This window comes from Pan troglodytes, chromosome 17, assembly GCF_028858775.2.
Source record: "Pan troglodytes isolate AG18354 chromosome 17, NHGRI_mPanTro3-v2.0_pri, whole genome shotgun sequence".
Lineage (NCBI taxonomy): Eukaryota > Metazoa > Chordata > Mammalia > Primates > Hominidae > Pan > Pan troglodytes.
The window spans coordinates 45,765,861-45,901,717 of record NC_072415.2 but is presented as its reverse complement, the minus strand read 5'-3'; the positions used below and the strand labels follow the sequence as shown (position 1 = coordinate 45,901,717).

Here is a 135,857-nt window from a genome sequence, read left to right as displayed (position 1 = left end):
GAGCTGTCAGTATTCACCTCCTAAAATGGCTAAAATTAAAAATTCTGACAATATCAATATCCAGCAAGGATGTGGAGTAACTAAACTTTCATACATTGGTAGTGGGTATGCAAAATGGTACAGCCTCTGTGGAAAACAATTTGGTAATTTCTTACAAAGGTAAATATACAACTACATTATGGGTACATTATGACCCAACAATCCCTCTCCTGTGTATTTGCCCTAGACTAATTAAAACTTAACATTTGCACAAAAACTTGTATAGCAGCTTTATTCACAATCACCAGAAACTGGAAACCACCCAAGTGTCTTTCAACAGTTGAATGGATAAATAATGCTGTGGTATATCTGTGTAATGCAATACTACCCAGTAGGGAGAATAAACTATTGACACAGGCAACAACCTCCATGAATACATGGTGATTTTGCTAAGTGAAAGAAGGCAGACTCAAAAGGTTACATGTTACATGTTTCCATTTATATGGTACTCTGGAAAAGATAATATGATAGGAAGAAAAGATCAGTGGTTGCCCAGGGTTAATTTTGGGAAGGGTGTGACTATAAAATACTAGCATAGGAGTTTGATTTTTGGGGGGCAGGGGTTGAGAGATGGTAATGGAATCATTCTGTATCCTGATTTTGGTGGTGGTTACACAAATCTATATGTATTGAATCTCACAGAATTCTACTGCATAGGAAAAAAGTAACTTTTCCTAAGTTTTTTCTAAAAAAGGATGAGGTGGATATTTCTCTTGATTGAACAATACAGTGTAAAATATTGAGTACACACCACACCTGGGTGTGGGTGTACTTACAGAAATTTTGGAAGGATACACAGTACAGTGGAAGACTTTTGTATTCTTTATACATTTCTTTACTTGAATCTTATTTTTTACCATCTTTTTTATTGTGGTAAAATATACAATAACATAAAATTTACCTTGTTAATCATTCTTAAGTGTACAATTTAGTGGCATTAAGTACATTAACATTGTTGTGCAGTCGTCACCACCATCCATATTCAGAATTTTTATGTCTTCTGAAAGTGAAACTGTGGATCCATTAAACAATAACTCCCCATTTCTTCTTTTCCCAGCCAAACACCATTCTACTTTGTCTCTCTGATTTTGACTACACATTTAAGTGGAACATACAATATGTGTCCTTTTGTAACTGGCTTATTTCACTTAATATAATCTTATCAAAGTTTTTTCATTTATGTTGAAGCATGTGTCAGAATATCACTTTTTTAAAGCTAAATACTATTCGATTGAATGCATACAACACATTTAGAATGTTATTTAAACCCATGCAGTAAGCCCAACTTAGCAGAACCAGTCTGCCACCTTGTGGAATTTTAACACAACTTCAAATTTTACAAATTGAGAAGATGACTAATTTAGAAATGATGCTACTAGTGTTCAATTACTAGCTATTTTTTTGGTGTAAATTTAAAGAACTAGTTTTATTTAACATAACTGTGCAAGAAGTATGTGAAGAGAAATTCAAATGCTGCTGATGGGCCAAAATATTTGAGTAAATGTAAAGTTATTTCCTATTCTTGGATAGGAGGAATGGACTACAAACATGAATTAAGTGGTCATGGAGAAAGACACAAATGGCTTTTTATCATATAAAAGCTTACATATTACAGGATTTCAATCTCACTCATACAAGAAAATGCAATTTAAAAATTGTCTACAAAAATTGTAGACAAAACAAATTTATCTCCAAAAACGTTGTAGACAAAAAATTATCTACAACATGGATGAACCTTGAAAACATATGCTAAGTGGGAAAAGCCAGATACAAAAGAATAGATATCACAGTTGTCCTTTATTTATTTATTTATTTATTTATTTATTTATTTATTTTTGAGACGGAGTTTCGCTGTTTCGCTCCTGTTGCCCAGGCTGGAGCGCAATGGCGTGATCTCGGCTCACTGCAACCTCCGCCTCCCGGGTTCAAGTGACTTTCCTGCCTCAGCCTCCTGAGTAGCCGGGATTACAGGCACTCGCCACCACGCCCAGCTAATTTTTACTCCCACTTCATCTTAGCCGAAAACATTTGGCAAATGGGAAGAGATTATGAAGTAAGAAAAAATAGCATTTACTAAGGTCTACTATAGTCCTCTACATAATTCTACCCAATCCTCAAAACAGCCTTACTATATAGGCCTTGTTAGTTTCATATTGCAGATGACTAAAACGAAGTTTGGAGAGGTTAATTGGTTTGGTTAAAGTCCTAGAGCTAGTTGATGCCACAGAAGAAACTTAAACTCCTGTCTACGGTCTCCAAAGTTGAAAATTTGGGAGTTCAAGTTTGGCATCTTTACTTTTCCTTTTTTTTAAACAAGGTCCCACTCTGTTGTCCAGGCTAGCGTGCAGGTGGCACAATCATAGCTCACTACAACCTCAAACTCCTAGACTCAATTAATCCTCCCACATCAGCCTTCTGAGTAGCTGGGACTACAGGTGCACGCCACCATGCCTGTTTTATTTATTTATGTATATATTAGTAGAGATGAGACCTTGCTATGTTGCCAAAGCTGGGCCTTCCTGCCTTCCTTCCTTCTTTCCTTCCTTCCTTTCTTTGTTCTTTTATTGGGGACATCCTTTCTTAAAAGAGATTTTGCAGTCGGATGTCTGATGTCCTTTTTCTCCATTTCCTATGAGATGTGTGATTCCACTGTTAGAGATACAGCACATATCCTGAGCTACGAGGGGTTGACTGACTGTAGATTTTCTTCTTCGCAGGAAAAGTACATGGTTCTGTATAGGGAGGCATGAAGTGGCTGATATGCCTGCCAAACAGGCTAGGCTTGCTGGGCTGCACCATAAAATGCCAGGGTTTGAACAAAGGAGAAACATCCTACTATTCCAGAATTTGGCTGGAACATCCCCTGATCATTTTAGAGAAACACTGCCAAAGGAGCATGCTCATGGATGTGAGACAAAAGTCACAATGGATCCAAAAACTATTCATTCAACAAGTACTTACTGAGCCCCTACTATAACCAGACACTGTTCTGTGCAGTGTTTGTTAATTAGAAAAATAGACCCAAATCCTCGCTCTCATGGAACGTTTACTCTAGTAAGAATAGGCAGAGAGGCTGGGGTCAGTAGCTCACTCCTGTAATCCCAGCACTTTGGGGAGGCAGAGGTAGGAGGATTGCTTGAGGCCAGGAGTTCAAGACCAGCCTGGTCAACATAGCAAAACCCTGTCTTTACAAAAAAAATTAAAAAAAGAATAGGCGGACAAGAAGTAAGTTAAATAGATAAACAATGTAGTGTGCTAGAAAGATATTTTACAAAAAAAAAAAATGTTGGGCCGGGCACAGTGGCTCACGCCTGTAATCCCGGCACTTTAGGAGGCTGAGGTAGGAGGATCGCTTGAGGTCAGGAGTTTGAAACCAGCCTGGCCAATGTGACAAAATCCTGTCTCTACTAAAAATACAAAAATTAGGTGGACATAGTGGCATGTGTTTGTAATCCCAGCTACTGAGGAGGCTGAGGCATGAGAGTCACTCGAACCCGGGAGGCGGAGGCTGCAGTGAGCCAAGATCATGCCACTGCGCTCCAGCCTGGGTGACAGAGCAAGACTCTGTCAAAAAAAAAAAAAAAAAAAAAAAAAACAGAAAGAAAGAAAAGGAAAAAAAGAAAGAAAGAAGAAGAAACCACGTGATTTTTCTGTTCAACACTTTGCAACAACTTCCCATCTCACTTATGCAAAGTAAAAGCCAAAATCCTGGCAGTGGTTTATAAGACCCTATTTGATCATTGTTCTCTCCTCACGCCCCATCTTACTGTCTCCTACTCCTCTCCTCTTTGATCACCCACTCCAGCCACAGGAGTTCTCCGTGCTGCTCCTGAGCCACCCCAGGCACCCTCCTGTCCTAGGGCCTTTGTATTGGCCATTCGCTCTTTGAACACCCCGAAATAGCTGCACGGCTCACATGTCCCCTCCCTCAGATCTCAGAGTGGCACCTCAGTAAGCCTCTTCCTAGTGAACCAAAATCCCAACAGCCATATTCCTTCCTCGACATTACTTTTCCGCATGGCACATAGCACAACTAACACACCATATTATGCTTTCACCTGGTTCACTCTTCACTTCCACAGAAGCTCTGACGGAGACACAGATTTTTGTTTGTTTTATTCATTGCCCTATCCCTAGTGCCTGGCTTATATTAGGTGTTCAGTATGTCAATGCCTTCCAGCCAAAGACCACCAGGAACATATCTGTAATTGAACAAGTTGAGTTTTTGGCTTGTTGTCATGAAAGAGAATGTACAAGAGGGGGAACCATGGAATGGCTTGGTATGTTAGCAAGGAGCATTTGGGCTTAAGTTAGGTGATTTGGCAGAGGTTTCAAGGAAGTGAGGTTTTGCTCTGAATTGAATGATGCCAGGAAGCAGGAATAATTATCTGATTGGGTATCTTAATAAATTTTTTTTTTAGAAGGGGGAAGAAGAGAGCAAGGCTAAGGATATAATTGGTAAAGAAGCAGCAGTTATATTAGCAGGAAGAGGAGGCTATTTTTGTGGTTTACACAGTGACTTTATTTTTTCCTGTTCTTGGATAAGATTTATGAAGTGGTCTTGTTTTTGTTTGGTTTGGTTTTTGTCTCACTTTACCGAGATCATAGAGTGCCCTTGTCTGATGTAGGTGCTCTGTGAAATTGTTTATGTTCATCAGAAGAATACCATGACCTGTCTGTGATGCCAGATGAGCTCCTAACACCACAGAGGGCCAGGTGATAGAGCCAGGCCAACTGCCCATGTCAGTGGTTGCTTTTCTCCTTTTCAAGTATGTATTTGTTAAATGATTGAGTGAATGATTATGATGGTAGTCTTCATAAACCTAAAAGGCTATCATGTGGAAGTAAAGTTAGGCTAATTTTATAAGAATTCAGAGAGTAGAACTGGAACAATGGGTCCAGGCATGGGTGGCTCATGCCTGTAATCCCAGCACTTTAGGAGACCAAAGCAGGCGGATCACTTGAAGCCAAGAGTTTTAGACCAGCCTGGCCAACATGGTGAAACCCCATCTCTACTAAAAATACAACAATTAGCCGGGTGTGGTGGCGCATGCCTGTAATTCCAGCTACTCAGAAGGCTGAGGCACGAAAATCACTTGAACCCAGGAGGCAAAGGTTGCAGTGAGTCAAGATCATGCCACGGCACTCCAGCCTGGGTGACAGAGCAAGAATGTCTCAAAAAAAAAAAAAAAAAAAAAAAAAGGATTGAGACAGTGGGTAAAGTCAGACAGTCAGCAAGCTTCAGCTTACCATAAAAACTTTTTAAAAATGAGCCCCCCACCCCTGCAGGGAGATAAGTGTCAATTACTTGAATTCTTTACAGAATCTGGAGGGGACATTGTAGAAGTGATTAAGGCACCGCACGGAGTGCTAGAGCTAGATGTGATGGCCTCAGATTTCCTGAAGTTCTAGGAAGATCTGCCAATGCTTCCTTGGCCTTTCAGGGTGCTTCCTATGAAGATCTGAGCAAGAATCAGTCACTGGCTATCCTAAGATAAGGAAGAAGTTGTCCAGGCCTTTAGGATTTCACAGAAGAGAAGTGAAGACAGATGTAGAAGCAAATATCTGCAGTGCAGTTCTTCAGGGCAGTTTTGAAGAAGTAGTTGCCACTGGGGCCAATTTTGCCCATATAAGACATTTGGTGATGTGTGGAGACATTTTTTATTGTCACAAGGAGTGAGGAGTTTGCTACTTACAAATAGTTAACAGAGGCCAGGTTGCTGCGAAGCATCCTCTAATGCACAGGACCACTTCCCACATCAAAGAATGATCTCTGGCAAAATCAGTCCAGGTTAAGCATTCCTAATCCAAAAATCCAAAATCTAAAATGCTTCAAAATTGGAAACATTTTTGCTGACATGATGCCACAAGTGGACAATCCATACCTGACTTTATATGATGGTTTGCAGACAAAATGCAGGTGCACAACACACAGTTTATTTAACATCCCCAAGGGAAAAAAAGATTTTCCCAGGCCCCTTCAGTTTTGATACATCTTTTCCACACATGCCAGATGTGTATGTCATGTTTTACTATTAAGCACTTACATGTGAATAAGTGTAAGAAAATGATGGCTTGTTGGTAGCGTATAAATTCAGAGCCAGGAATGATGGTAATGACAAGCAATCACAAATTGTCCACTTGGGTGACTAAAATAATGACACCTTTGCTTTCTGAGGGTTCAACTTGGTTTTATGCACAAAATCATTTAAAATATTGTATAAAATTACAGTACCTTCAGCATATATATAAAACATAAGTGAATTTTGTGTTTAGACTTGATCCCATCCCCAAGATATCTCATTATGTATATGCAAATGTTCCCAAATCCACAAAAAATCCAAAATCTTTAATACTTCTTGTCCCAATCATTTGCGGATTTTTGTTTGTTTGTTTGTTTGTTTTTAGAGGCAGGGTTTTACCATGTTGGCCAGGCTGGTCTCAAACTCCTGGTCTCGAGTCATCAGCCTACCTCAGCCTCCCAAAGTGCTGGGATTACAGGCTGAGCCACTGTGCCCCACACATTTAGGATAAGGGGAACAACTTGCAGTGCCAAGATCGAGAAACCATGGTTCAGAGGGATAGGTAAGAAGTTGCCAATACTCATAGAGAGGAATGGGTCATGCTGCTTCTAAGGGAAATGGGAAACAAATGGTCTTACAGAGGAGGTGATATCTGAGGTGGTTTTGAGGAGGAACAGGAAATCCTTGGTAAAGAAATGCTTACTATGTTCAGACACAATCGTTCAAGCCTGTAATTCCAGCACTTTGGGAGGTCAAGCCGGGTGGATCACTTGAGGCCGGAAGATCAAGACCAGCCTCGCCAACATGTCGAAATCCTGTCTCTACTAAAAATACAAAAATTAGTCGGGCATGGTGGCACGTGCCTGTAATCCCAGCTACTTCAGTGGCTGAGGCAGGAGAATTGCTTGAACCCGGGAGGCGGAGGTTGCAGTGAGCCGAGATCACAGTACTGTTCTCCAGCCTGGGCGACACAGTGAGACACTGTCTCAAAAAAAAAAAAATGTTTAATTTATTTTGGAAAAACATTCTCAAATATTTGCAGAGAATAAAATGCCTGGATATTGCTGCAAAATAATCCAGTAGGGAGGGTGGTGTGTAAAACAGCAGAATTTGCCCAGGAATTGATAATTGTTGAAACAAATGATGGATACATGGAAGTCCATTATACTTTTAACTTTGGTATATGCTTAGAAATTTCCATAATACAATTTCAAATTGAGTTTTCTTTTTTTTATTGTGGCAAAATATACATAACATAAAATTTATCATTTAAACCTTTTTCTGTTTGCTTGTTTTTTTGAGACGGAGTCTTGCTCTGTCGCCCAGTCTGGAATGCAGTGGTGTGATCTCGCCTCACTGCAAGCTCCACCTCCCGGGGTTCAAGTGATTCTTCTGTCTCAGCCTCCCGAGTAGCTGGGACTACAGGCACATGCCACCACACCTGGCTAATTTTTGTATTTTTAGTAGAGATAGGGGTCTCACTAAAATGTTCGCCAGGCTGATCTTGAACTCCTGACCTCAAGTGGTCTGCCTGCCTTGGCCTCCCAAAGTGCTGGGATTACAGGCATGAGCCACCATGTTCTGCCACCAGTTAAACCATTTTTAAGCATACAACTCAGTGGCATTAAGTACATGCACAGTGTTGTGCAGCCATCACCACTATCTACTTCCAGAATGTTTTAATTATCTCAAACAGAAACTTTATACCCACTAAACAATAACTCTCTATTCCCTCCTCCGCTCTTCCCCCTACCATTGTTTAAGCTCTACTCTACCTTCTGCCTCTATGGATTTGCCTATTTGAGGTACCTCATGTAAGTGGAATCACACAAAATTTGTCCTTTTGTGTCTGGCTTATTTCACTTAGATAATGTTTTCAAGGTTCACTAATTTTTCACATGTATCAGAATTCCATTCCTTCCGTGTTTTCTTTCTTTTTTTTTTTTTTTTTTTTGAGACAGAGTCTCACTCTGTCACCCAGGCTGGAGTGCAGTGGTATGAACTCGGCTCACTGCAACCTCTGCCTCCTGGGTTCAAGCAATTCTCCCTCCTGCCTCATCCTCCAGAGTAGCTGGGACTACAGGCACGTGCCAGCATGCCTGGCTAATTTTTGTATTTTTATTAGAGACAGTGTTTCACCACGTTGGCCGGGCCAGTTTCAAACTCCTGACCTCTCAGGTGATTCACCCAACTTGTCCTCCCAAAGGTTGGGATTACAGGCATGAGCCACCATGCCTGGCCAGAATTTCATTCTTTTAATGACTGAATAATTTTCCATTGAATGCACAGTCATGTGTCGCTTAATAACAAGAATATGTTTTAAAGAAATGTTCCAGGCCGGGCATGGTGGCTGATGTCTGTAATTCCAGCACATTAGGAGGCTGAGGCAGGAGGATGGCTTGAGCCAAGAAATTTGAGACCAGCCTGGGTAACATGATGAAACCCTGTCTCTACAAAAAATACAAAAATTAGCTGGGTGTGGTTGTGTTGCCTGTAGCCCCAGCTACTCGGGAGGCTGATATGGGAGGATCGCTTGAGCCTAGGAGGCAGAGGTTGTAATAAGCCAATATTTGCACTACTGCATTTCAGCCTGGGCAACAGAGTGAAACTCTGTCTGAAAAAAAAAAAAAGAAACTATAAAAAAGAAAAAGAAAAGAAATGCACCATTAGGCAACTCTATCTTTGTCCAAATATCATACAGTGTACTTACACAAATCTAGATGATACAACTAGGCTATATCATATAGCCTATTGTTTTAGGCTACAAATCTGTATAGTATGTTATAGTACTGAACACTGTAGACAATTGTAACACATGGTATTTGTGTATCTAAATCTTTCTAAATGTAGAGAAGGTACAGTAAAAATATGGTATGAAAGATTAAAAAATGGTATACCTGTATAGGGTACTTACCACGAATGGAGCTTGCAGGACTGGAAGTTGCCCTGGGTGAGTCAGAAAGTGAGTAGTGAGTGAATGTGAAGGCCTAGGACATTACTGTAGACTCTATAAATACTATACACTTAGGCTGCATTAAATGTGTAAAAATGATTTTTTTCTTGAATAATATATTAACCTTAGCTTACTGTACTTCATAAACGTTTAAATTATTTTTTAACTCTTGTGTTTTAAATAATTTTTTCAATAGTTTTTGGGGAACAGATGGTGTTTGGTTGCATGGGAAAGTTCTTTAGTGGTAATTTCTGAGATTTTGGTGCACCCATCACCCAAGCAGTGTACACTGTACACAATGTGTAGCCATCGGGTTTTTTGTTTTTGTTTTTGTTTTTGAGACAAGGGCTCACTTTGTCACCCAGGCTGGAGTGCAGTGGCATAATCTTGGCTTATTGCAACCTCCGCCTCCCAGGTTGAAGCGATTCTCCTGCCTCAGCCTCCCAAGTAGCTGGGATTACAGGCACCTGTCACCACGCCTGGCTAATTTTTGTATTTTTAGTAGAGATGAGGTTTCACCATGTTGGCCAGGCTGGTCTCGAACTCCTGGCCTCAAGTGATCTGTCTGCCTTGGCCTCCCAAAGTTCTGGGATTACAGGCATTAGCCACTGTGCCAAGCAGCCACCATGCCCAGCTCCCAATGTGTAGCCTTTCATCCTTCACCCTCCCTTCCTGACCTTCCCCCAACAGTCCCCAAAGTCCATTACATCATTCTTACGCTTTTGTGTCCTCATAGCTTAGCTCCCTCTTACAAGTGAAAACCTATGATATTTGGTTTTCCAACCCTGAATTACTTCCCTTAGAATAATGGTCTCCAACTTTATCCAGGTTGCTGCAGATGCCGTTACTTCATTGCTTTTTATGGCTGAGTAGAATGCCACATTTTCTTTATCTACTCAGTTGGTGGGCGTTTAGGCTGATTCCATATTTTTACAATTGTAAATCGTGCTGCTATAAACATGCTTGTGCAAGTGTCTTTTTCATGTAATGACTTCTTTTTCTCTGGGTAGGTACCCAGTAGTGGGATTGCTGGATCAAATAGCAGTTCTACTTTTAGTTCTTCAAGGAATCTCCATACAGTTTTCCATAGTGATTGTACTAGTTTACATTCCCACAAGCAGTGTGAAAGTGTTCCCTTTTCACCACATCCACGACACCATCTGTTATTTTTGGATATTTAAATTATTGTCATTCTTGCAGAAGTAAGGTGGTTTCACATTGTGGTTTTGATTTGCATTTCCCTGATAATTAGTGATATTGAGCATTTTTTATATGTTTGTTGGCCATTTGCATATCTTCTTTTGAGACTTGGCTGTTCATGTCCTTTGCCCACTCTTTGAAGGGATTATTATTTTTTTTCTTGATGATTTGTTTGAGTTTCTTGTAGATTCTGGATATCAGTCCTTTATTGGATGTATAGTTTGCTAATATTCTCTCCCACTCTGTGAGTTATCTTTTTACTCTGCTGATTATTTCTTTTCTTCTTCTTCTTCTTTTTCTTTTTTTTTGACAGTCTCACTCTGTCACCCAGACTGGAGTGCAGTGGTGGCACAATCTCAGCTCACTGCAACCTTAGTCTCCTGGGGTCAAGCGATTCTCATGCCTTAGCCTGCCAAGGAGCTGGGACTACAGGCATGAGCCATCACACCCTGTTAATTTTTGGAGTTTTAGTAGAGACGGGGCTTCATCATATTGGCCAGGCTGGTCTCAAACTCCTGACCTCAAATGATCCACCCACCTTGGCATCCCAAAGTGCCGGGATTACAGGAGTGAGCCACCGTGTCCAGCCTTCTGCTGATTATTTCTTTTGCTGTGCAGAAGCTTTTTAGTTTAATTAGGTCCCATTGTTATGGAATCATTGGAGTGTTGCTTTTTGGCTAGAAACCTCTGTGGCTGGTGGCACCTTTGCCCAAGTTTTGCTCAAACTCACTAGGCTCATTTTGCCCACTCAGCCTGGTAGGCTGCGCTCAGCTCACACTGCTGGCCTGGATCACATGCCTCCCAAAGGCCCGGATCCCATGTCTGCTAAGGGTGAGTCAGGCATGGAACAGTGAGGGGTATGTGAGCAAGCATGGGGTCTGGCCACTGTGTACAGTCAGACATGCCAGCTGCTACAGCGGGGCAGGCGGCTCCACATGCTGGCATGGGCACCAGTTCTCTGCGAGGCTGTGGCCAGACCAGGCTCACTGCAAGCAGCTTCCATGGCTGGCAGTGGGGAACGTGGTGATACCCGGAAGCTTGGAGATGCCAGAAACCACAGAGCCCCAAAGAGGCAGTCATAGTCATGGCTCAGGGAGCTCCCAGGTATGGGCTCCCCGAAGGGCTGCAGCTCTTCTCTCCTTCTCTTTGCCTACAACATGGTGAGCAAGAGGCATGCTTCAGTCCTGTTTGTGTTACAGCTTTTTTACCCTTGCCATTCAGCAAGTTCCAAGTTGTTGTCCTGCAACCAGGAAGAATGAGGTATGCAGGTAAGTGAAGGGTGAGCAAGATGAAAAGCAGCTTTATGAGCAATAGGACAATTCAGAGGAGCCCCGCAGGGAGCAGCTCCTTTCTGCATCCAGGGTGTCCTGTCAAATGTTCAGCTTTTAGCAGAGAGGGTAGCTCCTCTCTGCAGGCAGGTCATCCCAACAAGTGTTCAGCTCCCAGCAGAGAGGGTACCTCCTCTCTGCAGCTGGTCGTCTTGTCATCTGTCCAGCTCTGGCTGACCCCAGGGCTTTTATGGGCCTCAGAGGGGAGGAAGTGTGTGCTGATTGGTCCATGGGTGGCCATGGATGGGCCCAGAAAAAAGACACCACAAGTTTTCATTCCGGTGCTCAGGACTCGCAGCCCAGCCCCCAGCCTTCAAGCCCTCCCTGGCCTGAAGGTGGGGTCTCACTAGGGATCCACCCTTTTTCACCCAGAAGCCTGTCTCCCTCCTGCCACCATCCATGGCATCTAGGGTGCAGAGTGCAGAGAGCTTGAGTCCTGCTCCTGGGAGGGTGGGCCTCCTGCTTGCATCATGGAGCATGCAGGCATCCCCAGCTGTGCCTCCATGCAGCCTGGGGTGGCAGCTCCAGGTCCTTGCTGGGCCCCTGTCTGCCCACCCCTCCATGCCCAACTGTGCTGCTCTCCCACAGTGGGGGGCTCCACCCAGCCCCATCATAGCAGCCTATCGTGGCGGGCTCCAGGGAGCTCCTGCTGGTCCCTGATTCTAGCTGGCCTCAGGCCCAGCTCTGCCACCTCATCAGGCCTTCCCTGCAATGGCAGTAGGTGAGAGCAGTGACGCAGGGCCAGGGTCCAGAGTGGCAGAGCCTCTGGGCCTGGAATAGGTCTTGCCTGGCCATGCAAGGGTGGGGGCAGTGCAGTTGGCTGCTTCAGGAACACTGGGCACAGGGGACCCACTGCTGCTGTTGCTGCTTTTGCAGCTGCTCCTGCCGCTACCACCCGCGCCCCCCCTCTGTAGCCCATGTGACAGCAGTGGCCACTCTAGATGGCCTGCATCTGCCATTACCATCTATTTATCTTTGTTTTTGTTGTATTTGTTTTTGGATTCTTGGTCATGAACTCTTTGCCTAAGCAAATGTCTATAAGTTTTTCCGATGTTATCTTCTAGAATTTTTATGATTTCAGGTCTTAGATTGAAGTTTTTGATCCATCTTGAGTTGATTTTTTTGTATAAGGTGAGAGACGAAGATCCAGCTTCGTTCTTCCTCATGTAGCTTCCCAATTATCCCAGCGCCATTTATTGAATAGGGTGTCCTTTCCCCATTTTATATTTTGGTTTGCTTTGTTGAAGATTAGTTGGCTGTAAATATTTAGCTTTATTTCTGGGTTCTCTATTCTGTTTCATTGGTCTACTTGCCTATTTTTATACTAGTGTCATGCTGTTTTGGTAACTATAGCCTTGTAGTATAGTTGGAAGACAGGTAATGTGATGCCTGTAGATTTGTTCTTTTTGCTTAGTCTTGCTTTGGCTTTGCGGGGTCTTTTTTGGTTCCCTATGAATTTTAGGATGATTTTTTTCTAGTTCTGTTAAGAATGATGATGGTATTTTGATAGGAATTGCATTGAATTTGTAGATTGCTTTTGGCAATATGGGTATTTTCACAATATTGATTCTACCCATCCATGAGCATTAGATGTGTTTCAATTTGTTTGTGTCATCTATGATTTCTTTCAGCAGTGTTTTGTAGTTTTCCTTGTAGAGATTTTTCACCTCCTTGGTTAGATATATTCCTAAGTATTCTTTCTTTCTTTCTTTCTTTTTTTGAAGCTGTTGCACAAGGGGTTGAGTTCTTGATTTGGTCCTCTGCTTGGTTATTGCTGGTGTACAGCATTGCTACTGATTTGTGTATATTGATTTTGTATCCTGAAACTTTACTGAATTCATTTATCAGATCTAGGAGCTTTTTGAATGAGTCTTTAGGGTTTTCTAGGTATACGACCACATCATCAGCAAACAGTGACAGTTTGATTTCCTCTTTACTGATTTGGATGCCCTTTATTTCTTTCTCTTGTCTGATTGCTTTAGATAGAACTTCCAGTACTATGTTGAATAGAAGTGGTGAAATTGGGTATCCTGTCTGGCTTCAGTGCTTAGGGTGAATGGTTTCAACTTTTCCCCACTTGGTATAATGTTGGCTGTGAGTTTGTCACAGATGGGTTTTATTATCTTGAGGTGTGTGTCTTCTATGCCGATTTTGCTGAGGGTTTTAATCATAAAGGGATGCTGGATTCTATCAAATGCTTTTCCTGCATCTATTGAGATGATCATATAATTTTTCTTTTTAATTATCTTTATGTGATGTATCACATTTATTGACTTGCATATGTTAAACCATCCCTGCATCCCTGGTATGAAACCCACCTGATCATGGTGTATTATCTTTTTAATACGCTGTTGGATTCAGTCAGCTAGTATTTTTTTTTTTTTTTTTGAGACAGAGTCTCACTCTGTCACCCAGGCTGGAGTGCAGTGGTGCGATCTCGGCTCACTGCAAGCTCCGCCTCCTGGGTTCACGCCATTCTCCTGCCTCAGCCTCCCGAACAGCTGGGACTACAGGCGCCTGCCACAACGCCCGGCTAACTTTTTGTATTTTTAATAGAGACGAGGTTTCACCATGTTAGCCAGGATGGTCTCAATCTCCTGACCTTGTGATCCGCCTGCCTCGGCCTCCCAAAGTGCTGGGATTACAGGGGTAAGCCACCGCGCCCAGCCGTTAGCTAGTATTTTTTGACAATTTCTGCATCTATGTTCATCAGGGATAATCGTCTGTAGTTTTCTTTTTTTGTTATGTCCTTTCCTGCCTTGGGTATTACGGTGACACTGGCTTCACAGAATGACTGAAGGAGGATTCCCTCTTTTTCTATCTTTTGGAATAGTTTCAGTAAAATTGGTACCAATTTTTCTTTGAATTCCTGATAGAACTCAGCTGTGAATCTATCTGGCCCTGGACTTCTTTTGTTGTTGGCAATTTTTTAAATTACTGTTTCAATCTTGCTACTTGTTATTGGTCAGTTCAGAGTTTTTATTTCTTCCTAATTTAATCTAGGAGAGTTATATATTTCCAGGAATTTATCCATCTCCTCTAGATTTTCTAGTTTGTGTGCATGAAAGTGTTCACAGTAGCCTTGAATGATCCTTTGTATTTCTGCTGTATCAGTTGTATAATAATATCTCGCGTTTCATTACTAATTGATCCTGTTTGGATCTTGTCTCTTCTTTTTTTGGTTAATCTTGATAATGGTCTATAAAGTTTATTTATCTTTGCAAAGAATCAGCTTTTTGTTTAATTTATCTTTAGTTGTTTGTTTCTTTCAACTGTATTTTGTTCTGCTCTGATCTTTGTTACTTCCTTTCTCCTGCTGGGTTTGGGTTTGGTTTGTTCTTGTTTCTCTAGTGCCTTGAGGTGTGACCTTAGATCGTCTATTTGTGCTCTTTCAGACTTCTTGATGTAGGCATTTAATGTTATCAACTTTCTTCTTAGCACCACTTTTGCTGTGTCTTGGAGGTTTTGATAAGTTGTGTCACTATTATTGTTCAGTTCAAAGAATTTTAAGATTTCCATCTTGATTTCATTCTTGACCCAAAGATCATTCAGGAGCAGATTATTTAATTTTCTTGTATTTGCATAGTTTTGAGGGTTCCCTTTGCAGTGAATTTCCAATTTTATTCCACTGTAGTCTGAGAGGGTACTTGATATAATTCTGATTTTTATAAATGTATTGAGACTTGGTTTTTGGCCTATCAAATGGTCTATCTTGGAGAATTTTCCATGTGCTAATGAAAAGAATGTGTATTCTGCAGTTGTTGGGTAGAATGTTGTGTAAATATCTGTTAAGTCCATTTGTTTTAGGGTATAATTTAAGTCCATTTTTTCTTTGTTGACTTTCTGTCTTGATGACCTGTCTAGTGCTCTCAGTGAAGTACTGAAGTCCCCCACTATTACTGTGTTGCTATCGATCTCATTTCTTAGGTTGAAAAATAATTTTTTTATAAATTTGGGAGCTCCTGTGTTAGGTGCATATATATTTAGGATGTGATATTTTCCTGTTGGACTGATCTTGTTATTACATAATGTCCCTCTTCGTCTTTTCTAACTATTGGTTGCTTTAAAGTCTGTTTTGTCGGATATAAGAATAGCTATTCCTGCTCACTTTTGGTTTCCCTTTACATGGAATAGCGTTTTTCACCCCTTTTCCTTAAGTTTATGTGAGTTCTTATGCATTGGGTGAGTCTCTTGAAGATAGCAGATACTTGGTTGGTGGATTTCTATCCATTCTGCCATTCTGTACCTTTTAAGTGGAGCATTTCGGCCATTTACATTCAACATTAGTATTGAGATGTGAGTTACTCTTCTATCCACCAGGCTAATCGTTGTCTGAATACCTTGGTTTTTTAAAATTATTATCATGTTATTGTTTTATAAACGCTGTGAGATTTATGCTTTGAGGAAGTTCTATTTTGCAAGGTTTTGTTTCAAGGTTTAGAACTCATTTTAGCATTTCTTGTAGTGCTGGCTTGGTGGTGGCAAATTCTCTCCGCATTTGTTTTTCTGAAAAAGACTTTATCTCTCTTTCATTTAGAAAGCTTAGTTTTGCTGGATACAAAATTCTTGGCTGGCAGATATTTTGTTTGAGAATGCTAAAGATAAGACCCAATCCCTTCTGACTTGTAGGTTTTCTGCTGAGAAATCTGCTGTTAATCTCATAGGTTTTCCTTTATAGGTTACCTGATACGTTTGCCTCACAGCTCTTAAGATTCTTTCCTTTGTCTTGACTTTAGATAACCTGATGACTATGTGCCTGAATGATGATCTTTTTGTGATTAATTTCCCAGGTGTTCTTTGAGCTTCTTATATTTGGATGTCTATACATCCAAATCACTTGTGAGGTCAGGGAAGTTTTCCTCAATTATTCCCTCAATATGTTTTCCAAACTTGTAGATTTCTCTTCTTTCTCAGGAACACCAGTTATTTTTAGGTTTGGCTGTTTAATATAATCTCAAATTTCTTGGAGGTTTTGTTTATTTTTTTAAATTCTTTTTTCTTTGTCTCTGTCTGATCGGGTTAATTTAAAGACCTTGTCTTCGAGCTCTGAAGTTCTTTCTTCTACTTGTTCAATTCTATTGTTGAAATTTTTCAATGCATTTTGTATTTCTCTAAGTGTGTCTTTCATTTCCAGAAGTTATAATTGTTTTTTCTTAATAATGTCTATTTCTCTGGAGCATTTTTCATCCATATCTTGTATTTTTTAAAAATTTCCTTAAATTGGTTTTCACCTTTCTCTGGTATCTCCTTGAGTAGCTTAATAATCAACTTTCTGAATTCTTTACCTGGCAATTCAAAGATTTCTTCTTGGTTTGGATCCATTGCTGGGGATCTAGTGTCGTCTTTTGGGGGTGTTATAGAACCTTGTTTTGTCGTTCTACCAGAATTATTTTTTGATTCCTCCTATTTTGGGTAGACTATTTCAGTGGAAAAATCTGGAACTCAAGGCTGCTCTTCAGATTCTTTAGTCCCACAGGGTGGTCCCTTGATGTAGTGTTCCCCCCTTCCTCTAGGGATGGGGCTTCCTGTGAGCCGGACTTCAGGAAGTAATTGTTATTGCTTTTCTTGGTTTAGACACCCAGAGGAGCTACCAGGCTCTGGCTCTGGTCTGTTGCTGGAGAATACCTGTGAAGAGTCCTGTGATGCCATCTGTCTTCAGGTCTCCCAGCTGTAGATACCTGCACCTGCTCTGGTGGAGGTGATAGGGGAGTGAAGTAGACTCTGTGAGAGTCCTTGCTTGTAGATGTGTTTAGTATGTTGGCTTTCTCAAAAGCTGGTTATGCTAGCAGTGAAGTTGTCACATGGACAGACTCAAGATCACCGGTTGCCAGGATGTTGGAGGCAGTGGAATTAGCTGTTGTTTTCTCCTTCCTTGGAGCAGGTTCATTCAGTCATGAGTTGCTGTAACGTCCTGAGTTGGTTGGCCTTTAGACAGGAGGTAGCGCTTTCAAGAGACCACCAGCTGCAATAGTAGAAGGGGGATATAGGCTTGTCCTACATTGGCCAGGTTAAGTATTCAGGTTTCTCAGGCGATGGGTGGGGTCATAAAACTCCCAAGAGTTTGTCTTTTGTGATCAGCTACCAGGGCAGGTAGAGAAATACCATCAAGTGGGGGGGGCAAGGTTAGGTGGGTCTAAGCTCAGACTCTCCTTGAGTGGGATTTGCTGCAGCCACTGTGGGAGATGGGGAAGGCGGTTCTTGGACCAATGGGGTTATGTTCCAGAGGGGATTATGGCTGCCTCTATCACCAGGGAAGTGGGGGAAAGCTGGTAGCAATAGACTTCACCCAGCTCCCATCCAGTTGGCAAGGCTGTTCTCACTCTCAACGTACCCAACTAACAGTGCAAGTTTATCTCCAGGCAGCCTGTGCACGGGACTCAGACCTAGTCCCAAGCTTTAAGTTTCACCCGCTAAGAAAGTAAGCATGGCTTTCAGCCATACCCCTCCCCATCCGCCCTCACTGTCAGCTGTGACTCCTGCTCTCCTTTCTGCAGCAGTTCCCATTTGCCCTGGATTCTGCTCAAGAGAGTTTGTGCCCAGTCAAAGTTATCATAAAGTTTAGCTGGAAACTACTTTCACCCTGTGACCCCTCCCAAATTCCACTGGCTGCGTTTCCCGAGGGCCTCTGTGAGATATAGTCAGGGATGGCTTCCCTGGGCTCAAGCTGGAGAATGGAAGTGCCTACAAGGCTCTTGTCACTACTTTCATATTTCACACTAAGTCTTTTCAGGTTTAAGTAAGGGTAAATCCTTCTCCCATAATCTGGACTTTCGGGTTCCCCAGTGGGGATGTGTGTTCAGAGGCAGCTTTTCCCCCTTCTCACCTTGAGAACTCACAGTTTTTCTCCTGTCTCACAGAATTTGCAGCAGCCTACTACTTCTTTCAAATGATCTGTGAATTCTTTTGGTTTTCCTGGTACATTCCTGCGGTGGTTCCTAGAGCAAAAGTCCATGGTGTAAGTCTCCACACACTGTTCTGTCTGTCCAAGTGGGAGCTGTACATCAGCCTTGTCTCCAATCTGCCATCTTGAATTCTTATCTCTATTTTGTAATAACACTTAGCTTAAAATACAAACACATTGTATAGCTGTACACAAATTCTTTCTTTATATCCTAATCTTATAAACTTCTTCTTGCCAAAAAATTACTTTTTAAACTTTTTTGTTAAAAACTAATACACACTCTCCCTCTCCCTCTCCCCACGGTCTCCCTCTCCCTCTCCCCACGGTCTCCCTCTCCCTCTCCCCACGGTCTCCCTCTCCCTCTCTTTCCACAGTCTCCCTCTGATGCTGAGCCGAAGCTGGACTGTACTGCTGCCATCTCGGCTCACTGCAACCTCCCTGCCTGATTCTCCTGCCTCAGCCTGCCGAGTGCCTGCGATTGCAGGCGCGCGCCGCCATGCCTGACTGGTTTTCGCATTTTTTTGGTGGAGACGGGGTTTCGCTGTGTTGGCCGGGCTGGTCTCCAGCTCCTAACCGCGAGTGATCTGCCAGCCTCGGCCTCCCTAGGTGCCGGGATTGCAGACGGAGTCTGGTTCACTAAGTGCTCAATGGTGCCCAGGCTGGAGTGCAGTGGCGTGATCTCGGCTTGCTACAACCTCCACCTCCCAGCCGCCTGCCTTGGCCTCCCAAAGTGCCGAGAGTGCAGCCTCTGCCCGGCTGCCACCACGTCTGGGAAGTGAGGAGCATCTCTGCCTGGCCGCCCATCGTCTGGGACATGAGGAGCCCCTCTGCCTGGCTGCCCAGTCTGGAAAGTGAGGAGTGTCTCTGCCCAGCCGCCATCCCATCTAGGAAGTGAGGAGCACCTCTTCCTGGCCGCCATCCCATCTAGGAAGTGAGGAGCGTCTCTGCCCGGCCGCCCATCGTCTGAGATGTGGGGAGCACCTCTGCCCTGCCGCCCTGTCTGGGATGTGAGGAGCGCCTCTGCCTGGCCGCGACCCCATCTGGGAGGTGAGGAGCGTCTTTGCCCGGCCGCCCCGTCTGAGAAGGGAGGAGACCCTCCGCCTGGCAACCGCCCCATCTGAGAAGTGAGGAGCCCCTCCGCCCAGCAGCCGCCCCGTCTGAGAAGTGAGGAGCCCCTCCGCCCGGCAACCACCCCGTCTGGGAAGTGAGGAGCGTTTCCGCCCGGCAGCCACCCCGTCCGGGAGGGAGGTGGGGGTCAGCCCCCGCCAGGCCAGCCGCCCCGTCCGGGAGGGAGGTGGGGGGTCAGCCCCCCGCCCGGCCAGCCGCCCCGTCCAGGAGGTGAGGGGCGCCTCTGCCCGGCCGCCCCTACTGGGAAGTGAGGAGCCCCTCTGCCTGGCCAGCCGCCCCGTCCGGGAGGGAGGTGGGGGGTTCAGCCCCCCGCCCGGCCAGCCGCCCCGTCCGGGAGGGAGGTGGGGGGGTCAGCCCCCCGCCCGGCCAGCCGCCCCATCCGGGAGGTGAGGGGCGCCTCTGCCCAGCCGCCCCTACTGGGAAGTGAGGAGCCCCTCTGCCCGGCCGCCACCACCCCGTCTGGGAGGTGTACCCAACAGCTCATTGAGAACGGGCCATGATGACGATGGCGGTTTTGTGGAATAGAAAGGGGGGAAAGGTGGGGAAAAGATTGAGAAATCGGATGGTTGCCGTGTCTGTGTAGAAAGAAGTAGACATGGGAAACTTTTCATTTTGTTCTGTACTAAGAAAAATTCTTCTGCCTTGGGATCCTGTTGATCTGTGACCTTACCCCCAACCCTGTGCTCTCTGAAACATGTGCTGTGTCCACTCAGGGTTAAATGGATTAAGGGCGGTGCAAGATGTGCTTTGTTAAACAGATGTTTGAAGGCAGCATGCTCGTTAAGAGTCATCACCACTCCCTAATCTCAAGTACCCAGGGACACAAACACTGGGGAAGGCCTCAGGGTCCTCTGCCTAGGAAAACCAGAGACCTTTGTTCACTTGTTTATCTGCTGACCTTCCCTCCACTATTGTCCTATGACCCTGCCAAATCCCCCTCTGTGAGAAACACCCAAGAATGATCAATAAAAAATAAATAAATAAATAAACAAAAAACAAAAAAAACTAATACACAAACACACACATTAGCCTATGCCTAAACAAGGGCAGGATTATCAATATCACTGTCTTCCACCTCTACATCTTATCCCACTAGAAGATCTTCAGGGGCAGTAATATGCATGAAGCTGTCATCTCTTATAACAATGTCGTCTGAAACACCTTCTTTTTTATAAAAGACCATGAGGTCTGCAGGGGAAAGACAAAGGAGAGCTTTATTTTCTAAAAATGAGTAATCTGCAGATTAGGGAGAGGAAGCCTCTGATATAAAAAGAAAGCATGCTCTGGAGAACAAAAAGGGGTTCTGGCTTAAATAGGGAAAGGTCCTGCTCCAGTCCTCAATCAGGTCCGTATACGCAAATGAGGAACTCAAACTCATTCAGTCCTGATTAGTTGAAAACAGTTGAGTCCCAATCTGGTAGTTTCCAAGCCCAAACCAGAAGTCTCTGCTGGATGCCCCTTTCAAGTGGTTGGTGGGAGTTTTCCCTACCACAGTGTCTCAGCTCAGAGAGTTTCCCTCTACAGGATCAAATGGGGTGTGACCGCCCTGCTCTCACTCACCATGGCTGTTGGGTTAGTTTCACTCCATATCCTGAAAAGCCTGCCTGAGGCTGTTTCACAGTTAACTCTTTTTCAGAAGTAGAAGTCCACTTTAAAATAAAGATAAAAACCATAGTAAATACACAAACCGGTAACAGAGTTGTTTATTATCAAGTGTTATGCACTGTACATAATTCTATGCACTAGACTTACACAACTGGCAGCACAGTAGGTTTGTTCACACCAGCATCATAACACATGAGTAATGCATTGCACAATGTTACAACAGTTACACATCACCAAGCAATAGGAAGTGTTCAGCTTCATTATAACCTTATGTGTCTGTCATTGACCAAATGTCATTAAGCAGCGCATTATACCATGTTTTGTTTATACATTCACGTTTGTTCAAATCAAATTTTATTTTATTTATTTTTTGAGACAGAGTCTTGCTCTGTCATCCAGGCTGGAGTGAGTGGTGTGATCTTGGCTCACTGCAACTTCTGTCTCCTGGGTTCAAGCAATTCTCCTGCCTCAGCCTCCCGAGTAACTGGAATTACAAGCATGCGCCACCACTCCTGGCAAATTTTTGTATTTTTCACAGAGATGGGGTTTCGCCATGTTGGCCAGGCTGGTCTTGAACTCCTGGCCTTAAGTGATCCACTCGCCTCAGCCTCCCTAAAGTGCTGGGATTATACACATGAGCCAGCCAAGAAAGTTCTTTATTTTGATGGTGGGGTGAAGTCAGAGTGCTGCAGGAAGAATGATGCTTGCCTGTTTAATGGATAGAAGGCAGTGGAAAATGGAATAGGAATGGATTTGGGAAATAGAGAAGTTTGGCCCTGCTGGAGATTCAAGAACATAGTGAGGGAGCTGTGGCAATGGGGCTGCAGAAAATGGTAGAACTGGATTAACATGAGCCTTGTATGCCATACTAAAAATATGGTCTTTATCTCATTTGCAAAGCGGAGCCAGTTGAGGTCCTTCTTCTGCCCCAATCAAAATATATTTATTATTTTCTCATTATACAACAAATACATGCTTGTAATAAAAAATTCAAAACATACTGAAGTATAGGTAAGGCGTGGTGGCTCACACCTGTAATCCCAGCACTTTGGGAAGCTGAGTTGGACTGACTGCCTGAGCCTACGAATTTCAGACCAGCCTGGACAACAGGGTGAAACCCTACCTCTATAAAAAATACAAAACATTAGCTGGGCATGGTGGTGCATACCTCTGCTCCCAGATATTTGGGAGGCTGAGAAGTGGGAGGATTCCTTGAGCCCAGGAGATCAAGGCTGCTGTGAGCTGTGATTGCGGCACTGCTCTCCAGCCTAGGCGACAGAACAGGAACCTGCTTCAAAAAAAAAAAAAAAAAAGAAAGAAAGAAAAGAAATATATACATTGGAAAGAAGAAATTGCCTGTATTCTTACCCATAGAGCTAGTCACTATTAAAAGTTTGATGTATGTTATGTATCAAAGCCTATGGGCTGGGTGCCATAGCTCACGCCTGTAACCCCAGCACATCAGGAGGCTGAGGCTGGATGATTGCTTGAGCCCAAGAGTTGGAGACTATCCTGGGCAACACAGGGAGACCCTGTTTCTACAAAAAATTTAAAAGTTAGCTTGATGCACTGGCATGTGCCTGTAGTCCCAGCTACTCTGGAGGCTGAGGTGGGAGGATTGCTTGAGCCCAGGAGGTCGAGGCTGCAGTAAACTATGATCGTGCCACTGCATTCCAGCCAGGGTGACATAGCAAGACCCTATCTTAAAAATACCAACCAAACAAACAAAAACCAAACCCACCAACCAAAGACCATAAGAACCATATAACGTTAAACAAAGTTTATTTAGTTTGCTGCAGCAAACAAGAATGAGAACACACCACAGAAACTATGGGGTGTGTTATTAAGAAGGAATTGGGAAGGGCTTATTTTAAGATTTAAGCTTGGAGGTCACTTCAAATAAATTCACATTTTTATACCTATGTATTAAGAATTAGTTCATAAATGTAATTGTTGCATCGTATACACTTTAAAAGGAAAATTGCATTTATACTTGGATATTATTTTATTTTAGGTTTTGAAATTTTTTAAAAAATGTCCAATAAATTTATTCTGATAAAAAAAAAAAGATTTAAGCTTGTGTTGCGTGATTCTAAAGAGACTTTAGAGGTGCAGAGTCAGTTCTGGATTGGGTGCTGTGAGGAGCAGGAGCAATTTGGTGATTGGGTAGATCTTTGATCATTTTTATGTAGGAGGTCAGAGGGTTAAGATGGGGATAGAGATGTCACTGGCAAAGAAGCTGTAATTATTCATGTTAGTTATCAGAAGGAGATACTAGCAATTTTCATGGCTGCAGGGTGGCCTTGGCTCTGTCTTGCTCCACAACAGTCATAGAATGGACTTGCCTAATTATTGTTTATATCCTGTGAGAACAGTTTATGTTTCATTGGCAAGATTGCAGTCTAGCTGTCAGTAACCAGAGTTATCTTCTTACTTTCTCAGTACTCCCTTTTGACGTAGCTCAAGTCAACCTGCAGGAATATGTTATTCCGTGAAATTCAGACTCATTGTCAAGATTCTATTGATTAGAAGATTGTAAAGAGAACATCATCTTTTGTTCAACTAAAGGCAGTACTTCATATTCCTTTTGTTGGAAGATGGGCTGTTGACTTATCTGACATGACAATGGCTCTGAGGCAGTATTTACATGCATGGGAGTATCAGCTAGAGTCAGCTAGAATACATAATCTCCTAATTTGTTTGTTTATTTCCTGGAACTTTTTAGGAATATTACATATTCCAGAGAAGTCTGTAGAGATGTAAGTGCATGATTTTTTTTTAAGATAGCACATGTTCCATCTCATGAGATCAATATTATATGAACACTCTGGAATTTATGTTGTTTAAACTGGTAAAAGTGCTTGTTAAAGTCCTTTCCTTTAAGGTTGTTATCTGATCTCCTCCAGAACCTAAAATCTCCTGGTCTAAGATCATGTAGAAGGCCAGGCGTGGTGGCTCACACCTGTAATCCCAGCACTTTGAGAGGCTGAAGTAGACAGATCACTTGAGGTCAAGAGTTTGAGACCCGCCTGACTAACATGGTGAAACCCCATCTCTACTAAAAATACAAACATTAGCTGGGCATGGCAGTGCACATCTGTAATCCCAGCTACTTGAGAGGCTGAGGCAGGAGAATTGCAGGAACCCAGGGGGTAGAGGTTGCAGTGAGCCAAGATTGCACCATTACACTCCAGCCTGGCGACAGAGCCAGACTCCGTTTCAAAAAAAAAAAAAAAAAAATCATGTATTTTTTTTTTAGGTGGCTGGTGAGACAGTGGCAGCTCATATCTATTGGTGATGAGACTAAACAGTTTCCCCTAATTATATTATGATTATATTTAACAGTATTATCGGAATAGATACTGAGACTATTAAGATATTATGGATAGTAAGAGTATTTTTTAAACTCCAAAGCCTTTAATTTTTTCTTTTTTCTTTGTTTTTTTTTTTGAGACAGGGTCTCACTGTGTCATCCAGGCTGGAGTACAGTGGTGCGATCACAGCTCACTGCAGCCTGGACCTCCTGGGCTCAAGAGATCCTCCCACCTCAGCCTCCCAAGTAGCTGGGACCACAGGTATGCACCACCATGCCCGGCTAACTTTTGTGCTTTTCGTACAGACAGAGTTTCGCCATGTTGCCAGGTTAGTCTTGAATCCCTGGCCTCAAGCAATACATGTGCCTTGGCCTCCCAAAATGCTGGAATTTCAGTCATGAATCACTGCGCCTAGCCTTAAAGCCTTTAATTTAGTTCATAAAATATATTATGCTGGGAGCAGTGGCTCACACCTGTAATCCCAGCACTTTGGGAGGCCGAGGTGGGAGGATTGCTTGAGTCCAGGAGTTCAAAGTACTAGGATTGCAGGTGTCAGCCACCATGTCTGGGCTTAAGAAAAATTCTTTTTTTGTAGAGATGGAGTCTCACTGTGTTGTACAGGATGGTCTTGAACTCCTGACCTCAAGGGTTCATTCCTGCCTCAGCCTCCCACATTGTTGGGACTACAGGCATGAGCCACTGTGCCAGCTAGCATAATATTTTTGAGGTTAATCTGTCTTGTATCATGCATTATTATTTCATCTCTTTTTATGGCTGAATAATGTATCACACTGGTTTTTTGTTTGTTTATTTGTTTGTTTGTTTTTTGAGATGGAGTCTCACTCTGTCACCCAGGCTGGAGTGCACTGGCGCAATCTCGGCTCACTGCAACCTCTGCCTCCTGGGTTCACGCCATTCTCCTGCCTCAGCCTCCTGAGTAGCTGGCATTACAGGTGCCCACCATCACGCCTAGAGAATTTTTTGGTATTTTAAGTAGAGACAGGATTTCACCATGTTGTCCAGGCTGGTTTCAAACTCCTGACCTCAAGAGATCCGCCCGCCTCGGCCTCCCAAAGTGCTAGGATTATGGGCATGAGCCACTGTGCCTAGACCACACTGTTTTGTGTGCTTTTTTTGTTTTTGTTTTTTTTTGAGACGGAGTCTCGCTCTGTCGCCCAGGCTGGAGTGCAGTGGCGCGATCTTGGCTCACTGCAACCTCTACCTCCCGGGTTCAAGCGATTTTCCTGCCTCAGTCTCCAGAGCAGCTGGGACTACAGGCACACGCCACCACACCCAGCTAATTTTTGTATTTTTAGTAAAGACGGTGTTTCACCATATTGGCCAGGCTGGTCTCGAACTCCTGACTTTGTGATCCACCCCCCTTGGTCTCCCAAAGTGCTGGGATTACAGGCGTGAGCCACCACGCCCAGCCTGATATATGTTATGATATAACTGTAGCTTTGAAGTAATTTTTGAAATAAGAAACTGTGAATCCTCCAACTTTGTTTTTCTTTTTCAAGATTGTTTTAATTATTCAGGGCTCCTTTCAATTCCATATGAATTTTAAGGTCAGGTTTTCCATTTCTGCATAAAAGGCCATTGGTATTTTAACATGAATTGCATTGAATTTGAAGATTGCTTGGGGGTATTATTGCCATCTTAAGAATATTAAATCCTCCAATCCATGAACACAGGATATCTTTCTATTTATTTAGGTATTTGATATATTTCACCAATATTTTGTAGTTTTCAGGATACAAGTCTTATACTTCCTTGGCTAAATTTATTCCATAGTATTTCAGCCTTTTTTGATGTTATTGTAAATAAGATTTTTTTCTTAATGTCATTTTCAAATTATTTATTATCAGTGTATATAAATACAACTCATTTTTGTGTGTTGATCTTATATCCCACAACTTTGCTGAATTTGTTTATTATCTCTAAATTTTGTGGGTGAATTCTTTAAGATCTATATCTAAGATCATATCTTCTGTGAATGGAGACCATTTTACCTCCTGCTTTCCAATTTAGAGACAAGATATAAAAACGAGTCATAAGTATCTAAAGGTATAAATAGTTACAGTCAATATTTTGAAAATATAGCTATAAGTAACAACGTCAATAAATGTAGATCTAACATCCTAGTGCCAAAAGCCATGGTACATTCATACATAGAATGTTCTGGGAGCCTGGAGCAGGGACAGCCAGATTAGACTGTGGACCAAGGAAGACAGAAGAGTTGGTGCTATGACTGAGTCACGGAGTGCTAAATCTAGCTGGAGAGAGAGAATACATATATTAAATTGTAAATAACATAGACTAGTAGTGTAAGTGCTAAATAAGGCATTCAGTAATTAAAAAACACAAGGAAGGAATTGACTGAGTGGAAAGAAAAGAAAGCTGAAATTTAAGGCAGAATTTAAGCTGAAATTTTAGGTAGAATTGAGACACAGAGGAAGACAGAGATAGAGAATGAGAAGAGTGGAAATCTCAGGTGAAGACACTGGGAGATGGGAAGTAGTCTTTGGTGGAATGGAATGGAATATTGTTGAAGATACTTTTAAGGTCTCAGGGGATAGATAGGTTTGGACAGCCTCAGTAGCTCACGTTCTATAATCCCAGCACTTTGGGAAGCAGGGACAGGAGGATGGCTTGAGCCTGAGAATTCAAGACCAGCCTGGGCAACATGGCGAGACCCCATCTCTAAAAAAAAAAATTTAAAAATAAGCTGGGCATGATGGTACACCTGTAGTCCTAGCTACTTGGTAGGCTGAGGTGGGGGGAATCACCTGAGCCTGGGAGGTTGAGGCTGCGGTGAGCTGTGATGATGCCACTGCACTCCATCCTGGGCAACAGAGCGATATCTTGTCTCCTTTAAAAAAAAAAAAAAGATAGGTTAAACTCGAACTAAGTTAAAGTTAAAAACTAGGCTAAATAGATTGGATAAACAAAAAGATGTACAATGGAGAAAGAAAGAAATGTAAAGATAGGAATAGATATTGGAGTGAAAAGAGGTGAAGGAAGAGTGAACTTCACCTCTACAACGATATCTCTGAACCTCAGGCACAAATATACATATTCTGTTCCTACTTGTTGGAAGTTCTTTTTCTTTTTCTTTTTTCTTTCTCTTTCTTTTCTTTTTTCTTTTTTTTTTTTTTGAGATGTAGTCTCACACTGTTGCCCAGGCTGGAAGTGCAATGGCGCGATCTTGGCTCACTGCAACGTCCGCCTTCCAGGTTCAAACAATTCTCCTGCCTCAGCCTCCCGAGTAGATGGGATTATAGGTGCCCACCACCACGCCCAGCTAATTTTTGTACTTTTTGTAGAGACGGGATTTCACCATGTTGGCCAGGCTGGTCTCGAACTCCTGACCTGGTGATCTACCCACCTCGGCCTCCCAAAGTGCTGGGATTACAGGCTTGAGCCACCGTGCCCTGCCCTTCCTTTTCATTTTTTGAGACAGGGTCTTGCTCTGTTGCTCAGGCTGGAGTGCAGTGGCACAATCATGACTCACGGCAACCTCTGCCTCTCAGGTTCAGGTGATCCTCCTACCTCAGCTTCCTGGGACCATAGGCGCATACCACCATGCCCAGCTAATTTTTAAATTTTTAGTAAAGACAGGGACTCACTATGTTACCCAGGTTGGTGTCTAACTCCTGGGCTCAAGCAATCCTCCCACCTCGGCCTCCCAGAGTGCTGGGATTATAGACATGAGCCACACATCTGGCCGCAAAGTTCTTGAACGATGCTTGTCAAAAGATAGTTTAGGAATTCCTATGGTTTCTTATGTATCTTTCTGGAAGTTTCTTGTATTAATATTTAGGGCCAGGCATGGTGGCTTACAACTGTATTCCCGGCACTTTGGGAGGCCGACACAGAGGAGGATTGCTTGAGCCCAGAGGTCAAGACTGCAGTGAACATGACTGAACCACATACTCCAGCCTGGGCAACAGAGTAAGACCCGGTCTCAAAAAAAATTTTAGAATATGATGGTGTATGCATTAGATTAACAATGAGATTTCTGTAATTAATTTTTAACTATATAAGTAATATATTCACGTATTCTTTTTGTAAAAATGAAAACAATATGGACACAATTTAAGGGCTCCAATTCTGATCCTCTCCCTGAGACCAGTATTCATGTGGTGTGTATTCCTCCAAACCTTTGCCATGAGTTTACGTACTTGTGAACCCATATGAACTACATACCTTTAAACAAGAAGTGGTATACTATACTTTTGCTTCTGTAATTAAAAAAAAATCCAGCTGGGCATGGTGGCTCACACCTGTAATCCCAGCATTTTGGGAGGCCAAGGTGGGAGGAATGCTTGAGCCCAGGAATTCGAGGCTGCAGTAAGCTGTGATCATGGCACTGAACTCCAGTCTGGGTGAGAGTGAGGCCCTCTCTCAAAAAGAACCCCATAAAAACCCACTCAAACCCTTCCAAATCCACCATATCTTGGATTAATCCATATTTTAAACTGCTGCATGTATTATGGAATATAGACGTATCTGTGTAGACTGCAACAGTGAATGTTCCAATTTTTCACTGTTACTGTGTTGGACTGAACACCTAGAATAAGCTTCCTGGTGCAAACATGCTGGTGTTTTTTCCAGCATTGACAGCAATTAGCGAAATTGCTAGGAAAGTGTATTCTTATAATTTTTAAATTTTTATTCATTTTCCATTTTTGTGGGTACATAGTAGGTGTATATATTTATGGAGTACATAAGATATTTTGGTACAGGCATGGCAATGCCTAATAATCGCATTATGCAAAGTTGGGTATCCATCCCTTTAAGCATTTATCCTTTGTGTTACAAACAATCCAATTATCCTTTTAGTTATTTTAAAATGTACAATTAAATTATTATTGACTCTAGTCCCCTGTTATGCTATCAAATACTAGGTCCTATTTATATTTAGTCCTTCTATTAGTCCTTCTATTTAGCCCTCCCCCACTACCCTTCCCAGCCTCTGGTCACCATCCTATACTCTATTTAGGAAGGTGTATTTTTAAACGTAATTGGTCATGCAAATAGTCTTTAAAGTGCCTGCCCCAATTTATACCAATTTACACGCCTATGTAGAGATCTGTAATCACTGCTTCTTTGACAGAGTTTCCCTTAAGGAGGGTTCAGGCCTGGCAAACTCCCACCATGCCTCTGAGAGTAACCCAGGCATCACGCCCCTGCCCGCCTCCCCTGCACTTGTTTCGGCTCCGCCCCTTCCGCCTGGCGGTTCCGCTTCTCGGCCGCGCGTTTTCCCAGGGCTTGCAGCGGGAGGGGCGGGGCGTGGGTCCCTGTGACGTCACTGCCGGCCGGACGCCATCTTGCTGGTTTGCGGCCGGTCTTGGATGAAGCGGCGGCCGTGGTGAGAGCGTGGGGAAGGGTGGGGTGAGGGGGCGAGGCCGCAGCTAGGGCGGCGAAACTCTCCTCCCCTCGGCCCCACCGCGTGGGACGGCGTGAACGTGGTGTCGGAGGGATGTCAGCCTTCTCTGAGGCGGCGCTGGAGAAGAAGCTGTCGGAGTTGAGCAACTCGCAGCAGAGCGTGCAGACCTTGTCCCTGTGGCTCATTCACCACCGTAAACACTCGCGGCCCATCGTCACCGTGTGGGAGCGGGAGCTGCGGAAAGGTGAGTCGCCCGCTTATGTCGGCCGCTTCCCACCACCCGGCCGGCCTCCAGGCGCCCCCGGGAACCCCGTTTCTCCAGCGCCCCCGGCTTCCCGGCGTCGGGATGCCAGCGCGCGGTGGTCTGCGGGCTTGGAGGAGCTGCGTGCACCACGCTTCTGCAAAGTCTGGGCTTAGATATTTATTGAATAAAGGAATGAATAATTAGAAAACTCCGGTTAGCTTAACACGGAAACAGTAGCAGGGGGTTGGGACTTCACACCCAATTAGGGCCAGAAATTCAGGTGGTCAGGTATTTTTTTCATTCTGTGAATGATAATGGAGGATAAGGGAGGGAGAAGGTAGGGGAGTGGAAAGAAAAAGATTGGTGTGGGTTTGGGAGTTACTTCCGTCATTTCTGTAACGCAGCACCTTATTCTTGTGAAATTAATAGAGGAATAGTTTTAGAAGTCTAATATAAGAAGATGGGTAATGCAGTGGAAAAGACTCTGAATTTGTAGATTTTAGAGGGTCTCAATTGGGCAAGTTTCTTATAACTTCTGCGTTGCAGATGCCTTACCTGAAAAGGAGAGATTTAGAGTAAGTGACCTAAAGTCCTTTCCTATTCTATGATTATATGCCCTAATGCAGTGTCTTTGTTTTGCAAAACATTTGATAGTGTTCTGTAAATGAAGTAAACTTTTTTGAGATGTCTGTCACTAAAATATTCAGAATCAGTTCATGTATGCAGAGCAACTTTGTAAAAAATTGATTAACCTAGTGCGACTGAAAATAAAAAATTTCATTTTTTTAGTCTGAGCTTGTACTTTAATTCTTAATTCATTGGGTAGAGTGGACACTCTTCATTATTGTTGCAAACATGCTGATGGATATGATGGTTTTTTATCAAGTGTTAAAGGTTTTAACCGTTATTAATCAAAATAGACGCTGGCTTACTAAACCTTGTGAAAGCTATATGATGTATGTACGTAACAGCCAAAATGTGAGCCAAAATGTTGGCTGTATAGAACGGAGACAATCTGTCCTTGTATATTGTTTGTGGTTATGAAAACGTCACCCATCCTTGAGAAGAAATTGATTTACAGCCCTGTTTTTCAGTTTATGTGTAAGTATATGTGTATTGGCCCTGAATGAGGAATTCATCTTCTGTGAGCGGACGGAAAGGTTTCAGAAACACTGATATAAAGGTCTGGAAAGTAGCTGTGAACTTTGAAAAGTCAGGAATTAGCTTTGCTTTTACATTTTACTAGATTTCAGAATCGGTAACAGGTTATCTTGTTTTTTTTTGTTTTTGCAGAGAGCATTTAGAAACACATGTAATCAGTATAGGGTTGATACCCAGACTCTCTTAATAATTATTACAAATCAGTAAAAAAAAAAATGGCAGTACTGTTTATAGGCATTTCACATGAGGAAACCTGAAAGGTCAATAAATGATACTTAATCTTACAAATCAGGAAAAAGTAAGCCAGTGAGGTACCACTTTATGTTCATCAATTTGGCAAAATAGTATGACAATATGGATAATTGTTGCAGACAAAGAGAAACAGGAGCTCTTATACCACTTGGTGGGAATGTAAAAATATGTAACTATTTTGTAGATCAACTTAGTTGATGAAGTTGGAGGTATATATTAAATATATCCTTTGACTTAGCAGTTTTCTTTCTAGGAATATATTCTAGAAATAAGTATTGTTCTCAAGAATTGTTTATTGCAGCTTCATAATAACAAAATTGAAAACAAGTGAGACCCTGCCTGGGCAACATAGTGAAACCTTTTCTTTACAAAAAATAAGAAAACAAAAAAACCGTTCCATTAGCTTGAGAATGGACAAATAAATTGTGATATTAATAAAATGTAATACTATCGAAAAGTTCTCACGAATGGACTAGAGCTGCATGAAACAACATGACTGAATTGAAAAACAAACAAAATCTTGACCTAAGAAAACAAGGTACAGACGAATAATGCTATGGGGTTAAGTCTAAAAACATGCAAAACAGTACTTCTTTTGTTTATAGATACCTATATTAAAATATGCATAGTAGTGACTAACACCATATTCCAAGATAGTGGTTGCCATAGTGTGTCCAGAATTGGTGGGTTCTTGGTCTCGCTGACTTCAAGAATGAAGCTGCGGACCCTCGCGGTGAGTGTTATAGTTCTTAAAGATGGTGTGTCCGGAGTTTGTTCCTTCTGATGTTCAGACCTGTCAGGAGTTTCTTCCTTCTGATGGGTTTGTGGTCTCTCTGGCTTCAGGAGTGAAGCTGCAGACCTTCACTGTGAGTGTTACAGCTCTTAAAGGCAGTGCGTCTGGAGTTGTTCCTTCCATCCGGAGTTGTTGGTCCCTCTCGGTGGATTCGTGGTCTCGCTGGCTTCAGGAGTGAAGCTGCAGACCTTCGCGGTGAGTGTTACAGCTCATAAAGGCGGCAGGGACCCAAAGAGTGAGCAGCAGCAAGATTTATTGTGAAGAGTGAACAAATCTTCCACCGCAGGGAAGGGGATGCAAGCGGGTTGTTGCTGCTGGTTTGGGTGGCCTGCTTTTATTCTCTTATCTGGCTGCAGCCACGTCCTGCTGATTGGTCCATTTTACAGAGAGCTGATTGGTCCGTTTTGACAGAGTGCTGATTGGTGGGTTTTATGATCCTTTAGCTAGAAACACAGCACTGATTGTTGCATTTACAAACTTTTAGCTAGACACAGAGTGCTGATTGGTGCGTTTACAAACCTCTAGCTAGGCACAGAGCACTGATTGGTGCGTTTACAAACCTTGAGCTAGACACAGAGTGGTGATTGGTGCGTTTACAATCCTTTAGCTAGACAGAAAAGTTTTCCCAGTCCCCACCTGACCCAGAAGCCCAGCTGGCTTCACGTCTCATGGCACTCGCCGCAGGACTTTGCGGCACCTAGCTTGGGCACTCTAGCAGCCCAGAGGGAGCTCATCCCCCATCAAGCCCAGCAGGCACCCACCCGGAACTGTGCGTAGCCCAGGCTCCTGCCGGCGCCTCTCTCTCTACACCTCCCTGAGAGCAGATGGAGCCGGCTCCGGCCTCTGCCAGCCCCAGAGAGGGGCTCCCACAGTGCAGCAGCGGGCTGAAGGGCTCCTTGAGCACGGCCAGAGCAGACGCCGAGGCCGAGGAGGCGCCGAGAGCGAGCAAGGGCTGCTAGCACATTGTCACCTCTCAATAGGAGAAAGCTATCTAATATTTAACGTATTTAAGAAAATGGTGCAAATGTGGGAAAATTGTAAGATGTGCTTTTAGCAAGGTTTGTGATGTTTCCATATGTTTAAGTGTTTCATAAGTGGAAAACGTTAAAGCATATAAAAAGATGCTTTAGGAGGAGGGTGGTGGTGATGATAGTGTTGATAGTAACAGTGACGCTGATGAACATACCGCTGCCGCTTCAATCCTCATATTAGCCTGGGCTACTCTGCCAAGGGTATCCTTTTCTTGACAGATGACTGCTTTTGCAGGGTGTAGCCTTTGTGTCCTTCCCCTTTCCTGCAGTTTTGCTCATCAACTTCAGGATTCTCATCTCCTGTAGTTTAATGATAATGGCAATCAGTTACTGAGTACCAGACATTCTTTTAGTTATTTTACCATATCTTGAATCACATTATTTCTGCAGAATAATTATGAAAGGAATCGATCAATCTTGAAAGTATATTACAACAAACTAAAGAAAATTAGTTGAACATTTTGTGTTAAGCTAGGCATTCTTTAGTTTCTCAAAGTGTGTAAAGACAAAAATGTGAGAGTGGGAGAAGCTACTGTTTAAAATAAAAGAATGAGCTGGGTACTGTGGCTCATGCCTGTAATCCCAGCACTTTAGGAGGCTGAGGGAGGTGGGTTGCCGGAGCTCAGGTGTTCGAGACCAGCCTGGTCAACATGGCAAAACCCTGTCTCTACAGAAAATACCAAAATTAGCTGGGCATGATGGCGCGGGCCTAAGCTACTCAGGAGGCTGAGGTTGGGGGATCACTTGAGCCCAAGAGGTTTAGGCTGCAGTGAGCCAAGTGCGCCACTGCACTCCAACCTGGGCGACAGAGCAAGGCCCTGTCTCAGAAAACAAACAAACAAAAAAATATAAGAATGAATAAGTAAAATTATATATGTTAGATAATGGTAGCCATTCAGTTATGAAGGTTTCCCTTCTTTTCCTACCTTCCTTATCTTTGTCTCCTTTAAAGAAAGAGTTTCTGTTTGGAGGGATAAACCTCAAGGCCTTTGTGAAGACCAAAATGGCATACAATTTTCCTGATAAATGCAGTAAAGTGTAACCAAAAATGTAAGTGACCATTTTGTTACTTCTTTATTAAGATGTAATTCACATACCACACCTTTTATCCATTCAAAGTATACTATTCAGTGGTTTTTAATATGTTTATAGAATTGTAAAGCTACCACCAGTTTTAGAACATTTTTATTACCCAGAAAGAAACTCCATGCCATTTAGCTGTTGTCCCCAGTCCCCCATCTCTCCCAACCCTAGGCATCTGCTAATTTACTTTGCCTCTATAGATTGGACTATTTTTACCATTTCATATGAATAGAATTATATAGTATGTGGTCTTTTGCGTGTTTTCCATCCATGCTATAACATGGATGAGCCTGGAAAACATGCTAATTAAAAGAAGCCAGTTGCAAAAGACCACTTACTGTCCTTCAGTCCTTTTTATGGCCGAATAATATTCTATTGTATGAATTTAGCCATTCATCAGTTGATAGACGTTCGAGTTGTTTCCGCTTTTTGGCTATTATAAATAATGCTGCTGTGAGCACTCCTGTACAAGTTTTTTTTTTTTGTGGATATGTTTTCATCTTGGATATTTACTGAGGAGTGGAATTTCTGGGTCATATGGGAATCCTATGTTCAACCTTTTGAGGATCCACCAGGCTATTTTCCACAGTGGGTACATGTTTTTTTTTTTTTTTTTTTGGCTCTTTTCAGTTTATTGCATGAAGGAGTTACACTAGTCCAAGTTAAAAGCGGACCCCAAATGGTTACATTATACAAGCTGTGAGGTTTTTAAACTTGTGACAAGGGACAGAAGGGAAATTCTACTCATTGCAAGGAAATCCTCACTTAAGCTTCAGTGAGCCACAAGCACTTAAAACCCATGAACCTTCAGCTGATCGTCCTTAGCCAGTCCAATCTCTACGAGGAACTGGCATATATGTTCTTGCGTTGGTCACCCTGTAGCTGAATTACTTCTCCATATTCCGGATGCTCAATTACAGTACCATTGCAGGCAAACTTTTTCTTAAACGCCTTCACTAGTTTCTTTTTATCGTAATCATCAGCGATCCCTTGGACAGTAGTAAGGGTCTTCCTGCCGTTTCTCTGTTGAATTCTTATATGGATATAATCCTCAGTGCCAGCAGGAAGCAGGTCATCACCCTTACTTGCATCAGCAAAGGAGTCGAAAGAGTGGAGGTTCTGGATAGCGGACATACGATACGATTCCTTTTCCTCGGTGGAAACGCGCAGGCGGCGGCGGCGGTGGCGGGAGAAGGCGGGCAGGGGGGAACGGAACGTCGGGAAGCGAGGGGGCTCAAGGGGGAGGCTGCTGAGTCCTCGGCGGCGGCTCAGTGACTGGGGCCTGGTACATGTTTTTAAAATACATTCCTACCAGCAGTGTATGAGGGTCCAGTTTTTCTACATCCTTGCTAATATTTGTTATCTGTCTTTTTGATTACAGCTGTCCTAGTGGGTATGAAGTGGTACCTCATGATTTTGATATGCATTTCCCAGATGACTAATGACACTGAGCCTATTTTCATTTACTTATTGGCCATTTGTTGTCTGGAGAAATGTCTATTCTACCTATTTTAAAATTTGTCTTTTTATGATTGAGTTGTAAGTGTTCCCAATGTATTCTAGGTACAAGTATTGTATTAGATTCATACCACAAATATTTTCTTCCATTCAGTGGGTTGTCTTTTTACTTTCTTAATAGTGTCCTTTGAAGGTGACTGTTTTAAACTGTAAATGTCTCAGTCAATACTAGGCTAAATTTTAAAACTTAATATACATCATTAATTTATATTCATTTCTGTAGAAATATTGACCATGAACATACCTGAACTTAGAAACCAACACTAACATTTGGGCTCTTTTCTACACACACTCGCTGAAAGATCTCTGTAAGAGCTGTAGAAAACAAGATGGATAGGAGGAAATTCTTTGTAGTTGGTGAAGGTCACTGCCTTCCCTAGTCTAGTGATTGTATCCTTTGTACCAGCCTCTTTTATGTTATATTGGTGTCTTAACAAAACTGTAAGTGCCTCAACCGCTTAAAGTATGTTAACTCATCCTGTATTTATTGATTGTGTATTACAATGGTAAAGAAAACAAAGGGAAAACAGTTTATCCCTGCCCTCAGAATTTATAGTCTTGTGGTAAGGGCAACCAATAAACAAAAAATTTTAAATATAAATTTTGTGTTTAGTTCTTTGAAGGAGGAAATCTTTAGTTAGAGGGAAATCATCTCTGCAAGGTGACGTTTAATAAAAGACCTCTTTGAACAAGTTGCGGGGGTAGGGGGGCTTGGGCCTGCAGCCACTGGGAATATGTGAAAGTGCTGAGGTGATACATAGCTTTGGATGCAAAGAGCCAAACCTGGAAATGGTCAGCCTTTGAATGCCTGTTAACTTTGTTTCCTAAATTTTTTTTTTATGAGACAGTGTCTCACTATGTTGCCGAGGCTGCTCTTGAACTCTTGGGCTCAGGTGATCTTCCTGCCTCAGCATCCCGAGTAGCTGGGACTACAGGTGCACACTACCATGCTGGGCTTATTTTTTCTAGGGTTGGCAACAATTAAAATAATACATTATTTAAGGTTTAGATTTTCCTCCTATTTGTAATCATTTGTTGAAATCAGCACTTTTTCAATAAGCTATGTTAGATATCTTTCAGGGAACTAATTACCATTTTATATTGTATTATAGGTTGGGGGGTTACATATTGGTTGTGAAGTAGATAGTGGGCTCCTTCAGGTTGTTTACCTATTTCAATTTTTAGCTCCCCAGCATACTGCGTTTGATGAAAGTTTTTAAATATTCGTTGAATTAACATTCGTATTCACTAATACGGCTTAAACTTGTAAGATGTGCTAAAATAAGTACTGTATATTCTTGGCTGTTCTTATTAATTTGGTTTTAGCAAAATGGAGAAGTGAAAGAACATTTTTCTTTTTTATTTTTTTTGAGACAGAGTCTTGCTTTGTTACCCAGGCTGGAGTGCAGTGGCGCGATCTCGGTTCACTGCAACCTCCATCTTCCCGGGTTCATGCCATTCTCCTGTCTCAGCCTCCCAAGTAGCTGGGACTTTAGGCGCCCGCCATCACGCCTGGCTAATTTTTTTGTATTATTAGTAGAGATGGGGGTTTCACCATGTTAGTCGGGATGGTCTCGATCTCCTGACCTTGTGATCCGCCCACTTCGGCCTCCCAAAGTGCTGGGATTACAAGCGCGAGCCACCACACCCGGCCAAAAGAACATTTTTCATTTGCTTTAAAAATATATAGCAACATAAATCCTAAAAATGAAGAGAGTCTGTTTTAAATTGACAGTTCAGTGGCTTTTATATTGTCTGATACTGTTACTTGTTTCTCTTTCAGAGTTAGAATTGAAAAAGTAAGTAGACAATGCTTGCACCTTCTAAGTGATTATATTTAAGAGGATTAATGTTGTCAAACTGACATGGTGACTCCCATGTAGTCATCTTGCAGCTTCAATAGTTATAGTCTTTCTTAACACTTAAAAAAACTTAATTTCTTCAGATATCAAATATTGAGCCAGTATTTATTTCCGTGATCATTTCACTTTTTTAGAAGCCATTTGTTTGAATCAGGATCCAAGTAAAGTTCATTTATTGCAATTGATTACTACGTAAATAAAGTTCCTTTACATCTATGGGTGCCATCTGTCTTTTATTTTAAATGTATTCTTTGAAAAAATCAAATTGGTTGTTCCAAAGAAATTCTTATTCTAGACCAGGAATTTCTCCTACTTTCTGGTTTGAAGATCTCTTTACTCTTAAAAACTGAAGATTCTAGATCTTTTGTTTATGTGGGTTATATCTATCGCTAGTTACTACAATGGAAATTAAAACACCTAAAAATTTATTTAATAATTATTTGTTTTAAAACTATAATACTAAATCGATTCATGTTAAATAATATTTTAAAAATTTTTAATTAAGGCCGGGTATGGTGGTGCATGCCTGTAATCCCAGCACTTTGGGAGACTGAGGCAGGCAGATCACATGAGGTCAGGAGTTTGAGACCAGCCTCGGCAACATGGCAAAACCATGTCAGTACTAAAAATTTAAAAATTAGCCGGACGTGGTGGTGCACATCTGTAATCCCAGCTACTTGGGAGGCTGAGGCACAAGAATCACTTGAACCCGGGAGGCGGAGGTGTTGCAGTGAGCTGAGATTACTCCAAACCTGGGCGACAGACTGTATCTCAAAAAAAAAAAAAACGATTTTTAAAATTACAAATGGACACATTGTAATTGTATGTATTTATGGGATACAGTTTGATGTTTTGATAGATGTATATGTTGGTCTAATGATCAAATAAGGGTAGTTAGTATCCATTACCTCATGCAATTATCGTAACATAACATTTTTAATGAAAACCAGTTATATTTGCTAAAAAATACCAGGGAAAGGAGTGATTATTTTATATTTTTTCAGATCTTTATAAGATCTCTCTTAATAGAAGCCTGCTGAATTCTCGTGTCTTTTTCTGCATTCAGTCTTGCTGTATCACATGACCTCTGCAAAACAACACTGTACGCTTGTGAGAGAATGAGAGTGAAAAAAGGCAAATAATAGATGAGCATTCTTGTGAAAGTAGTTCTGACTTAATGGACCCCATGAAAGTGTCTTGACCCCCTGGAATCCACAGACTGTTGGCTGAGAAGTGGACCATTTTCTGAATATTGATAATTAGATCAAGAGACTAGGATACATTGCTTTGCCTTAAGCAGACATATCCCTCTAAAATATTAATTCCCCAGAAAAGCAGAAACTGAATTTATAAAATTTCCCTTTGGCCTGTAACGTAATTTTATTTAGGTTCTCTTTCCTGTGACGTTAAGGTTTTTTAAAAAAAGATGTTGATGTGATGTTTTTACAGCTGATTCAACAAATTATCTCTAAATTTCTTATAAAAATAAAAGTGAGTTCCTACATTAAACAAACATAATCTGTAATTTTACAGGCTTTTTTTCTTGATAAAATAAATTTTTCATTCAAAATGTACAAGTAGAAGTTTCTTCTGTTGGTTTTCTGGCCAGGTGCAGTGGCTCATGCCTGTAATCCCAGCCAGCACTTTGGGAGGCTGAGGCGGGTGGATTGTTTGAGGCCAGGAGTTTGAGACCAGCCTGGGTGACGTGGCAAAACCCTGTCTGTACTAAAAATACAAAAATTAACGGGGTGTGGTGGTGCATGACTGTAGTCCCAGCTACCTAGTAGGCTGAGGTAGGAGGATTGCTTAGAGTCTGGAGGCAGAGGTTGCAGTGAGCCATGATCTGGCCAGTGCAGTCTGGCCTGGGCAACAGAGTGAGACCCTGTCACAAAAAATACAAGAAGTTTCTTCTATTAGTTTTCTTTATTCAAGAAATACTTGTTGACCTCTCCTTACTGTCTTAGTGAACAAGGATGATTGAGCAGATAAAGGGACATACAGCTGTGTTCATGGAGCTTACATATCAGCCAGGCAAGTGGACTTTGCTAAACTAGTAACTGCACAGTAATACAAAGGAGAAATGTAATTGGGAACCTATCCTAGTTTATGGAATCAGGGGAGGGTCCTTTGGTTTAAGATTTGAAGTATATGTAGAATTTACAAGGAGCTGTACCAAGAATATAGACATAGGTTTTAGCTGTTGTAATCATTTGAATGTGGTCTTATGTAGAACAGCATTATTTGACTTTTCAAATAGAACATTTCTGTTCATAAGTCCTTTCTGGAGGTAGACAGGATAATACACATTTAGATAAACTTTTATTTATAGGGTCTTACTCTCTCACCCAGGCTAGAGTGCAGTGGCATGATCTCAACTCACAGCAACCTCCGCCTCCTGGGCTTAAGCGATCCTCCCACTTCAGCCCCCTGAGTACTGGGACTATAGGTGCACACCACCATTCCTGGCTAATAATTTTTTTTGTATTTTTTGTAGAGACCATGTTTGCCATATTGCCCAGGCTGGTCTCAAACTCCTGGGCTCAAGTGATCCTCCCGTTTTGGCCTCCAAAGTGCTGGGATTACAGGCATGAGCCATGGAGCCTGGGCTAGATAAACGTTTAGTGTTTTATGTCTGAAAATAAGTGACTTAAGGTGTGTGTGTGTGTGTGTGTGTGTGTGTGTGTGATAGATACATACGTTTGTTGTTGTTGTTCTTGTTTTTTGAGAGACAGGGTTTGGCTCTGTTGCTCAGGCTGGAGTGTGGTGGCTGATCAAGGCCCACTGCAGCCCCAACCTCCCAGGCTCAATCAATCCTCCTGGGTAGCTAGGACCACAGGTGCATGCTACCATGACTGGCTGATTTTTTTGTTTTTTTTTGTAGAAACAGGGTCTAGCTGTGTTGCTGAGGCTGGTCTCGAACTCCTGGGCTCAGATGATCCTCCTGTCTTGGCCTCCCAACGTGCTGGGATTATAGGTGTCAGCATCGTGCCTCACCTTTTTAATTTATTTTTGTTTGTTAAAATGTATTAAGAGGATTATACAGAAAAAAGAAAAATAGAAGGACTATAATGATGAATTATTTATTTAGTCACCTTGCTGTCATCTGAGCTTTTTGGTCATTTTGGTTCTCTTGCATAACTCGTGGCTGTTCTAAGGTGCCTGTTCCTCTTGTTCTCCTTTTTATAGCTTTTTCTTCTTTGTATCTGTAATAACTGGTAATTTTTTTTTAACAAAATGGTTTACCATACTTATGTTGAATGCTTGGATTTTCCAGGTGTATTTCTAAAAATACTTATTTAGTAGGTAATATGCACATAATATGAAATTTAAAAGGCAAAAAAGGCTGGGCGTGGTGGCTCACACCTGTAATCCCAGCACTTTGGGAGGCCGAAGTGGGCAGATCACTTGAGGTCAGGAGTTCAAGACCAGCCTAGCCAACATGGTGAAACCCTGTCTCTGCTGAAAATACAAAATTTAGCTGGGTGTGGTGGCAGGCATCTGTAATCCCAGCTACTTGGGAGGCTGAGGCAGGAGAATCGCTTGAACCTGGGAGGTGGAGGTTGCAGTGAGAGGAGATTGTGCCACTGCATTCTAGCCTGGGAGACAAAGCAAGACTCCCATCTCAAAAAAAAAAAAAAAACAAAAAAAAAACAAAAACAAAAACCCAAAAGGCTGTAAAGAATGTTATATGGGTTCTTTCCATTCCTATTCCCTCCTTAACCATTTCTCTACCCAGAATCAGTCTGTTAACAGTTTAATGGCATTGCTTCATTTTAAAAAATGATTGCATTGTATTTCATTTTATGGATGCGCCAAAATTTACATAATTGTTATTCTGTTGATGAACGTTTAGGATGTCAGTTTTTTCTATTAACATTTTTCTATTAAAATTTATAAATTTATGTTAGTAAATATTCTAGTATTTTCTTAATGGTTTCAGGTGATGATTTAAGAGACCTTGATAGAAGTGCTAGGCATTAGTGTATCACACAATTTTGTGAAAAGTTCTTTTTTACCTCTACCCATTTGAAATGCTACCTTAAGTTTTTCTGTGTATCTGGGTGTATTTTCACTCTCATTCTGTTGCATTGATCTGTCCACTCATGTAGCACTGTTACACTCTTTATTATGTTTTCATGTCTGATAGGACATCCACCCTCTCAGACATGCTTTTTTCCCTTCAGCAATTACTCTTCCCTGTTTCAGAGTTTTCTTGTGTATTCTTGTTTTCTCTGTATAAATTCTAGAATCAATTTGTTATTTATAAGAACAAATTTTTTGATATTTCTGGAATTATCACTTTAATTTGTTACAGTATCTGAAAGACTGTACGTCTTTATAATGGCAAATGTCAGGCTGAGAACTGTGCAGTGTTATTTTAAATGTGTATTTGTTTAAGTGATTTTCAGATGTCACTTCATGATGCTTTGTAAAAAATCTTCTAAAGAGTATCATGAAATGCACATTTAAGTTTGAAATAATTGTCTAACTTTGTGCTAAATGTATCTTACTTGATTCTCGTACAGGCTAATGGAAGTATTGAAGGATTAAGTCGCATTATGAAAAAAGACTTAAAACTGAAAACATCAATTAGTTTTTCTCTAAGTTGGGAAATGGTTTGTATTGATTGATTTTTGTGATGGCACACTTTGGTCCAGTTAAAGGAACATCATTTTGCTTCAGAGTACGGTTTAAAAATACCTTAGACATTTAATCTAGCAAATCATTTTTGTCAAGGACAGTATTTTTGCCAAACTCTCAAAAAATTTCACTTTTCTTAGTTGAATATCATGAGGTATTATCTTGAACAGCATTTGTGATGGTTAATTTTCTGTGTCAACTTGACTGGGCAACAGGATGTCCAGACATTCAGCCAGCCATTTCTGGATATGTGTGTGGAGGTGTTTTCTGGATGAGATGAACATTTAAATCAGACTAAGAAAAACAGATGCCCTCCCTAGTGTAAGTATGCCTTATCCAGCCAGTTGAAGACATAAATAGAACGAAAAGGTTGATTCTTCAGTGAATAAGAGAGAACTTCTGCTGACTGCCTTTGAGCTGGGACTTTTTTTTTTCTTTCTTTCTTTTTTTCTCCTGCCTTTGGACTCAGAAACTGAAGTATTGGCTGCTCTTCCAGGTCTCCAGTTTGCCAGCCTTCAGACTGGAACTTCACCATTGGTAGTCCTGGTTCTAAGGCCTTTGGACTTGGACTGGAACTACTTCATTGGCTCCCCTGGGTCTCTAGGCTGTCCTGCAGTCTGAAATGCAGATCGTGGGACTTGTCAGCCTCCAGATTTCCCATGGCCAATTCCTTATTATCAGTCAATATTTCTCTCTCTCTCTCTCTGTCCTATTGGTTCTATTTCTTTGGAGATCCCCAAGTAAAAGTAATCTGAGCACTTCATCTAGATTTACTAACATTTTATTTATTTATTTACTTACTTATTTTGAGATGGAGTCTTGCTCTGTTGCCCAGGCTGGAGTGCAGTGGCGTGACCTCTGCTCACTGCAACCTCTGCCTCCCTGGTTCGTGATTCTCCTGCCTCAGCCTCCCGAGTAGCTGGGATTACACGTGCCCACCACTACATCTGGCTAATTTTTTTCTATTTTTAGTAGAGATGGGGTTTCATCATGTTGGCCAGGTTGGTCTTGAACTCGTGACCTCAAGTGATCTGCCTGTCTCGGCCTCCCAAGGTGCTGGGATTACAGGCATGTGCCACCATGCTCGGCCATAGATTTACTAGCATTTAATCGGTAAATCAATCAGTGTGGGTGTATAATTTGATGCTTTAGATGGTGTTTTTACTTTCTGTCATAAATATGCTGATGATTTGATGATCTTTTTTTGTAGCCCCAGTCTCAGTGTCACTGAATGGCATTTCCTAAACATCCCAAACTTACTGTGCACATAAGCCCTTTTTTGTCATCTTCCCCCATTCCCATTCCTCTTCCCTGTTGCTCTGCCTTTCCTATTTCAGTGAACGGCATTACTAATCTTCTAGTTGCCTATGCTCAGAACTTCAAGATTGTTTCAACCCCTTCCTTCATAGTTTTCTCACCTTCAGCTTTTTTTGTTGTTGTTTTTGGCAGCATCTCCCTTTTCCTTTTTCACCCCACTGCCTAGGTTCTCATATTTACTAACATTCTTGTAGTAGCCTCCCAGCGGATCTCCTGTGTCTAATCTCATTTACCTACTAGCTGTCCTCCTTACTCATGTTAACGTAGAATTAGTATATGACCCAGTAATTTCACTCCTAGGTATATGTTTACGAGACTTGAAAACAGATATTCAAACAAATACTTTATAAGAATTCTCATAATAGGACAGTTGATAGTGACCAAACGATTGAAACAACCTGCATGTTCATCAGCAGATGAATGGATAAACAAATATATCCATTCCAGCATATATCCACACGCTGGAATATTATATTCAGCTATAAAAAGGAATGAAGTACTGATACATTCTACAGTGTGGAGCAACCTCAGAAACATGCAAAGCAGAAGGCGGCAGACACAAAAAGTCACATATTTTCATGTAATTCCATAATATATGAAATATATAGAATAGGTAAATCCATAATACTCCAGGGGGCTACAGTGAAGAGAGGAATGAGGAATAACTACTTAATGGGTGTGGGCTTGTCTTTGGAGGTGCTGAAAATATTTTGGAACTAGATGGAGGCAATGGTTACATAACCTTACAAATGCTCTAAAACCCCCTGAATTGTGTGCTTTAAAGTGGCTAAATTTATGGTATGTGAGATTCATTTCAGTTTTATAAATGATGTAAGTATCTTGTACTTTAATGTGTCTGTGTGCTTTTATATACTTTTTCTTTTCTCTATTTCTCCTCTATCCCCTAGTCTCCAGACTCTCATGACAACTCCTCTCTGCAGGTTTTTATAGTCTCTCCTGGGAAGAATTAATTGTTCACCCACCAGTCATCCCTAGTTCTGTTTTTTGAGATGGATTCTTTAAAACTTTTTTTTTAATTTAAACTTTAAAAATTTAAATTTATAATTTCAGTTAACATCTTAAATTTGAATTGAGGTTGGGTGTGGTGGCTCACATCTGTAATCCCAGCACTTTGGGAGGCCGAGGCAGGCAGATCACGAGGTCAGGAGCTCAAGACCAGCCTCGCCAACATGGTAAGACCCAGTCTCTACTAAAGATACAAAAAATTAGCGAGGTGTGGTGGCACATGCCTGTAATCCCAGCTACTCAGGAGGCTGAGGAAGGAGAATCGCTTGAGCTCGGGAGGTGGAGGTTGCAGTGAGCTGAGATCGTGTGATTGCACTCCACCCTGGGTGACAGGGCAAGATTCCATCCCCCCCAAAAATAAATGAATTGATACCAACTTATCTTCAATAGCATACAAAAACTCTGTTCTTCTATAGCCCTGTCCTCCTTTTATGTTATCACAAAGTACATCTTTATATGTTGTGTGCCATTTGATAAAACATGTTTTTTGCATTTGATTTTTAAATCACATAGGAAACAAAAAGAGAAGTGACAAACTAAAGATACAACAATATCGGCTTTTATATTTACTTAGGGAGTTACCTTTACTGATGTTCGTTATTTCTTATGGCTTCTAGTTACTATCTATCTAGTATCCTTTAATTTCATCCTGAAGGACTGTCTTTAGGATTTCTTGTAGGTCAGGTTTACTAGTAACAAACTCTGTCAGCTTTTGTTTAGCTTGAAATGTCTTAATTTCTCCTTTAGTTTTGAAGGATTGTTTTGCTAAGTATAAAAGCTTTGTTGACAGTTTTGTTTTTTTTTTCTGTTAGGATGTTAAATACATTGTCTCACTGTTTTCTGGTCTCGTGGTTTCTGATGAGAAATTGGGTTTTAATCTTACTGAGACTCCCTTCTTGATGCTTTCAAGATTCTCGTTGTCTTTGTTTTTGACTGATTATAATGTGTCTTAGTGTGGGTTTGAGTTTATCTTGCTTGAAGTTTGTTAAGCTTTTTGGATTTGTAGATTCACGTCTTTCTTCAAGTTTTGGAGTTTTCAGTCATTAGTTAATCATGTATCATTTCTTCATCCCTCTCTCTTGCTTTTCTTTTTGTAACTTCATCATGCATTTGTTAACTGGCACATCCCTTAGGCTGTGTTCAGTTTTCTTCATTCTTTTTCTTTCTGCTCCCCAGACTCAATAATTTTAATTGTCTTCAAATTCACTAATTTTCCCTACTTTGACATTATCCATGGTGTCATGTACTTTTAACTGTTGTTATTATAGCATTTATCTATAATAATGTGTTGAATTTCTTATTATTGGAGGACTGAACTTACTTCTTTATTCCCTCAGAACCTAGCATACAATAGACACAATAACTATGTGTTGAATGAGTTACTGAATGAATGTTGAAAAGTGTGTAGAATCTGAGGGTTTTAGAATTGGAAAGGGTATTAGAGAATATTTGTTTTTTTCTTTTAGAACTAGTGTATGATTTAGGAACTTCTGGTATCTTGAGCCAAATAATGAACCCCCAGTTATATTTTCTTGGTTGAGAAAGACCTGAAAAATTTCCAGCCTTTTTAGTCTATTGTATTGTTCCACCCTTTTCATACTTAACCCTTTTTAGAGCAGTAGTCTTTAAAGTATGGTCAACAGACCCCGGTGGATCACCAAGACCCTTTTAGGGGGGTTATATGGGTCCAAAAGGTCAAAATGATTTTGATACTACTACTTAGGCTTTTTTGTCCTTACTTGCTATATTGACGCATGTCTTGATGATATAAAAGCATAGGTGGGTGAAAACCAGTAGCACCTAATCATTAATTAAGGCAAATTGTACTAGTAATCATTGTATAGTTTTCCATTGAACAACATAGGTCTGACCTTTGTGGGTCCATGTATACATGAATTTTCTTCCTTACACAGCAAGACCACCAACTCCCTAAGTTTTGGGAGGGTCAAAAATTATATGCAGGTTTTTGATTGTGTGATGGGTTGGTGCCTGTAACACCTGTGTTATTCAAAAGTCAACTGTATTTTTAATGCCACACACCCACAGTTTAAAAAATCAGTTTTACCTAATGTGCACATTAAAAGCAGTAAAAAAAAAAAAAAGAAAAAAAAGAAAAGAAAAATTAATTCTGGTGTGGTAGCTCACACCTGTAATCCCAACACTTTTGGAAGCTGAGGTGGTTGGATTGCTTGAGCCCAGGAGTTTGAGACCAGCCTGGGCAGCATGGTGAAACCCTGTGTCTACAAAAAAAATATACAAAAATTAGCTGGTTGTGGTAGCGTGTGCCTGTAGTTTCAGCTACTCCCTAATGACTAATAATGGTGAGCATAGTTTCATGTACTTACTGACTATCTGTATATCTTTTTTGGATAAATGTCTATTCAAGCAGTTTGCCTGTTTTGAATTGAGTTGTTTTTTGTTGAATTGTAGTTTTTTTTTTTATGTATATTCTGGCTATTAGTCTCTTAGAAGTTTAATGATTTGCAAGCCATATATGACACACATCTTGATGATACAAAAGCAAAGGCGGGTGAAAACCAGTGGCACCTAATCATTAATTAAGGCAAACTGTACTTGTAATCATTGCACAGTTTTCCATTGAACAACATACTCTGAGGTTGGAGGATCCCCAACTCAGGAGGTTGAGGCTGTGGTGAGCCATGACTGTGCCACTGCACTCCCGCCTGGGTGACAGAGTGAGACCCTGTTTTGTTTTTTTTATAAATATATATAACAGAATTTACAATTTCAACCTTTTTTCTTGTACAGTTCAGTGGCATTAAGTACATTCAGTTGTGTAGCACTCATCATTATCTCCAGAACTTTTTTCCATTTTCCCAAACTGAAACTTTGTATCCATTAAACATTAACTCCCCATTTTCTTCTCCCTCAACAACCCTTTTATTTTCTGTCTCTATGCACATCAAAAGCACAAGCAGATACCACTTCATATCCATTAGAATGGCTATTATCAAAAAACAGAAAATAACAAATGTTAGTGAGGATGTCAAAACAAGTAAGAACCCTGGCACATTGCTGGCCAGAATATAAAATGGTGCAGCTGCTATAGAAAACTATATGGCAGTTTCTAAAAAATTTAAACATACTATTACCATGATTTAGCAATTCCACCTGAGTATAAACTCCTAAAGAATAAAGCCGGGACTCAAACAGATATATGCACACCCATAATTCCAATGTTCCACAGCAGCATTATTCACAACAGCCAAAAGGTGAAAGCAACCCAAGTGTCCAACAACAGATAAATGAATAAACATAATGTAGTGTATACATACAGTGGAATCATTCAGCCTTAAAAAGAAAGGATATTCTGACACATGCTACAACACAGATGTACCTCAAAAACATTATGCTAAGTGAATTAAACTAGTCACAAAAGAACAAATTGTATGATTCTACTTATATGAGACACCTAGAGTAGTCACATTCATAGGTCTGACCTTTGTGGGTCCATGTATACATGAATTTTCTTCCTTACGCAGCAAGACCACCAACTCCCTGAGTTTTTTGGCGGGGGGGGGTGGGGTCAAAAATTATATGCAGGTTTTTGATTGTATGATGGGTTGGTGCCTGTAACACCTGTGTTATTCAAAAGTCAACTGTATTTTTAATGCCACACACAGTTTAAAAAAGAAATTAGTTTTTCCTAATGTGCACGTTGAAAGTAGTAAAAATGGCCAATTTTGTTAAATCTTGATGCTTGAGTACATTTTTGTGTGTGTGCATTTTTTCCTTGTGGTAAAAATAATCCATGGCAGGACATGGTGGCTCACGCCTGTAATCCCAGCACTTTGGGAGGCCGAGAGAGGTGGGTGGATCACCTGAGGTCAGGAGTTTGAGACCAGCCTAGCCAACGTGGCGGAACCCTGTCTCTACTAAAAATTCAAAAATTAGCTGGCAGTGGTGGCGCACGCCTGTAATCACAGCTACTTGGGAGGCTGAGGCAGGAGAACCACTTGAACCTGGGAGGCGAAGGTTGCAGTGAGCTGAGATCTTGCCACTGCACTCCAGCCTGCACAATTCAGCTCTTGCTGAACGCACTTATTAGCTGTAAACGTTTTTTTTTCATAAATTCCTTGGGGTTTGCTATGCAGATAATCATGTCGTCTGCAAATAAGGACAGTTTTATTTCTTCATTTATAATTTTTTCTATTTTATTTCCTTTTCTTGCCCTATTGTACTTGCTAGAATTTCCAGCACCATGTGTAATAAGACTGATGAGAATAAACAGTTATTGCCTTGTTCCTGATCAACATTCGATCTTTCTCCATTAGATGTAATGTTAGCTGTGGGGGTTTTTTTTCTTTTTTTTTTTTAGGTGCTTTTTATCAAGTTGAGGAAATTCTCTATTCTTGATTTCTGAGGGATTTTATCATGAATGATTATTGAATTTTGTCAGAAGCCTCTTCTGCATTAATTGATTTGACCATGCAGTTTTTCTTTTTAGCCTGTTAATATGGTGCATCACATTGAGGTTCTAATCTTGAACTAGCTTTGCATTCCTGGAATAAATTACACTTATCTGTGTTGTATAATTCTTTTTATATATTGCTGAATTTTATTCACTAATATTTTGTTAAGAATGTTTACATTTGGCCGGGTGCGGTGGCTCACGCCTGTAATCCCAGCACTTTGGGAGGCTCAGATGGGTGGATCACCTGAGGTTGGGAGTTTGAGACCCACCTGACCAACATTGAGAAACCCCATCTCTACTAAAAATACAAAATTAGTCAGGTGTGGTGGCGCATGCCTGTAATCCTAGCTACTTGGGAGGCTGAGGCAGGAGAATTGCTTGAACCTGGGAGGTGGAGGTTGCGGTGAGCCCAGATGGCGCCATTGCACTCCAGCTTGGGCAAAAAGAGTGAAACTGTCTCAAAAAAACAAACAAAAAAAGGAATGGGTACATCTGTATTAATGAAGGCAGTTGGTCTACAGTTTTCCTTTTTTGGGTTCTGTGTCTGGTTTTGATATCAGAGTATCATAGCACTAACTTCATAAAATGAATTGAGATGTGTTCCCTCTTCTAGAAGAGTGTGTGTAGAATTTTAAAGATTCTTTAAATATTTGGTAAAAATCTCTGGTGGAAACCATCTGGACCTGGAGATTTCTTTTTGGGGAATTTTAAGATTGCAAACTCAATTTCCTTAATTGTTATAGGGCTATTCAAATTATCTGTTTCATATTGAGTGAGTTGTGGTAGCTTGTATTATTTGAGGAAGTGGTCCATTTAATCTAAGTTGTCAAATTTATATGCCTAGAGTTGTTCATAGTATTTCCTTTTTATCCTTTGGATGCCTGTAGGGTCTGTAGTGATATCCTGTTTTATTCCTGATATTGATAATTCTTGTCTTCCCTCTTGTTTCTTTGTCATGCTGGCTAGAGGCTTTTCAGTTGTATTGATCTTTTCAAATAACCAGTTCTTTGCTTCATTTATTTAATTTCTTCTGCATTTTTATGTTTTTGTTTTCATTGGTCTCTGCTCTAACCTTTATTATTTCATTCCTTTTACTTGCTTGGGTTAGTTTTGTTCTTCTTTTTCTAGATTCTTGAGGGGGGGAGCTTACTACAGATTATTGATTTGAGACTGTTTGTCTTTTTTCATGTGTACCTTTGGTGTTCAGAATTTCTCTCAGCACTGCTTTAGCTATGCCCCACAGATTTTTGTTATGTTGTATTTTCAACATATTTTATATGCTAGTTAAAGGATTTTTATGATGGCTGCTTGCTTTATTTATTTATTTATTTATTTATTTATTTATTTTGAGACAGGGTCTTGCTCTGTTGCCCAGGCTGGAGTATGGTGATGTGATCGCAGCTCACTGTAACCTCCAACCTCTGGGCTCAGGCGAGCCTCCTGAATAGCTGGGACTACAGGTATAAGCCACCATGCCTGTGTAATTTTTTAATTTTTATTTTTGTAGAGATGGGGTCTCACTATGTTGCCCAGCCTTGGTGGCTGCTTTAAAGTCTTTGTAAGATCATTTTTAACATCTCTACTTTGTGTTGGGATCTGTTGATGTTTTTTTCCCCATTCTGTTTCAGATCTTCCTGGTTCTTGATATGGGGTGATTTATTTTTTTTAGTAGATGCATGGATTTTGGGAGGTTATGTTATGAGACTCTAGGTTTTTTTTTTTGAGATGGGCTCTCACTGTCACCCAGGCTGAAGTGCGGTAGCACCATCGTGGCTCACTGCAGCCTTGATCTCCTAGGCTCAGCAGTCCTCCCACCTCAGCCTCCTGAATACCTGGGATTACAGGTGTGTGTCACCACGCCCGGCTGATTTTGTGTTTTTTTGTGTGTGTGAAGATGGGGTTTCACCATGTTGCCCCGGGCTGGCCTTGAACTCCTGACCTCAAGCAATCCACCCACCTCGGCCTCCGTGTAGTGCTGAGATTACAGGCATGTGCCACTGTGCTTAGCCAAGATGGTAGATTTTACTTAATCTTAACTTAACTGGGTTTCTCTGACACTGCCCCATCAGGAGAAGGAGGTACTCTGGTACTGTTGTGTGCAAGTAGAAGTTCTGGCTTTCCAGTAGGTCTCCACTGACACCGTGGGGAGGGGAGAAGGAGTATATGGTCCCATTATTGCTGTACCATGGTGAAAGTCCTGTTGTTCCACTAGGCCTCCTGTGATACAGCCCAGTAGGGAGTGTTTCTTTATTGCTGAGTGGGATTGGAAGTCCAGGTTCCCTACTTTGCTTTCTCTGACACTGCTCTGGTAGGGATGTTGGGCTCCACATTACAGTACTGTGAGGGTGGAAGTCTAGGCTTACCGTTTTCTTTGCTGGTATGGGTGTGGCAGAAGATTTTTTCGATGGTGTTTGGCTGGAGCAGAGCTGTTTTTGTGTAAAATGTTTTCCGTTTTGCTGTTTTAATAGAAAAATCATGACCTATATTAAAATTTTAATATAATCATAAAAGCTCTATCACACCTAAAAAAGTTAACTATGACTCTTGGTTATCTGAAGCCCAGTCCATGTTCAGTAGCCCAGATTTCCTCGAAAATGTCTGTATAGTTAGTTTTCAAAATAGAATCCAACAATGTCCACACATGACTTTTGATAAACAGGTCTCTTAAGTGCCCCCCCTTTTTTCCCATGCAGTTTATTTGTTGAGAAGACTGTGTCACATGGATTTTAGAATTTGTCTAATTTCATTTGGCTAATTCAGCCCTCATGATGTGATTCCCAAGGAATGTTTTATTGATTGTTGGTTGTGCATTTCTGTTGCATCACATTAGGAGACAAATAATGTCACATTATTCACTAATAATAGTTACTTAGACCCATCATTTCATCAGGTTGTAAAGTTGCGAATGTCTAATTCTTTCAGTCTTTCTGAATTTATTAGGTGTGATAGAGCTTTCAGTCTTTCTGGAAGAATTAGAAATTCTTCATTTACTATTTAGAATTCTCTAACGGTGGTTCTCAAAAGTATTGTTCCCAGGCTGCCAGCATCAGTATCACCTGAGAACTTACTGAAAAGGCAAATTCGTGAGTCCTTCCCCAGACAGAAACTATGTAAGCAGTGACCAGTACTCTGTTTTAACAAGCTTTCTTGGTGATTCCGAGGCACACTGGAATTTGAATACCTGTTCTACAAGAGCTTTCCTTCATCAGCCTTTGGTTATTCTGAAATACAGTACATATTAGGAAAAGCAGGGTAATTTTTTCCCTTTGTCAATTGAGTTAGTTTTTTTGCGACCTCTATTTTTTAATATATATTTTTATTTTTGAGACAGAGTATTGTTCTGTCACCCAGGATGGAGTGCAGTGGTGCGATCTTGGCTAACTGCAACCTCCACCTCCCAGGTTCAAGTGATTCTCATGCCTCAGCCTCCCGAGTAGCAGAGATTACAGGCATGCACCACCACGTCTGGCTAATTTCTGTATTTTTAGTAGAGACAGGGTTTCTTCATGTTGCCCAGGCTCATCTTGAACTCCTGGCCTCAAGTGATCCACCCACTTTGGCCTCCCAAAGTGCTGTGATTATAGGCATGAGCCACCATGCCTGACCTATTTTTTTTAAAAGTTATCATTTTGAACTCATGGATTTGTATATGTTTGTATTTCAGACTATCGTTTTTATTTTTGATGCCCTTTTGTCAGTGGCAGCCTCTTGGAAGATTGCTTGTGTCCTTTGGATACAATTGCAGTTTTTAAAATCACTTTTATCCTTTCTAGCGTGCCAAGATGTCCTTGGTACATTTTGTGCATTTCCTGCTTTTATTTGCCAGAGGACGTGAGACTTGACCTGCCTTTATTTATTTATTTTTTTATATTTTTTGATACCGAGTCTCGCCCTGTCGTCCAGGCTGGAGTGCGGTGGTGTCATCTTGGCTCACTGTAACCTCCACCTCCTGGGTTCAAGTGATTCTTGTGCCTCAGCCTCCTGAGTAGCTGGGATTACAGGTGTGCACCACCATGCCTGGCTAATTTTTGTATTTTTAGTAGAGATGGGGTTTCACCATGTTGGCCAGGCTGGTCTCAAACTCCTGTACTCTGGTGATCCACCCGCCTCTGCCTCCCAAAATGCTGGGATTACAGGTGTGAGCTTCTGTGCCCTGCTTTGATCTGCTTTTATTAATGAAATGTTTTTTAGGGACCACAGTGTGGGGCTTGAGAGTGCTGATTGATTTCACTGTAATTTACATTTAATTACAGTTTCCCTTTGAACAATATGGGTTTGAACTGCCCAGGTCCACTTCTGTGTGAATTTTTTTCAGTAAAAGTTACATGAGTGTGTCTGCCTTCCTTTCCACCTCCTTCACCCGTTCTGCCTTTGACACTCCTGAGACAGCAAGACCAACCGCTCCTCTTCCCCCTCTTCCTCCTTAGCCTATTCAACATTAAAATGACAAAGAGAAAACCTTTTTGATGAAAACACCTCCACTTAATAATGTTTCCTTTCTATGATTTTCTTAACATTTTCTTTTCTCTATCTTACTTTAGTGTCAGAATACAGTATATAGTTTATATAACATACAAAATATGTGTTATTTATGTTATCAGTAAAGTTTCTGCTCAGTGATAGTCTGTTAGTTAAGTTTTTTGGGAGTCAGAAGTTATACATGGGTTTTTTACTGCACAGGGCATTGGCCCCCTTTTCCCCCAGTTGTTGAAGGGTCAGCTGTACTTTAATAATTGTTTCATTGGTAAAATGAGGATAACTTACCTTGTAGGGTTGTTTTGAAGGTTAAATGAGATACATAATAAACTTAGAACAGTGCTCAGGTCATAAAAATTGTAGTCGATATTATTTCTTTCAATTTATTTGTAAAACAAAAAAGTTTCAGTCTCAATTTCATTCTAGAAGTGTAATGTGAATAAATGGGTATGGTGTATATTCTTCCATAACTGTTCCAGTTGACAGTGTATTTTATGGTGGTCTAATGGTCCAGGATGAAGTTTATTCTTCTCAGGACTTTCATAATTCATTTGTTGCATATACTGAAATTGAAGGTTTAAAAATTATTTTTTTCACAAAAATTTTTCAGGAATTTGCATTTCCTTTGGCCTTTTAGAATGGAAAAGATGTTCCTTTGCCTGGACCTGGGTGTTCTTTTGTTCTCCTTAACCAAGCATTGATACAGGAGAAGCCATGGATCATAAATGCACCTACAGGACAAAGTCAGTTGGTGGAGTACCAGGCCAGCACTATGCTGAAGCCTTTTTCAGCATGTAGGCTCAGATTAATCATGTAATATATAATTTATATGTTTCTCTTTTATAACTTAATTCTTCGTTGGTAACTCCCCTTCTTCCCCCCCCGATTCTTCTTGATCTTTCCCAAAGATATAACTATTGTTTACTGTGTTTGTGTGTGTGTGTAACTTAATACTATGTCTTTGATATTTTTCCATATCAATACATCAATCGCTTTCATTTTTGAACAGCTGCAGAATATTGTGTAGATTGTATGGATGTGCCATGGTTTATTCAGTTCTTTCTTGATGCTGTCATGAATATCCTTAATGAATTCTTTGTGCATTTATGAGAAATATATCCATAGGATAAATTCTTAGAAGTAAAATTTGCAAGGTGAAGAAGGTATGTGCATTTATGTTTTCTGATAGATATTGCCAAGTTGTTTTTCTGAGAGGTTGTATTAATTTATGATTTAACCACCAGTGTCTGAAGGTATCTGAATTTGGTCATCTTACCCATACTTTTGTCAATTTTAGTTGGTGTCAGACTTTAGTCTTAGTCACTCTAGTAGGTTGAAAATGGTAGTAGGTTTTAATTCTTTAACATTTGTGTTTCTTTGTACTTCCTGTGCACATGTCTTGACTGTTTTTCTATAGGTTATTGCTTTGTAAGAACTGTAGAGTGAAGGAAGGAAAATGAAAATAGTTGAACTTCAATACATTTAAAAAACGTACGAATAGAGTGCTAAGGAAGTTTGTCTTTCATAATCTGAATTAAAAATTGTTGAGGTTTCTGACAGCAGTGTAATTTTACATGTGTTCCCCTCTCTCTCTGCTGTGCTGGCTGAGGTTAATGATAAGAAACTAAGTTACTGGGACAAGTAATTGAAGCCACAGGTCTAGGCCAAAATGTATTCAGTAAATGTTGATCAAATTAGGAGCTAGCTGTTGGGTTTCATTCTGGTAGATTTGACAGTCATTGCTCTCAATGGAACTTAGTTTAGTTGTGAAGCACTACATGAAATAAAAATAATTATAGTTAGGGTAGATGTGCCATAGGAATAGTATGGAGTGCTATGAAAGCATCTCAGGGCTGCCTAACCTATGTGGGCTCGTTGGTCAGGGAAAACTGGAGGAACCCATTTAACTGAGGTCTGAAGTATGGTAGGAGTTGGGGAACTTGGAGGATAGTGTTGGAAAAGAGTAGTGTAAATGGTGGAGACCTCTTTGTTTAAGGCCTTTGGTTCATATTAAGGATTTTAAAATGCTGTTTGGAAAACAATAGAAAATCTTCAAAGGCTTGTAAGCAAGAATTGACAGGATCAATCCCTGCTGTGTAATTTGAAATGTGAACCTGAACTCTCCCAAGGAATAGGCTGCCAAATCTGAGACCTCCTGGCAGTAGTACAGGAATACATCACCTCTACCCACTTTTCACCCACCTCTGCTGTGGAGAAGCAGCCAGCTGTGTCTGACTGAACTCTTTGTCCTGTCTGGGACAGATAGAATCCATTGAAGAATCATCTGTTGATGATATGCTTTCTGTGGCAAAGATGTTGACTAACTTAAAGCAGTTTTTGGCTTACAACCACCTATCCATCCATAGGAACATGTCTTCCCCACAATGCCACAGGCGGAAGGAAAAGTCTTGAAGTTGTTAGAATCTATAGGTTTTGGAAACAGGTTCAGAAAAATACTCTCAGGATACAAGTCTACACAGCACAGACCTTTCATTTTTGCCTCAGAAAATGCTGATTTCCACAAATGTGTGTTTTTAATTTGTTTGTTGCACTACATTTTTAAAATGAATGCTTAGGTATAAAATTATCTCAGGGTTAAGGAACTGAATTAGATCTATCTCCATGCTTTTCTGAACTAAAAGAAACAGGATTTAGTTGAGAGAGAATCTAGTAAGTTGGAGATAGGCCTGCTGTGGGGAGAGTGATTACTGCAGTAGGACTTAAGATAGCATGAGGATACCAAAGGATTCGGAGAAAAGGGTTCTATAAGATGGAAGAGAAGTTTAGGGCCTTTTAAAAGCCATACATAAGAGGAAGTGCTGCATAATTAACTCCTTGGTTTCAGGAGAGATACGTGGGGATTATTAATGAAAAATTTTTATTATTTTTTAAAATGTTTATAAATGGAGCTGGTGTAGGTGATAATTGAGAAAACCTGAAGATTATCCAGAAAGTTAGGAACAGGTTCCTTTTGATTAATTGTTCTGGTATATTTGAGACTATGCAGAAAACCTTTCTTCAATTCTCATTTGAATTTCACTCAACTTCAAGAATACTTAATGTAGTAGTATTCTGCATTAAACTCTAATGTGGAATTCTTTTTTTCACCTGAAATTGAGCAGTGTTTCTAGTTCATTCTGAAAGACAATTACTGTAAAGAACTATTTAATTCTAGAAGGTGTAGTAAATATTTTCTTGTTAATTGCTTCCTTTTAGAGTGGAGGTGCAACAAATGAGAAATTCCAATTGGAGATTTTGTCAAACAGGAATTTACTGTAAGTGAATAAAAACACTTTTCTTCTATGTAAGTACCACTTGCCTAAAAAGCTTAGAAATTTTTAGGGATGATTAGATGTGGGCAAGGAGGTACTACATAGAAAAATGAAAGGCAAAATTCCTGTGATCACAACTCTAGTTTTGAATTCTTTCTTCTTTCCTTGCCTATTGCAGTATTCTTAGTGTTCAGTGTTACCTACTTCTAGATTTCCTAATGTACCTCAGGGTATCCCATTCGCCCCTGCTCCCAAATTAAAACTTCAGTACTTCTCTTTTTGTTTATAAAATGAAGCTGAAACAGTTGTTAGCTTGGTGTTTAGTTTAAATCTTCCCTTCTTTGCGGCTTTACACTTCATTATTCCCTCATATATAATGTACAATGCATTCATTAGGTCATGAGCGGAGCTTCTTTCTGCCAAGAATGTTCTTTTCACTAATGTTTCATAACACATTTACACATATGGCTTAAGTAGGCTTTTATCAACTTGACTGTTGAGTCGTCTTTTATTCCTAGTAGCTAATGCGGTGTCTGTGAATGGTAGATACCAAGTAATTATTTGTTGACTGTATGAGTGGCATGAGATCTTAATCATTTATAATTATCCTTTAGTTAAATGCATTTATAGTTCCACCTAACTCAAACTTTAGGAAGATAATTAAATTACACTTAAAATTTGAGGATTTAATATGTGTATACTATATAAGCAGGATATATAGAATCTTTTTCTAGTCTATAGTCATTCATTTTACCAGGGAAATAAATGAGGGTGTCTAGTAATTGTTAATAAATCTTTAATAGATTTTTGTTTCAAAATGACTTTTCTCCTGATTTTCTTGTACAAGACCTGTAGTAATGCTCATTCCTCCCATTGATGTGTATGTGTATGTATATGTACATGTGCATATATTTGTGTGTGTGTATATGTGCATGTGTGCATGCATGTGTGTGTGTGTTTCCTTATTCAATTTCCTGCTGCTGCTTTCCATGTAGAAGGTTTCCCTCGGAATGATGGTTCTTATGTTTGTAGATAACAGGATTTTAGTTGTTTATTGTATTTATCAGCATTGCCATCTACTGTAGTTTTAAATTCAGTCTTCATAAACCATGGATGATTAATTTAGATTATGATATTGTGCAGCATATAAAAATGAGTATACATATGGTATGTACAATGTAAGAAAATAGGTAACACTTCTCCTACCACTTTCTGCCATTATGAATGACTAAAACTATGAACTGATTATGAAGTAGTGGAACTAGAGATGACGTTTTAATCCTTTCACTGAGTAAGTCTGTTTCATATTGTTTAATAGTCCGGACTCTGATTTCTTTTTGAAGCTTGTTAATTGATCTTTTAGATGAATTGTTTGTGGTAGGTTATATAACTGTCTCCTGGTTATATAATGAACTGAACGTTTATTACCATGCCCCTTCTGGGGGATGTGCTCAACTTTTTAGGTAATTGTATTAGTCTTCTCTCACATTGTTATAAATAACTGAGACTGGGTAATTTTTGAAGAAAGAAATTTAATTGACTCACAGTTCTGCATTGCTGGGGAGGCCTCAGGAAACTTACAATCATGGCACCCACCAGGCCCCTCCCCTGACATGTGGAGATTACAATTTGACATGAGATTTGGGTGGGGACACAGGCAAACCATATCATTCCACCCCTGGCCCCTCCCAAATCTCATGTCCTTCTTACATTTCAAAACCAATCATGCTTTCCCAGTAGTCCCCCAGAGTCTTAACGCATTCTAGAATTAACTCAAAAGTCCAAGTCCAAAGTCTCACCTGAGATAAGGCAAGTCCCTTCCACCTATGAGCCTGTAAAATAAAAAACAAATTAGTTACTTCCAAGATACAACAGGGGTATCATAGGCATTTGGTAAATGCTCCTGTTCCAAAAGCGAGAAATTGGCCAAAACAAGGGGGGTATAGGCCCCATGCAAGTCTGAAACCCAGCAGGGCAGCCATTAAACCTTAAAGCTCCAAAATCACCTTTGAATCCCTGTCTCACATCCAGGGCACATTGATGCAAGGGGTGGGCTCCCACTGCCTTGGGCAGCTCCTTCATGGGATGATGTTGACTGCCTGTAACTTTTCCAGGCACGAATGCAAGTTGTCTGTGGATCTACCATTCTGAGGTCTGGAGGACAGTAGCCCTCTTCTTGAACTCCACTAGGCAGTGCCTTGTGGGGACCCCATGTGGGAGCTCCAATCCCACATTTCCCCTACGCACTGCCCTAGCAGAGATTCTCCATGAGGGCTCCGCCCCTGCAACAGACTTTTGCCTGGACATCCAGGTGTTTCCATATATCCTCTGAAATCTAGGTGGAGGTTCCCAAACCTTAATTATTGCCTTCTTGCATCCACAGGCCCACCACCACATGGAAGCCACCAAGGCTTGGGGCTTGCACCCTCTGAAGCAGTGGCCCAAGCTGTGCCCTGGCCCGTTTTAGCCACGGCTAGAGCTGGAGCAGCTGGGAGGCAGGGCACCAAATCCTGAGATTGCACAAAGCAACAAAGCCCTGGGCCTGGCTCAGGAAACCATTTTTTCCTCCTCGGCCTCTGGGCCTATGATGGGAGAGGCTGCCACGAAGGTCTCTGACATGCCCTGGAGACATTTTCCCCATTGTCTTGGGGATGAACATTTGGCCCCTTGTTACTTGCAAATTTCTGCAGCCCACCTGAATTTCTCTTCAGAAAATGGGGTTTCTTTTCTGTTGTATCCTCAGGCTGCAAATTTTTCGAACTTTTATGTTCCATTTCTCTTTTAAACATAAGTTCCAATTCCAAACCGTATCTTTGTGAATGCCTAAAACCGAATGCTTTTAAGAGGGCCCAAGTCACTTTAATGCTTTGCTGGCTAGAAATTTCTTCCACCAGATACTAGGGTGGGGCAAAATGCTGCCAGTCTTGTTGCTAAAGCATAGTGAGAGTCACCTTTATTCCAGTTTCCAACAAGTTCCTCATCTCCATCTGAGACCACTTCAGCCTGGACTTCATTGTCTACTTCACTATCAGCATTTTGGTCAAAGCCATTCAACAAGTCTCTAGGAAGTTCCAAACTTTCCCACATCTTCCTGTTGTCTTCAGAGCCCTCCAAACTGTTCCAGCCTCTGCCTGTTACCCAGTTCCAAAGTGGCTTCCACATTTTCAGGTATCTTTACAGCAGTGCCCCACTACTTGGTACCAATTTACTGTATTAGTCTGTTCTCATGCTGTTATGAAGAAATACCTGAGACTGGGTAATTTATAAAGGAAAGAGATTTCATTGACTCACAGTTCTTCAGGGCTGGGGAGGCCTCAGGAAACTTACAATCATGACAGAAGAGGAAGCAAACACATCCTTATTCACATGGTGGCAGGAAGAAGTACAGAGTGAAGTGGGGGAAAGCTCTTTATGAAACCATCAGATCTCATGAGAACTCACTTACTAACATGAGAAAAACATGGAGGTAGCTGCCCCCGTGATTCAGTTATCTCCCACCTGGTTCCTCCTATGACATGGGATTATGGGAACCACAATTCAAGATTTGGGTGGGGACACAGCCAAACCGTATCACAAGTATATATTATTTATGATTGTTTCTGTGTTGGTGTGATATATTCATGGGGAGAAGAAATAAAGAAAAAAAAAGTAACATTTTAGTGATGTGACCTATCATCTGCCAATTTGTATGGAACTTGCAAACTCCTGATTGAACAGGAAAGGTTAATTTTAGTCTGTACTTAGCGTGGTCCCTGGTACATGGCAAACATTAAAATAATATATGCTATTTAAATTGAATGGACGGTTTGGAAAACCGGTGTTTTTGGAAAGAACCCCATGAGCAACAGAAACATAGGAATTAACTAAGTCAGACCTGCCATTTAGTCTTACATTCTTTGTTGCCAACAGTGGCATTTCTTTGCGGAATTATGACATGGTTTGTTTTCCCTTTCTGTTAACTTTCTGTTTCTCTTTTAATAACAATTTATGGCTCTGTTATTTTTAAAAATATCAAAATTCATTTGGAAATTTTTTTGTGTGATTTTCTTGCATTGCTTGCTGTGATTACCGCCATTAATTATTTGCTGTATGTATAGGGACACATAATTTTAAATGGAAGTAAATTTCTTTCCCTGAAAATTTAGGGAAGGGCATAAGTTGTGATGATTGCTGGGTATTTTTCATATTTTTGTTTGGTCCTACAAAGATAAAAGTGAAAATAGTATCTTGGTATTTGGACCCCATGCTCAATCACCTCATGGAATTTGTCCTTTGGAAAACACTGGTAAATATATTTTTAAATCTTGTAAATTTTTATTTTAGTGTATATTGTAAAAGCAATTCTGAATTCTTTGAGAGATTAATATAACCCATGAATTTAAAAAACATTCTAGGGCCAGGCACAGTGGCTAACACCAGTAATCCCAGCACTTTGGGAGGCCTAGGTGGGAGGGTCACTTGAGCCCAGGAGTTCAAGACCAGCCTGGGCAACAAAGTAAGACCTTATCTCTACAAAAAATTTAAAAAATTAGCCAGGCATGGTGGCATGTGCCTGTGGTTCCAGCTACTTGGAAGCTGAGGCAGGAGGATTGCTTGAGCCCAGGAGGTCAAGGCTGCAGTGAGCCTTTAGTCTGGGAGACAGACCTTGTCTCAAAAAAACAAAAAAACATTTTTTTGTTTTTGTGGTAATAAATATTATTTGCCATCTTCATTTTTTCAGTGTACAGTCCAGTAGTGTTAAGTACATTGTTGTGTAGCCAGTTTCCAGAACTGTTCATTTTGCAAACCTGAGACTCTGTACCCATGAATAGTTTCCTATTCTCCTCCCATTCCCACAGCCTTTGGCAACTACCCTTCTACTCTTTTTTTCTATGAATTTGAGTACCTCCAATAAGTAGAATCATACAGTGGTTTGTCTTTTTTCACGACTCGATTATTTCACCTGGCATGATGTACTGGAGATTCATCCATGTTGTAACATGTGTCAACATTTCCTTCTTCTATAAGGCTGAATAATACTTTATTGAATATATAATTCACATTTTGTTTATTCATTGATCAGTGGGTTAGGTTGCTCTTAACTCTTGGCTATTGTGAATAATGCTGCTAACATTGTAAAATATTTTTATTTCAGTTGCTACTTTTTGTTTTGCATTGTTTTATCTTTTTCTTTTCAGTTGCTACTTTTGAGTCTCAAAAGGTTAACATGCCCTTTTAATTATGGCAGGAAGCATGGTCTAGTTGTTAAGAGGGATTTGCTTGGCTGTTGGACTTTTTGGATTCCAATCCTGGCTTATCTCTTCCTCATTATTTCCCTGAGGGCAAATAATGTTTTTGACTTTGTTTGTTCAGCTGCCAAATAGAGACATATTGTTAGGATTGAGATAATATATGTAAAGTGCTTGGAATAGTGTGTAGCACATAGTGAAAGTGCAGTGAAAGGATTCTGTTTGTTCAGGTACCCATTCAAAAGTGATGCAGGCAATCTCCCAATTAGATAATACAAATTTGAGTTTCTAAACTCATTTGACACTGGGAAGGCAAAAATCTGGATTGAACAATACCAATCTATTTTGTGGGTGGGATTGAGAGGGCAAGGATGGGTACAAAAGAGACAGGACTGAATGTTAGGATAGGGTCCTGATATCTTAACCAGTTATACACTGTGGTTTATCTAACCAGACAAGGATCCTGAAAACCAGAAGTTGGTCTCTGTTATAGCCATCTCTTCTTATCTTTATTCCATGCCAGCAACTTGCAAAATCATGAAAAGTAGTAGACAGCAATTTAAACAGACAAACCAGGTTATACAGTGGCATGGCACAGGTTTGTAAAGTTTGATCAGTTGTGACTTAGTATATGAGAAGGTTGGGCTTCTAGTTGCTCCTCGAGAATGATGTGAACTCAGAGGTGACTTTTTAATATGTCATATGCTTAAATTTGTAAATTGAATGCTTAACATCTAGAGGACCACATGTAGCCTGATCAAGATTTTTGTCTTAAATCCAATAAGATAGCCCACATCAATAGGATACTGCATAATTGGTCCTGACCATAAGTTTCCTACACCACTGTACTATGGATGCCACAAGGTATGATGCTTCTGAATATAACTGTACTACATTGAGTGATTCAAATTTAATTCTAGTAAAATATAAGAATAGTATAAAAGATTATGTTCAACACTGTTTTCCTTATGTATAATCTTATTTGAGTCATATTCAGTAGTAATATGCTATTTAACATTGTAACCAGTAAAAATGTACTGTGGCCCACAACTGTTGAAATCTTGTCTATTTTCTTAGAGAAATGACTACACCCACAGAGCATAGTGAGTAGGGGAATATTTTTGTCATAATGAATTCAGTTTAAAATTTATGGCCATGTAATCTAAAGACAGAAACATCTAAACTTTTCCCATTTACTCTCCCTAGCAGTTAATCTGTTAGCTTGGCAAATATTTATTGCATAAACAAAAAATAGTAATTGATTGAAGGGACATCTCTTTCAACCTATTTTACATTTCATGCTCTTCTGTTGTTTCACAATAGCTTAATAATGATTTTGAATTAACATGTCTATTAAAACAATCTTAAATTCAATGTAGGATTTAGGGTGCCATCTTAATAACATGACCAATCACCATCTTATTTTAAATGACTATATTTCATATAGTTTGTAATGGTTTTACTAAGATTTAATACAGGATAGAGTCACCGAGATGCATTTTTACGTAGACATTAGTTGTTCTGGCGATTTTAGCAGCAGTGACTGGTTAGTTTGGTAGTAAAATGAGAGACTAGGGTTGAAATGATACATAAAGGTTAGTTAGGGTTATTTTAGTTCTCAAAATGCTTAATTTAGGTATTGAGAAAGTTTGTCCAAGTAAAGATGTTTTAAGTAGATTTTTAACTTTTTCTTATTTTTCAGCCAAACCAAACAGGAAGCTTACTTTTCTCTACCTAGCCAATGATGTCATACAGAACAGCAAGAGGAAGGGGCCAGAGTTTACAAAAGATTTTGCACCAGTTATAGTGGAGGCTTTTAAGCATGTTTCAAGGTATGATCATTGTTTTGGGTATTAGGTAATCTGTTTTAAATGTACCATATGTCCTTTTGCTAAAATTTGCCTTAAGCTATTAAAATAAAAAGTAGGGAATATAGTTTTTTGATGCTTTTATTTGAAAAGACTTCCCTCTAAATGGCATTTATAAATGTATTAAATGCCTTCTGTGAAGGAAAAATATTTTTTGAACTGTTGCTAAGGTGGGCCTTCGGAGTACTTGAATTACAGCTTTCCTTTAAGAGACCAGAACCAACTGCTATATTGGAATGAACTTCATTAAAAATGAATGAAGGTATTGAAGTAAAAATTTGTGTGTTTATAAAACTATCAGTCTTGTAACGAATATTTCCATATGCACTTAGTACTGTTTCTATTCTTTTTTTTTTTTTTTTTTTTGAGACAGAGTCTCACTCTCACCCAGGCTGGAGTACAGTGGTGCGATCTTGGCTCACTGCAACCTCTGCTGCTTGGGTTCAAGCGATTCTCCTACTTCAGCCTCCCAAATAGCTGGAATTACAGGTGCCTGCCACCATGCCCAGCTAATTTTTGTGTTTTTAGTAGAGACAAGGTTTCACCATCTTGGCCAGGCTGGTCTTGAACTCCTGACCTCGTGATCCACCTGCCTCGGCCTCCCAAAGTGCTGGGATTACAAACGTGAGCCACCATGTCTGGCCGTTTCCATTCTTTACTTGCCCTCTGGGTAATTTTGTACATCGCATGTATTTGGTTATTCTCCACACTGTAATGACTTATAGTTTTATGCTCCAGTGCAGATTTTTTTTTGTTCCAAACCTGTGTGCCCAATTGCCTTTTGACATTTTTACTTGCATGCGTCTCAAACATTTCAGACTCACTGTGTCTGATACAGAACTCATTATGTCCTTGCTTCCCGCCATACTTGTCCCTCCTGTAGGTTTTATACTCTGTGAATGGCAACTCGATCTATCCAGGTGCCTATGCAAGAAATTGTGTTATCTTTAAACTCTTCTTTCTCCTTCAGTCCCCATATCTCATATAGTACACATTGACTCGGTTCTTTGGATTTCTTTCCCTTTTAGTTACCATAATGTATTTTCAGTATAATTTCAATGCCCTTTAGTATTGTTTAATTTCTTTAGAAAACTAGACAGAGTTGCAGAGCTGGTCATAATACTTCCTTGCCTTTGAGTGGTTCCCATTTGTTTTAGAGATGAAGTCTAAAGTCCTGAGCAAGACTTAAGGTGTTCCTTCGTGGCACTGCCTATCTCCCCAGACCTCTGTCTCACATTTATTCCACACAGTCTATAGTCTACAGTTTAAGTTAAATTAACCTTTTTTAGTTCTTTCAGCCTTAAGTCTTCTGTATATGTTGCCCCTCCCTAGAATTCAGTAAAATATTTATTGGCTGCATAAATATTTGTTATATGCAAAACCCTGAGTAGTAGTGACCAAGACAAAGTTTTGTTCTACTGGAACCTACATTTCATTGGATGACAAAGTTAATAAGTAGATAGACAAGTGAATGCATAATGTCAGATGACAAATGCTAGCAAGAAATACGAAGCAGGGAAAGAACTAAATAGTATGAGGGTGCTCAGTTATGTGATGAGATAAAGAACAACTATTTGGGGAAGATGGCATTTGAACAAAGACTAAAGGAAAGGGTGAAATGAGCCATTTGACTAGGCAGAAAGGATTCTAGGTAGAGAGAATATGTGGCCGAAAAAATGAGATAGCTTATATGCTGGACATGTTTGAGGACCTTAGCAAGGAGATTTGTATGGTATTAGGTATTAGGGAGTGTGTACTGAGGGATTGCCAGAAAGCAGAGCATGTGGGCCTTGTGGCCCAGAGTAAGGATTTTGGTTTTATTCTTGATGTGATTGGTAGCTCTTGGAGGATCAAGAGCTGTATAATCTGATTTACATTATTAGGATGCTTTGTACAGAATAGAGTAAAAGAGTAGAGGCTGGGAGAGTGTGAGAAGACTTTACAAAATTCCAAGCAAGAGATAGTAGTGTTTCAGTCTACAGTGATAGCAATGAAGGAGGTAGGAAACAGTTGGGAGTAGTCTGTTTTTCATTTCCCCATATGTCTAGTCTTAAGATCTCAAATTAAATATCATTTCCTTAAATACTCTTCCGGATATCTCTTAAACTGGGCCAGGTCTGTCTTAAGCACTTTGTTCTCTTTTGTGATACTTATAAATAACAACTGCCATAAACTGCATTTGCATCTCCATGTCAAAGATAGTAACTGGATCAATAAGTATTTGTCGAATAAATTAAAAAAAATAACCTATTAGAAATCTTCCTTAGCCCCATGTCCAGGCCCCATTAGGATAGGAAATCCCTAGCAGCCAGTACTAAAACTTTCACAGTTTAACCTTTTTTTGATTGTGTAATAATATGTTTATAAAATGTTTACTAGAAGCAAGCAGTGTGTCTAGATCACTTCACTTTTGAGCTTCTGGCCACATAGTGATGCTAAGTAGACATTTGGACAGTTTTTTCCCGGGAATGAATGTCTGATTATATTTAAAGTTACCGTTACCTTTTCAATAGCACTATGCATTGTTACTGTTAACACTTTTCTTTCTTTCTTTTTTTTTTTTTTTTTTTTTTTAGTGAAACTGATGAAAGTTGTAAGAAGCACCTTGGAAGAGTGTTATCTATTTGGGAAGAAAGGTCTGTTTATGAAAATGATGTATTAGAACAACTTAAACAAGCTCTGTGTAAGTGTAGAATCCTGATCTCTTACCTTGATCTCTTCATTAAAATGTATTCTTTCATTAAAACTTAAATGTTCTTTCATTTCAGATGGTGATAAGAAGCCTAGGAAGCGAACTTATGAACAGATAAAGGTGGATGAAAATGAAAACTGTTCCTCTCTGGGATCTCCAAGTGAACCACCACAGGTAGAAATTTTACCCTGTTAAAAGAGTTACAAACTTTTACTTCAAGTTGCCACCAAGCTTTATTAATTTCGTTTCACTTCTGTAAATTGATTTCTATTATACTTTTGGGTACAAGAAAGAAACCACATGAATATCTCTTCCTCATTAACAAATTGCTTATGTTAAATGTAGTATGTTGTATATTTTGCATAGAAATCATGTTTTGTATAGAAAGAGGATTTTTAATAGCCAAATATGGTTAGATGTGAGATTTTAGCTATTTAAACTTTTTAAAATAAAACAAAACATGCCTATTTTCTTATGTGATTTTTTTTTTTTTTTTTTTTGAGACGGAGTTTCACTCTGTCCCCAGGGCTGGAGTTCAGTGGCACTATCTTGGCTCACTGCAACCTCTGCCTCCTGGGTTCAAGCAATTCTCCTGCCTTAGCCTTCCAAATAGCTGAGATTACAGGCATGGGCCACCAAGCCCAGCTAATTTTTGTGTTTTTAATAGAGATGGGGTTTCACCATGTTGGCCAGGCTGGTCTTGAACTCCTGGCCTCAAGTGATCCTCCCACCTTGGCCTCCCAAAGTGCTGGGATTATAGGTATGAGCCACTGTGCCTGGCCCATGTATGATTTAAATACACTAAAATTTTCATTCTTGGACATAAACACTGCCCCTTTAAGTATTTTTGTTTTTAAATGTAAAAAGTAGTGTTAGAGTGGCTGGGCGCAGTGGCTCACGCCTGTAATCCCAGCACTTTGGGAGGCCAAGGTGGTCAGATCACGAGGTCAGGAGATCGAGACCATCCTGGCTAATACGGTGAAACCCCGTCTCTACTAAAAAATACAAAAAATTAGCTGGGCGTGGTGGCGGGCGCCTGTAGTCCCAGCTACTCGGGAGGCTGAGGCAGGAGAATGGCGTGAACCTGGGAGGCGGAGCTTGCAGTGAGCCGAGATCGCACCACTGCACTCCATCCTGGGCGACAGAGCGAGACTCCGTCTCAAAAAAAAAAAAGTAGTGTTAGAGTGATATATATGTGTTCATACATTTCTTTGTAACTATATAGAACTATGTAGTTCTGTGGAAAAATAAGTTAGAATTATTATCTTAACACTCTGTGTCCTCCTACATGTTGGTATGGTATGGTATTCCTTAACCATCAGATTAATTCCAGAAAGACTTTCTTTTTTTTTTTTTTTTTAAATTAAGTGGGCATTGAGTCTTTAAGCTTCCTCCTTCTATGTTTCAAACATGTAGGGGGGACAGATAAAGTGTAAAATGAGAAAATGAAGACATAACCATACTCTTAAAACAAGGCAAATGTATTTTCATGGGCTAGAAATTGTACACCTAACTTCATAGGTGAGACAAAACCTGGCTCCTGCTGAGCCCTGGTCCCGAAGCAGACATGAGGTTGCCAGAAATTAGTATCCTTTAAGGTCACAGGAATTCACAAGGGCAATAGGAACTCACAGTGCTCCGTGGGAGTTAGAGGACTGGATCCAAATTCACCGAATAAAATCAGAGGCTGGGAGGAGCTCTTTCCCCCATGAAGGTGAAAGAAAAATACAATCAATTACTACCTGTAACTGTGGATTTATATTAGTCTCAGTACTGGAGAAGCAGAAGGAATCAGACCAAGGCCACGACCTGAGTCAACCTACCTGTTTCTTCAGTGATAGGAATGCTGAAGCCCATTGGCACTATGGACAAGAGCTTGAATAGAAAAGTGATAAGAACGTAACATTTGGAACAACCAAACACTGAGGTTTATGTCTCTTCCTATTTGGTAATAACTCATGACAGAAAATCATTTTTGGCTAAGAGCCTCATGATTCTATGAACAGTGTTTTACCTAAGTTCTAGATAAAGGATCTGGTCTCCTTCCGCTCTCCCTGATGAAAGGGTAACCACAGTTGCATATCTTAGGAGTATTTTTAAGTAATCATCTGCCTCTTCTCTAGTACTTGTGTAAAATGCTGTTGCTCTTTGTTTTATAATGACCGTTTTTTAGATTAGTTGTGCTGCTTAATTATCAATGGTTCAGCTTTGTGGTCTTCATTTTTGTGTGTGTGTTATTCTTTATAAGAAAGGCTAAAATCTCTTTGTAGGTTCCCGTTAAACTCATTTCATTCTCCTCTGGTAGGAAGTAGTAGGCTTAGTATTGTTTCAGACAACTTTGCTTTCTTATCTGATGCTTGATCAGGCATTGGGAACTTAGAATGTACTCATGTAGGACTGTGAAGGTGTGATGAGATCAGGTTGTAATTAAAGCATCAATGCATTGCCAAGACAATAAAGCCAGATTTCTTCTTAGAACTCCAGACAATTAGAATTTTCTAAGAATGATTTTAAAAATAATATATTAGTTGTGGCAACATGAGAAACAAGCTTTCTGGTAATTGTTGTTACTCTTAAGCACACCTTAATTGTAGAGGGGATATATCTTACAACAAAATTATTTTTTAAAATACTGAAATTTTAAACACTTCTAATGAGTGAGCACACGTAGGATAGTATATTTCTTATTAGTTTCATTCATTCCTACCACACTTGATAATTTGTCATGTGCTACCCTTTTTTTTCAAGGGAATAGTTTAAAAATCTTAATATATACACAAAATTACTAATATCCTATATTTTTTAAAGCATATGTGTAATTTCCTAGTGTTTCTGAATCTAGTATTAGAAATTAAGAAAGAAAGATGAAAAAGATGGGCTGGAGAATGGAAACTAGTAAAAATAAAATTTAATTGTTTTTCTTTGGAATAACTTTATAGACATTATGAGTTTTGAAATCACCAGCAAAGAGTTGCGCTTCCCTCCTAATTATAGCTTGTATGAAAACAGTGGAAGTAAAATATTTTAATGATAAAATAATTTCAGTACTGATTAAGCAATATATATTAGTCATCAGATTATGGAATTTTGAAATATTTTAATCTTATTAACAAGCCATAGGATACTTGAAGATATCATATTTGAACATATTCTAGAACTACATTTCTCTTGGGCTTTAATTACAGCATTTAGAAATGAAATCTGGGAGACTCTTCTGTGTTGTAGTAGATGATTTGTAACCCTCTTTCCATAATATCCAATTTAATACTAAAAAAATCTTCTAGTGTACAATGATAATGTAATGAATGTATCATACATAAAACTTGTATTCTCTAGGTTGATGTTATAGCCTACCTTCTCTTTCACCACTGATGTATTTGCCATATAAATCCTCATTACCTCATTTTAATACTCAAATAATTATTATTACACTCTGTCTCCACCACTGGAGTAAGCTCTCTTCAAGGTCTAGGGCCTTGTCCTGTTTATATTTTCAACACCTAACATAGTATAGCCTTCTTTTTTCTTAACATATGAAAGAAATTGATTGTCTTCAAAAGCAGTTTATATTCGGAGCTTTGTACTAGTAAATAGCCCATAGGGATGAAAGAATATGAAATTAAAGTCTTTTGCACTTGTTTAAGCTCAATTTATTTTGGTTCTGAAGTTGTGTACTTTTTAGACTCTAGATCTCGTTAGAGCATTACAAGATCTAGAAAATGCAGCCTCAGGTGATGCAGCAGTTCATCAGAGGATAGCTTCTTTACCTGTTGAAGTCCAAGAAGTATCTCTGTTAGATAAAATAACAGGTAAGAAAAGAAAATGTGATCCAGAACTTTTTTGGGAGTTGGGATGAGAGAACAGCATATGTCATTGTTTTTGTTGTATAATATTTTATTATCCCGTGCTTTTCTTAGATAAAGAATCTGGAGAAAGGCTTTCCAAAATGGTAGAGGATGCGTGTATGTTGCTGGCAGATTACAATGGCAGATTGGCGGCAGAAATAGATGATAGAAAGCAACTCACTCGAATGTTAGCAGATTTTCTTCGTTGTCAAAAGGAAGCCCTTGCAGAGAAAGAGCATAAATTGGAAGTGCGTAACCTTTTTCTTCTTTAGTGCTTATTTATTTAATTCTCTTTTTGTTAGGAATTTTTAAATATTTTAATCTATGTGCACATTTTGCATTTTTTAACATAGACCTTTTTAAGCAGTAGCCCAGGTAAGCTTCTCCTTGTATTAATGGTTTTTCTTCTACTTGAACCAAATTAACCTTGCAAGTAAACTTAGAAATTTGGAATTAGCAAAATTGCATTTAAAAATTATTCTTGTGAAATTCCATGCAACTATAATTTATCTTACCAGTTTAACCCTAATGTATCACAGAAATAATAGGAAAATAGCAGGTGACAGTAACTTGTAGTAGGATTTATTTAGTTTCTGTTTTGAGAAGATGTAGTCTTTTAGGTATACCATTAAGTCTTTAAATTACTCCCTTAATTCCACCCGCCAATTCTAATGCTTACATGTTCCCAGCCCCACTCCGGGCTCGCACCCTTAGGCAGAAATTCATTGCTCCTGTAAATTAAGTAATAATTAATACCGCTAATGAGAAATCTGGGAGTACAGGAGGTGATTTTTAAAAATGCTCATATTTCCTTTGATTAGAGTAGCAATTGTTAGGGATACATGAGCCAGATTTGGTTTTATGTAAAAAAAATCTTTCAGTTGATGAGTTCTTGTTTAAATTGTATTGCTGTGGCAATTTCTTATTGTAATAATATATAGGAGAATTTCTAATTTGAATCCCTTTATTTACAGAAAGCTCACTGTAAATTTATAGGAATGTCATGGTACTACTCCATTAAGTTATTTTTATTAGTATTTAGTTATTGATTCAGCAGTCTCTAATTGTGCCAAAAATGGTGCTTAGATTAGATTGCCGTTGCTACCCATGGGAGCTGCTACTTAATTATTCCCACCTCAAATTCCCAGCTCTCAAGTTAGCACTACTCCTTTTCAATTTACTCCTTCTCTGCTCGTATAAATACCCTCAGATGATGATAGTTGGCGGCCACTATGCTCTACCTTTGAAGAGGTTGCCCACTTCTACATGGAAAGGAAAAGATGGTTTTTTATTTTTAAAGATGAATTTGATAATTAACTTGCCAGTATTTCACCTTGTGATGAAACCTCAATCTTAAACATAGTGTTAATTGTTTTATTGTCCACAGAATTAAGGGTAAGTAATGTCATACAATTTTTGTCTTTAGTCTTTTAGTATGGTTTCTTTAACTTCTATTGAGCTTCTGTTGCAGATATTGGACATGGGCGTATCTTCTAACGATGTCGTCACCATTAGTATATTCTTCCTGCTAAAAATAAATATCAAACCCTGAAGCCTGTATTGTCTCATGTTTTTGAAAATTGAAGACTGTAACTTTATTCTGCTTTATACTTTCTCACTTATGATGGTCATTTGTCACTGTTTACAAAAACAATTTATATTTGAAGTGTAACTGTAGAAAATAGATCAGATGCCACTCCCCACAACCCCCTTTTTCCCCAGTGCCTTCCAGCCACATTTCATAGTTGATAGTCATAGATTATGAGGCTGATGATAATAATGATGTTAACGTTCATGTGTCAGGTACTATTATAGGCACTTCACATAAGCAACTCATTTAATCTTACACAGCAGGATGTATTATCCACATTTGATAGATAAACAGAACTGAGGCACAGGAAGATTAAGTAACTTGCCTAAGGTCACAAAGAGCTAGTGAGTTGTTTGGAACCCAGAGAATCTGCCTCCAGAGCCAGTGCACTTCATCAAAAAGACACATTGCTTCCTGTTTTTACTTAAATCTAAGATTACAGCAAATGCTAAAGCCCTATTTTTCCAACTTTTTCTGCTCCCTCTCTTCTCAGAGGTAATCACTGTCTTGAAATAAAGCCTTCTAGGAACTTTTTTTGTTGTTCTTCTGCATAACTGGATTTTATATTACAAAGAAGAAATCACCTCAATTATGTTCAGCTGTTTTTTTTAACAAGTAAATACTCTTTACAAGTACAGAAATAAACTTGAAAGTTATTCCACAGAACTCTTTGTAAATTATCACTTAGAACTATGTTATTCCTTTGTAGAAGATGTGGAAATGATTTGAGATATTTAGACTTTTTTGTACCAAGTAGGTGGCATCACTTTGAAGTTGAGACTGAGAGGTGAAGATTTATATTTTCTGAATCAGCTGTGATACTATCAAATAATTTTCATCTATTGTGTATCTTGGAACATTAACAGTGATTGACCAGATACTGATGTGTCATTTGTTGCTGCATTTTTGATAATGGAACATAAACTTAAAGTATCAGTTTGGGAATTGGCCATTTCATATTTCTTAAGGAAGCCATTATTAAAGTATGTGTAATGAATGAAAACATGAAGTGGTTTAAAATTTGTGTTTTAAGACAATCATTATTTTTGAAACTTCTGACTATAGTTGGTTACTAAGCAGAAGCAGATAACTGTTGGGCCGGGTGTGGTGGTTCACGCCTGTAATCTCAGCACTTTGGGAAGCTGAGCTGGGTGAATCACTTGAGGTCAGGAGTTCAAGACCAGCCTGGCCGACATGGTGAAACCCCATCTCTACTAAAAAAAAAAAAAAAATGAACCAGGTGTGGTGGTGGGTGCCTGTAGTCCCAGCTACTTGGGAGGCTGAGGCAGCAGGATCACTTGAACCTGGGAGGTGGAGGTTGCAGTGAGCTGAGATCACACCACTGCCCTCCAGACTGGGCGACAGAGCGAGACTCCGTCACGCGCGTGCGCGCGCGCACACACACACACGAGATAACTGTTAAAATAGACTATTAATAACTTTAGTTTACATTTATAATATTTAGGGATTGCTATAGGAATCATTTTACCATTGTGAAGTTGAAAGTATTGCATAAACTGTTTTTCAGTTAGCTTATTATCTTGGAAGGCATACATGAATAGGAGAATTAAAATGACATTTTGACTTTGACATTGTTTCCTAGTACATACAAAAGTTATGTTTACACTTTACTGTTGTCTAAGTATTACAATTACACTTTACTGTTGTCCAAGCATTAGGATTACGTATAAAAATGTACGTATCTTAGTTAAAAATGCTTCATTGCTAAAAAAGACTAATCATCTGAGCCTTCTGTTAGTCATACTCTTTGCTGGTGGAGGGTCTTGCCTTGATATTGATGGCTGTTGACTGATTAGGGTGGTGATTGCTGAAGGATGTGGCTATGGCAATTTATTAACACAGTGATAAAGTTTGCTGCATCAGTTGACTTCTTTCTTGAAAGATTTCTCTGTAGGATGCAGTACATTTGATAGCATTTTGCCTACAGCAGAACTGCTTTCAAAATTAGAAGCAATTTTCTCAAGCCCTGCTACTGCTTTATCAAGTAAATCCTTTGTTGTCATTTCACCTCCTCTGGGAGTAGATTCCATCTCAGGAAACCACTTTATTTGCCCATCCATAAGAAGCAACTCCTCACCAACAAGTTTTATGAGATTGGAGCAGTTCAGTCACATCTTCAGGCTCCACTTCTGTGTCTCGTTCTCTTGCTATTTGCAGCAGATCTACAGTTATTTCCACCACTGAAGTCTTGAACCCCACAAAGTCAGCCATGAGAATTGGAGTAAACTTCTTCCAAACTCCTGTTAATGTTGATATTTTATCTCCTCCCATGAATCATGAATGTTTTTAATGCCATCTAGAATTGTGAATCATTTTCTGAAAGTTTTCAGTTACTTTGCCGATATTCATCACAGGAATGACTATGGCAGCTATATAGCCTTACGAAATGTATTTCTTAAATAGTGAGACTTGAATGTCAAAATTGCTTTTTTATCTATAAGTGGCAGAACACGTGTTAGCAGGCATGGACACTAGTCACATTGTACATCTTCATCAGAGCTCTTGGGTGACCAGGTATGTTGTCAATAGTAATTTTTTATTATTGTTATTTTGGAGACAGTCTCTTGTTCTGTCACCCAGGCTGGAGTAGTCATGCAATCACAGCTCACTGTAACCTCGAACTCATGAGTACAAGTTATCTTCCTCCTTCAGCCTCCAAAGTAGCTAGGACTGCAGGTGTGTGCCACCATGCCTGGCTAATTTTTAAATGTTTTGTAAAGAAGAGTTCTTGCTATGTTGCCCAGGCTAGTCTTGAACTCTTGGGTCAAGCAGTCCTCCCACCTGGGCCTCCCAAAGTGCTGTGACTACAGGTGGGAATCACTACATCTGGCCAATAGTAATATTTTGCAGGTCTCAACAGTTGGCTTAAAATACTCAGTAAACTATGCTGTAAATAGATGTATTGTCATCTATACTTGTTTCATTTATAGAGCACAGGCAGAGTAAATTTAGCATAATTCTTAAGGACTCTAGAATTATTCAGAATGGTAAATGAACATTGGCCTCTACTTAAAGTCATCAGCTACTTTAGCTCCTAATGAGGGCCAGCTTGTTTGTTGAAGCTTTGAAGGCAGGCATTTATTTCTCTCTAGCTATGAAAGTCCCGGGTGGCATCTTCTTCCAGTACCAGGTTCTTTTTTCTACATGGAAAATCTGTTGTTTAATGTAGCCACCGTCATCAATGACCTTAGCTAGAGCCTCTGGGTAACTTGCTGCAGTTCTTAGTTCAGCCCTTGCTGCTTCACTCTGCACTTCGAAGTTATGGAGACAGCTTCTTTCCATAAACCCCATAAACCAACCTCTGCTACTTTCAAACTTTGCTTCTGTAGCTTCTTTAGCTCCCTCAGGCTTCATAGAATTGAAGAGCGTTTGGGCCTTGCTGTGGATTAATTAGGCTTTAGTTTAAGGGAATGTGGCTGGTTTGATCTTCTATCCAGACTACTGAAACTTCCTACATATCACCAGTAAGGCTGTTTAGCTTTCTTATTTGTGTGTACACTAGAGTAGCCCCCCACCTTTTTTTGAGATATTGTGTCACTCTTGTCCAGGCTTGAGTGCAGTGGCTTGATCACGGCTCACTGCAACTTCAACCTCCTGGGCTCTAGCAATCCTTCCACTTCAGCCTCCTGAGTAGCTGGAAGTAGAGGCATGTGATACCATGCCTGGCTAATTTTTAAATTTTTTTGTAGAGACAGGGTCTCACTATGTTGCCCAGGCTGGTCTTGACCTTCTGGACTCAAAACAGTCCTCCTGCCTCAGCCTCCCAAAGTGCTAAGATTACAGGCATGAGCCACCACACCAGGCCTGGAGTGGCGATTTTAGTTTCCTTCGAGAACTTTGCCTTTGCATTCACAGCTTGGCTAATTGGTGCAAGTGGCCTAACTTTTGGCCTGTCTTGGCTTTTGACATGCCTTCCTCACTAAACTTCATCACTTCTAGCTTTTGATTTAAAGTGAGAGACCTATGATTCTTTCTTTCATTTGAACATTTAGAGGCCATGGTAGGATTCTTAATTGGCCCAATTCCAATGTTGTGTCTCAGCAAATAGGGAGGGAGAGATGGGGACAGCCAGTCAGTGGAGCAGTGAGAACACAATGTGTGTGGATTAAGTTTGCTGTCTTAAATCACTGATCACAGATTACCATAATGCATAAGAATAGTGAAGTTTGAAATAGCACAAGAAATACCAAAATTTGACAGACACTTAAGTGAGCACATGCTGTTGGGAAAATGGTACCTCTAGACTTGTTTGGTGCCGGGTTGCCACAAACTCAGCTTATAAGAAAACACAGTATCTTGAAAGTGTATTAAAATGAAGCATGATAAAACGAGGTATGGCTGTATTTGATTTAAATTTAGAATTTGGTAAGATGCAGCTCTGGATGTTTCAAAGAAGCATGTGACTAGTTTCTTAATTTATATTTTTGAGGTCTAAATATTGTCCTAAAATATTTTATGTTTAACTGAGTTTTCTCAGGAATCGTGTAATCTTTTAGTTGTTGATAATACAAGTAATTATTTCCATCAAAGGGAAAAAGTTACTTAAGCAAAAGACTTAGCCCTGTTTATGGGCTCTGCATTTTCTGTCCTTTCTTTTTCATGTAATACATTATATGCATCTTACATGTCATTGTTTTCCTTTTAATATATGGATGTATCATAATTTATTTAACTGCTCTGTTCTCTGTTACTTTTTTTTTTTTTTTTTAAATAGACAGGATCTCACTTTGTCATCCGCACTGGAGTACAGTGGCAAGATCATAGCTCACTGTAACCTCACACGCCTCCTGCCTCAGCCGCCCAAGTGGCTAGGACTACAAGTGTACCTCACAATGCCTGGCCAATTTTTAATTTTTTTGCAGAGATGAGGTTTTGCTGTGTTCACACTATTTATTTTTATTGCTTTTCTATTCTTAACAGAATTTCAGAGAACATCTCTTTAGGTAACTTTTCACTCACATATTGATCCGTTAATAATTCTGATAAATTTCTAAAGATGAAATTGCTGATTCATGTTAAAGACTTGATCCTGTTAACCAGTCTTATTGCCTTCTTTGATGATTTCTGAATATTATCTATAAGTCTTCTGTCAAAGGCCATTCATTTTCTCCAGAGGAAAACACCCCAGATTTGCTGGTTAGATAACATAGGACATCTGTTTTTTGAACAGTGCTTTTACCTCTTAGCACTGTGATTTGGGTCCCTAGATGCGCACACTCTTTTGCTGAGCTCCTTATCTTCCATCTTTTAGTTGTATGGGATAAGGGTTTTACCAGATTCGTGTAAAGAGTTTTAGTTGATCCTTCTTGTCAACCTTAAGACTTGTCATTACATATTAAGGAGCCTGGTACTGCAAAGTCTGGAATGTATCCAGAATTCCTCAGGATGAATTGCGTTACTTTCGGTCATTATTTCCTGTTGCAGCAGTCCTCATCTTCCAACAGGTTCGTTCGTCCTTTCCTTCCCTTTCCCCTTCCCCTTCCATTCTTTCAGATGGAGTCTCACTCTCTCACCCAGGCTGGACTGCAGTGGCGTGATCTCAGCTCACTGCAACCTCTGCCTCCTGGGTTCAAGCAGTTCTGCCTCAGCCTCCTGAGTAACTGGGATTACAGGTGCGCGCCATCACGGCTGTCTAATTTTTGTGTTTTTAGTAGAGACAGGGTTTTGCCATGTTGGCCAGGCTTGTCTCAAACTCCTGACCTCAGGTTACCCGCCCACCTCGGTCTCCCAGAGTGCTGAGATTACAGGCGTGAGCCACCACACCCAGCCGTCCAACAGGTTCTTGACATTGGTATGCTGTGGTCCACTTTCCTCTGTGCTTGTGGATTTCTGCCTGTGTAAATTGCTTTATTGTTTTAGTGACTTACTGGGAGGGAGCAGATAAACATGAGTTTGCTCTATCATATAAATGGAAGACTTTTTATGTCTTAATTAAGTAGAACTGTAACATACATGTTTCGTAACTGCTGCCAAACCACCCCTGTCTAAGTGGTTGTCGTGTACTACCTGGCTTATAAGATGATCTTCTGCTCCCTCTCATATCTCCCTACATCGTTGCAACCATATGGATCTTTTAAGAAATCAGATCCCATCACACTCCTCTTTAGAAACTCATCAATGGGCCAGGCGCGGTGGCTCATGCCTGTAATCCCAGCACTTTGGGAGGCTGAGGCAGGTGGATCACGAGGTCAGGAGATCGAGACCATCCCAGCTAACACGGTGAAACCCCATCTCTACTAAAAATATAAAAAATTAGCCAGGCGTGGTGGTGGGCTCCTGTAGTCCTGGCTACTCGGGAGACTGAGGCAGGAGAATGGCGTGAACCCAGGAGGCGGAGCTTGCAGTGAGCCAAGATCACGCCACTGCACTCCAGCCTGGGCGACAGAGCGAGACTTTGTCTCAAAAAAAAAAAAAAAAAAAAAAATCAATGGTCCCCATTACACTTTTGGATCTTATTTTGAACTCAGACACCATTTAACCTCATCTTGTATCATCTTGGCTTGCATTTTGTTTTTCAGGTATATCAAGCATGTTCTAAAATCAGAGCTTTTTGCTTTGCTGATTGTTAACAGAGAGGGACTGGAATGCTCGTGCCTCCTGCTCTTTCCTTAGCTGGTTCCTTTTCCACTCAGGTTTATATTCCTATGTCAAGTCTTCAGAGAGTCCTACATCCTTTTGGTCCCATCTACCCATTCCTCTGGCCCCCTCTACCCAACTGTATTACATTGTCATTTTGGTTTTTGTTTTTCTTCCATATTAATTCTTTCTATTAATACTTTATATACTTAGTTTTCATGTGCACCTGCCACTAGGATGTGAGTTTCATGAGATGAACCTTGTTTGGTTTTTCATATTTATTACCATGCCCTCAATGCTTAGAGTAGTTTCTGTCTCCTGGTAGGCACTCAGGTGTTTGTGTTAAGTAAATGAATGCCATTAGAAATGTAACTTGGGGCTGGGAGCGGTGGCTCACGCCTGTAATCCCAGCACTTTGGGAGGCCGAGGCGGGTGGATCACGAGGTCAGGACATCGAGACCATCCTGGCTAACACGGTGAAACCCCGTCTCTACTAAAAATACAAAAAATTAGCTGGGCGTGGTGGCGGGCGCCTGTAGTCCCAGCCACTCGGGAGTGTGAGGCAGGAGAATGGCGTGAACCTGGGAGGCAGAGCTTGCAGTGAGCCGAGATTGCGCCACTGCACTCCAGCCTGGGCGACAGAGCGAAACTCCTTAAAAAAAAAAAAAAAAAAAAAAGTAACTTGGAAGAGGTATATATTTAAAATTGGTAACTTGTAGCTAAAGCAGAAAAGAATGATACTTAAATAAATAAAAATGATTGAAAGACACTTGAAGATTTTGAATAAAATTATATCCAACATAATTGGTTAAATCATTTTAGCAGAGTCCAGTACTTAAAAAGTCTTAAGTGGGCTGTGTGTTCAAGGCATGCAGTTTGTAGACCTGCAGTTGAGCATTTTGAACAAAGGAGTAAATTATCATCTTGAAATTGTAAAATTATTTTACCAGCTTGCATTTTTTCCCCTTCTGTAGGAGAATAACACTAACAATATGTGATAATAACGTGAATAAGAAACGAACAGTAGTAATCCTTAGCATTGTATAAGTACTGAATTTGTAAAGAGTAATAGTGCCATCTAGTGGAAGAGCTGGAGCTACAGATGAAACCAGAGTCCTTAAGCCAGTGTTCATTCTTTGACGTTAAAGTATGTAACAGAGAGGAATTTACACTCTATTGCCCTTTGTGCCTGTTCACTCATTCGTGGAATGGAAATGTAATATTAATATTAATGCTAATTACTGTCAAGAGGCGTTCATAGAACTCTGATGGTTAAAACAATGATGCGTATAGGCAGTTACGCTTTCTTGAGACAAAGGAAGTCCTTAATAAACTGCTAACAAAGATTACATTTTGTTGTTACTGTATCAGTTCTTACAAGTGAGATGAGATTGAAAAGTAGTTTGGAGCCACATTGTGGAGGGCACTTGAATGTCAGGCCTAGTAGAGGTTGATAACAGGCCAAAGGGAAGAAAGGAGTGGTGGTGTTGGCAGTGTCTGAAAATGGTTATAGTTGTTGAGTGGATTAGATTGGAGAGAGATTAGCAGTAGGGAGACCAGATGCAACTTAATTAGAAAAATGTATGTGCTGAGCAGTAAAAGCCTGAACTACAGTGGGTGGTAGCAGTGAAGTGTGTGTGTGTGTGTGTGTGTGTGTGTGTGTGTGTGTGTTTTGAGACAAGGTCTCACTCTGTTACCCAGGTTGGAGCTCAGTGGCACAATCATGACTGACTGCACCTGCGACCTCCCAGGGCTCAGGTGATCAGCCTCCCGAGTAGCTGGGACTACAGGCGAGTGCCACGACTCCCGACTAATTTTTGTGCTTTTTGTAGAGACAGTGTTTCACCATGTTGCCCAGGCTGGTCTCGAACTGCTGGGCTCAGGTAGGTGATCCACCTGCCCTCGCCTCCCAGAGTGTTGGGATTACAGGTATGAGCCACTGCACCTGGCAGGTTTTTTTTTTTATTGCAAAAGTAGTACATGCTTATCATAGTTGAAAAACCATTGATAAGCACATGCAGATACCATCCAAAATTTTTATCACCCATTGAATACCTTTTGGCAAGATTTAGAAGGATAGAATCAGACTGTACATGTCATTTTATATAGTGTCTTTTTGCACATTTACTATGAAAATTTTCAGTGATTATAAATCTCATTTAATAGCTAAATTACATTGTTCTATGGAAGTAGTATTTGTTTAGCCAGCTAACTATTTAACGTTTATATTTCTTCCAGTTCCTTGCTATTGAAGAACAGTGCTTTAAATCACCTTTTGGCATTTATGTTACTTCCAGTTTGATACTGAAAACATTGCTCTGAATCACCCTTCAACTAAGTTTTGGCTTATCTGTGATAGTCTTCTCATAAATTCCTAGAAGTAAAATAATTTAAAAAAAGCAATAAGATATGGTTTTCATGCTTGAGTTAGTTACAGTTTTAAGAAAACAGGCCGGGCGCGGTGGCTCATGCCTGTAATCCCAGCACTATGGGAAGCCGAGGCGGGCGGATCATCTGAAGTCAGGAGTTCAAGACCAGCCTGATCAACATGGAGAAACCCCGTCTCTACTAAAAATACAAAAATTAGCTGGGTGTAGTGGCAGGCAACTGTAATCCCAGCTGCTCGGGAGGCTGAGACAGGAGAATCGCTTGAACCCAGTAGGTGGAGGTTGCGGTGAGCCAAGATTGTGCCATTGCACTCCAGCCTGGGCAACGAGAGTGAAACTCTGCCTCAAAAAAAAGAAAAAAGAAAAGATATTCTTTGTAATGACATGGGGTTGTGGAAATGGGAACTCTTAACATATTATTGATGTAAATTCATTTGGTCCACTCTGTGGAGGACAGTTTGGTAATAAGTATCAGAAGCATTTATTTTACATAGTTTTTTTCTCTTTGCCTTTTATCAGATTACTTAAATGTATGTAATGATTGAAAGTAACTAGTAGACCAAATTCTGGGTGCACAGGGATGGTATAGTTTTATTTTACTGTTTTAAAAAACTTCAGGTAAAATACACATAAAATTTGCCATATTAAACATTTTTAAATGTATATAGGTCACTAGTGTTAACTATATTCACATGATTTTGCACCTTATTTCTAGAACTCTTCATATTGCAGAACTGAAACTCTGTACCTACCCATTCAACAACAATTTCTCATTTCTGCCTTCACCCAGCCATCAATTTTTCTTTCAGTCTCTGAATTTGGCTATTCTGGATACCTTATATAAGGGAAAGCATACAGTATTCTCTTTTTGTGACTGGCTTATTTCTTTAGCATAATGCCCTCTAGGTTCATCCAATTTGTAGTACATGTCAGAATTCCTTCCTTTTTAAGGCCGAATAGTAATCCATTGAATGTATACACTGCATGTTTTCATTTGTCCATGGCTGTATACTTGGGTTGCTTCCACCTCTTGGCTATTGTGAATAATGCTGCTATGGAATGTTGGTGTACAAATAATATCTTTGAGGCCGGGCATGGTGGCTCACGCCTGTAATCCCAGTACTTTGTGGGTGGATTATTTTATGTCGGGAGTTTGAGACCAGCCTGGCCAACATGGTGAAACCCTGCTTCTACTAAAAATACAAAAATTAGCCGGGCATGGTGACTGGCACCTGTAGTACCAGCTATTTGAGAGGCTGAGGCAGGAGAATCACTTGAACCCGGGAGGCTGAGGTTGCAGTGAGCCGAGATCACGCCACTGCACTCTAGCCTGGGCGACAGAGTGGGACTCTGTCTCAAAAAAAAAAAAAAAAGTATGTGAATGTGTGTGTGTGTGTGTGTGTGTGTGTGTATGTGTATATATATATGTGTGTGTGTATATGTGTGTTTATATATGTGTGTGTGTGTGTGTATGTCTTTGAGACCCTACTTTCAACTTGTTGGGGGCATTTACTGAGAAGTTGAATTGCTAGATTATACATTAATTCTATTTTCAAATTTTCTTGAGAACTGACATACTGGTTTCCGTAGTGCTACAACATTTTGCATTCCCACCAACAGAGCACGAGGGTTCCATTTTCTCCACATCCGCACCAACATTTGGTGTTTTCTGTTTTTGTTGATAGTAGCTATCCTAATGTATATTAGGAAGTATCTCATTGTGGTGTTGATTTGCGTTTCCCTAATAATTAATGATGTTGAACACCTTTTTCATATGCTTGTGGCCATTTGTTTAGCTTTGGAGAAATGTCTATTCAAGTCCTTTGCCTATTTTATTTTTATTTATTTATTTATTTATTTTCTTGAGACGGAGTCCCGCTTTGTTGCCCAGGCTGGAGTGCCGTGGTGCGATCTCGGCTCACTGCAAGCTCTGCCTCCCAGGTTCACGCCATTCTCCTGCCTCAGCCTCCCAAGTAGCTGGGACTACAGGCGCCCGCCACCACACCCGGCTAATTGTTTTTTGTATTTTTAGTAGAGACGGGGTTTCACCGTGTGTTAGCCAGGATGGTCTCGATCTCCTGACCTCGTGATCCGCCTGCCTTGGCCTTCCAAAGTGCTGGGATTACAGGTGTGAGCCATGGCGCCCAGCCTTGCCTATTTTAAAATCAGGTTGTGTTCTGTTGTAAGTGATGGTGTCATTTTAGGTTGATGATATTTGTTATAGTCGGGAACTAGAAAGAATTTGGAGACCATCTAACTGACTTTTTACTGGAAATGATTCTGGAATATTTCCTGAAAGATGAGATAGTTTAGCCAGCTTCTGCTTGGAAGTTTCTGGTGTAAAGGGAACATACTGTTTTGAGAGTAGTCTGTTCTATCTTCTGGACAATTGCTAGAAATTTATATGCTTTTTTATTTGTTTATTTTTAATATTTATGACATGCTGGCAGTAAATAGAAATTTATAAGCTTTTTAAAGAAATTAGCAAAAAATATTTGTCCAAATACATATATTCTTTTATATATGTATGTGTATGTAGGTGTGTGTATATTTATATACTCACACTGTGGAGAAAATGTGGAGTACCAAAAATCACAGGAAGATAATAAAAACCACAAATACTGAAAATGCATGACTTGAAACAATATCCCATTATCTGAGTTTCTCTCAGACTCCTTCCTTATGGTTTTTTATGGACCTGTTTTGTTTATAGGATTCTAGATAGATCATTTTGTTGGTGTTTAAGAAATTTTATTTTTGAAACGTTTTACTGTTTCATTATCGTTATTCATGCATTATTTCTCACTTAAAATTTTACTTGATTCATGTGTCAGAAATGTAAAAAAACTTTTTTTTACTTGTAAAGATATTCCAGAAAAAAGAAAAGAGAAATTACATTTTAATATTTTAAAATAAAGGATAAAAATAAAGATGTCATGAAGAGCAACAAAAATGGCGCAGGTCTTTGCATGTCTGAGAGTGGCTCTCCTTCCTGTTCACCCGTGGACAACAGCTTCACTGAATATCTTTTTGTCTTTTGGCCTAGATATTGTATTTTTTTCCTTTATCCTAAACTGACTAGCACATGTCTCGGATATTGGTCTTTCATTAATTTTGCTTGATATTTGATGTGCCCTTATATTGGGAAGACCCAAGTTGTCTTTTATTTTTGCTTCTCAGTTTATAGTTTTTTTCTTAAATCTTATTATAGGTATTTTGAATGTTCTGAATCTTCACGCTGCTCATCTTTTGTTTTGCCTCACTTTTCTCATTTTCCTTCAGTATTTCCTATGGTTTTGTTGTTGCCATTTTTTGTTATACTAATTCTTCCTTACTGCATGAGAACTTTGCTTGTCTAATGTTGGGAACTTAGATTTTTTTGTCAGATTTTTGTGGTCTCTGTTGAAGAAAGGGATTTATCATTGTGTTTGCTTGGCTAGTTCACAGATTGTACAACTCAGGTCAAGTCAAGAAGGAATCAGGAGTTGTAGATGTTAGTGCCAGAATTTGCTGAGTCAGCCCAGATCTGACTGGGACCTTGCCTCTATTTTTGCCAGCACACCAACCCCGCCATCCAATTATTCTGGTATTGTACTCCCTGAATCCTCCCTGTACCTCTGGAAACCATAGCAGTCACAGCTGTCCTTGTTAAAATGATTTGGAGTGATGACTAAAATATTCACACATTCAGAGTTTGGCAAAGTCTTGTAGGAATGTTCGGACCTATATAATGTAAATGCAAAATACTGTTTAATTAGCCTACTAATAAACATTAATGAATTTTTACATTTTTAATTATTCTTTTGAATAGAGACTATTTAAACAAACTTCAGTAAATGCAGTAGTCCCCTGCTTATTCTCAGGGCATGTTTTCCAAGACCCATAGTGAATGCCTGAAACTTCTGGTTGTACTGAACCTTATACACTGTATATATTCATGTGTCACTTAACGATGGGATACATTCTGAGAAATGCATAGTTAGGCATTTTTTCATTGTGTGAACATTGTAGCATGCACTTACACAAACCTAGATGGTATACCTACTACCCACTGAGGCTTTATGGTATAGTCTATTGCTTCTAGGCTACAAACCTCTATAGCATGTTACTGTTGTGAATACTGTAGGCAGTTGTAATACACTGGTAAGTATTTGTGTATCTGATAATGCCTTCTGGTATACCTCTTGAAGGACCTGAGGCCATTTTACAGTTAACTTTTTTTTATAGAGTATATTCTAACAATAAAAAGTGTAGTAAATACATAAACCGGTAACAAAGTCATTTATTTTCATTATCAAATATTATATACTGTACATAATTGTACTGTACTTTTATACAACTGGTAGCATGGCTGTCACCACAAACACATGAGTAATGCATTGTGCTATGATGTTAGGATGGCTACGCTAGGCAATAGGAATGGTCGCTAGGTGATAGGAATTTTTCAGCTTCATTATAGTCTTACAGGACCACTGTTGTATATGCAGTCCATTGTTGGCCAAAATGTAATGCAGTGTATGACTGTACTCTTGTTTCTATACAGTCACATTGTATGGGGGTGGTAACATATACAACATGCTGGATTAAGGGATGATTTTTGTCCTGGGTGGAATGGACAAAAAGATGTAATTATGTAAGATGTAATTACGCTAGTCAGAACAACATGCAATTTAAAACTTAGGAACTGTTTATTTCTAGAACTTTTCATGTAATAGTTTTGGACCAAGATTGATCTTAGGTAACTGAAATCATGGAAGGTGAAATTGTAGACAAGGGTGGACTCTTATAAAATCTTTACTGTGGCATAAATAGTTTATGACATTTATTTTTGCTGCATATAAGCTATTATTTTACTTACAGGCCCTGAGTTTTTTTGTTTGTGGAAGGTGCACATTTTTGGCATTGGCATTTTTTGCTTGTGTTAATTTTGGGACTATCTCAAACCTCTCTTTTTTAACATCTGCCATTGTTAATGTTGGAGATGTTCATCAGGTTCTTATATAATTAGTTTTTAAAATATATGTATCTTTTTTATCTTGCTGAACCAATGTTTTAGCTTGTCGAGTTTTTAAAAAACTTGACTTTTGTCATTTCTTATTTTGGCTCTGTTGGCTTTGTTTCTTCTGCTGATTTCTTAAGAATATATTTTAATTATAGAAAAAAATAAAATATTTTTACATGTTGAAGATATAAGGCCAGAAAAGAGGACAGTGGTTATTAACTTTTCCTGGTTGACTTTGGTCTTAAATTAGTTAACATTTGGATGGGCAGATTAGCTTTGTAGTGAAGAGTGGGGACTCTGGAGCAGTATTGCCTAAGTTTCAGTCCTGCTTCACCACTTACTAGCTCTGTGACATTGGACAACACATTTGGCCTCTGTTTCCTTGTCTGTAAAATAGGGATAATAATTCTACCGACTTTATGTGGTTATTATGGGATTTAAGTGAGTTGGGTGCTTAAAACTGCCACACATACAGTAAATACCTCAGAGGTTTTAGCCCCCAACAAAAAAAACTTGGAGATTTTCTAGCTAGCATATCTCTAGCGTTTAACCAGTGAAATTATGTAGTTTTATGGGGATATTCTTGAGTTTTCAGATGTCTGTAGTATTTTTATGTCTATAGCGCAGTGGTCCTCCCAAAGAGGAAGTGTTTGTTTTGCTAGTTAAATCTTAGTATCTCAGTGATTGCAACTGGGTTCCCAAGTTTTAAACAATATGTTCAATCAGTTTTTTGAGATTCTGGCTTATCTGAGTCAAGCCTACTTGTCTGCTGTTTATGAAGTCTATCTCCTTTCAACTGGAGGTAATAAAGTATTTGCTGTTTACCCTTTTGGCACTTCTTCATGATTTCTTGGAAGTAGTTGTTTCAGAAATCAAGTTGGTGCAAAGTGTTTTCTCCTCCCCATATTCCCCCACCTGCCAGTATTCTCAAATATGATTGATGAAGTTAGGACACTTGGATACAATTAAAGTGCTGTTTGTGCCATTTCCTTGCCTGATTTAGATTTTCACTCTCTTTTGTAGAGAAAACAAAAGACATTGACGTCCTACCCTTAACTTCTATTTTAAGGTGTTAGACTGAGTTGCAGCTTTTGTTTTGTTTTGTTTTTTTGAGACAGGGTCTCATTCTGTTTGTTGCCCAGGCTGGAGTGCAGTGGCACGATCATAGCTCACTGAAAATTTGAGCTCCTGGGCTCAAGCAATCCTCCCACCTCAGCTTCCCAAGAAGCTAGAACTACAGGCACACACTACCACACCTGACTGATCTTTTTTTTATTTTTATTTTTAATTTTTATTTTTTTTATAGAGACAAGGTCTTGCTATGTTGCCCAGGCCTGTCTTGAATTCCTGGGCTCAAGCGATCCACCCGCCTTGGCCTCACAAAGGTGCTGGGATTACAGGTGTGTGCCACCAGGTCTGACCATCTGCAGCTTTTCCTAGAATTTATAGAAAAGAGAATATATGTTAGAATATAATAAAGAATTACATAAAACAGTATATTCTGTCCTTATATTAAATAACTATAACATATCATACCATATTATATAGTATACACAATTCATATATTACAAAGATGTATGTAAATATATCTTACATACTACATTACATGTCTGTTGATGGCAAAGATAGATATAATGAAGGGAGAGAAATAAAAAGGAGACGGGAATGAAATGGGGGAGAGACAGATGAAATGCAGGGGTTGAGAGGGTGCACTGTGGAGTTACAGAGCTGCACTGTTCACTAGGCAGCCACCAGCCACATGTGCTGTTTAACTTAATCAAAATTAAATAAGAATTAAAATCCAGTTTCTCAGTAGCAGTAGGCACATTTGAAGTGCTCACTAGCCACGTGTGGCTGTTAGCTACCATGTTGGGTAATGCAGATAAAGAACATTTCCATTGTCACAGTAAGTTCTATTCATAATGGTTGATAAAGATTGCCAAAAAGATAAGTATTGATGAAGTAAATAGAGACATAGGAAATGAAGAAATTGTATATGTAATATCTCTGCCCTAATAAGAGAAGAAATGCTGTGGGTGCCCCAGAATAGGCAGTATTCACAGAAGATGGAACAGTGACAGGATTGAGTTAAAGATTTCACATCCTAGCATGTACTGTTGTAAAGGTGGAAGCATTCACACAAATGTTCCATGTCAGAAGTGAGACACCTAGAAGCAGGAGGTTGAAACAACACACAGTGACTCCATTGCAGTGGAATGGCAGGTAAACCCCTCCATATCCTCCTTTCTTGGGCCAGGTAGCAATGGTGAGGAGTCTGCCTGTGTTGGAGCTTGGAACGGGGGAAAAGGGCAGTATCTTCTCCAGGCTGATGAGGGCCAGGAGTGATTGAGATAATCAATATGGAAAACCAGTTGCTGGGATAATCCATGTTGAATCTTTTCCATCCTACTGACGGCCCAAGTAGGTTATTCATACAGTCTGTACTTTAAGTTAAGGTGGTTGAACCACTAAGCATTTTTGGAAAGACAATACATAAGAAAGAAAGCTCAAAGGGAAGAACTTTCCCTAGGAAATAGTTAATACAAAAAAAAAAAACAATTATAGTAATGTGAAATAACTGCTGAAAATGCCTGAACATCTAGAGTTTCCTCTCCCTACTCCCATACCCAGTTAGTGTCCATCAGAAATCAGGGTGTCCTTACAGCCGTGTGCTGAGAGTATCTTCACTTCTTATCAGCAAAGTAATGTTTGGGAATTCTAGGCAGGTAAGCAAGGAAACAACATAAGTAACAGAGTCAAAACCATAATGGCTGTGAAATGAGAGGAGAGTGGAACAAGTGAGATATTTTGTGAGATTTTGGAAAACTGAAATTGTGCTGATGTGGTTTAAACTTGATGTAGTAAGTGATGCTCTACCGTTGCACATAATGCATTCCTAAATATATATGAAAATAAGTCATACAAAATTTCAGCATCAAATGGGTATAAAAACATACAGAATTTCAGTATATCAAAATTGATATACCATGAGTGGCAGTTATTTTTTTCCTAGAGAGATTTTTAAAGATATATATATATATATATATATATATATATATATACAAGGTCTTGCTGTGTCGCCCAGGCTAGAGTGCGATGGAGCAATCATGGCTCACTGCAGCCTTGACATCCTAAGTTCAAGTGATCCTCACTACTCAGCCTCCTGAATAACTGGGACTACAGATGCATGCTACCATGCCTGGCTAATTTTTGTGCTTTCTGTAGAGGAGATCTTGTTGTGTTGCCCAGGCTGGTCTTGGACTCCTGGGCACAAGTGATCCTCTCACCTTGGCCTCCCAAAGTGCTAGGGTTACAGGTATAAGCTACTGCACACAGTCTAATTACAATTTTTTAAATTACAGTTATTGATGCTTTTTAAGCACCCAAGGAATAGTTTAAAATTAGTAAGATCTTAGGTAAATTATTAAAATACAGACAATGCCTTTTAAAAATGTAGCCTCTCCCAGCTAAATAGGAATAAGTAACTTCAGTAGTTAAGAGGAACTGGTCATCAAGTTGGGAAGTTGAGGTTATTTTTTGTTTTGGTTTGTATTTTTCTAGAGATAGTCTTTCTATATTTCCCAGGCTGGTCTCAAACTCTTTGGACAAAAGCAGTTGTGTCTCAGCCTCCTGGCTGAGACTATAAGCATGAGTCATGGCTCCTGGCAAATTGAGTTTTTATTTTTTATTTATTTTGAGATGGAGTCTCACTCTGTCGCCCAGGCTGGAGTGCAGTGGCGCGATCGCGGCTCACTGCAACCTCCACCTCCTGGGTTCAAGCGATTCTCCTGCCTCAGCCTCCCGAGTAGCTGGGACTACAGGTGCATGCCACCACGCCCGGCTAATTTTTGTATTTTTGGTAGAGATGGGGTTTCACCGTGTTGGCCAGGCTGGTCTTGATCTCTTGACCTCGTGATCCACCCACCTCAGCCTCCCAAAGTGCTGGGATTTCAGGCATGAGCCACTGCGCCCGGCCAGAATTTAGTTTTTAGTAGATCGATCTGGAAATTATGATGTTGATTTTGGTGGTGATCTCATTTTTATCAACTTCCCTTAAATCTGTCAAGCAAAAATGTGTAACAGTTATATTCTTTTGCTTTTTTGTGAGATGTAAAGAAGCAGTGTCCTTCAATGAATCCCTGCATTCCCTTTGCATTTGGATCACTGGAATCTTGATGCTAAATTCCAATTCTGAATCAGAAAATTCTCTTCTTTTCCTTTAGTATTGAACATACCAGTGAGCCACCTGAATATTTGCCACTTAGCATGTCTGATATCTATCCTTGTTTCCTGTCACAAGTATCATCCACATTACAGACCCCGTTGTACAAAACTGAAATTCTGACTGTAACGTCATCATGGGATAGTTGTGACCTGCTTGCTAGTTGATATGTGAAAGCCTGAATTTTGCTTCAAAAAAGCCATTCAGGATTAACAGTGTATTGTGTAATAAAGTGGACTTTGTGTGAAAGTTGGAGATCCCTTGTAGATAATTCAGAACTACTGGAAGTTTCACAGTACACTTGTAAATGATGAAAGTGTTAAGAGTTTCCTTTGAGAGTAAAACACAGGATGGCAAGGGAACAAAATCTGAAAGTAAAGAAAAGAAAAAAAAGACAGAAGAAAAACTAGGAAGAGTAAAGAAGACAGGAATACATAATACAGCTTTATTCATGCCTGCCAGAATGTTGTGTCCCCATCCAGAAGCAGGTGTCATATAGGCCAGATGACTCTTTTTCCTTGACTCTCTGTCTTAGAATCTATCATCTGTGGGAAGGAGGGGAGCATCTAGTTGTCTACTGCTAGTGAGCTAGGAGTTCTAGGATTGTCAGGTTCTAGGATTGTTAGGTTGGGCTTAGCCTGCTAGATTTTATTCTGTCTGTATTCCGGCATTGTTACCCCTTTCTAGCTAAATCATCCAGCACCATTTCCCTCCATTTGAGGATTTATAGTCATAATTGGGCTGGGGGATGGGGGACTCCCTTTTTATCAGGTGATGCTGCCCTTGAAGCCTCCAATAGCTTATTAGTTTCAAGATTCTCAGAATTCTTAGGCCTCTCAAATTAAATCTTCCAGTACTACATAAAACATTTCTATACACTGCGGGGGTGAAAAATTACCACTGTCTATAACTAACTGAAACTTGCTATGGCCAAGCACAGTGGCTCATGCCTGTAATGCCAACACTTTGGCATTCAGCCTTTGGGAGGCTGAAGTGGGAGGATAGCTTGAGCCCACGAGTTTGAGACCAGCCCTGGCAACATAGCGAGACCCTGTCTCTACATAATATTTTTTGAAAATTAGCTAGGCATGGTGGCACATGCCTGTAATCCCAGCTACTTGGGAGGCTGAGGTGGGAGGACTGCTTGAGCCTGGGAGGTTGGGAGTGCAGTGAGCCATGGTGACGCCACTGCACTCCAGATGGGCTGACCTGTCTCCAAAAAATAAAACCCTGCCATGGCACTTAAACTCCATTGTATGTGAGATGATACTCTAAAATTTAATCATAACATAATACTTAATTTAGCATTAGCTCTGTGCCAAGACACTGTTCTAAGTACTTCTTCTGTTTTCATTAATTCTGTGATTGTCATAGGTAGATGCTATTCTTACCTATTTTATAAATGAGAACAGTGAGGCACAGAGGTGTTAACATACTGTCTTTAAGGGAAATTTGAAAAAATACATTAAAACCATTTAAACAGCTCCTGCTCACATTTTGATGTATTTCCTTTAGTCTTTAAAAAAAATCATAGATTAAAAATGTCATCGTAAACATAGTTGTAAAAAAAAGAAAAAAACACAGGTGTAGCCATGCTGTGTGTACAAAGTTAATTCCTGCTTGGATGTCTATCTTGGTTAGTCTCCAGTGAGTGATATATGGAGTAAAATCATGAACTGGGAATTGGGAGTTACGGGTTCTAGAAGTTACTCTATGAACTTGAATAAATTGTATACTATCAAGGCCATTTTTCATTTTCATGCTGTGGATTTCAAACTTAATGATTTATAAGACCTAGCTCTAAAATTCAGTGCCTTTAACTTTTTCCGTATTTCTGTCTCATAGTTGGATACTTCTGGGTACTTTAATTCAGCTTATAAAAGTGATATACAGAGTTTAAAATTTTCTTTCCTTGCTTCTTTTTCCTAAGAATTTTCCCATCATAAAACCAATACTCAATTAGAGAAAATTTGGAAAATGCTGAAAAATAGAAAAACTGCCCACAAATTTACAGCAATCAGTGAAAACCATTAAAATTTTCATATATTTTGTTTCATTATGTTTTCTTTTTTTGTTTTAAATAGTTGCAAATATGCAGTTTTTTTTTTGTTTGTTTGTTTTTTTTTTGAGACAGAGTCTCGCTCTGTTGCCCAGGCTGGAGTGCAGTGGCGCAATCTCAGCTCACTGCCAGCTCCACCTCCCGGGCTCACGCCATTCTCCTGCCTCAGGCTCTGGAGTAGCTGGGACTACAGGCGCCCGCCACCACGCCCAGAGAATTTTTTGTATTTTTAGTGGAGACGGGGTTTCACCGTGTTAGCCACGATGGTCTCGATCTCCTGACCTCGTGATCCACCCGCCTCGGCCTCCCAAAATGCTGGGATTACAGGCGTGAGCCACTGCGCCTGGCCATGCAGTTGTATTTTTTAAAAAGTCTCTGTGAAAGTGAGTTTCTTCAACTTAACATAGGTAGCCAGATTTATATTGTCTTTTATTTTTTAAATTTATTTTATTTCTTTACTTTTTTTGAGTCAGAGTCTCAATCTGTTGCCCAGGCTGAAGTGCAGTGGCAGGGTCTTGGCTCACTGCAACCTCTGCCTCCCAGGTTCAAGTGATTCTCCTGCCTCAGCCTCCTGAGTAGCCGGGATTACAAGTGTGTGCCACCGCGCCCAGCTAATTTCTGTATTTTTAGTAGAGACAGGGTTTCCCCATATTGGCCAGACTGGTATCTCTTTTCTTTCATTTCAAATAAGAGTGGAACTTTTTTTTTAAGGTCTGTTTATCTACATGGGGTTAAATAAGTTATACTTGTTGGACCTATTGAAAGAACTAGGCCTACATAACAAATGGAGCAGTGGGTTACCGAAAAGAATATTGAGGCTGGGCGCCGGCTCATGCCTGTAATCCCAGCACTTTGGGAAGCCGAGGTGGGAGGATTGCTTGAGACCAGGAGTTCAAAACCAGCCTGGGCAACATAGCAAGACCTTGTCTCTACAAGAAATACAAAAATTAGTTGGGTGTGGTGGTGTGCGCCTGTAGTCCTAGCTACTCGGGAGGCAGAGGTGGGAGGATCATTTGAGCACAGGAGGCAGAGGTTGTAGTAAGCTGATACTGCACCACTGCATTTCAGCCAGGGTGACAGAGTGAGACCCCATCTTGGAAAAAAGAAAATAAGATTGGAAGTCTGTCAGTGTGCCATTGTAATTTATTGGTGGAGTGCTATCATTGGTAACAATATCATATAAATGTATTTAACCCCTCCTAGCTTTTGAAGTAAGATTCATGTTAGAGCTAGAATTTGTCTGGATGCAGTGGCTCATGCCTGTAATCCCAGCACTTTGGGTGGATCACTTGAGCCCAGGAGTTCAAGACCAGCCTACGCAACATGGCGAAACCCAGTCTCTACAAAAAAAAAAAAAAAAAGTCTGTGTCTGTCTGTCTGTCTCCCTTTCCCTCTCCAAGTGTGGTGTGGTGGTGCGCATCTGTAGTCACAGCTACTTGAGAGGCCAAGGTGGGAGGATCACTGGAGCCCAGGAGGTCGAGACTACAGTGAGCTGTGATTATGCTGCTGCACTCCAGCCTGGGCAACAGAGTGAGACTTTTTCTTAAAAAAACAAACAGAAACAAAACAAAACAAAAAAAACTTTGGACTTTATTGATAATTTTGATATCATTGCATTGAAGAAGTTTAACTAAAATATGAACCTCTTAAAGCAATTATATCAAAGAGCAGAATATGGAAGTTTTAAATTTTTTTGAGTTGCCAGCAGCTTTGAAAAATGCACATATGCACACGAATTTACTTAGAACTTCTGCTTCTGAAACTCACCCATCAGTAGCTAACGCACTTAAACCATGGTTAAGGTGCATTTTCTGTCGAGTAATATACTTGACAGGTCAGACCGTTGGTCTGTAACCAGTGCAAATTGAATGGAGATCACTGTGAAACACTGCATTTATTTCTTTATACCTTTCTTTGCCTAAACATTTCTAGTATAAATTCCCTTATTTTGATTTTCCAAAGTTAATTGCATCAGTATTGTCTGGACCTGGCTTGGCATCACTTAATGGGAGAAAGCACTGAACAAGTATAGCTATTAGCATGGTGACACAGCTAGTTTAGTGTTAAACTACACTAATAAACCAAGTGATCAGAATGTGGAAGATAAGTTCTGTTTCATCAGATGCTGGTTAAACCACAGCGGGATTTCTGTCTTCAACTCTGGATTCCATATTACCAAAATGAATTAACTTGCTACAGTGTATCCAGAGGCAGAGACAAGAACAAAGGGAAATGGAACTAACATTCCTTGGAGAACAGTTGAGGGAACTGGGGAGATCAGAGCTGGGGAGGGATATAAATTATGTGAATACCTATCTTCAGAACCTTTGAAAGCTATTAGAAAAGAGGATTTCGGTTTACTTCTGAGAGCAGAACTAGGACCATTGGATGTGTTACAGGTGACAAGACCACTCTGCCATTTAAAACTTCCTAATGTGTAAGGGCTATTTAATAAAGAGTGAGTCAGTCTCTGGCATCTACCTCTATAGCAGATCTTATACACAGTCTAACACCTAACTAGATTAATAACACCTTAAATTATTGACTTGTTTACCTCACTATTACCTGATGTTTGGGTTTCAATAAAAAATTACAAGGCCTGCTAAAAGTCAAGAAACAGCCTGAAGAGAGAAAGCAAGTGTCAGAACCAGACTTACATATGGCACAAATTTTGAAGTGATGAGACTAAGAATTTAAAATAATTGAAATGTTAAGGGGTCTAACAGAAAAAGTAGGTACAATGCAAGAACAGATGGGTAATATAAGTAGAGAGGTGGAAATGCCCAGAAAAAATCCAAAGCAAATGCTAGGGGAAAAAAAATTACCGACACTGGGAGGCTTAGGTGGGAGGATCACTTGAGCCCAAGAGGTTAAGGCTGCAATGTGCTGTGATTGTGCCACTGCACTCCAGCCTGGGTGACAGTGAGACTGTAAAAAAAAAAAAAAAAAAAAGAATGTGTTTGATGGGCAGTTCAGCAGACTGGACACTGCCAAGGAAGGAAGTGGTGAACTTGAAGACTAGGTCTATAGAAACTTCCCAAACTGAAATGCAAAGTGAAAACAGAATGGAAAAGAAGTCCCCACAAATAGAACAGCCAAGAATTTTGGTACCATTTGGAAAGGTATAATGTACATGGGCTTGGAATACTGGAAAGCAAGAGAATGAAGCCAAATAAATATTTGAAGTAAAAATAGCCAAGAATTTTAAAAATTAGTGACAGACACCCAACCACTGATCCAGGAAACTCAAGAGAACACCAAGCAGGATACCAAAATGCCTGCAATCTCTACTTAGGCATGCCATATTCAAAGTACAGAAAATCAAAGTAAAACCTTGAAAGAAGTAAAGTAAAAACCTTGAAAGAAGCCAGAGGGGGAATCACCTTACCTTACCTGTAGCGTAACAAAGATAAATTATGGACTTCTCAGCAGAACCATGCAAGCAAGAAGATAAGTGTTGAAAGAAAAAACCCACCAACTTAGAATTATATATCCAATGAAATTATTCTTCAAAAGTGAAAGACAAACTAGTGAGTTTGCTAGTGCTGGAGGTGGTCAAAAAGAGGTCGAATAACAAGGACGAGAAATGTTGGGTTCAACATTTGCCTAACTATATTCGGTACATAAGCTGTTAGCTCTGGAAGATGGTAGTATGTGTTCAGCAAAAATGTATTTCAGTGATTTTGAGGAATGTCGCAAACCAGATTGTACTTTTGGAACTTCACTCTGCTCAGATATGGAGGATCTGAGCAGACCTGTAGCAAAGAACCCTATTTTTGCTTACAAACATAAGCCCAGAATCTCTGACTTTTGGCCTGCTTGTGAAAACCTTATGGAATGATGTTTCATGGAACACCCAATTTGGGAAACACCAGATTAGATGACATTTATGACAAATGAGAAATGGGATTCTTTATTAACTGGATAATATATGTACTGAGTGAGTGAGGCTAAAATGTTAGAAGACAAAGGTAACAGTATTAACTTCCTCATTTGAATATGAGTACATGTGGAAAGACTGATTATGGAGTGTCATTTCTTTAAATTCCTTCTCTCTGCTTGATTTGAAATTTCAAAAACAGAAATAACCAAAGTTAAATGCTGCTTATCAGCTCCTGGCTTACTCTCTCTGCTCCATCCTTCCACCCTCAAGGTCAAAACATCATTATTAGGAGGTTCAGCTTTCCTGGCATTGGGCACCTTTTCTGGTTGAACTAGCCCGTTTCTGCCTTTTCCCTAGTATCTTTATGTTGCTGCTATTACTCTTGTTTAAGAAAATTTATCACGGGGCCTATATGCTGTTATTCATGGGAAAATGACAACTCTGCTTCACTAGTAGGAATGCCAGAGATGTTTTAAGGACAGAAGTAGACTACCTGATACAAGTCAGTGTTTCCTTATTGGATTTTGAGTTTTAGGAACATAACTAGTTGTCCTGTCACTGTTCTGAACCCTTAGTTGAACTTTGATTTGGATAACATCTTCGGAATACCCACCCCCAAAATAATTCCAGGATATGAGAGGGAGGTTAGCATAATGGTAAAGCATGAGGACTCTGAAGACAGATTATCTTAAGTTGGAGCCCCCTTTTGCCCCTGTCTGTTGACTTTGGGTGAAGTTTCTTAATGGTTAAATGTGGTTTAGTTTCATCATCTATAATACATGGTTAGTAATAATCTCTACCAGTGAAGATTAAATGGAGCACTTGGAACAATGTTTGGCATATAGTAAGCAGATGAGAAGTGTAGTAGCTATTTGGTTAGGGTCACAGTGTGGTATATGAAATCTTGGAATACGTAAAGTTTCTTTGTAACATCTACCCTAATAATTTAACATTACCGGTTTTTCAAAATCTAGTTGACAGGCATTGGGTTCCTTGCAGAAAACTTGATAAAATATCTTTTTCCACATGTTGTTAACAATCTGGAAGATTAATGAAACTTTGCAATAGTGGATTTCTTAAGAGAAGGACTAAAGGAAGTGAGACAGTTCGTTAGATGATACTTACTTACATTAAAGTAATTCCCACCAAAAGGTAAAACTTCTGCAGTCAAGGGGGAAAAAATGACAGCTCCATCTGAGATGTATAGGATAACCTGTGAAAAGAAATGAGAAAGGATTGGCTATATTGGAGTTTATGTTTTTAAAATTGTCAATTCCAGGATTAGATACCAAGCCAAATTTGAGCATTTGTTTCCCAGAAGGTGAGGGCAAACCACTGAGATCTTTATCTCCTTTGCAGTCTGTCCCCTGGGGGTGGTAACAGACTTGACTAATCTGCAGTCTCAGAAACTCCCTGACATCATGGAATGTCTTGGCCTTATTAAAAAAAGAAAATGGGTGTGTGTGTGTTATATCTTGATTAATACTTCAGTTAATTTTTTCCTCTAATCTAGAAAAGGGCCCAATTCCAGGACATGTGAAATGAAGTAAAAGTAAATGGTGATGGATCCTAATAATGAGAACTGAAGCTTCTTAATAGTTCTATTGAAGGCAGTGGCTTAAGAAATACTTGTATGTTAACTTCTTAAAAGAGGCAAAGGACATTATACTACAGATAAATGAGGTCACCAGATAAAACAAACTTTGCACCTTTTTTCTCTACAAATTCTGCTGTTTTTATCAAGAAATGGGTAGGAAGCCATAGGTCTGCAATACAGTAAGTATGATGCTTAGAATTGACCAAAGCCTTTAATTGACCACTAAAGATCCCCATATGGATGTGGTTGAAATTCTCTTTTTTTTTTGTCACAATTATGTAGGAAAGATAAAATGAATTATTAGCAGCATCTGCAAGAAAAAGGCAGCCATGTAAATATTTTAATTTCAGAAATATTATGTATTTAAAGCAACTAGAATTTTAGAACATAACAGGGTCAGCCCTAAAATGAACAAGAATTCCAAATTTCAGGAAATTTATTCTCTTAGATGTTCTTACTGCAAGGTGATTCTGATATCATCTCAGAATGATAACCACAATTATATAGCACTTCCTAATTTGAAAACTTCCACATAATTTGGCCACACAGCACTGTAAAATAGTACCCTTATTTTATGAAGGAGGCATCTGAGACTTAATTAGATAACCTTCAGGAGCCCTTGTCCAGGTTTACATAGGTAGTAGATTGAGGAAACAGTACTCCATCCAGATCTGACTTCATGGAGTGTTGACTGGGGCGTACTGTTAATACTCAGTCCCCTGCTGGACACTGCAAGTAATGTAGATATATAGAAAGTGTGTTTTCTAATTATGGGTATGAAATTAGAAAACAATCCAGTAGTAATTCAGAAATAACTTGTATAGTAGTATATCATAGGAAGTTAGCTTGAGGCCAGAGTCAGAAAAGATTCTATTGCAGTGTTTGGTCTTAATGTAGGACTTGAAAAATATATAAAATTTGGATCCTCAATATATACTTAGTATTAGCTGTAAAGAAATCTGTAATGGTGGTTCAGATTTCAAGAAGCTGTAGCCCACTTGCAGTGCACACAAGGCAAGTCACACCTCCTAGTTCACTAGTGTTGAAGTATTATAGCAGTGTAATGAAGGCTTCTGCCCTTGGAAAGACAAGACAGACTTACATGGATTACAACCAAACAGCACAGAGAGAGTTTCAGCTAGGAGCCTAGAGTAAGGATGCTAAGAACAGGGGAAGAGTTTTAGGCAAAGTGAAAATTTGCCTGGATTATGACAGATGGGCAAAATTTTGGAAGAGTGGAGGGGCTTGGATATGATCAGTGGAATTGAGCCTTGGTATGAAGCTGGAACTGCAGAAACTGACATAAGGGTTGCTCATGACTGAGGTGATAACAAGCTTTAGGGTGGTAGTGATGATACTTGTGGCAAGTAAAGGGTAAATTAAGGACAGAAAGGTGGGCCTTGTTGAATGAGGAAAACGGAGGGGAAGAAGTAAAGTGGCTTCGGTCAACAGAGTAAGAAGAATGAGGTAAAGCATTGGTTCCCAAATGCACCCATGCCATGGTGCCACCTGAGAACATTTATTTTAATAGTTACATTTATTTTTTTTTAGTTTTTGAGACAGTTTCATTCTTGTTGCCCATGCTTGAGTGCAATGGTGCAATCTCAGCTCACTGTAACCTCTGTCTCCCAGGTTCAAGTGATTCTCCTGCCTCAGCCTCCCAAGTAGCTGGGATTACAGGTGCCGCCACCACACCCAGCTAATTTTTGTATTTTTAGTAGAAACAGGGTTTCACCATGTTGGCCAGGCTGGTCTTGAACTCGTGACCTCAGGTGGTCCGCCCGCCTTGGCCTCCCAAAGTGCTGGGATTACAGGCGTGAGCCACTGCGCCCAGCCCTAGTTACGTTTATTTTGATGTGTGAATCAAAACGAAAATGAGCACAACAAACCTGTGATTGCACGGATATTATTTCTTAGAATGAAGATGTTAAAAAATGAGTTGATTTAAATATTATGTAAATAACAGTGTAAGGGAGTCATGGTAAATAACGTTATGAAGGATGGTAGTTAACTAATTGAAGTTTGGAAAATAGTGATTAAAAATTGGGAGAGGTGGTATGAGGAAAATTTCTGGGGTTCTGAAAAAGCCTATATCTTGATCTAGGTGTTGGTTACACGGATGGGTACACATACATACTAACTGAAGTATCTACTTAATAGTTATGAGTTTTATGTTGTGCCCCAATTTAAAAACTTTAAGTAGCTTTTGACTAAAGATGGGTAAGATGGAAAGAGGAGCAAAATTTGTAGTAGAGGAAAAAGGTGCAAAGTTGGTTTTCTTTGCTGATCTTATTTGTAGTAGAATAGATACTCAGTTACATTCATTTTATTTACATTCTCTGCTTTCCAAAAATAATTTTTAAAAGCGTGTAGCTAAATCAATATAAAGAAATTGCTTATTAATGTTGGGTGTTGAATGTTTTGCTTATGAATGTTGCATTTCTTAAGAGATACATATGTATATACACATGTGTGAAAGGTTTAACCATTCAAATGATAGCATTTTTTTTCCCTCTTTTTTGACATTTCATTCATCAGTTTTTTTAAAAAAGTGTATTCTATATATGTGATATGTGAATGGTCAATAGGATGTTAAAGCAATACATTGTTACATGGTCCGAAAATAGTAGTGAAAGTTGAGATATGAGAAAAGTCATTGGGGAATGTTCAATATAGTTTGGGATTTCAGCTGGCACTTGGAAGTATGGAAAGAAATTGGTATCCTGGACAGGTAAAGGAGGAAAAACTTGAACAAAATATTCTTAATAGGAATTTGTACTGTATTTGGCTTTAAGGGAATTTTGTTCATATTGGGCTTAATATCATAAAAATTCTATATAGTTTAAAATAGCTTCAATATATTTGCTGTAGTGGCCATATATTATTTGTAATCTTAAATTACAGATAGTTCTTTTTTTTTTATTTTTTTTTTTTTGAGACAGGGTCTCACTCTATTGCCTAGGCTGGAGTACAGTGGCACAATCATGGCTTATTGCAGCCTCGACCTCCTGGGCCCAGGTGACTCCCACTTTAGTCTCCTGTGTAGCTGGGACTACAGGTGCATGCCACCCATGTCTGGATAAGTTTTGTACTTTTTGTAGAGACAAAAAGTTTCACCTTATTGCCCAGGCTGGTCTCAAACTCCTGAGCTCAAGCATGCCACCCATATCTGGATAAGTTTTGTACTTTTTGTAGAGACAAAAAGTTTCACCTTATTGCCCAGGCTGGTCTCAAACTCCTGAGCTCAAGCATTCCACCCACTTCGGTCTCAAAATGCTGGGATTATAGGTGTGATCCACTGTGCCTGGCCAGTATTTTTAACCAAGTTGCATCACAGTGTTGATAATACAACTGCTATTCTGCAAAACATCTCAAAATGTTTTTGGTTGTATCTTTTTGAATAGCAAATGTCATATCATTTGACCAGAAATAACTAAGATCTATTAATTTATTCATCAATTTTGATGTATCAAAATCAATTATGTTACATGGTGCCTGGTGTTAATGAACCTTGAGCAGTTTATGTTCACTTTTTAGTAAAAGTTGAAAGATTTATATTACCTGAAGGGAAACCAGCGTGTTATCTTCAGTTTTTAAAGCCTCAGTTTTCTTATCTGTGGAACGGGAATAATGATGCCTGTGTTTTAGCATTTTTGTGAAGATTAAGAATTATGCAAAACAGCTTTGATAATCTGGGAAAATGTTTAGTTTGTCCATCAGACTTTTTTTTTTAAAAAAAGTTTTAATTTTAGAATAATTTTAGGTTTACCAAAAAACTATGAAGAGAGTATAGAAAATTCTCATACACTTCACATCCAGTTTCCCCTATTGTAACATCTTACATTAGTATGATACATTTGTCATAAGTAGTGAACCAATATTGACACATTGACTAAAGGCCACACTTTATTCAGATTTTCTTAATTTTTACCTAATGTCCTTTTTTCTGTTCCAGGATCCCATCCAGAATATCACATTAGATTTGGTTGTTCTGCTTCTCTTGGGTGTGACAGTTCCTCTGACTTTCCTTGTCTGATGACCTTGATAGTTTTCAGCACTACTGGTCACGTCCCTCATTTGGGATTTTCTGATGTTTTTCTCACAGCTAAAGTGGAGTCATATGTTTCAGGGAGGAAGACCATAGAGGGAGAATGCCATTTTCATCTCATGTCAAAGGAAATACTGTCAACCTGAGTGATAGTGTTGATAGGACCTTTATCACATGGCTTAGATATTGTTTGTCAGGTTTCTTCTCTGTAAAGTTAATCTTTTTTCCCTCCTTTTCATACTGTACTCTTTGGAAGTCAGTCATCACATACAGCCCACACTTAAGAAGTGGGAAACTTTTCAGATATGAAATGCTGTAGGTGAACCTTTTTCAAATATCAAATTACAATGAATTTGTTATTGCATTCTTTTATAAGAACTTGGAGAGCAGGCCGGGCACAGTGGCTCATGCCTGTAATCCCAGCACTTTGGGAGGCCAAGGCAGGTGGATCTCCTGAGGTCGGGAATTCGAGACCAGCCCGACCAATATGGAGAAACCCCATCTCTACTAAAAATACAAAAAAATTAGTGGGGTGTGGTGACACATGCCTGTAATCCCAGCTAAACTCAGGAGGCTGAGGCAGGAGAATCACTTGAACCCAGGAGGTGAAGGTTGTGGTGAGCTGAGATAGCGCCATTGCACTCCAGCCTGGGCAACAAAAGCGAAACTCCGTCTCAATAAAAACGAAAAAAAGAAAGCAAAAAAATTGGAGAGCAGATAGTCTTAGTTAAGGATAATTACTGAGTTATTCAGATAATGGATGTGAGTGGTATTGTTCAGCAAGCCAGTATTTTCATAAGAAAAAAGTGGGAAATTTTCCAAATACATGCTCACTTCTCTATCCTGGTATCTACTATTTTACTGCTCTTTTCATGATCCTTTTCAACATTGGTGACATTTCTGCATTTTGCTATTAGCTCACTTCTCTTCCTTCCTGTGTGTACTGTGATTCTTAACCAGGAGAGGGACGAGGGTCATGCCATCTTTTGGGTGGACACATGAGAATCATGGGAGGTAGTGTGGTATGATGGAAAAGATAGAAAATCAGATAGATTCATTATATGTATATTTTTACTAAAACCACAAAAAATAAAGTTTGATGAAATCTTGGCTCATGGTAGATGTGCAGAAGAGTAGAGAAGGGAGGGGCAAAATGATTGAGAAACGTTGTAGATTATTTATATAAACCTAAGTGGCTCATACTCTTCTCTTGGTTTTAGCTAGAATTTGTCAGTTATAAAGCCTAAATCTTTATTTGTAGCTCAGAATACTGTAATCACATTTCCAAGTGCCTACTAGAAATCCCATGGATAACTCACAGTTAACATGCTTTAAAATGAACTCTGTATCCTTCTCCAAAGGAGTTTGTGCCCCTCTCTGCTATCTCAGATAACAGCTCCGATATCCACCTGCTTATGAAGCCTGAACCCTCATTATTCCTCACAGCAGAACCACAACCAATTCCTGCTGATTTTTCTTTCTAAACATTGTTTTAGTCTTTGACATTAAGGTATTATTTACATATTATGTAGTTTATAAAGGACATTGCTCTATCCTTACTACTGTTGGTTTGGTTCGGTTCAGGCCTAGTCCTTTCTTTCCTGGAGAGTTGCAGTAAACTCCTAGCTGGGTTTCTTCCTTAGATGTTTCCTCATCTATGCACTCTCTAGGATGGTCCTCTCAGGACTTACCTGTGACCACATTTGGAAAAAGCGTGAATCTCCCTGCCTTGTGCCATGCACTGTGGTAATAGTGAATTGCCATGGGCATATCTATTTTACTGCCTGCTACTTCCTTAGACCAAATCTCTGAATCAGGACCCTGGAACTGAGATGGGTATAGTGGGAAGCTTTTCTCTGAGTGATACCCTGTTGTGGGTGCTGAGCTTTTGGAGAAAGGGAGGGGTGCAGCAGCCTGAGGTTGTCTTGGCTTGCCTCTTCTGCTGTGGAGCCACCTCCTCATGAGTTGGGGGTGAGGCTTATCAGGGCCCAAGTATTCTCAGTCATCCAAGCATAAGAAGGAACTTCTTTTCCAAGAGTGGGGGCTGGACAGGAGGGATTCCCCAGGCTCTTCCCTGCTCTATCTCAGGACTTAGCTTCAGCACCAGGTAGCTGGGGTAGGATGAGAGGCGCTCTTTCTGGGAATAAAACCCTCCCACTGGGAGTTGCAGGGAGAGTGATCCTGTATTCTTGGCTGCAGCAGTCTGGAGTGGACCCTCCTTGCTTAGATGGGAGGGCACAGGAAGGGAGCAGTCCTGCTTCAGACACCACAGACTCTGGCCATTCTTACTGAGTTTTCATAGATGTTCTTGCCAAATTTTAGTTAAGGTTTATGAAAATAAATATGTAATTTTTCTTGCCCAAACTCAAGAATACCTGAACATCTTATATGTCGAGCTTAAGCATATTAATGTTAGTCTTCTTTCTACTGGTGTGAAGCAACAGCTAAAGATTGTGGTTTTTCTTAATAATAATAGTTTACTAGTTATATATTTCCAAAGCTCATCTTTTGATGCGAAAACTCACACTGGAATAACCTTTTTAAATATGGCATTAACTGAGTATATATAGTACCTGGGTTTATGTAGGTCATTATTAGCTAGGAAGTTTTTTCAATCCCTGAATGCTAATGAAAGTGGTTTGATGTTACAGGAGTACAAGCGCAAGCTAGCCAGAGTTTCCCTGGTGCGCAAAGAACTCAGGTCCCGGATCCAGAGCCTGCCAGACTTATCCCGATTGCCCAATGTCACTGGCAGCCACATGCACCTGCCCTTTGCGGGAGACATCTACAGTGAAGATTGATGGACCAGCCTCTTTCCAGGTCCCAGGACTTTGCAAGAGATGGAGACAGGTTAGGTGGATAGTCCTGTAGTGTTATTTTTGTATATTGTTGAGAAAGAAACACTAACAAAAGGAACAACGAGTAATTTATAAAATTGTTTAAAATGTTGGTTTGTTTACTATTTTATTGGTAAATTAACATGACTTAATTTGAACAAAGTGATGATTTGTGTGTATTAATAAGCTCACAAATAGTGATTATTTTCAAAAGATCTTTTTGTAAATTTTTTTTTTGATCCAAGGCCTTGTGAGAAATCCCTTGTTTGTATTTCTTCAGGTATTTTCAATTGTTTTTCTTTATTTTCTTCAGCATTTAATCACTGTATACTATGTAATTCCTGAAGGGGAAGAACTAATTAGGAGTTGATTGAGACTTTATTATGGTATAGTTAGGACTTGATTGTAGAAGGGACTAAATGTTCCAACATAATCTTTACCCTTCTCCCCAAACAAAATATCAATTCTGTGTCTCTACATGCCTTTGATTCCTTAGAGGTCAGTAATTTAACATAAAACAGGGATGTCACTTTGAGGGGCAGATGAAAGTCTAGAGAACTGTTCCTTAATAGCATTGTAAAAGTTCCATTCCAACTGCCAGTGTAGATTTTAAAAGTGTTAAATAGTGACTCCCTTGATTAAACTGTTTGTAATTATTTGAGTAGATTAATAATGAAAATACTTTGGAAATAATATAAATTTTGACATTCTACCAAGGGGACAACTTTGGTTCTGGAACTGGTTTCTATTTGTCAAATCAGTTTCCTTTTAACATAATTAATCCCTTTAACAAAAAGCCGTCTATGGGATTAAAAGACACGTGAAATGATACTTTTATTATTCCCTTGCTCATATAACTTTAAAAATAATACTTTTAGCTCTAATAGCTCAAGAACACAATATTCGTTAATGTTCAGTAAAGTAGCCTGAGACATTTTCAATGTTTCCTTAAGGTTTTTGAATGACTGTATATTTGGCAGTTAAGCAGTGCCACACTACAGGGTAGATATGGTAAATTTTATATTTGTATATTTACAGTTACAAAACAAATGTACTTTTACCTTTTATTTCTGACCCTGTGTGTTAGAGCAGTTGCATGCTCTCCTGCTGTTAAAAATACATTGTTAAGCTGTGGATTTGTACTCAATAATGACTTAGGATAAACATTTATTTTCATTCATTGCTTTACATACTAGACGTTTTTCTTCTCCTTGTAAGTAGATTCAAATTAGATAGTCAATAAAACATCTTGAAAATCCCACAAGCCAATTATGTCTCTCTAGTCTGAATGGCTTCATTGTTTCTTTCTCAGTATTAGAAATTATAGTTACAATGAACTGCATATGAAGAAGGCAGACATTTATTTTTAATAGCCAAGTAGTTCTGCAAATAGTTCTTTTAACAATTTGACCTCTCTCCAAAACAGAGACACATATAAGTAGTGCTCATCCATGCACTACTAATAATACATGGCTTATTCCAAAGTTTTTTAGTCAACTTTTGGGACTTGGGGTGCATTTTCTCACAGAAAGAATAGTAGTTAGGTTCCCTAACACTACCGCTGATAGCTCACCTGGGAACTGAATCCACCTAACCATGAATGTCCTTAACTTGTAATGTGGTTCACAGGTTACTAATCATAGATCCTGACCAGCATTTGTAACACTGCTCTAACTAGGACACAGCATGCAGCAGCCACACTCACACCCTGGGATGTCTGTGTACCTCTGTCCCTAGGTGTAGGAAATGGAAGAAAAAGATTCAGCCAAGTGGGGAGGTGACAAATGCACAATTATGAAACCTGGTTGTACATGTTATGAAAGTATACTAAGTAAGTTAGTTTTTATTATTAATGTGAAAGCAAAAACTTGTATGTTAACTTATTTTCAATATCTTGACCTTATTTATGATCTGCTAAAGTGGTGATTTATCCATTCAAAATATATATTTTTTTCCATTTAAAACTAATTTATAAACTATGTACTCCTGGGAAGATTTGAAATCTTTTAGAAGTTTGTTGAAATATTTTCACCATTTCAGACAGACTTCTGACTTAGATACTGATTTTAATGCCAGTATCTGCTCTAAATATTTATGATAAAAATGCATTATTTTTTTAAAGAGCTTGATGAGATTTGTGATAAGTGATAGTACTCAAAAACCTGAATCCCACCCCTCGACCAATCCTCCACAAACTTCAGTTGTTGGTTAACGTATTGACTGAACACAGACAATACAGTCTGATTTAGAAGTCATCTTTTCAGCCGTGTGATAATTAACATGGTAAGCCTTAGCAGCAAACATTCTTCCTAAAAGGAAGACTTCATTTTCTCAAGAAATGGGATTAGTTGGGGGTACTATAATACCAAATTGTAAATCATGAGCGTTTTCTCCACTGTGCACCTGAGGCAGATCATGCATCTTTGAGTGCAGTTTGGTCTGACCCCTCAAGAGGAAAGCATGGTGCCGTAGGGCTACTATGGTTTGAATGGATACCATCACTCTTTTCTCCACATACAGTGCAGAGAGCTGTCTGGAGTGGCAATCTGAACAGATTCTCGGGCGCTCCTTCTCTCCTTCCATCACTACAGTAAGTAAAAGGACCATAGAGGGGAACCAGGAATCTGAGAATCAGCTGTGCTCAATAGCCAACCTCCCTGTCCAGATGCAGCTATTTTGGTATCTCCTATCACATGCACTCTGAATCAGGGTTTTTCTATAAGAAATCTTTCAGAATCAGCAAAAGTGGGGACGACCCAGGCATCTTGATTTGCAAAATCACAAAACTAAGTTGTCAGTTATCACTGTAGATGAGCAACTCATCTTTTTAAAGTATAGTTACTGAACTGATTCTGAGAAATCTTTAGAGAGAAAAAACTCAACAGTACAAATTAACTAATTGGGAAAGTTAGAATGTCCTTTCTGAATTTTTCATTAAAAAAATTACATTATCTGAAATAACATAAAGCTACTAAACTGCTTTGTATTCTATTAAGAAATAGCTCCTAAGGATGTAGTCTTGTTTCATAGTTGTTGCACTATATCAAAACTTAAAATGTAAGCCCAGTTCTTCTCTGTATAGAAAGGAAACATTGTGTTACTTAATGAATTATTTATACAGAGCATTTGTTGCCAACTGTTGTTCCAGCCATCCACACAGGAGTCTGTTCTGAGGTGGCAATAGCACATGGGAAGATGAACTTTCCCTGTTTGTTTACCCATTCTTCTTTGGCTGTATCTGATGACAGTATAAGATGTTCTTAATAAAGTTTTATGTTCTTTTTGAAATGTGTAGGTTGTTTTGTGAATCTGATTCATTGGATATGGGGTGGGAAGGGGAAAGATTAATGGACTGGGAGGGAAGCAAAGTACTGGAAATAATTCTGATGTTATGGTAGAGAGACTGCTGAAGGAGGAGATTTACTTGGCCAGTAGTTCCCAAACTTGAGCGAGCATCAGAATTACCTAGAGCCAGTTTGTCCAACCTGTGAGCTGCACGTGACCCAGGACGGCTTTGAGTGTGGTGCAACACAAATTTGTAAACTAAAACATTATGAGATTTTTTTTTTTAGCTCATTAGCTATCATTAGTGTATTTTATGTGCAGCCCAAGACAATTCTTCTTCAGGGTGGCCCAGGGAAGTCAGAAGATTGGACATCCCTGACCTAGAGGATTTGTAAACTACAGATAGTTGGGCCCCACTCCCAGAGCTTCTGATTCAGTAGGTCTGGGGTAAGGCCCGATGGTTTACAGTTCAAACAACTTGATGCTGATGCCACTGGGGTTAGGGACCACATTCTGACAACCACTGCTCTAAACAAATTGCAGGTAATAAGATAATAAAGTATGGTTTTTATAATTATATAGCAAGTTCCTTATGGGAAAAGAACAAGATCACATATTCTTTTGTGGTCCACTGCTTAGTAGTGCTTTATTAAGTGCTTTTGAGTGAACAGATTCAATTGGTACTGTCATCCTCCTGGAGCCCATGCCCTTTTACCACTCCTTGAATTTAAAGCAAAACTGAAGATACTAGAAATCTGTGAGAATCTCCAGGGCAGTGTGTGCCATACTTTTTGATAAACTCAATTGGAGCATTTACAAAAAGGATACATACCTACTGAGAAAATTTTCTGTGATTCTTACCATCTAAAAAGTTGGGGAAATGTAGTCCTCTGGCCAGCACCCCTGGTTCTCTATACCTGGGTGGCATCTGGTCACTTTATCTGAATTCAGATACTTCCCATTCCCATCCACTTTTTTGCTTCTGCAATAGGTTTTATACAGTGGAACCCATACCCAGAGATTCTGTTTCAGAAGATTTGGGATAGATGCAGAAATCTGCATTTTAAACAAGCTACTCAGATGATTCTAATGCAGGTAATTCATAGACTGCACTTTGAGAAACATGCCCTACAAAGCAATGTATGGTCTATAACAGATGATAACGGTAGCTCACATATATGGTACTTACTGTGCACCAGGAACTGTTCCAAGCACCTCGCTTATCCTTTGTGGTAAATACTCTAATTATTCCACTTTTATATCTGGGCAATGAAAATAATGTAAGGTCTGTGTGACTCTGAACGAGTCAGATGGTGAAGATGAGATTCAAACCTGGCTCCAAGTTTGACTCCAAGCTGGTGCTCCTTAACCACTATATGATGCTTCCTCTTACACTGATATGTTCTGTTGCAGCTCCACCATCACCAAGTCTACATTTTGCATAACATTTCATGTGATAGTAAAATTAACCTTATCCAAGTATTCAAGCTAAAAAGCAAGATGTCAGCTAAACGCACTATTGAAGGATGGGGGCTTGTGAGAGGATGTTACACTTTTTTTTTTTTTTTAGTTAAAATGTACATAGCAGGCTTGGGTGCGGTGGCTCACGCCTGTAATCCCAGCACTTTGGGAGGCTGAGGGTGGGTGGATCAGCTGAGGTCAGGAGTTCAGGACCAGCCTGACCAACATGGAGAAACCCCATCTCTACTAAAAATACAGAATTAGCCGGGTGTGGTGGCACATGCCTGTAATTCCAGCTACTTGGGAGGCTGAGGCAGGAGAATTGCTTGAACCCAGGAGGCGGAGGTTGCGGTGAGCCAAGATCGTGCCATTGCACTCCAGCCTGGGCAACAAGAGCGAAACTCGGTCTCAAAAAAAAAAAAAAGTACATAGCAGTATATACATATGGTAAGTTGTAACCATTTTTAAATGTACTCTGGCATTAAGTACATTGACATTGTGCAATCATCACCACCATCCATGTCTCAAAATTCTTCATCTTCCCCAGCTGAAACTCTGGACCCTGTAAACAATAACTCCTCACACCACCCTCCTCCCCACCAGCCCCTGGCAACAACTGCTCTCCTTCCTGTCTCTATGAATTTGACTTCTACAGGTACCTCACATAAATGGAGTTATAAAATATTTGTTCTTTTTAGGACTGACTTATTATACTTAATATCTTCAAGTTTCTTCCATTTTGTACCAAATGTCAGAATTTCCTTCCCTTTTAATGCTGAATAATATTCCATTGTGTGTGTGTGTACACCATGTTTTGTTCACTCATCCATTGATGGACACTTGGGTTTGCTTCCACCTTATGGCTGTTTATGAATAAAGCTACAATGAATGTCACTGTACAAATATCTGTTTGAATCCCTACTTTCATTTCCAATTGTTTTTTTCAAAGCAATTATTTGTATTCACATCAACAAAGCAGAGTTACAGTGAACTATTGCTACGGATATTCTAGACAACATATTTCTTCCAAGCCAGCAGGTTCGTTAGGCCAGTAGGATTAGCCTCAGATGGGAACTTGTTAGACATGCAAATTCTTGGGCCCCCAGACTTACGGAATCAGAAAATCTGAGGCTGGGGACCAGCAATATATCTTTCTAACTAGCCCTCTAGGTAATTATGATGACCACTTAAGTTCCAGGTCTGTTTTGGGAACCACTGTTCTAGGCATCCAACATGTTACCTCAAATATTCTTCTCAGATATGGCAAACCTTTAGAGGGTGTAAAAGGACTTTTTGTTCCAATAAAAGCAATTATAATAGCAGGCCTTCATGACAAGCCAAAGAAGTGCTTTTCATCTGCCTTATTTTTAAGTTGATGCGTGCAGAATGTGCAAGTTTGTTACATGGGTAAACATGTACCATGGTGGTTTGGTGCACCTATCAACCATCACCCTGCATGCATTAGCTATTCTTCCTGATGCTCTCCCTCCTCATCTACTTTATTTTAAACTTAAGAACCCCATTCTCCACCTGGGCAAATTCCTCTATATTTTCTTATTTCATTTCTCTGTCTAGCACAGTTCTTTTAATTTTTCTGAGGATGGCAGAGTGAAAGAGAAACAGAAATGCAGTTTGGGGTCTGACCATCATCTGCCTTACCATAAAAGACTCAGTAGCCCTTGGTATGATTATACCACCACAGGTTTTTTGGATGACATAAAAAAATGGAAACTATATTTTAATGTCTCTTAATTCCAATAATTTGGAATTATTTCAGAGAAAGTGATTGATTGATTGATTTTTCCTGAGACAGAGTCTCACTCTGTTGCCCAGGCTGGAGTGCAGTGGCCCAGTCTCGGCTCCCTGCAACCTCTGCCTCCTGGGTTCAAGCGATTCTCATGCCTCAGCCTCCAGAGTAGCTGGAATTAACGGGCACGCACCACCATGTCCAACTAATTTTTGTAATTTTAGTAGAGATGGGGTTTCACCATGTTGGCCAGGCTGATCTCAAACTCCTGACCTCAGGTGATCCGCCCACCTCAGCCTCCCAAAATGCTGGGATTACAGGCATGAACCACCATGCCCAGCCGAAAATCATTTATATACATCTTGTACTTCCGACTATGCATTGAGTCATTACAGGAAGACCCAACAGAGGCTGAAAGGACCTCTTGTATGTAATTTTGGAGATTGGATCATTTGGGTTTTCTACATTTCATGAAGTGAATTCACAGATCAGGGTTTCTTTAACTTCAGTACCTACATGCCACTTCAAGAAACGATCATAAGTGAAAGCAGCTACCAAAGTAAGTCTGTCTTAGAACACCAACCTGCCTTCAATTGAACATAAACAACTAAAGATGTATCAGAAAAGTGTTGATATTGTTAAAGAAAAAAATCACTGACACGTTAAAATGGTAGGGAAAATTCTATTCAGGACTACTGCTATAGGTGTCAAGACTATCATAGTAAGGGAGAGAGATTGGGTTAAACTCAATATAGCAAAGACAGCTGGGGCTTTGTAGCCAGTGAGCAGAGTGAGGGGGTCAGTGGATGGAAAACTACCAAGGAGACATCATGGGTAGGGAGATTCTTGCTAAACTGACTTTGACAGGATTCTTGCTGAAGGCAGGCCAGAGTGGTCAGATATCAAGGGTGGGGAATTCTCACTAAACTGATTTAGCAGGATTCTTGCTAAAACTGGGCTAGGCAAGCCAAAGACAGAGCCCAAGAATGAGGCCTAGTTGAAAAGAGGGCTCAGAGAAGCCTGTCTAAAGAAGAGTCTGTCAGAATAATCACAACCAAAAAATTTTTACAAATACCCCAAAACAATTTGCCTGCATTATTAGTGGGATGTATTCAAAGGAGAACCAGTGTAGGGTGGGTGCTAAAATCTTGTTGGTCACCAGTGGTTTTATTGTTAGTACTGATATTAACACTTAATAGATATATTGATCAATATTCCATCTGCTCTTCTAGGTGTTTTTCATGCACCATCTCACTGAGACCTCAACAAAGTTTTTATGAGGTAGGTACTGTTAATATCTTCATTTTACATATAAAGAAACACTCAAATAGAGAATTTGTTGAAGATTACACAGTTAATAAATGGCACAGCCAGGTACTGTACCAGGGCAGGACTACAAAGACTACAAGCTTAACCAGTAGGCTATACTACCTCTCGAGTAATTCTTAGTCATAATTAAGATTTTTTTTTTTTTGAGACAGTCTCCAAAACAACCGGAAGCTGTTAGGGTGGAGTGCAGTTGTGCAATCTCGCTTCACTGCAACCTCTGCCTCCCAGATTCAAGCGATTCTCATGCCTCAGCTTCCCTAGTGGCTGGGATTACAGGTGTGTGCCACCATGCCTAATTTTTGTATTTTTAGTAGAGATGGGGTTTCACCATGTTGGCCAGGTGGGTCTTTTACCGCTGGCCTCAAGTGATATGCCCACCTTGGCCTCTCAAAGTGCTGGGATTACAGGCGTGAGCCACTGTGCCTGGCCACGAATTTTCATTAAAGGGGTAATTGTATGATTTATCAAGTTAGAAAAGATACTATTATTTGGTTGAAGGGTTAAAACATTCAAGTAATGTTAAGTGATAAGATATGCAAACTTACGATTTTTTAAAGGAATTTATCTCTTCCAGTTCTGTCTCTGGTGTGGTCTAATGTAGCAGCACCATTACTGTTCCTGAGTAAAAGCATCCCGATCTTGGGTTTTTGGTATCACTGTGAATTTCTGCTCAAAAGTAGCAAGATCTCTTGGACAGTGGCTGCTTCCATGTCAGGGGCTGAAGGAGTGAAGATGGTCCTGGAACTTTTCTTTGCAGAGAAGCAAGGAGGGGATGCCTTCAAAGTTCTGATGGAGCTGAACAAAGAAGCCAGCTTACAGCTTACTGGCCAAGGTTTAACAACTTGAGCATCAAAATGGAAAATACAAATTGTAATTAATTAAAACAAGTAGACTGTGAAAAACTGTTTCTATCATAACGTTTTTAAAAGAAAAATTGAGATATTCTTTTCAAATAACTAATATATACAAATTTATTTTTATTCTGAAAACTATTTCATTTTAAGTTTAACATCAGGACACAGAGAAGTGTATTGCACATATTCTAGTTGAGTTACTTATACCCTGGGGTTACAGCCCTCACAGAGCTCATACTGGGAGGCACACAGGCAGGAGACTTTCAGCAACTCGTGTGTGAGAGCTGTGCTGGGGCGAGTACAGTGCTCCTCAGAAGTCCATTCTTCAAGAGGCATCTGACTCAGATTTGTGATCAGAGCTATGAGTATTTCTCTGTGTTACACAGCAATAGTTTACTAAGAGGAAAAAAAGTGCCAAGAGGATGGATCCTGTATAGCGAGAGGCTGAAGATGAGAAGGCAGGGTGATTCCATATACCATGGTCCTGAATCAGAGGGATGGAATCCCCTGGTGAATAAGAGGAAGACTGCCTATTATAACTGAACAGGAATGAGAAAATGAGAGGACACAACTTTAAAGCAATGTCTGAAATGTGCAATTGTATTTTGAGACCCAGTTAATTCACTGGTACTACTCGTGAATATGATCCATTTGGGAACATTACTTGGGAGTTCTAAAATCTGAGTAGGGACCAAATTAGAAGTCACCATTGTGTAAAAGGCCCAAAGGGCTGTGCTGAGGGGGAGAATAGTGCACACTTTAGAACTAGGGTATGTTGAAGATGATTTTGGCCTCGATTGTCATCAACTCTGTCATCCCAGAGTTCTTTGTGTCACCAAGGCACACCAATTTTTGTCCCCTCCTGCTGTTTTCCCAGTCATTCCTGTTGGCTTTTCTCTCTAATAGGGTTCTGCTTACCCCATACATCCCCTTCTGGCTGGTGAGGGTCTGCTTTTCATCCTCATGATGGCTGCCTTTAACTTAGGCTTGCTGGTCCACAGGGTCAGTGGTATTCTGGTCACATGTTCCAGGTTCCACAGCCCATGACTAGAAAAGTAGCCCATGGCTATACTGAGCTGTCTTCAGGATGCACTGCTGCAGCCAGTAGGATGCATAAGCATGTGACAGGCCCTATGGCAATATGGTGGAGGCCCAGGAAAGCCATGAAATTAGAGCTGCTTAAAGTCTGAGCCTATGTTGCATCTCTGCTGCTTCTCTTTACAGGATTTAAAACTTAAATGTCTACATTAAATTTAAGGTAATGTTTATTTTTTTAAGGATAGATAATTCACATAAAATTTACCTTTCCAATGTGTAGAATTGTGTTTTTAGTATACTCAGAGTTGTACAACCATGGTTACTATCTAATTCCAGAATATTTTCATCACCCTAAAAAGAAACCCCATACTCATTAGAAGTTGCTCCCCATTCTCCCTATCCCTCTGGCAACCACTTGTCTATTTCTATATATTTTCCTATTCTGAACATTCCATATAAATGGAGTCACACAATATGTGGTCTTTGGTGTCTGGCTTCTTGCAATTAATACAGTGTTTTCAAGGGTCATTCATGTTCTAGCATATATCAGTAATTTTTTATGACAACATTACTATTCCACTGTATGGAAAAACCACATTTTTTTTATTCAACAGTGGCTGGACATTCAAAAAACACTTTTAGCTATGTTGAAATTTCTGTCTTATGCATATTATAAACACTACTGCCATGAACATTCATATATAGGTTTTTGTGTGGACATCTGTTTTCAGTTATCTCGGGTATATGCCTGAATGGAATTGTTGGGTCATATGGTAACTGTTTAAATTTTTGAGGAACTGCCAAACTTCCAAAGTGACTCCACCATTTTACAATCCTAGGAGCAATGTGTGATGGTTCCAATTTCTTTACATCTTCACCACTTGTACTGTGTCTGTGAGTCAGCCTAGTAGGTATGAAGTATCTTTTCGTGTATTCAGTAGCCATGTTGGAGAACTGTGTTCAGATTCTGACCATCTTCTGTCTTTTTATTATTGAATTTTAAGAGTTCTTCATAATTCTGGATGTAGGTCCCTTATCAGATACAAATGCTTCTCAATTTAGGATGGGTTATGTCCTGGTAAACCCATCATAATGTTAAAAAAAATCTCAAGTTGAGGCTGGGCACGGTGTGGCTCATGCCTATAATCCCAGGACTTTAGGAGGCCGATTCGGGCAGATCATGAGGTCAAGAGATCGAGATCATCCTGGCCAACATGGGGAAACCCCGTTTCTACTAAAAATACAAAAATTAGCTGGGTGTGGTGGCATGCACCTGTAGTCCCAGCTATTCGGGAGGCTGAGGCAGGAGAATCACTTGAACCCAGTGATTCAAGTGAGGTTGCAGTGAGCTGAGATTGCACCACTGCACTCCAGCCTGGCGACAGAGCAAGACTCTGTCTCAAAAACAAAAACAAAAACAAAAACAAAAAAAACTCAGGTTGAACCATCATAAGTTGGAGGTCATTTGTGTATGATTTGCAAATATTTCCTCCCATTCGGGGGCTGACTTTTCACTTTCTTGATGGTGTCCTTTGAAGAGAGCACACAAGTCTTTAATTTTGATGAAGTCCAGTTTATCTGTTTATTTTTCTTGTTGTTGCTTGTGCTTTTGGTGTCATATCTAAGAAACCACTGCATAATCCAGGGTTATGAAGATTTACTCCTGTACCTTCTTCTAAAGGTTTTATAGTTTTATCTCCACACTTCAATTTTCAAATATTCTTTAGAAATGCCCAAAGACCTTTCTGCGAAACAGAAAAGTCAAGAATCCAGTGTCCCTCACTTGCAAATGAAGTAATGTGGACAACTTCCCACCTGAGAGTTTGTCTTTACTACTTTTTATCTACTTTCCAATCATGTGCTCAGAAAGGACCTTAGTTCTTAGTGTGGAAGAAGTAGAACTTACTAAATGTAGTAGTCTTGGAATCTGCAGTTTGTGCTATGTGCTGGGCAACAAACAAGGTGTTGGGGGTGCAAGTGAGACCACTCAGGTCTGCAAAGAGCTCACAGGCAGTTGGTAATGATCAGAAACAAGAAACTACAGGGTCACCAGAACTGTGAAAAAAAAGTGGCCCCTCATAATGCAGTGGGGTTGGGGTGGAGGGCAGTCTCCAAAGTGAGACCTAAAGGAAAAAGCACATGCAGAGGCCCGAAGCTGCCAAGTACATGGTATGCATTGAGAACTGCAAAGAGCTCGCTGTGACCGGGTGATCAGGAGCAAGACGAGTTCAAGAGAAACAGATGTTCTAGAGAGAAGTTAGTCAGAAAGGTAAAGCAGCTACCATGACCATTGTGTTGTGCCAAATGTTGTGGACACAAAGTGAATACCTGGCCTTTTGGTGCTGGCACCAGTTAGCACAATTTCATTTCATGCAACTATAAGAACAAGTTGTTAATCTTGGCCTTTGAGTATTTTTAATTGATAAATAATAATTGTAGGCCAGGCGTGGTGGCTCACACCTGTAATCCCAGCACTTTGGAAGGCCGAGACGGGCGAATCACTAGGTCAGGAGTTCGAGACCAGCCTGGCCAACATGGTGAAACCCCATCTCTACTAAAAATACAAAAAATTAGCTGGGCGTAGTGGCGGGCACCTGTAATCCCAGCTACTCAGGAGGCTGAGGCAGGAGAATTGCTTGAACCCAGGAGGTGGAGGCTGCAGTGAGACAAGATTGCACCACTGCACTCCAGCCCAGGTGATAGAGTGAGACTCCGTCTCAAAAAAAAAAAAAAAAAGACAAATAATAATTGTATATATTTATGGGACACAATGTGATGTTTCATTACATGTATACACTGGTGTAATCCAATCAGGCTAATTAACAGATCCATCACCTCAAACATTTATCATTTCTTTGTGGCAAGAACATTAAAAAACCCTCTTTTGGCTGGGCACTGTGGCTCACACCTGTAATCGTAGCACTTTGGGAGGGTGAGTTAGGAGGATTGCTTGAAGCCAGGAATTCAAGACAAGCCTGGGCAACAAAGTAAGATCCTGCCTCTACAAAAAATAAAAAAAATTATGGCTTCTTGTAGTGGGAAATGAAAAAAATTAAAATATTAGCCAGGTGCAGTGGTGTGTGTCTGTAGTTCCAGCTATTCTGGAGGCTGAGGCAACAGGATCACTTGAGCCCAGGAGTTCAAGGCTACAGTGATCTATAATCATGCTATAGCACTCCAGCCCAGATGACAGAGCAAGACTCTGTCTCTAAAAAAAAAAAAAAAGGCCAAAAGGCCAAAAATCCTTTCAGCTATTTTGAAATATACATTAACTATAGTCATCATGCTGTACAAGAGATCATAGAACTTATTCCTCTTAATTGAAATTTCCCCTCCCCCAACCACAGCCTCCACTAATCACTATTATATCCTCTACTTCTATGAGCTCTACTTTATATCCTCTACTTCTATGAGCTCTACTTTTTTAGATCCCATGTAAATAATACAGTATTTGTCTCTCTGTGTCTGGCTTATTTCACTTAGCATAATGTCCGCTAGGTTCATCCATGTTATCATAACTGACAGAATTTCTTGCTTTTTAAAGGCTGAATAGTATTCCATTGTGTATATACACATTTACAAAAATCCATCCTTTGACAAGCATTTCTGTTGTTTTCATATCTTGGTTATTGTGAATAATCCTACAATGAAACACTGTAGGGCAGACATCTCTTTGACATACTGATTTCAATTCCTTTGGATATATATGCAGATGTGGGATCATATGGTAATTCTACCTTTAGTTTTTTGACGAACCTCCATACTGTTTTCCAAAGTTGCTGTACTAATTTATAGTATCACCAACAGTATATTTCCTTTTCTAAGAAAGAAAATTTTAGTTTCCTATTGAGTGATCTATAATCAGGAATGTTCCAGATATTTACTTTTGCAATCAAAATAGGAATAAGGTTCAGGTTTTACTAAGATAGTTATGCAGATAATTGTGAGAAAATAAGGACCCACTTGATCCTATTCCTGAATTATCAACAATGCTATAGACACATGGAAGAAACCCTTATGAGTGAATAGACCCTCTCATAAAGATCTCAATTTCCTTTTGAAAGACAATAACATAAATAAAAACTGCTGACTAAAGGAAGAAAAAACAGTAATGCCACTACTCAATGTATATATCTATCTTTATATACATAAACATATATATCTATAGATATGTGTCTACAAGGAACTTTCATATATTTTTTGATCCTCACAGCTGTCCTATGAGGTAGGCAGGTTTCAGGTATTCATACCAATGAGGTATTTTCCCCATAAACACTGAAGGATGCCAAGAAAAGTTTGCATTCAGATCTAGTTTCCATGTATTCAAAAAATGAATAAGAGTTTAAAAAGTTGTTTTGCCAACTTTAGTTTCAGAATTGACATCAGACATTTCTTATTTTCAAAGTCCACCCTTCAGAGAAGATAAGAAATTTCTGAAGTCCACCTTTGGAATCTTTTGGGATTCATTCTGACTAAGTAACATTTTTAGTTGAGAGAAGTGTTTCTTTGTTTTGCTGGTGTTCTTTGAGGAGCAAGTAGATACTGACTGTCCAGATGTAGGTGTTCTGAAAAGAAACAAAACCACACTTAGTTATACCAACAAATGACAATCATTTTCTACTCTTTTGTATTATGGCCATATACATGCACTGGCTATCCTCGGTGTATTATCATTTGACAAATCCCTGTTCAGTTAGATTTCCTCAGGAATTTCTGACAGAGAAAAGGGCAAGAACAAATGTTTAGGGCAAGAAAGTGTATTATGAATGGTTCAGTATTTTTTTTTTTGGAGACGGAGTCTCGCTCTGTCGCCCAGGCTGGAGTGCAGTGGCGCCATCTCAGCTCACTGCAACCTCTGCCTCCCAGGTTCAAGCAATTCTCCCGCCTCAGCCTCCCAAATAGCTGGGACTACAGGCGCACGCCGCTACACCTGGCTAATTTTTTGTATTTTAGTAGAGATGGGATTTCACCGTGTTGCACAGGCTGGTCTTGAACTCCTGAGCCGCCCACCTCAGCCTCCCAAAGTGCTGGGATTACAGGTGTGAGCCACCATGCCCGGCCGTGAATGGTTCAGTTTTGTTGGCACATAGGATGATTTAAGGCAAAGAAAGACAGGCAGACAGATTGGTGCCAGATAGGGCTGGAAAGCCATGCTAGAGCATTGATCCATATGCTACACAGTGATGCTTCTAATCAGAGCTATGCTCCAGAAAGATGATCACACTAAAAGAGTTTGATCCTAGAAGCAGGGAGACCCATGAGGAAAATCACTGCAGTAGTCCTGACAAATGGTGCATAAGGACCTGAACCAGAATATAGCAGCACTATGGAGAAAAAGGAGCAAAAAGATGAAAACAGGGAAGTAGGATATATAGAAATCGGTGACAAGGACCAAGGGAATAGGGATTTTTGAATGTACCTGTCATTTTAGGTCAAAATGTCCAGAAAGGTGTGTTCATTCACAGAATAAGGAACTCAGGAGGATGGACAGGTTTGAGTGGTTAGCTGTGGGGCAATGATGAACTAAGTTTTGAACATGTAGGGGACTGAAGTGGTTATATTTAGCAGGCAGCTGGAAATAGGCACAGGAGATGTTGGAAGTAGAGTAACATACCTAGAAGTCAAATGCAGTGAAATGAGCATTGAAGATATGGGAGTATGTGACATTAGAAAAGGGAGGAAAAATGGCCAAGTCCTGAAATGCATGGCATATTTAGGGAGTATATATTAAACACAGGAAATTAGAAGAAAACACTTAACACTGGCAATTCAAAAACTTCATGGATTAAGATACCTGAAAACCGATGCTGGGCTCTTGCCTTTCGAGCCAGACATGTCATGATTTGGGTTTGCAGTCCTTCTCTCTGGTGTCTTCAGGCTGAGTTTACTTGTAGGAGTGGCAGGATTGCTCTTCAATGTTGACAGAAAGCTTCTACTTTTACCATGATGTTTCACTGTTCTGTTGCATGTTTTACAAGTGATCAACTACCATAAAAATAAGAAATATCAGTCCTGTCATTTATCTTATAATTTAACCCCATAAACCACAGGTTCATTGAATTCTTAAATGTCAGGGACTATACCAGATACTATAGGGGTAAGTAAAATAGAGGCTGTCCTTGGGGAACTTGCAATCTAGTAGCGAGAATCAGACAAGACAATTTTTTTTTTTTGAGATGGAGTCTTGCTCTGTCCCCAGGCTGGAGTGCAGTGGCGTGATCTCAGCTCACTGCAACCTCTGCCTCCTGGGTTCAAGTGATCCTCCTGCCTCAGCCTCCCGTGTAGCTGAGACTACAGGCGCCTTCCACTGTGCCTGGCTAATTTTGTATTTTTAGTAGGCAGGGTTTCGCCATGTTGGCCAGCCTGGTCTTGAACTCCTGACCTCAGGCGATCCACCCGCCTCGGCCTCCCAAAATGCTGGGATTACAGGCTTGAGTCACTGTGCCCAGCCAACAAATTTTAAATGAGAAAATGTTCAATAAAAATGAATGGCTGAACATTTGTATTTAATTTAAAATAGTTTTTCAAAGATAATGAACTCTACTTTTTAAATACAAAACCATGTTTGGGGGGAATTTGGGAAGAGATGGGAGATAATACTGTTTAACATCTGGAGGAATGTTCTTTGTAACAGCAGTAAGCATTTAATATTTTTTTGCAGATGAACTTCAAGCCTCTTCCCAAAAACAACATGGCACAGTATCACTGGAAATTTAAGTAGCCCCTTCAAATCCTTAGCAATTTTGTAAACATAAGTCTAAAGTAACTTATACAACCAAATGAGTTGTTATACTCTCACACCTCTCCACTCCCATCATTAGCTCTAGAGGTTGTCTTTCTTTTCAAGATTCATTTCTCAAGAAATGGTCCATTTTCTAGCTAATTTCCTTTCTTCTACATATCTAATTGACTGTGCACAGGACTCAGCCCATGCCTCGGCAAATTAATACAAACTAGTTTAAGTGAGAAGTCGTTTGATGTTCATGAGCAGATGAAAATGCCAATGGAAGATCTGCATCTATCAAAGGTCTATGTTGCTTTACACTTTTTGGAAGGAGGCTGTATACAGGTTAAAATAAATCAGCCGGGCGTGGTGGTGGGCACCTGTAGTCCCAGCTACTCAGGAGGCTGAGGCAGGAGAATGGCGTGAACCCAGGAGGTGGGGCTTGCAGTGAACCGAGATCACGCCACTACACTCCAGCCTGGGTGACAGAGGGAGACTCCGTCTCAAAAAAAAAAAAAAAAAAAAATCAGAAAAACAAATACCTCTAGCACCTTTCTAGCTGACTTCTGATTAAAATACATTAGAATGTAAGCTTCATGAGGGCAAAACACTGCAAGATAGTGAGGCAGCATTTGCTGTCTTTCCATTTAAGAACATTTTCCAAATATGTGGCAGTAATGATTTTTGAAAAATACAATTCTCCAAGAACTAAGAAACCGAATTCCATACTCACTTCAATATTCTATCTCTTCTTTCTTTCCCTTTAACCATTCAATTTTATGACAAAGCAAAATGCACCTACCTGACCAACACTGGTAAACTCCTAAATATGGCAATTTTCAATCCAAGTAATTGCTAATTATAGTCTTAGGCCAGACATAAGCTGTCATAATGTCCAGTGCCCGGCACAGTGATAGACAATAAGCAGGCACTTGAACAGTTGGTAAATGTTAACATAAAATATGCAGGGATATAAAGTGTATTTGCTACTGGCCTCCATATAGTAAACCGTACGTAATCTGATTTTGGTTGTTTTATTCCATCTTATATCCCCAATATTAAATGTTGCTTGGCATATGATAGACCCTCAATAAAATGTTGAAAGAACAAAAGATGCATTCACCTTTGTTGGGCATACCTGTAAATCCACTCTGACATGGAGTGGGAGGACAGCTGAAGAAGTGACATGATACTACATACATAACATACTACTATCTGAAGCAAAGGAGCATTAACTGAAAAAATAATATAGTGGTAACTGCAATTTAGGTGGAGCCATAACGGTCAGTTCAAGAAATCCGCACATTTGTGAAAAATAATGCTCAACAATGGGATCTCAAAACAATTGAGAGCTCACCATGTTTGGTTTAGGTAATCATGAAAAATAAAAATAAGCTGTCCTTATAATGAAACACTAATCATTAGAGAAGTGTTTATGTATATATTTTGATAATCCAAATATACTACTATAAATCTCTGAGTTATACTGAGGCTGATTCTTAAACTGATTTTAAGTGAAAGAAAAGAAAATTCTAGTTTACTCATACATACTGGAACTGAAATCTTACCAATACACTTTTGGAGTCTTTGAACTTTTTCACCATTTTTGCTTCTTTAAAACTGAGTGTATAGTTTCTCGCTTCTCGATTAAGAAGTTTCTGTATTTTGGGTGTCAACTTGGCTTTGGGTTTGAGACGCACTCGAGAGTTATCCAGAACCAACAGCTGGAAACAGTATGGACACGTTTCTTCAAAAGTGCTCTTATCATCTAAAATTATACAAATGAAACTCACAATTCAGCAAATCAGAATATTTTGTTACCTCAAACTGTCAACATTTATAAAAAGTATATTGAAATTTAATATAAGCAGATACACATTAAGTAAACTCAAAATATGAAAATTTACAAAAAGATAAATTGGCAGTAATTTACCTTGCAAAATACAATTCCATCCATTCACTCCTTTCAGCAACAGATAGGCAAATCTCCAACCTATGCTAGCAAATCCTGTAGGCTTTAAAATATATCCTAAATCTAGCCACTTCTCATTACTTGCTACTAAGTTTTAAAAGGCTGTTATGTTTCACCAATTTTACCAATGCATTTACCACAAAATAACAAATTGCACTGCGATTTTGTTTCTTTTTTTAAATAATTAGCACAATGAATAGTATCTACTGTTGAGCACTGTGCTAAGTGCCAGGGATATAACAGCACTTATAAAGCTAAAGACCACACTTAAACTTAGCTCTGCCAAATGTGAAACTCATTCATATTCACTAAGTGACAATTAAGAATGCCAGGCACTGTTCTAAGTGCTGGAGACACAGCAGTGAACAAAGGACAATTCACCGAGGCATACAATAAATATAACAACGTCAAATGTTAAGTGCTGGGAATAAAAAAGTAAGATAGGAAAGGGGAATAGAAGTATTGATGGAGTTACTGTAATTTTAAATAGGTGGCTAGGGAAAGCTTCATTGAGTGATATTATAGAGACCAGAGGGAAATGGAGGATTCACATGAAAGCAGATATGTGAGGCAAGAATCCCAGGCAGAGTGAAGAGTAGCTGCAAAGGCCCTGAAACAGAAAAGCAAGGAGACCTAGTGTGACTGGAGTTGCGTGAAGGAAAGAGTAGGTCAGAGAGGTATGCAGGTCTATGACACAGGGCCTTACAATCCTTTTAAAGGACTTTCACTTTTATTAATCCAGGAGAGAGCTGGTGATGGCCTGGAGCAGGGTAGTAGCAATGGATGTGGTGAGGAGTGGAGTGCACTGGCGCCATCTCCGCTCACTGCAACCTCCACCTCCCGGGTTCAAGAGATTCTCATGCCTCACCCTCTCGAGTAGCTGGGATTACAGGCGTGCACCACCATGCCAGGTAATTTTTTTGTATTTTTAGTAGAGACAGCGTTTCGCCATGTTGGCCAGGTTGGTCTCGAACTCCTGGCCTCAAATGATCCGCCCGCCTCTGCGTCTCAAAGTGCTGGGATTACAGGGGTGAGCCACCGCTCCTGGCTGATTTTGGCTACATTTTAAAGCCAACAGGATTTGCTTGCATACTGGCCTGGGGGAGGAGAGAGAGTTAGGGAGTCAAGAATAGCTCCAAGGTTTTTGGGCTCAATAACTGTAAGGGAAGAATGGAATTATTTACTGAAATGAGAAAAACTGGAGGATCTTGTTGGGGGGTAAAGCTCAGGTTTTGGACATATTAGCTGAGTTTGAATTACCAGACATTGAAAAGAATTTGTCAAGAAGACATTCGGATATATGAGTCTAGAATTCAGAGGAGAGGTCTGCGCTGAGTATATACATTTGTAAGTCCTCAGTATATGGTATTTAAAAGCCATGAGATTGGATGAAAAACTGTCACCAAGGAAGCGAGTGTGCCTAGAAAAGAGGTCCAAGGGCTGAGTACTGGGCCACGACAATACTTAAAGCTTGGGGAGATTAGGAGGAACCAACAAAGCAAATCGAGAAGTAATAAATGAAGAGGTGAACTACGTAATGACCTAGAAGCCAAGGGAGGAAACTATTTCAAGACTGATCAATGTGTCAAATGCCGCTAACAAAGCAAGACAAGGCACATTAAAGAATTTTGATTTTTCACGAAACCGAGACACATGCGGGTTTTGTTGTTGTTGTTTTTAAGGAGGGGAGTGAGTCCATCGGCCTTATTTGAGCGTTGTGCGGAACAGAGGAAAGCGGGGCGACAAGAGCCCAAAGCACAAGAGACAGGCGTTCTTCTTACCGTGCGACGAAGTGTAGGCCCAGCTGTAAAAGAGAAAGAGACTTGTGAGGAGCAAAGGATCACCTACCCGCTCGCCTCCCGCTTCCCCTCCAGTCCTCTTACAGGAGGTAGCGGGCTTGGCCCGGGCAGCTGTCGTGCAGTCCCCGCGCTGCAGCCTCAAGGTAGTGCTTCTGTCTCATCGCCGCCGCCGCTGCCGCTGGCTCGCCGCGGGAACCAGGTGAGAAAATAGGGCGCCGGAAGTCTGCTTCCCAGCGTCCCCGTCGTTGGCGTCCAGACTCAAGCTGCTTCCGGAAACAGGCACCGTAGGCAGACGGGTTCCGGTTTCCTTCGCGTCCAGTCTGGCTTGGAGGCGTGCCCAGCCGGGAGGCGGCCCCACCCGCCCGCCACGTCCCCGCCCCCTCAGTTCCACCCCTTGGCCTGCCGGGTCCTCTCAGGCACCCAGCGGAGTTTCGAGTCAGACTTGAGCTCGGGCGTAGCGGCTAGACCGGGCTGTGGCGTTAGAGTCCAGAGGTGAGGCTCCCACCCGCCTCTCCATCTTCCTCCCGCCTCGGCTCCTCTCTGACAGCCCTTTTGTGATTGCCCCGCCGCAGCTTCGCCCTCCAGATTCGCCGGGCGCGGAACTGACTGGTGCGCCGGCGGGCGGAAGCGCTGCCAGCAACGAGGCGGCCGGGAGGAGCGTCCCCAGTCCAGCCTGCCCTCCGCCTGCGTAAACGCTAGCGTTTCTCTTTTTGTAATTAAAGTGAAATTCACATAACGTAATATTGACCATTTTAAGGTGAACAATTCAGTGGCGTTTAGTAAATTTACAATGTTGTGCAAGCACCATTCTGCTATTTCCAAAATATTTCGCCGAAGGACAGCCAACTCCATGAAGCACTTACGGCCAATCCTCCTCTCCCTCCCAGGCCTTGGCAACCACCAGTCCGCTTTCTGTCTCTATGGATTTACCTATTCTGGGCATTTCATGTAAATGGAATCATACACACGACCTTTTGTGTCTGGCTTCCTTCACCTAGCATAATGTATCAGGTTCATCCACCTTGCAGCACGTATCAGTACTTCATTCGTTGTTATGGCTGAATAATATTCCATTGTATGGCTGTATCACAATGGTTTATCCATTCATCAGTTGAACGTTTGAATTGTTTCTACTTTTTGGCTGTTATGAATGAATGCCGCTGTGAACATGTGTGTACATGCATTTGTTTGAGTGCCTTTTTTCTGTTCTTCGGGGTATAATACCTAAGAGTAGATCTGCTGGGTTATGTAGTAATTCTGTGCTTAATGAGGGTTCCAGTTTCTCCGTATCCTCACCAACATTTGCTTTTCTTTTTCCTTTTTTTTAAATCTAGCCTTCCTAGTGAGTGTGATGTAGCATCTCATTGTGGTTTTGATTAACATTTCCCTGACTACTGATGCTTTTGAGCAGCTTTTCATGTGCTTGTTGGCAATTTATATATCTTTGGCTGTTTAAGTTCTTTGCTCATTTTTTATTGGAGTTGTCTTTTTGTTGATAAGTTGTAAGGTTTTTTAAATGTGTATGTTCTGGATAGTGGACCCTTATTTAGCCTGCTTTATTTATTTATCTGAGATGGGATCTCACTCTGTTGCTCAGGCTGGAGTGCAGTCGTGTGATCACAGTTCACTGCATTCTTGAATTCCTGGGCTGGGTTAAAGGATTCTCTTGCCTCAGCCTCCCTAGTAGCTGGGAACCAGGCACACTACCATGCGTAGGTGTTGTTGTTGTTGTTGTTGTTGTTGTTGTTGTTGTTGTTGTTATTATTATTATTTTGGTAGAGATGGGCGTCTCACTATATTGCCCAGGCTGGTCTTGAACTCCTGGGCTCAAGCGATCCTCCCACCTCAGCCTCCCACAGTGTTAGGATCACAGGTGTGAGACACTATGCCCAGCCCATTTTTAATTTTAAAAGGGAGCTAAATTGGCTAGGCGCAGTGGCTCACGCCTGTAATTCCAGCACTTGGGGAGGGCAAGGCGGGTGGATTGCCTGATCTCAGGAGTTGGCGACCAGCCTGGGCAACACGGTGAAACCCTGTCTCTACTAAAATACAAAAATTTAGCCAGGTGTGGCGGCATGCGCCTGTAGTTCCAGCTACTTGGGAGGCTGAGGCACAGGAATCGCTTGAACCCAGGAGGCGGAGGTTGCAGTGAACCGAGATCGCAGCCACTGCACTCCAGCCTGGGCGACAGAGCGAGACTCCATCTAAAAAAAAAAAAAAGGCGGGAGGCGGGGGGCTAAATTATATAAAGATTTGTAAAGAGAAAGTATATATTTACATCTCTATAGGCATTTTAACTTTTTCCAAAGAAAAGTTATTTTCCCTGCTCTTCCCACCTTTCCATCCCACTTCTCTGAGGCGATCAACATGAATAATTGGGTGTCTCCTCTATACCTATGTCCTTATACACTTAAGTACGTGTATAAATATGCTACCCCCCACCACTTATCACGACCACAACGAAAAGAAACAAACCAAACACACACACAAAACCAAAACCAAAAGTAAAATGTTAGTTCCTTACTGTATAACTTGTCTTTTTTCCTTAACAGCAGGCCACAGACATCTTTTCAAGTTAGTACATGCTTTTAAATAGCTGAACATATTACAAAATGTAATGAAACATAATTTAATTTATTTAATAAATAACCATACTTTATTTTCCTATTGATGTTCATTTGGAAAAAAAATTAGTGCTTTGCTAGTTTATACAGTACTGGTGGTTTTATTTCTTTTGTCTGAATTCCTAGAAGAGAAATTACTGGGTAGAATAATATGCACATTTTTTATATGCCAGATCATCCAGAAAAGGTTGTAGCAATTCATATTCCCAGCATCAATGACTAAGAAGGCTGGGTCAAATTAGATGGGTGAAAGGCAAATCCTCTTTTCATTTATCCCTTGATGGTTTGCATTTTCTCTTATGAAGAGAAATCTCTTGTTGGATTATCAGTTTTTAGAAGATCTTTTATTTTGGTGAAATTCACTTTCTGCTTGTCATATGTGATGCAATATTTTCTTCTTCCTTATCTTTGGCATAATTTATAACTTTTTTTAACATTACAGAATTTTGTATGTGATCAAACAAGTCACTCTTTTCATTATTGGATCTGGGTTTTCTGTGTGGTCTAAAAAGTCCTGCTTTGTCAAAGTTAGGTAACTAACTATTCAATTAGATTTTTTTGTTTGTTTGTTTGAGACGGAGTCTCACTCTGTTGCCAGGCTGGAGTGCAGTGGTGCGATCTTGGTTCCCTGCAACCTCCGACTCCCTGGTTCAAGCGATTCTCCTGCCTCAGCCTCCCGAGTAGCTGGGATAACAGGCATGCACAACCACGCCCAGCTAATTTTTGTATTTTTAGTAGAGACAGGGTTTCATCATGTTGGCCGGGATGGTCTCGATCTCCTGACCACGTGATCCACCTGCCTTGGCCTCCCAAAGTGCTGGGATTACAGGTGTGAGCCACTGCACCTGGCTAATCAGATGTTTTTCTCATACTTTTCTAGTATGATTTCTTCCATGCACATGTTTAATTGATATGAAATGTATTTTCACTTAAATGTAAGAGCATCTGACATTTTTTCAAAATGGATAGTAAGTTATACAAAAGCCCCCTGCTAGGTAAACTAGTGTTTTTCCATTTGAATTGAAATAAAAATAATATGCAATGAGCACTGTATATGTGCCAGGCACTTTTCTAAGCATCTTAACATGTATTAATTTATTTAATCCTCACAACACCACCATGGCATAGGAGAAATGCCACTACACCATATAGAAGTTCTGTTTTGTTTTGTTTTTTACATAGTTGTATCTGTTTCTAGGTCACTAATAAAGCAGAAAGAGGGAAAATGTGAAAATGAAATCCAATATGTGTGCATGTGCTGAGACCCCAGCGGCGCTAGAGGAATTAAAGACACACACACAGAAATATAGAGGTGTGAAGTGGAAAATCAGGGGTCTCACAGCCTTCAGAGATGAGAGCCCTGAACAGAGATTTACCCACATATTTATTAACAGCAAACCAGTCATTAGCATTGTTTCTATAGATATTAAATTAACTAAAAGTCCCCTATGGGAAAGGAAGGGATGGGCCGAATTAATTGCAGCAGGAACACGCCCTTAAGACACAGATTGCTCATGGTTTTGTTTGTGTCTTAAGAATTCCTTTAAGCGGTTTTCCGCCCTGGGCGGGCCAGGTGTTCCTTGCCCTCATTCCTGTAAACCCACAACCTTCCAGCTTGGGCGTTAGGGCCATTATGGACATGTTACAGTGCTGCTTCTTCCTTCCCATGGCTTGCAGCTGGTCTGTCCACAGGTCCTGCTGGCTCTTCATCAGAAGTAAATCATGACAGCCCGCTTCTCTGCACCACCACAGCCACCCTCTTCTCTTGCCTGCACCCCTGCTATGGCCCTCTGCATTCGTTTCCTGCTTCCTCTTTTATCTCTCCCAGTCCAATTGAAACTGCCTTTGCAAAAATTAACAGTGAAAATGATTAGCGTGAAAGAGATCTGACCTAACCAACTCCATCTTGCTTCTAACCTCTAAGCTGTCCTTGTTCATTCCCAGGAATTGGCTGAACTAATTTTGGGAGGAACTTAGTTTATAGTTTAACTTTGTAACAGCCCTTTATAGTTTGACTTTGAAAAAAAGATGATATCAGCTCTTTCCCAAAAGAAAACCCCTTCTTGCCTGGGGACCAGGCTGCCTTTGTAGGACTAACAAATTAGCTACACGATTAGAAATTATGGTTTAGGAGCCATGCAGCTGGAGGCTGCAAGATTCTGATCCTCCTCAAATTGCTCCTGGGGATAATAACATCACTGTTGTAAAATCTAAGATCAGTGCTTCATAATCTGGCTCAACCAGTTCTGTGATCCTCCACTGGAACAGAAGACAGCAAGAAAAACCCACTTTAACCCCCTATGATTTTTTTTTTTTTAAGCTCTGTTGTCCAGGCTAGAGTGCAGTGGTGTGATCTCGGCTCACTGCAACCTCCGCCTCCCAGGTTCAAGTGATTCTCCTGCCTCAGCCTCCCGAGTAGTTGGGACTACAGGCATGCACCACCATGCCCGGCTAATTTTTAAAAATTTTTGGTAGAGACGGGGTTTTGCTATGTTGGTCAGGCTGGTCTCGAACTCTTGATCTTAAATGATCTGCCCCCCCTTGACCTCCCAAAGTGCTGGGATTACAGTTGTGAGCTACTGTGCCTGGCCATTAGGCCCCTGTGATTTCATCTTTGACCCAACCAAACAGCTTTCCCCACTTCCTAACCGCCTACCCACCAAATTATCCTTAAAAATCCCAATTCTTGCAGTTTTGGGGATACTGACTTGAGTAATAATAAAACTCCAGCCAGCTCTGTGTGAATTAAACACTTTCTCTATTACAATTCCCCTGTCTTGATAAACTGGCTGTGTTTAGGCACAGGCAAGGAGAACCCGTGGAGCAGTTACACATTTTCCACATGGCAGACAGTGTGGCCTTCTTAAAATGTCAATCATTGGCCAGGCGTGGTCACTCACAACTGTAAGCCCAGCACTTTGGGAGGGCAAGGTGGGTGGATCACTTGAGCCCAGGAGTTCAACACCAGCTTGAGCAACATAGGGAGACCCCGTCTCTACAAAAAATACAAAAGTTCGTTGGTCGTGGTGGCCCGCACCTGTAAGTCCCAGCTATTCAAGAGGCTGAGTTGGGAGGATCACTTGATCCCGAAACACAGAGGTTGCAGTGAACCGAGATTGCTCCACTGCACTCCAGCCTGGGCAACAGATTGAGACCCTGTCTCTATAAAAAATAATAAAATGTTAATTACTTTTTGAACATGGAATGTTCCTGCTCGGAGCCTCTCAGGGCTCCTTATTGCCCTTGGAACACCAGTGCCTCACCATGCTCTCCAGAGCCCTGTCTGGGCAGGTTGCTGTCCCCACCTCAGACTCACCTTGTCTCACCTGGCCACCGTCTCACTGCTCTTGCCACATTGGTCTTCTGTCTCCCAAACATGCCCTGCTCAGACCCACTCCAGTACTCTTGCTGCTCTTTGCTTTGAATGAGGGTCCTTCCCATGGCTGCGTTTCCTCATCATTCCAAGGCGAGGCCTTCGTTGACTACTCCAATAAATAATTCCTCCCTGACCCCACCCAACAAGTCATTCTTTGTCCTTACTGGCTTGTATTGTTGTCACAGTAAACTTATATCTGAGATTACGTTATTTACTCATTGTTTACCTGTTCCCCTCCAGAATGAACCCCTGGCAGCTGGACTGTGTCTGTCCTGTTTGCTGTTCCATATGTGATTCCTAGCCCAGGGCCTGGACTCTATAAGGATTTGCTGAATGCATGAGTTCTTACAATGAGAGAGAGGCCCTGGGAGGCAGGCACTGTTGGCATCCCCACTTCACATGCACAGAGACTGAGGCTCAGAGAGATGGAGTCACTAGGCCAAAGCCATGCAGGTGGTGTGGGACTTGATCCAGCTCCCTCTGGCTCAGAACCCCATGCTCTTCCTACTGGTCCTCTCCTTGCCTGGTTTACCTGCTATAGACTTTCCAGCACTTCACAAGCCCTCAAGGGAAGGGTGTGTTTCTGAGTCCTGGTTTCCCCAACACATTAATTTTCTCTGCATTATTTCCCTGTTCTAAAACTGGCACTAGGCGTCCACGTAAACTCCTCTGCGTAAAATATCAAGCTTTCCTGTAATTTCTTTTTAGCACCACTTCTCCTTTCTCTAGAAACCCTGTGCTTTATCTATTCCCTACCCAAGAATTATTATTTTTTTGGTTCAACAGGAAGGCAGGATGACTTCAAAGATCTGCTAGTGCACCTGGATTCTGGTTTTCTTACTATTCAGCTTCATGACCTTGAACAAACTTTACTCAGCTTGGCTGTGCCTCAGTTTAGTCATCTGGAAAGGAAGGGGATAGGACTATAACTAAATATAATTCTAGATCATTTTAAGTATCATCTGTGCACTCACACAATATGTGCATGGAACATGGAGGCGAGAGTACAAAAGGCATGGTGCTTGCCTATCGACATGAGGCCCCTACAACCCAGGGAAGGCCTGGTGGTCCAGGATCCAGTGCTGCTCCCCATGTGCCCATCTCACCTGCTGCTCGGCACCAGCAGCCATCACCACTCCACTTCTCTCAAGAGGTAAGAAGTTCTTAGAATCATTAAGACAAATTGATGCATATTTGACAAGCTAATTTTGATTTAAAAATAACTTACACCAGAGGGTCTGTTTATTTTCATTTATTTCCTTCAGAGACAGAGTCTCACTATGTTGCCCAGGCTGGTCTCAAACTGCTGGGCTCAAGTGATACTCCCTAGTAGGTGGGACTACAGGAGAGTGCACCATGCCTGGCTCCCAGTTGAGAGTCTCTTTAGAAGAATGGATTGTTGGCCGGGCGCAGTGGCGCATGCCTGTAATCCTAGCACTTTGGGAGGCCAAGGCAGGTGGATCACTTGAAGCCAGGAGTTTGAGACCAGCCTGGCCAACATGGAGAAAGCCTGTCTCTACAAAAAATACAAAAATTAGCTGGACTTGGTGGGGTGCACCTGTAGTCTCAGCTATTCAGGAGGCTGAGGCAGAGAATCACTTGAACCTGGGAGGTGGAGGTTGCAGTGAGCCGAGATCATGCCACTGCACTCCAGTCTGGGCAACACAGCAAGACTCCATCTCAAAAAAAAAAAAAGAAGAAGAAGAGGAAGAGGAGGAGGAGGAGGAAGAGGAAGAAGAAGAAGGAGAAGGAGAAAAAAGAAGAAGGGAAGAAGAAAACAAAGAAGAAGGAGGAGGAGGAGGAGGGAGCGTTAAACACATAAGCATGAGCATGTCAGTAATTCTGAAACAGTTGGGAATTCCTGTCACAAATATTGATGATGAAGGGGAAGAAAGAAAAGCCTGGGGAGATGTAGAAATGAACTATTCATCAATGATTTTATGATTTGGAGAAACATCAGTACTTTCTTGAGTGTCTACTCCAGCATCTGAAAGTCATCACAGCTTTTGCTCTATGTGGATGAATTTTGTCATCACACTGACTTAAATTCATCTTTGTCTGGTGTGCATGTTAGGAACTCTTTCAGTTCCACATAACTTTCACCAACTTGAGTTGGCCAAAGTCAGTCAAAAGACAACACTGCCACTCTGTGGGTCAGGTCCGAATCCAGGCCCTAGAGCAGGCATTGTCCAGCTGAGTATAGTGGATTTTGGGTGAGAGGCAGAGGAAGCACTTGGAGTCCTGAGCAGAGCCAGGGATGAGGAAGGCCACTCGTGTGCCAGTACAGACTCAGAAGTGGGGATCAGTGCCCAGAGACTTGCTCTACAGCCACCAGCCTTGTAGACTTGCTGTACTGTTGGCTGCCTGTTTTGGCTTCTGAAAGGTTTTTCTTTGTGAGACGTATACTTATGAATCATGCACTGCCTGTAGTAGTTAGGAGTTTAGTTTTCAATTTCATTCATTTTGCTCCTTAAAAATATCTTTTCATCATGGAAAATTTCAGAGGTACAAAAGTAGTAAAAACAGTGGAATGAATCCATCACCCACCCTCCATAAGTAATAAGTAAATGGCCAGTCTTGTTTTGTCTGTACCTCCATCTACTCTTCCACCCACCTTCTGCCCCACTGTCTGTCTGGTTTTTTTGTTTGTTTGTTTTTTGTTTTTGTTTTTTTGAAGCAAATACGTATAGAGGTTTTTTTTTGTTTGTTTTGCTTTTTGTTTTGTTTTGTTTTTTGAGATGGAGTCTCGCACTGTCACCCAGGCTGGAGTGCAGTGGCGTGATCTCGGCTCACTGCCAGCTCTGCCTCCCGGGTTCACGCCATTCTCCTGCCTCAGCCTCCCAAGTAGCTGGGACTGCAGGCACCCGCCACCATGCCCGGCCAATTTTTTTTTTTTTTTTGTATTTTTAGTAGAGACTGGGGTTTCACCGTGTTAGCCAGGATGGTCTCGATCTCCTGACCTCGTGATCTGCCCACCTCGGCCTCCTAAAGGGCTGGGATTACAGGCGTGAGCCACCGTGCCCGGCCCCTGTATAGAGTTTTTAGGGTAAACAAACTGAATGAGTTGTAGAAACAAACTAGAATGCTGTTGGAAAAAGGCACAGCCAAATAAAGGGTTGCCAATTTCAAATGTCCTTGGTCATATCACCCATTCCCCTAAAGCCATTTCGGTTCTTCCCCATGCCCTTATCATCCTATATCTCACCCGCTGCTTCACAGAAAAACTAGAGTCCATCACAGGTATGTCATTTAGGAAGGGTCAGCAAACTACCAGAGGGGGCTCCAATCAGATATCCGAGAAGTGGCCAGGCACGGTGGTTCACGCCTGTAATCCCAGCACTTTGGGAGGCCGAGGCAGGTGGATCATCTGAGGTCAGGAGTTTGAGACCAGCCTGACCAACATGGAGAAACCCCATCTCTACTAAAAATTCAAAATTAGCTGGGCATGGTGGCACATGCCTATAATCCCAGCTACTCAGTAAGGCTGAGGCAGGAGAATCGCTTGAACTTGGGAGGCGGAGGTTGCGGTGAGCCAAGATCAGGCCATTGCACTCCAGCCTGGGCAACGAAAGCAAAACTCCATCTAAAAAAAAAAAAAAAAGAAACAAAGAAAGAAGGAGCGAAGAGAGAGAGAGATAGAGAGAGATAAAGAAGAGAGAAAGAGAGAAAGAAAGAAGAGAAAAAGAAAAGAAAGAAAGAGAAAGAAAGAAAGGAAGGAAGGAAAGAAAGAATTCCGAGAAGTCTGTGGAGGGGGCAATCAAGACCTGGGCTGAGGGAGGTCATCAGAGACATAGGCTCCTTCGGTCTTCCTGCTCCAACATCCTTAGCATGTGGCCCCATCCTTGTGGTTGCAAGATGGCTGCTGAACCTCCAGGCATGGCATCTTTCTTCCAGGTGGAAATAAGGAAGTCCAGAAGACTTTGCTCTTTTTTCTTTTTTCTTTTTTTTTTTTTTTTAGGAAGTGAAGCCTCTGATTCTTTCCCCAAATCTGAGTCACATGGCTACCTATAGCGGCAAGGGGTTCCTTGAAGGGGACGATTTTTGCTTTTTAAGCCCCTGTTGCCTTGGTGCCTCTGTTTCTCCCTCCTGTGTCTCCATCCATGTACTGCAGTTTTGCTTCTTGCCCTGCACCTGTGTCAGCAGATGGAATAGATCTCATCCTCTGTCTTACTTGGCCCTGGCAATATCAGCCATCCGTCCATCAGTTTCTGCTTGTATCTCCCTGTGCCTCTCCATCTCTGTGCTCCTGGTAATCTCTGTACAAATCCCCATCTGGTCTCTAAGTCATCATTTACATGTCTCTACCTTTCTATGTAACTTTTTGTTTATTTTGGTTTCTTTGTCTCTTCCCTTTCTCTTTCTTTTCCCCTGCCGCCCTTTAGACTCTACTGTTAATAACTGACTGTCATACTAACCTATCTCAAAAGAAGAGGCAAGCAGGTATGCATGTGCCTCCTGATGGAAGAACACACTACCAACCATGAAGTAGTCTTGCCATTAAAATCAAACCTAAATCTGATCAAGCCTCTGAATCTAACTACCAAATGACAAAAAATGCAGAGGACAGAGGAACCTGTTAAATCAGTGGTCCCCAACATTTTTGGCACCAGGGACCGGTTTTATGGAAGACAGTTTTTCCACAGATGGGGGGCAAGGGGGTGGGTGGGAGGGGATGGTTTCAGGATGAAATTGTTCCATCTCAGATCATCAGGCATTAGATTCTCATAAGCAGCACGCAACCTAGATCCCTTGCATGTGCAGTTCACAATAGGGTTCGTGGTTTTATAAGAATCTAATG

General features: G+C 40.3%; 3 protein-coding genes and 2 long non-coding RNA genes across 12 annotated transcripts; 2 read left to right on the top strand and 3 right to left on the bottom strand.

The window, feature by feature from the left end:
- The first annotated feature begins 29,726 nt into the window (after positions 1-29,726).
- RPRD1A (regulation of nuclear pre-mRNA domain containing 1A) lies at positions 29,727-108,142 on the top strand. 3 transcript variants are annotated; one of them, XM_009433895.4, is made up of 8 exons: positions 29,727-30,127; positions 63,925-64,054; positions 66,667-66,773; positions 66,859-66,956; positions 70,465-70,591; positions 70,700-70,875; positions 104,665-104,863; positions 107,371-108,138. In XM_009433895.4, exons 1-7 carry the CDS (start codon positions 29,977-29,979, stop codon positions 104,812-104,814), a joined length of 939 nt encoding a protein of 312 aa, XP_009432170.1. In that variant the 5' UTR covers positions 29,727-29,976; the 3' UTR covers positions 104,815-104,863; positions 107,371-108,138. The 3 variants fall into 3 exon arrangements, with proteins under 3 accessions (XP_009432170.1, XP_016788701.1, NP_001229515.1); XM_016933212.2 differs by lacking the exons at positions 104,665-104,863; positions 107,371-108,138 and adding an exon at positions 72,099-72,185; NM_001242586.2 differs by having other exon boundaries at positions 29,787-30,127; positions 104,665-108,142.
- On the bottom strand, positions 35,153-35,625 carry LOC735805 (eukaryotic translation initiation factor 1-like). The gene has a single exon (XM_054672066.2). The coding sequence runs from the start codon at positions 35,579-35,581 to the stop codon at positions 35,285-35,287; it is 297 nt and encodes a 98-aa protein (XP_054528041.1). The 5' UTR covers positions 35,582-35,625; the 3' UTR covers positions 35,153-35,284.
- Positions 87,466-113,306, bottom strand: LOC107969473 (uncharacterized). Its single transcript, XR_010151894.1, has 4 exons — positions 113,218-113,306; positions 101,527-101,579; positions 97,498-97,581; positions 87,466-87,640 (listed from the first exon to the last, which is right to left on the bottom strand). It is a non-coding gene; the product is annotated as an uncharacterized LOC107969473 (long non-coding RNA).
- On the top strand, positions 109,127-113,574 carry LOC134808598 (uncharacterized). Its single transcript, XR_010151893.1, has 3 exons — positions 109,127-109,230; positions 112,576-112,624; positions 113,247-113,574. It is a non-coding gene; the product is annotated as an uncharacterized LOC134808598 (long non-coding RNA).
- Positions 113,575-118,685: 5,111 nt separating this feature from the next.
- On the bottom strand, positions 118,686-125,663 carry C18H18orf21 (chromosome 18 C18orf21 homolog). 6 transcript variants are annotated; one of them, XM_003315869.6, is made up of 5 exons: positions 125,144-125,663; positions 125,042-125,064; positions 122,857-123,056; positions 120,359-120,549; positions 118,686-119,129 (listed from the first exon to the last, which is right to left on the bottom strand). In XM_003315869.6, exons 1-5 carry the CDS (start codon positions 125,218-125,220, stop codon positions 118,964-118,966), a joined length of 657 nt encoding a protein of 218 aa, XP_003315917.1. In that variant the 5' UTR covers positions 125,221-125,663; the 3' UTR covers positions 118,686-118,963. The 6 variants fall into 6 exon arrangements, with proteins under 6 accessions (XP_003315917.1, XP_009432174.1, XP_009432175.1 ...); XM_009433899.4 differs by having other exon boundaries at positions 125,042-125,082; positions 125,144-125,344; XM_009433900.5 differs by having other exon boundaries at positions 122,857-123,012; positions 125,144-125,249.
- Positions 125,664-135,857: the final 10,194 nt, after the last annotated feature.

Coding starts and splice junctions, on each gene's coding strand:
- RPRD1A (NM_001242586.2), top strand. CDS start 29,977: ATGTCAGCCTTCTCTGAGGCGGCGCTGGAGAAGAAGCTGTCGGAGTTG. Junction 66,774..66,858: donor ACAACTTAAACAAGCTCTGT/GTAAGTGTAGAA, acceptor CTTTCATTTCAG/ATGGTGATAAGAAGCCTAGG. Junction 70,592..70,699: donor TCTGTTAGATAAAATAACAG/GTAAGAAAAGAA, acceptor TGCTTTTCTTAG/ATAAAGAATCTGGAGAAAGG.
- LOC735805 (XM_054672066.2), bottom strand. CDS start 35,581: ATGTCCGCTATCCAGAACCTCCACTCTTTCGACTCCTTTGCTGATGCA.
- C18H18orf21 (XM_009433899.4), bottom strand. CDS start 125,220: ATGAGACAGAAGCACTACCTTGAGGCTGCAGCGCGGGGACTGCACGAC. Junction 125,083..125,143: donor GGCCAAGCCCGCTACCTCCT/GTAAGAGGACTG, acceptor GCTCCTCACAAG/TCTCTTTCTCTTTTACAGCT. Junction 120,550..122,856: donor AAGACTCCAAAAGTGTATTG/GTAAGATTTCAG, acceptor TTTTTATGGTAG/TTGATCACTTGTAAAACATG.